Source organism: Oncorhynchus mykiss, chromosome 2, assembly GCF_013265735.2.
Source record: "Oncorhynchus mykiss isolate Arlee chromosome 2, USDA_OmykA_1.1, whole genome shotgun sequence".
Lineage (NCBI taxonomy): Eukaryota > Metazoa > Chordata > Actinopteri > Salmoniformes > Salmonidae > Oncorhynchus > Oncorhynchus mykiss.
Genome location: NC_048566.1, coordinates 41,711,779 through 41,855,957, shown reverse-complemented (window position 1 = coordinate 41,855,957; position 144,179 = coordinate 41,711,779). Strand labels below are relative to the sequence as shown.

The following is a 144,179-nucleotide window of genomic DNA, read 5'->3' as shown; positions in this document are numbered from 1 at the left end:
CCTATAAAAATTATAGATACACAGCAAGGTCTGACTTCAATAGTACTGAAATATTACTGAAATTGGACCCAGGTGGTAAAGTTTTACTTCCTGTAAAAGTTGCGTCATACTGCAGCCCACCTTGCGGGCTGCTGCAGAATTCTATTGCACATTATTTAATTGTCAGCCATTGTTGCCATTATTGCTAGTTAGTGCTAGTTTGACCACCAGAGGGGATCTTTGAGAAACATTTGATAGTCTTTAATATTGGCTGTATTAGAGAATTTAAAACCTTTTTTGCAAGAACATAATACAATGGGGAGAACAAGTATTTGATACACTGCCGATTTAGCAGGTTTTCCTACTTACAAAGCATGTAGAGGTCTGTCATTTTTATCATAGGTACATTTAAACTGTGAGAGACGGAATCTAAAACAAAAATCCAGAAAATCACATTGTATGATTTTTAAGTAATTAATTGTGTGTTACTGTATCAAATACTTGTTCTCCCCACTGTATATGGGATTGATTTTAAGAAATTTTGCTTAGTTAATTTGATAAATATTCTGGTGTTTCTATTAAAAAAAAAAAGAAAATCAAAACCCTAGGTTTTCCGTTAGGAAAATATGGTGCTGTACAACGTGACTGTCAGAAGTAGGGTACAGTACTAAGAGCATAACATTTCCACACCAATACCCAAACGGAGATTCAGTGAAAATAGAAATCTCATTGATTCATCAAGACCAGTCCCCATGCTTGTCTCAGAGCAGTGCGAAACTGTGCTGAAATAGTTGACCACACGCGGGTAGGCTATTGCTTCAAATCCTAATGCTTCTTATTTCAGTATGTTTTTTTGAAATAAATAAGACCTACACCACTTTTAAAAGCACATTACTCAACACTAGTGAGACTCATGTCGCCTATAGTAGGCCTACAGTATATCTAAAAAAAATACATTTAGAGGATTGGATTATTCTAAATTAATATCTAATTGTTATGTTTTGTTGGGGCAAATCTGATCTGTGAGAATATCTGATGGGCTTTTATATTATTCTAAATTAATTAATAATAATAATAATAATTGCTTTGTTTGAAAAATAACTATTTTGGAGATTATTTCGTTTTCATATAACCAAAAGTGAGTGATTGCAATCTGAATAAAAACCCAAATATATATTTTTGTTTTTAGAGGGAGAGAAACCAAATGCCCATGTGCCTATTCTTTTGGACAAGGACATCCCCGTCCAGCCAAACCCTCCCATAACCAGGACTCCCAATCACAGCCGGATGTGATACAGCCTGGATTCTAACCAGGGAGAGTAGTGATATACCTCTTGCATTGAGATTCTGTGCCTTAGACCACTGCGCCAGTCAGGAGCCATGACCAATATATTTTGTCCTGCTAATAGCCCATCCTAGAAACGATGTTTGCAGAATTCACAGCCTGCGACATTTGTGAAAAACAGGCTCAATAATAATAACAATACTTTTCCCCCGTTCTACATGTCAAAGGTTCCAATTGATATTTTTAATCAATTAGTACATTTGAGTTTAACCACGATATTTGTTGTATTATTTCTGGTGGATTTTCTGGTGGATTACACTGAAATTGCAACCAACTTCATATGGCTTGTTTAAAAAATAATGATATGTTGGAGATGATTTAATTTACAAACTGCTATGTATTCCACAATAATTCACTGTTGCCTCCTTTTTCAGGTATCGTGGCTTGAGATTTCTTTGATGGAGAAATCATCAAGCGATATACTGGACTCAGAGAGGTGTTTCTGGGACCAGATTGTTTCTTTCAAGGTAGGATTATAGCAATATTTTGTTATGTTTAGGCCTATTTACATGTATATTTCTAGTATAGTACCTAATGTTAGCTGTTAGTCTAAACGTATTTTTATTCTCCAAATGCAGACAATGACCCAAACCAAATTGGGTGATTTTCACACTTACAGCAGCTGGGTAATGAAGAGTTGCGTGTCAATTCATAAACCATGTGCCATGGAATCTCTTCCCAACTATTTTGCAATCTAAATCGCTCTCCGGCATTTTGCGGTTGCATGAGGTCTTGAGTTAGAAATGTAACACTTAAGCATCGAATACATTGCAAATTGGGGGATTGTCACACCTACAGTAGCCAAGCTATGAAGAGTCTACTGAAAACATTGTTTGCATGATGGGCTACACCTGTTACAGTACTACAGTACACTAGTGAAAATCCATTTTCAAAATGCTTTCAGCTGTCCATCACTACTGTAAATAAAAACATAGCATCCTGTTAGCATTCTTTATTGTAACCACAATGTCACAAATCATTTGAATCTACCTTTCCATTTACTTTTAGAGTTTGGGATTTACAAAAACCTTAGTGTAACAACAGTTTAGTAAGTAATATGCTACAGTCCAGTTACAGCTTGTTCTGATCAAGTAGAAACAAAACAATAAGTGTATTTTTTCATTGTTTATTTAGTGGCACCACAAATGTGAATTAATATTTACAAAACAATTTACGAAACAAAACACATTACAAAATTGCAAAAAATAAAATATTTTAACCTTTATTTAACTAGGCAAGTCAGTTAAGAACAAATTCTTATTTACAATGACGGCCTACCTGTGCAAAACCCAGATGATGATGGGCCAATTGTGCACCGCCCTATGTGACTCCCAATCACAGCCGGATGTGATACAGCCTGGATTCAAACCAGGGACTATAGTGATGCCTCTTGCACTGAGATGCAGTGCCTTAGACCGCTGCGCCAATTGGGAGCAATAAGACCAATATACAGTGGGGAAAAAAGTATTTAGTCAGCTACCAATTGTGCAAGTTCTCCCACTTAAAAAGATGAGAGAGGCTTGTAATTTTCATCATAGGTACACTTCAACTATGACAGACAAAATGAGAAAAAAAATCCAGAAAATCACATTGTAGGATTTTTTATGAATTTCTTTGCAAATTATGGTGGAAAATACGTATTTGGTCAATAACAAAAGTTTATCTCAATACTTTGTTATATACCCTTTGTTGGCAATGACAGAGGTCAAACGTTTTCTGTAAGTCTTCACAAGGTTTTCACACACTGTTGCTGGTATTTTGACCCATTCCTCCATGCATATCTCCTCTAGAGCAGTGATGTTTTGGGGCTGTTGCTGGGCAACACGGACTTTCAACTCCCTCCAAAGATTTTCTATGGGGTTGAGATCTGGAGACTGGCTAGGCCACTCCAGGACCTTGAAATGCTTCTTACGAAGCCACACCTTCGTTGCCTGGGCGGTGTGTTTGGGATCATTGTCATGCTGAAAGACCCAGCCACGTTTCATCTTCAATGCCCTTGCTGATGGAAGGAAGTTTTCACTCAAAATCTCATGATACATGGCCCATTCATTCTTTCCTTTACACGGATCAGTCGTCCTGGTCCCTTTGCAGAAAAACAGCCCCAAAGCATGATGTTTCCACCCCCATGCTTCACAGTAGGTATGGTGTTCTTTGGATGCAACTCAGCATTCTTTGTCCTCCAAACACGACGAGTTGAGTTTTTACCAAAAAGTTATATTTTGGTTTCATCTGACCATATGACATTCTCCCAATCTTCTTCTGGATCATCCAAATGCTCTCTAGCAAACTTCAGATGGGCCTGGACATGTACTGGCTTAAGCAGGGGGACACGTCTGGCACTGCAGTATTTGAGTCCCTGGCGGCGTAGTGTGTTACTGATGGTAGGCTTTGTTACTTTGGTCCCAGCTCTCTGCAGGTCATTCACTAGGTCCCCCCGTGTAGTTCTGGGATTTTTGCTCACCGTTCTTGTGATCATTTTGACCTCACGGGGTGAGATCTTGCGTGGAGCCCCAGATCGAGGGAGATTGTCAGTGGTCTTGTATGTCTTCCATTTCCTAATAATTGCTTCCACAGTTGATTTCTTCAAACCAAGCTGCTTACCTATTGCAGATTCAGTCTTCCCAGCCTGGTGCAGGTCTACAATTTTGTTTCTGGTGTCCTTTGACAGATCTTTGGTCTTGGCCATAATGAAGTTTGGAGTGTGACTGTTCGAGGTTGTGGACAGGTGTCTTTTATACTGATAACAAGTTCAAACAGGTGCCATTAATACAGGTAACGAGTGGAGGACAGAGGAGCCTCTTAAAGAAGAAGTTACAGGTCTATGAGAGCCAGAAATCTTGCTTGTTTGTAGGTGACCAAATACTTATTTTCCACCATAATTTGCAAATAAATTCATAAAAAATCCTACAATGTGATTTTCTGGATTTTCTTTTCTCATTTTGTCCGTCATAGTTGAATTGTACCTATGATGAAAATTACAGGCCTCTCATCTTTTTAAGTGGGAGAACTTGCACAATTGATGGCTGACTAAATACTTTTTTGCCCCACTGTGTATATATATATATTTTTTCTCATTCACGGACTGGAAACATTGTTTGCAGAGTTCACAATCTCATTTTCAGGTCCTTGTTTAAAAAATAACAATATTTTGGAGATGATTTCATTTTCAAGTAACTGAAAGTGAACGAGAAAAAGGCCGTTCTTGAACATGAGGTGAGACATTCTTACTCATTTGTAACTAAAGCCAGTTTGTTATTTAGAATGATTTATTTATGTGTTTAGAGAGTGAGGCCGGCATGGGTATTGAACAAGCATCTGTAGCAACGCAGTTTGCACTGCGATGCAGTGTCTTAGACCGCTACGCCACTCGGGAGGCCCCATCCATTTTTTATGCTGATCAATTGCCTTGCACAAAGTATCCATTGCCCTTCTATTAGCCCATAATGGCGGTGCACAACATGACCGGTTGAGAGTAGGCTACAGTACTACAGTAAGAGCAAAATAACCCTAACATTTCCACATCCTAATTGTAGTCTAACCAATAACCAAACTGAGATTCAGTGAAAAAAAAATCTCATTGATTTTTCAAGACCAGAAATGCTTGTCTTAGAGCAGCGCTGTCTTGATCTCTGAATGCAATTTTTTTTCCTCCTTCCACACGTCCATTAATTTTGAAAGAGTATTTTCCAGTAAGCATAATCAGTGTTCTAACTCCCCCTTGCGCTGGTCTAGAGCAGTAATGCAGTGATGCAGGGCACCGTACTAAACCACAAATTACCTCTAAGTCCTGCAGCATAATCTCAAAACTTTTAGTTGAGCAACCACTAAGTATAAAGACACAGTCCATTTAAAAAAATGGAGGCCCTTCACACTTTAATGTTGTGATGCAGAAATCCTGGCAAAATGAAAAAGGTTTTACTGGATATTATTCATCCTGATCAGACAGGTTTTTTTTATATGGATGATACATTGGAGATAATATAACATAATTACTTGAAACAATAGAATACTATGAAACATTGAAGAAACCAAGTCTGGTCTTCAAGGTCTTCTTCCTTTGATAAAGTACAATTTCTTTAGAAATGCCTGGACTATTTTAATTTTGGAGAATCTCTTATACAATGGGTAAAAGTTATGTATAGGTACCCCATGTGTAAAATAGTAAAAATGGTTACTTCTCAGAAAGTATTGAACTGTCAAGAGGAGTAAAACAAGGTTGTCCATTGTCTCCATATCAATTTGTTTTGGCCATCAAAACATTCAAATCAGATCCAACAATAATGTCAAGGAGTTAAAAATCAAGGGCTTACAAACAAGTGTCAATGTATGCTGATGACTCAAATTCTCTTTTAAGTCCGCAATCTAGATCACTGCGCAGTCTCATTGATGATCTAGATAATTTCTCTAGCTTCTCTGGACCAAAACCTAAATATGATAAGTGTACTATATTGCATATTGGATCACTAAAAGACACAAAATGTACATTACCCTATAGTTTGCCAATAAAATGGTCTGATGGTGAAGTAAACATAATTGGTATTCATATCCCTAAAAAATTGAATGAACTCACTTCAACAAATTTTAATAGAAAGTTAGCAAATATAGACAAGACCTTGCAACCACCTGTTTCTTTATGGAAAAATCACACTGATTAACTATTTAGTCATATCACAATTTACTTATGGCGTTGCCTACTCCAGACAAATTGTTTTTGAATTATATGAGCAAAGAATATTTCACTTTATTTGGAAAGGTAAGCCAGACAATTAAATGTGCATATTTATATAATTAATACGAGCTTGGGGGGGCTACAAGTATTAAATATCAAAGCATCAAACCTCTTGCGAATAGCTTCAGTCATGCAAAAGTTATACTTAAACCAAAACTGGTTCTCTAGTAGATTAATTAAAAACATGTATTTTTGCCTTTATCCAGATTACAACCTCTCACTTTCAGTTAATTGAAAATGCAACTTTTTTCAATGCACAGTTTCTTCAGAAAGTATTCATACCTCTTGAGTTATTTCACATTTGGTTGTGTTACAGCCTCAATTCAAAATGCATTAAATAGATTTTATTTTCTCACTCATCTACACACAATACCCCATAATGACAAAGGGGCCAATTCCGATTTAGAAATTTAAGCCAACACACTTCTCAATATTTGGTATTCAGACTTACCTTATTCAGTCACGTAATGGGTTTGCAGGCGTGGTTCCCTTGCATGAGCTGAGTACATTTAATTAAACTGCTGAAAACCCTCCCACTTGCTGGCCAATAGATTTTCACATGAAGTTTTCATTCAATAGTATTTTACATTGTACAATTATCTTAAGCCATCATTTTAAATATGGTGTAAGTTTAATTAGAATTGTGACAACAAACTAAAATACATAGAGAGAACGGGTTCAGAAAATAGGGATCAGTGAAAGAATACCATCTATGCAGCTTCGTCTCTGTTTCAGCACAGACTGGTATATTAAAACATACTCTAATCTTGTAGATTATTTAGGCAAATTTTAGGTTTAGAATGTATGAATTATAAAAAAACAGGTTTGGAGAGCCAATACATGCTAAATATATTGATGAATAAAGATACAGTGGTTTGATTCATCCTGAAAGTTGTCATATTCAAGTTCAATCCATTAAATAATGGATGGTGGAAAAAAAAGTGTAGAATAGGGCTGGAACAGTAGTCATAAATCTACCCTCACTAATCATGGAAATGTATGACAACGTTCCAGTCGTCGTGAACCGTGCGCCAGGCTCCAGGTTTATCCTGCTACGTGTGGAGTTCCATGATGATTCAGAGGTTCCATGTCCCAAATTATTTGAACAACATAAGCCTAATAAGATCCACTAATGCTATAGTGACCCTCAGGAACTACTTACACGGAGGCAACAGAGGAAAGAAAGGTAAACGGAAGAGAATGATTCAAAATGTAAGCTACAGTTTAAAGAGAAGCGCTAAAGTGACCGTTACAAATGTATGTGGGTGTTATTGACGGTGGCTCCCATTAATGGCTAATATTTAAGATGATACAAATTGTCAAATAAAACTGAGAAAATCCGCGGCATAGGCTATAATTAAAACATTCGAAGGTGTATACTTCAACTTGGCAGGTTAAGCCCTACAGAAGCCTAGCTTGGGAGTTCACATTTCATCCACGCAAATTATGAGGGCACACAATAACAATTCTGAATAACGGCACAGCTATTTATAGCATATTCTATTGTGGAAAAGGAGGTACAGTACATGTCACATTGATTTGATTTTATGTATGCTTCATTGTGGCTGGTTTCACATTCGTCTCCAGGGATCATAAATCTTTTTTTTATAGTTAACAATTACTATGTGTATTTACAATCCCCTTCTCCAAATAAATTACTCATTTACCTATCTCTTATCAGTAGCTATTATGCATTTATAAATGACAGTGCATGGAGAATGGGAAAAAATTAAAGATGCTTTTAATTTGTTTTTATTTTTTGTGGGTGGGGGTGGGTAGATCAGCTTTGATATTGCAGATATATGTTGTCTTCCATCAATGTAACAATCTGCATAATTTCCATGCCATTATATATATATATATATATATATATATATATATATATATATATATATATATATATATATATATATATATATATATTTTTTATAAATACATACAGTGGGGCAAAAAAGTATTTAGTCAGCCAGCAATTGTGCAAGTTCTCCCACTTAAAAAGATGAGAGAGGCCTGTAATTTTCATCATAGGTACACTTCAACTATGACAGACAAAATGAGGGAAAAAAATCCAGAAAATCACATTGTAGGATTTTCAATGAATTTATTTGCAAATTATGGTGGAAAAAAAGTACTACTAATAAATAGTGTATGGACAGTACCAAGTTTTAGAATTCAGCGTAATTTTGTGTATCAGTTCATAACCATGTGCCATGGAATCGATACATTAAAAATCACTTCCAAACTATTTTGCAATCTATATGGCACAGCTGTCAATTTTTTGGTATAGTTTTTCATTCATCACCATTTTCTTTAACCAATTTTGGTCTTTAATCAAATCAAATCCAATTTTATTGGTCACATACACATGGTTAGCAGATGTTAATGTGAGTGTAGCGAAATGCTTGTGCTTCTAGTTCCGACCGTGCAGTAATATCAAACATAAAATCTAATAATTTCACAACAACTGCCTTAGGAATGACTAAGAATATGCACATATAAATATATGGATGAGCGATGATGCAGTAGATGGCAAGATGCACCCAAATGTATATTTCTCTCGTGTACTTTCTCTGTTTCTCTCTCTTTGAAATCCCCATTTTGGGTAACACGCGTCATAGTGTGTTGGCCCGTTATACTAAGTTCTAATCAATAGCCTAGACTATGTTTTTGTGTATGTGTATGTTTTATTATCATTTTAGCTTTCTAGTAAATAAATAATCAACTAAAATTATTGTGGTACGAACTCATTGGTGGGACTCAGGTTTGTGCAGATTCCCAGATTATGCGAAGTTCAGAATGAGACTGTAGAGGAAATTGATTCATTAGCGACTGTTGTAAAATCGATATTCTGATATTCTTTGACTTAATTTGGGAAATAGAAACTCAATAAAACAAATTTCCCCATGGTGCCCCAGGTTAATGAGTTAATAATTGTCTGATTCATTATAAACCCTTAATCATTCGATGAGCAGTGTCGTCACAATAACTAATACAACGTCACGACAATGCTGAGCTGTAATCGATGAACAGCATTCTTACATAGGTATTCCTCTTGTCCAGATGGGTTAGAGTAGTGTGATTGCATCTTCTGTGGACCTATTGGGGCAGTAAGCAAATTGGAGTGGGTCTAGGGTAGGGTGGAGGTGATATGATCCTTGACTAATCTCTCAAGGATCATATCACCTCCACCCTACCTGACACCCTAGACCCTAATGCAGGGCGACAGACAAGTTCCTTTCTTTCTCCCCCTTCCACTTGCCTCTTCCATTGTTGTGGTAATGCTGCAATTAGTTGGTTGCAATGTTCAGTAGAGCAGACTTTTCTGTAAATGTTTCTTAGCTGCATGTGTGACATAACCCCACCAGTCCTATTTATGATATAATTTACAAAGATTATACAATTGTTTGTTTGTTTTATTTTTCAACATATTTTTCAATTAGTATAGTTGAGTTGAACCATAATATTTGCTGTAATATTTTTTTGTATTTTCTGGTGGATTAAACTGAAATTGCAATAAACTTTCAATGGCTTATTTTAAAAAGAGCAATATTTTGGAGATGATTTCATATTGAAATGACCGAAAGCGAGATGTAAAAAGAAAAAGTACCATAATGATTGAGTGTCCATATAGCTGTACCATGGCATTTGCACAGTTACTGAGTAAACCTCCAATTGCGTTCCACTATTCCACCCGCTAAAACCTCCCCCCATCCCAAGTTAGACTGTCGTCCCAGTGACTGGCAGACCATCCCTGTCCATCCTAGGTCCTCTTTTAAAAGACCACACAGCGCCACTCAAAGAACAGAAACAGATAAACTGCCAAAAGCATTTCCAATGACTTCACTTCGAATGTATGGTAACAATTATTTAAAAAAAATATATATATGCCTAAGAAAATCTTGCATATCTTAATTTAGTTCCACAATTATCAAATCATATGCATAATAATGTAAGCAGTTCATACGAAGGATTGTTATCTGTAACCAGGATTCGCGTGACAAAAAAATATATTTTTGGCAAACAGTTATTGGGATTCATCCTGTATTGTCCCTAACATCATTACTCCATAGCAACAGATGTGGGATACACACACACACACGCACCCGCACGCGCGCGCACACACACACACACACACACACACACACACACACACCCTTCCTTCCTTCCTCCGCAAACAACCACAAGCTCAGATGTTCAACAGTTGTTCCATCCCCGAGCCCAACTCAAGAGAAGACTTGATGAGCGAATTCATATACCAGTGGAGGCTGCTGTGGGGAGGACGGCTTATAATAATGGCTGGATTGGAGCAAATGGAATGGCATTAAACACATGGAAACAATGTGTTTGAAGTATTTGATGCCATCCCACTTATTCCGCTCCAGCCATTACCACGAGTCCGTCCTACCCAATTAGGTGCCACCAACCTCCTGTGGCATATACAGTTGAAGCCGTTTGAGAAGGCATGCAAAATTGAGCAAGAATGGGAAGATTTCATTAACCAATGTCAAGTCCTAGCTGATGGAGCTCAGATACACCACATCATCTGTTGTGACCATTTTACCACTCCTCTCTGTGCAGTCAGAACTTTTGATTATTTTGTGCCACCAGAGCCACAATAATCTGCCCCCTTTCTGATAGTCCAAGCGTGACCTCCTCCCCATGGGTTACTGCAGCTACTGTTGCCAGCACTGCCACTACCTGGGTTGGCCATCTCGTTGACATGTGTGACATTATTCGAAGGACAATGTCCCTGTAATGTTCTACACATACTGTACTAGTGTGTTGCATTCCTGTCTCATACTGCCACTGAGTTCTTTAGTAAGAGCGTAGTCCCATGCACACATGCATTGTGTCTTCATTTCCATTTGTATGTGAAAGATCTTTGCAATGCATTGAATCTAGATCTCTGTATAAACCAGTCCTTACTGTGAGAATCTTTGTCAAAGAAAACATGTTGATAGTATTACAGTTTTTTTCGATTGCTAAACGACAGTGGGCACAACTGGAGTCACATGTGCAAAACTCTAACTACAGTGCACTACCAACAGTCACCTGAGCTAAACAGTTCACATCACCTGCAAAACTCATTCCAAGCAACACAACTCTTAACACATGGCTCAAAACACGCTCAGTGCAGCCAAACACTATGCACAACCCTCACTGAGATAACACACACTGTCACTCAGAACACACTGAGAGTAAAAACACTAGCATCAAACACCAATACAGAAAATACAAACTTTTCATCTTTACAGTTTGAACAATTTCAGTGACTTCATACAAAGTAATATTTTCTTCAAAGAAAAGAGTGACATTCTTTCACATGATTTATAATTTTTTTTAGAACATAACAATTCTTTAAGGTAAATGAAAATTAGCAGTTTGCTTCAATAGTCTGTAGTAATTTACGGAATTACAGTAATGAGAAAAAAAAGGTAGAAACTAAAAGTACATACTGTAATTCAAACAAATAATTGAGGGGCTAATCCTGCCTCTCTCTAGCATCAGGCCACAGGTTTTCTTCAACATCACATCTAATGTTTTCTCTTGCCATGCACCTGGGGAAGAACCTTCTGGAGTGTCTTATCCATCCCTGGCAGTCCTACAGGACTCGTGTCCTCACATCCGGCACGCATGGTTTCCAAAAGAGACATTTGGTCATGTGGGTGGTGACCAAACACTTTCCACCTCCAGGCAGAGAAAAACTCCTCTATTGGGTTGAGGAAGGGTGAATATGCAGGCAGGTACAAAACCATAAATCTGTGATGTGCTGCAAACCAATCTGTGACAGCTGCAGAGTGGTGAAAAGCAACGTTATCGCAAACTATGACAAATACTTGGGGGTTTCTTACTGGCTCCCCCTGTTCTGCTGGCACTAGCTGAGCATAGATCTGTTCTAGGAAAGCTATAAGCCTTTCTGTGTTGTATGGGCCAATGAGTGGTGTGTTGAGAAGCAAACCATCATTGGCCATTGCAGCACACATGGTGATATTTCCCCCCCTTTGGCCTGGAACCTCCAAAGTGGCCCTTTGACCTATAACATTCCTTCCTCTGCGCCGTGTTTTGGCAAGGTTAAATCCAGCTTCATCGATAAATACAAATGAATGTGGTCTTTCCAGTGCTTCCACCTCCATTACTCTCTGAAAAACAGTAAGTGCACAGTTTTACTGTAGAAATGCTAGTGTTTTTTTTTACTGTAAATATTTTGTATAGCTGTGTACGTAACCTCAGACGTCTTACCTGGACATATTGGTATCTTTGCTCTTTTACCCGTTCACTGTTTCTCTTCAATGGTACAGTGTATAACTGTTTCATTGTAACTTGGTGTTTCTTTAGGACTCGAGCAATAGTTGTTGTGCTGACAGAATTAAAATTTTCAAATATATCATTATCAGCCAGCACTCTAATTTGAATCTCCCGCAGTTTTATTGCATTGTTGACAACAACCATGTCAACAATAGCATTTTCCTGTGCATCTGAAAATATTTTTCCTCTTCCCCCTGTTGGGGGCAGCCTTTGGGTCCTGCTGTAAATATATATTTTACAGTCAAACTTACTGTAATATATATCTGTGTAAATATTCTATAATTGCAATACAAAATAGATTCCTGTAATGTTTTCATTTACTGTAAGGATGTAACTCTCACCTGTTTGCATGATGGAAAATTCGCATTACAGATGCCACTGTGGATCTTTGCAGATTGGGTTGCACCCTCAACCCTGCCTCTCTCAATGAGAGACCATGGTTCACGACATGGTCTATAAGTGTAGCCCTTATTTCATCTGAAATAACAGCTCTTTGTCTTCTTTGTCTTCCTCCACGCATCCGCCCTCTCCCTGCCACCCTTCTCCCTCCACGAACCCATCTTCCTTGTTCCATTTCCAAAATGAGTCTTTCTGAGTTCTACCTATATATACTGTAATATGTGTGTGTGTTCACTAACAAGTCTAAAACAAGACACCTGTTTGAAAGGCACAAGGCTGAAATCTATTCCGTTTTGAATGTGTGGTTCACAGTTTTGACAGCAGTGTGTTAGCATTTGAACAAAGTGCTGTAAATCCACAGTGTTGTGCAGGTTGTGGTTAAAGTCATGGGATAAGTGTGTAGAGTTTTGAAAACTGTGTTCAAGCAATGAAAAACGAACTAGAGTTTGGTCCACATGAACTGCTGCTGTGCAGACTGTAGTTAGAGTTTTGCACATGTGACTCCAGTTGTGTCCACTGTCGTTTAGCAATCGAAAAAAACTGTATTACCATTCAGTGCGTTATAATGTTATACTGTCATACAGATGGATCTGTATTTTGAGGGTTGTCCAGCTGGCATTGATTACTTAAACTGATTTCCACACAGTCTACTGACAGACCTCTCCCTGACCTTGATTTGATGACTTTATCAAATCTTGGATGATCCCTTACGTAGGGCAACAGACATGTATATGTCTTATCAACCAAACAACAGCTGTATTTGTCTCCCTGAAAATATGTCATATTTACTCACTATCTTTGCCTTCTCAGAGTTGACATAATCCTCTAAAGTGTTTCTAAAAGAAGATCCCTGTGTGGATATTAGCAGGGGGTATTAATGTCATTCTTCTGTCCATCACAAATCTCCAGTCTGTTCTTGGGTCAATCAGTTCCCATCATTCCCAGCTGTATTTGGTAACTCTGTGTCTGCCCCTCTTCTGATTTGAGTGTCTGTGTTTCAGTCACCAGGAAAGTGGAATGTTTTTAATGTTCATACATTTATCCCCTTCGCTGAACTCTGATAACTCATCCCTCTATGTTCTCCAAGCAGAAATCACATTCCTTTGGATCCTTCAGCACCATGATCAGTAAGTTACATCTGACAGAACTGTGGATCGGGAGTAGATCAAGGGGTCTGTCTCTACAAGGGTGTTTGAAAAGTGAAAGTACATAAGCCAGTGGCAGGAGAATACAAGCCTCATGCCACAAGCCTAGACTGGCAATGTTCTGCAGCGGTGGAAATATGAGACAAAAGCGTTGAAGCAGAATGAGAACAGAGAAATACTTTTTTGAATGCAGTAGAATGCATATGTAGGGTGATTTGGTATAGTGTTAAATGGAATAAAAAGTACAGTGCCTTTGAGAAAGTATTCAAAGCCTTGAATTTTTCCACATTTTGTTACACAGCATTCTAAAATGGATGAAATAAAAAAAGATCCTCAGCAATCTAAACACAATACCCCATAATGACAAAGTGAATACAGTTTTTTTGAATTTTTGCAAATTTATTACAAATAAAAAACAGAAATAGTTTATTAACATAAGTATTCAGACCCTTTGCTAAGAGACTCGAAATTGAGTTCAGGTGCATCCTGCTTTGATTGATCCTCCTTGAGATGTTTCTACAACTTGATTGGAGTCCACCTGTGGAAAGTTCAATTGATTGGACATGATTTGGAAAGACACACTCCTGTCTATATAAGGTCCCACAGTTGAAGGTGCATGTCAGAGCAAAAAGCAAGCCATGAGGTCGAAGGAATTGTCCGTAGAGCTCCGAGACAGGATTGTGTCGAGGTACAGATCTGGGGAAGGGTACCAAAGAAATTCTGCGGCATTGAAGGTCCCCAAGAACACAGTGGCCTCTATCATTCTTAAATGGAAGAAGTTTGGAACCACCAAGACTCTTCCTAGAGCTGGCCACCCGGCCAAACTGAGCAATCGGGGGGAGAAGGGCCTTGGTCAGGGAGGTGACCAACAACCCGATGGTCACTCTGACAGAGCTCTAGATTTGCTCTGTGGAGATGGGAGAACCTTCCAGAAGGACAACCATCTCTGCAGCACTCCACCAAACAGGTCTTTGTGGTATAGTGGCCTGACGGAAGCCACTCCTCAGTAAAATACAAATGACAGCCCACTTGGAGTTTGCCAAAAGGCACCTAAAGGACTCTCTGGTCTGATGAAACTAAGTTCAACTCTTTGGCCTGAATGCCAAGCGTCATGCCTTGAGGAAACCTGGCACCATCCCTCCTGTGAAGCATGGCGGTGGCAGAATCATGCTGTGTTTTTTTTCAGGGGCAAGGACTGGGAGAAAATTCAGGACCGAGGCAAAGATGAACGGAGCAAAGTACAGAGAGATCCTTGATGAAAACCTGCTCCAGAGTGCTCAGGACCTCAGACAGGGGTGAAGGTTCACCTTTCAACATGACAATGACCCTAAGCACACAGCCAAGACAATGCACGATAGGCTTTGGCACATTTTAGAGAGGACTTCTATTGTCACAAGCACAAGGTACATCTGTATATTGTTCATGCTGTTTAATCAGCTTCTTGATAAGCCACACCTGTCAGGTGGATGGATTATCTTGGCAAAGGAGGAAAGCTCACTAACAAGGATGTAAACACATTTGTGCACCAACATTTGAGAGAAATACGCTGATTGGGTATATGGTATATTTCTGAGATCTTTAATTTCAGGTCATGAAACATGGGACCAACGCTTCACATGTTGCGTTTATATTTTTGTTCAATTTACATCTGTGCATATAAATCATACTCAGATGACTTTGGGTTTAAATTAAAACAAACACAGTGAGATCAAAGCTTGGAAGGAGATGAGATAGTCCTCCTCCTCCATTTCATCATCAACATCTCACAACATCCGACTGCTTCACTTGACCTCTAACCTTCACTTGGCCACCCTTAAAACCTCTGACTCAGACTGCTGGAATGCATCAACGCTGACCATATGCTGGACACTGATGCTCTGGCTACACAATACACACACTACACACATTTAGCAAGGTTTGCTCTGAACATACACTGTATACACTCCGGACAGCTGGAGAGGGATCGACATTGACTGTACACTAAACATACCACTCCGATCAAGAACCTAAAACACAAGCTGCAGGTCTTAGTCAACTCCTGCCTCAGACAAATCTTGCACATATGGTGGCCTGAGTGGATCTCTAATATAGACCTGTGTAAGAAGCCTGCCTCGAGCAACATTAAGGAGCGGAAGTGGAGATGGGTTGGTCACACAGAATCCACAAGGAAAGCTAAGAAGAGGACGTCCAACAATGACCTGGCGCAGGTGTAGACTCAGAATCGAAGAAGATCCACTTGTCATAGCCTGAGGCAAAGAATGCATCCCAAGACAGGCAACAATAGAAAACTTTAGTACAGGCCTTATGTCCCTCCAGGAATGAGATGGATTAATAAGTAAGTAAGTAAACACCGCTAGTCTGAACACAAACTCCACACACAATACACACACCAGCTATGACCACACTCCACACAGGGATGTCATAGAAATGTACACTGTAATGCCTCACTCCTAGTCCTAGGTCTATGATGTGAGGTGTATTTATTATCATAGGCCATAGAGAGTAATGCTGCTCAGTCGGACTTTATTATGACCAGTTTCCCAAAACTTCTTGAAAATGTTGTTTACTCACTAAATGTAATGAGTTTCTGTATACATGGTCAAACCAGTGCTGATGCTTCTGGCTAAACCTTTTCAAATGCTATGTTGCCTTTTCAGTCCTGCACAGATGGTAGGCATTTCTATTGTATCAGCTGTCATACACAATGCTCGCTCCAGGCAAAGCTAAACATTTAGTGTAGAAAGATGTTACACACTCTCTCTCCTCACTACCTCAGAGCCACTGGTGGAAACCTCACATTTTGTTGTTTGCCATGGGGCTTAACCCTTTGTGTGGTGTTCAGGTCTGTCTGACCCATTTTCAATGTTTGCTAAAAAAAAAAATGATACTGTGAAGAACATTGCTGTAACACACAGCTGTAACTATATATGTGAGTGAGTAAAATTTCTGAACTAAGTGTTTTCATCATTCTAGATGGCAGCCGGTAGCAACAAGAAGAGGTGATACGATGTGTGTGGACCGAAGAAAGACAGGAAGACACAGTACACATGCATCAAGTCCAAGAAATATGTGGTGTGTAGACCGGCCTTAATTTGTGTTCGATGCGGCTCGTATCATTTCCATAAAATACTGTATGCAAAATTTGTCTATCTAATTTGTTCAGTTCAAAGCAATAAACATCAACAATGATGAAAACCTTTTTTCATTGATATTTGTTCAAGGTAAACATGATGATTAAATCCACACGTCTTGAAACATCAAATGTTATTTAAATAAAATGAATAGCACTTTTATTGATAAATGTGATCTAGCAGAGGTATTTTTAAGAAAATTGTTATGGCTGTATTGTTTAAAAAAATCTATAATGTTGTGGGTCCATCAGATCGGCGAACATTGGGTGAATAACAAAAACATGAACACCACACACGGGTTAAGTGGGCAAGTGTGGAGCATGACATGCAAGGGTGCCTCAATTAGAGTTGGAAATACTTAATTGACACACAAATTAGTGCCGCTTACGTCATGAGACTGAGCTGCCCTCGGTCTCAAAGAGCACGTCATCGTTAGAAAAACAATCACCCAGTCAAACGGTCAGCCAAGCCAAATGAACTCCGCTGACAGTGTTTGAGTCCCCCTAGCAACCATTCATTAGGCCCGTCAGCCGGCATCACAGGACGACACACAAACGGGCTATAGCTCAAGAAAGGAAGAACACAGCAGTGGTGGAAAAAGTACCCGATTGTCACATAGTGGCAAGAAAAAGTATGTGAACCCTTTGGAAATACAGTGCCTTGCGAAAGTATTCGCCCCCCTTGAACTTTGCGACCTTTTGCCACATTTCAGGCTTCAAACATAAAGATATAAAACTGTATTTTTTTGTGAAGAATCAACAACAAGTGGGACACAATCATGAAGTGGAATGACATTTATTGGATATTTCAAACTTTTTTTAACAAATCAAAAACTGAAAAATTGGGCGTGCAAAATTATTCAGCCCCTTTACTTTCAGTGCAGCAAACTCTCTCCAGAAGTTCAGTGAGGATCTCTGAATGATCCAATGTTGACCTAAATGACTAATGATGATAAATATAATCCACCTGTGTGTAATCAAGTCTCCGTATAAATGCACCTGCACTGTGATAGTCTCACAGGTCCGTTAAAAGCGCAGAGAGCATCATGAAGAACAAGGAACACACCAGGCAGGTCCGAGATACTGTTGTGAAGAAGTATAAAGCCGGATTTGGATACAAAAAGATTTCCCAAGCTTTAAACATCCCAAGGAGCACTGTGCAAGCGATACTATTGAAATGGAAGGAGTATCAGACCACTGCAAATCTACCAAGACCTGGCCGTCCCTCTAAACTTTCAGCTCATACAAGGAGAAGACTGATCAGAGATGCAGCCAAGAGGCCCATGATCACTCTGGATGAACTGCAGAGATCTACAGCTGAGGTGGGAGACTCTGTCCATAGGACAACAATCAGTCGTATATTGCACAAATCTGGCCTTTATGGAAGAGTGGCAAGAAGAAAGCCATTTCTTAAAGATTTCCATAAAAAGTGTTGTTTAAAGTTTACCACAAGCCACCTGGGAGACACACCAAACATGTGGAAGAAGGTGCTCTGGTCAGATGAAACCAAAATTTAACTTTTTGGCAACAATGCAAAACGTTATGTTTGGCGTAAAAGCAACACAGCTGAACACACCATCCCCACTGTCAAACATGGTGGTGGCAGCATCATGGTTTGGGCCTGCTTTTCTTCAGCAGGGACAGGGAAGATGGTTAAAATTGATGGGAAGATGGATGGAGCCAAATACAGGACCATTCTGGAAGAAAACCTGATGGAGTCTGCAAAAGACCTGAGACTGGGACGGAGATTTGTCTTCCAACAAGACAATGATCCAAAACATAAAGCAAAATCTACAATAGAATGGTTCAAAAATAAACATATCCAGGTGTTAGAATGGCCAAGTCAAAGTCCAGACCTGAATCCAATCGAGAATCTGTAGAAAGAACTGAAAACTGCTGTTCACAAATGCTCTCCATCCAACCTCACTGAGCTCGAGCTGTTTTGCAAGGAGGAATGGGAAAAAAATTCAGTCTCTCGATGTGCAAAACTGATAGAGACATACCCCAAGTGACTTACAGCTGTAATCGCAGCAAAAGGTGGCGCTACAAAGTATTAACTTAAGGGGACTGAATAATTTTGCACGGACAATTTTTCAGTTTTTGATTTGTTAAAAAAGTTTGAAATATCCAATAAATGTCGTTCCACTTCATGATTGTGTCCCACTTGTTGTTGATTCTTCACAAAAAAAAAATACAGTTTTATATCTTTATGTTTGAAGCCTGAAATGTGGCAAAAGGTCGCAAAGTTCAAGGGGGCCGAATACTTTCGCAAGGCACTGTATCTGGATTTCTGCATAAATTTGTGAAAATTTTTGATCTGATCTTCATCTAGGTCACAACAATAGACAAACACAGTCTGCTTAAACTCACAACCAATTATACGTTTTCATGTATTAATTGAACACACCGTGTAAACGTTCACAGTCCAGGGGGTGAAAATGTTTGTGAACCCTTGGATTTAATAACTGGTTGACCCTCCTTTGTCAGCAATAACCTCAACCAAACGTCTTCTGTAGGTGCAGATCAGACCTGCACAACGGTCTGGAGGAATTTTGGATATACCTCTTTACAAAACTGTTTCAGTTCAGCAATATTCTTGGAATGTCTTGTGTGAACTAGTCTCTTGAGGTCATGCCACAGCATCTCAATTGGGTTGAGGTCAGGACTCTGACTGGGCCACTCCAGAGGGTGCATTTTCTTCTGTTGAAGCCATTCTGTTGTTGATTTACTTCTGTGTTTTGGGTCGTTGTCTTGTTGCATCACCCAACTTCTGTTGAGCTTCAATTGGCAGACAAAAAGACTAACATTCTCCTGCAAAATGTCTTGATAAACTTGGGAATTAATTTTTCAGTAGATGATAGCAAGCTGTCCAGGCCCTGAGGCAGCAAAGCAGCCCCAAACCATGATGCTCCCTCCACCATACTTTACAGTTGGTATGAGGTTTTGATGTTAGTGTGCTTTGCCTTTTTTCTCCACACGTAGTGTTGTGTGTTCTTTCCAAACAACTCAACTGTAGTTTCATCTGTCCACAGAATATTTTGCCAGTAGCGCTGGGGAACATCCAGGTGCACTTAAAAAAAAACTTCAGACGTGCAGCAATGGCTTCTTCTGTGGTGTCCTCCCATGAACACCATTCTTGTTTAGTGTTTTACGTATTGTAGACTTGTCAACAGACGTTAACATGTTCCAGAGATTTCTGTAAGTCTTTAGCTGACACTCTAGGATTCTTCTTAACCCCATTGAGCATTCTGCGCTGTGCTCTTGCAGTCATCTTTGAAGGGCGACCACTCCTAGGGAGAGTAGCAACAGTGCTGAACTTTCTCCATTTATAGACAATTTGTCTTACCGTGGACTGATGAATGTCAAGGTTTTTAGAGATACTTTTGTAACCCTTTCCAGCTTCACGCAAGTCAACAATAATTCATCTTAGGTCTTCTGAGATCTATTTTGTTCAAGGCATGGTTCATATCAGGCAATGCTTCTTGTGAATAGCAAACTCACATTTTGTGAGAGTTTTTTATAGGGCAAGGCAGCTGTAAACAACATCTCCAATCTCGTCTCATTGATTGGACTCCAGGTTAGCGGACTCCTGACTCCAATTAGCTTTTGGAGAAGTTAGGGGTTCACATACTTTTTCCAACATAGACTGTGAATGTTTAAATGATGTATTCAATAAAGACAAGAAAAACACAATAATTGATATGTTATTAGTTTAATCACACTTTGTTTGTCTATTGTTGTGACTCAGAAGAAGATCAGATCAGAATTGATGACCAATTTATGCATTTATCCAAGTAATTCCAAAGGGTTCACATACTTTTTCCTGCCACTGTACTTGAGTAAAAGTAAAGATACCTTACTAGAAAATTACTCAAGTAAAAGTGAAAGCCACCGAATAAAATACTGCTTGAGTAAAAGTCTAAAAATATTTGGTTTTAAATATACTTAAGTATCAAAAGTAAAATTATCGATTATTTCAAATTCCTTATATTAAGCAAACCAGACAGCACAATTAAAAAAAACAAGTTTTTATTAACAGATAGCCCGGGGCACACTCCAACACTCAATCATGTATAAACAAAGCAAGTGTGTTAATTGAGTCCACTAGATCAAAGGCAGTAGGGATGACCAGGGATGTTCACTTGATAAGTGCGTGAACTGCACAATTTTCCCGTCCTGCTAAGCATTTCAAATGTAACGAGTACTTTTGGGTCAAGGAAAATGTATGGAGTAAAATATACATAATTTTCTTTAGGAATGTAGCGAAGTAAAAGTTGTCAAAAATATAATCAGTAAAGTAAAGTACAGATACCCCTCAAAAAACGACTTAAGTATTACTTGAAAGTATTTTTACTCAAGTACTTTACACCACTAAAACACAGTAAAGAGAGAAAGACCGAGACGGACCATTATGTGTATAATGTATGTATTATTAGAGTGTGTGTGTTCAGTAGGGGTTTGATGCTGCTAGGAGACCTGTGTCCCCACTGAACCTCTTCTGTTGCTCTGCTCTGCCATCAGTGTCCTAATGGGCTGAGAGCACAAAGTGTAGGTGTGTGTGTGTGTGTGTGTGTGTGTCCAATTTCAGGTAAATGTTTGATGAAGTAATGGAAGTTTGAATAATCAGGATAAGGACACACAATAAGTCCTCTGTGACTCCAGTCAACAAACGTAGAATGAGTGTGTGTGTGTGTCTGTGTCTGGAGGGGAACAGATGAACAGCTGGTTAGTGGGTTTTCTCCTGTCAATGCTCATTTCACTGAGTTGAAAAGGATTTGCAATACCTTCAACTCCAAGAGGTTTCAGTCTTGGATCAACATCATAAGCCTATTTGTATCTCCTTAGGGGATGTAATGCCTCCATGTACATTGGAGACTGGCATGTGGATTTAACGCTGGAGTTCAAATGGTTGACTTCAAGAAAATATCTTAGCGTTCCAATTCTTTACTATTATATATTAGTAATTAAATAGGATATCGATGTCCACCACATTCTTTGCTTGATCCCAAGGAAACAATAGAACGTTTTCCGTTATTACATTGGGAAGATTGAACGAATCATGGGATGGATGGGAATGCGGAAGCTGAAGAAAACAGCAAAATGTCTTGCGGTGTTGAACGTCTGAGAGCTTTGACCAATCAATGACCGGAATCTGAGTTTCCTTAAAGTTCAGCTGTAGTCTGTCTGAATGCACCAACAGGGATGGGGAAAGGGAAAATCTAGTCACTATTGAATGCATTCAAATGCAATGTGTCTTCCACATTTAACCAAACCCCTGTGATTCAGAGAGGTGCGGAGGGGCTGCCTTAATAGAAAGCATCAGTGCCCGAGGAGCAATTGTTGTTGGGGGTTAAGTGCCTTGCTCAACAGCAGATTTTTCCACCTTGCTGACTCAGGGATTCGAACCATTGACCTTTCGGTTACTGGCCTAACGCTCTTAACGCTGGGCTATCTGCCCACAGTCACAGAGGCATCTTACTAAGGCCGAGAAATAGGGAATTAATCAACGTCACAAAGATGCCAATGGTACATGACGTGATCATCACATCGTATCTTGAGAATACTTTGAGTATTGGAAAAGAGTATCAAGCTCTGCAACATTTATAATTAACCAGTCACAATTGTGACAAATTGGCTTCTAGTTAATTATAATTAATACACAGGAGGGACTATTATGCCATTTTGTTATATCAAGTACAAAGATTTGAACATGTTTCTTGAAGATGAGTTCACCAAATTCAATTAAAGTTGTAATGCAAGACTGACCTCACGACTGACCTCACTGACAGCATGTCTTCAGTGCTTTTTCATTAGAATCTGTTGCATCATGCAAATGAATGCACTATTTTATTGACTTTCTTAGTCAATTCAACATTTCTACTGTATGCATTTGAAACACTCAGCATATTATAAAATATTAAAGTGGTCCTTTGACTTTGAATAGGGGTGGTGAAGGCAGAGAGGAAATATGTGACAGTAAACATTTCGCAGAATTTTGTCATAAGCAATATTTTTATTTTCAATGACACAGCAGTCATATAATACTGTACATGAAATGCTTGATGTTTTCCCCCGCAATAAACACCAGTTAGAGTTGAAAAGGGACCACAGTGGATCCTTTCCCCCTTGCAGAGGAGGGATACACTGAACGGTGACCAGCCAGCCCACCGTGTGGTTTCGTGTTTCATGTAAATATAGTGCCTAATGACAGTGTCAGAGCATAGATTCTATTATACCCTTCAAACCAGAGGTCATCTCTTGCTGCCTGCCACACCCTAGGGTGGGGCCACCTCACCACTGCGGTTACAGGCCCGGCTTTTGCCCTAACCAAAATGACAGACATTTTATCTTTACATTTTCTCTGGGGTTTCGCAGTCGGGGAGTGCTGAGAGTTCTCAGCGAAGCGAACATGAGGTTGGCAGAGACTGGGTGATTAGTGGCATTGTCTTATTATATATATTTTTTTTACCTTTAACTAATAAAGGTTCAACATTTGTTACTTTCTCAGTTTATTTGGTCGCCTTTGAAGACCAAAATCACAGCTTCCTGTTGATGTGAACCGCAAGAACTTTATGATAGTTGGTGTTGAACGATTGCGGAAGAGGTCAAGGCATCCATCTTACTTTGTAGTAATGTGAGAGACATCGTCATTAAAGGATAGATATATTTATCTCGGCAAAGCCCTGCTCAGAATCAGTCCAATCCACTACAATACATCAACTAATGTTTAGAGTTCAACCTGCTGTTGTTTGATGTCTTCTAAAATTCTTCACCAAATAAATTGAGGAACAGCAGGCAAAGAAACAATTGCTCTCAACAACACGTCATTCCAATGTGTGGCCTACACCGTTGCAGTCAAAATGACATCCACAGAACACAGAAAAAGCCAAAAGTGCACATTGACTAGCGGTCACAGTACTCTCAGAACAAAGTCCAACACATGTTGTGTTCCTGATTAAGCCCACAAGACACTTCCCCGGTGTCCAGATCTCCTCAGCCCAGCTGTCCTGGGCATCATCTGGACAAGGCAGACCAGCTCTGTCCTCTTTATTTGATCTCATATGGCGCTGGCCATGAGGAAAGAATTACTGTACGCTCAGTTCTTGTTAGTGCTGCTTTGATGTACGATCTACCTTTCTCCTCCAAAGCGTGCAGGTGGTTTGAGTTTTACACTTGGAGAGCAAATGAATCCTCGGGGATGAGACCTCGTACTGTATATTTGGCCACTCCTTTCATGCACTTAGTCCCTGTGTGTAGAGGTTCCATCGTTGCAAAGTGTTTCAGATGATTAATCCTAACACACATACATACTTTTCTACCCCGAACATGTCAATCTTACATCATCTCAGGATGTTTCATGCATTCTATCCATTAATCTTTCCAACGGCTCATACTTTACCTGTAGGGGGAGGTTGGCCCTGTTATTGGGGCCATATGTTTCATACTGTATGTTAAAGGGATAGTTTGGGATTTTGTCAATGAGGCCTTTCATCTACTTCCCATAGTCTTGGATGCCATTTTTACGTATCGGTGTCCAGTATGAAGGAAGTTATAGGTAGTTTTGCAAGCTAATACTAACTGGTGTTCCCATAGAATTCATCACTCGTTAGCAATTGCACAATCGCCAGAAAGCAAGTTCCTTCAAACTACATGCAGAGACAAAAGAAAATGGTATTCGCGAGATCATTGGACTCTGGGGAAGTAGATAGCGGGCCTCATTGCCGGAATCCCAAACGATCCCTTTACCTAATCCAGGGCCGGCCAGAACAAATCAGTTGGACGGGCATTTGATTTCCATAGAAGGGCACGTTTTTTCCCCCACAGGCTCCTACATTTAAATGGGTTTGAGAGTAAAGGTATGTAATTTAACTGTAAAAATGTTTTACCTTTTAAAGTGGCATGAACACAACCAGTCATGATGTTTTCACCTCACTGTCAAAAAAAAAAATCACTTCAAATAGTAGGTTACCTTTGCACGTTCGTCCAAAATAATTCTAGCATCCGAACAGCGCACTGTGCACCCGCCAACTTTCCTTCAATTCACAAGTGGCTGAAACAAATCTCACTGGAGAAAGCATCCGAGAGAGCGAAACAGCACCTCTCTGCCTCACTATATGTAGCAGATGATGTTTGGCCAATAAATTATGACATGCCATACTCTTTTTTTTTTTTGTCCAGACAGCATCAGCTACATGGACTACACATACTGAGCCAGGCACTGTGTTTCTCACTCTAATACTTTATCTAAGATTGTTGAGTCTTTCTGTCGGTGCGCATCTTGGTCAAAACAATATTCAAATATTTTATTTGGATTGGCAAGGAGGTACAGGCCTCCTGAGGCCCAACCATAACTCTGGCTCTGAGCCAACATCCAATAGACAGAGTGACATGTTGAATAGCCGTGATCACTGACTGGTAGTACACATTTACTGCTCTCAACTAAACATATACAGTGCCTTCGGAAAGTATTCAGACCCCTTGACTTTTTCCACATTTCGTTACGTTACAGCGTTATTCTAAAATGTACTACACAGTTTTTCAGCGTAAATCAATTTACACACAATACCCCATAATGACAAAGCAAAAACACGTTTGTAGAAATGTGCTAATTTATTTTAAAAAATGCGAACTGAAATATCACAATTACATACAGTTGAAATTGGAAGTTTACACACACCTTAGCCAAATGCATTTAAACTTTTGTTTCTTTCATCACATTCCCAGTGGGTCAGAAGTTTACATACACTCAATTAGTATTTGGTAGCATTGCCTTTAAATTGTTTAACTTGGGTCAAACGTTTCGGGTAGCCTTCCACTAGCTTCCCACAATAAGTTGGGTGAATTTTGGCCCAGTCCTCCTGACAGAGCTGGTGTAACTGAGTCAGGTTTGTAGGCTTCCTCGCTCGCACATGCTTTTTCAGTTCTGCCCACAAATGTTCTATGGGATTGAGGTCAATACCTTGACCTTAAGCCATTTTGCCACAACTTTGGAAGTATGCTTGTGGTCATTGTCCATTTGGAAGACCCATTTGCAACCAAGCTTTAACTTCCTGACTGACGTCTTGAGATGTTGCTTCAATGTATCCACATAATTGTCCTTCTCATGATGCTATCTATTTTAAAGTCACAGTCAACTTAGTATATGTAAACTTCTGACCCACTGGAATTGTGATACAGTGAAGTGAAATCATCTGTCCGTAAACATTTGTTGGAAAAATTACTTGTGCCATGCATAAAGTAGATGTCCTAACCGACTTGCCAAAACTATAGTTTGTTAACAAGAAATGTATGGAGTGGTTGAAAAACGAGTTTTAATGAGTCCAACCTAAGTGTATGTAAACTTCCGATTTAAACTATAAGTATTCAGACTTGTTACTCTACTTTGTTGAAGCACCTTCGGCAGCAATTACAGCATCGAGTCTTCTTGGGTATGAAGTTTCAAGCTTGGCACACCTGTATTTGGGGAGTTTCTCCCCTTCTTCTCTGCAGATTCCCTCAAGCTCTGTCATGTTGGATGGGGAGCATTGCTGCACAGCTATTTTCAGGTTTCTTAAGAGATATTCGATCGGGTTCAATTCCGGGCTCTGGCTAGGCCACTCAAGAACATTCAGAGACTAGTCCCGAAGACACTCCTGCGTTGTCTTGGCTGTGTGCTTAAGGTCATTGTCCTGTTGGAAGGTGAACCTTCGCCCCAGTCTGAGGTCCTGTGCTCCCTGGAGCAGGTTTTGATCAAAGATCTCTCTGTACTTTGCACCATTAATCTTTGCCTCAATGCTAACTAGTCCCCTAGTCCTTGCCGCTGAAAAACATCCCACAGCATGATGCTGCCACCACCATGTTTCACCGTAAGGATGGTGCCAAGTTTCCTCCAGACGTGATGCTTGACATTCAGGCCAAGGAGTTCAAACTTGGTTTCATCAGACCAGATAATCTTGTTTCTCATGGTCAGAGTCTTAAGGTGCCTTTTGGCGAACTCCAAGCGGGCTGTCGTGTGTCTTTTACTGCAGAGTGGCTTCCGTCTGGCCAATCCACCATAATTGATTGGTGCAGTGCTGCAGAGATGGTTGTCCTTCTGGAAGGTTCTCCCATCTCCACAGAGCAAATCTAGAGCTCTGTCAGACCATTGGGTTGTTGGTCACCTCACTGACAAGGACCCTTCTCCCCCGAATGCTCAGTTTGGCCGGCCGGCCAGCTCTAGGAAGAGTATTGGTGGTTCCAAGCTGTATTTGGGGAATTTCTCTCTGTTCTTTGCTACTGTACGTTCATCTTTCCCTCAAGCCTGACTAATCTCCTAGTCCCTGCCACTGAAAAACATCCCCACTGCCTGACGCTTGGGGCGACGCACAATTGGCATAGCGTCGTCCGGGTTAGGGAGGGCTTGGTCGGTAGGGATATCCTCGTCTCATCGCGCACCAGCGACTCCTGTGGTGGTCCGGGCGCAGTGTGCGCCAGCCAAGGTTGCCAGGTGCACTTTTATTGTTCCCATCATGCTGTTTAGTCAGCTTCTTGGTCAGGTGGATGGATTGTCTTGGCAAAGGAGAAATGCACACGAACAGGGACGTACAGAACATTTCTGGAATATTTTATTTCAGCTCATGATATTTGCCATCATTAACACTTTACATGTTGCGTTTATATTTTTGTTCAGTGTAGTTTCATGAATGAGGCCTCTCAAATCTTTCCGATCGTATTACTCTGTGGGTGAGCCAGAGAAGCACAGGAGGCACAAAGTGAAATATGCTGCAAGGTGAGGTGCTGTTGTAACATTTACCCTGATAAGGGAAGAGAGATAGAAAGGCTGAATACTCAGACTGTATGGGAGTTAACTCTCTCTCTCTCTGTGTGTGTGTGTGTGTGTGACTCTGAACACCCATGTGTACAGATTCCCAGGGTACATGGTAGGAACATGTAAAAGGAGATTCATGGGATTCTGTAGTGTTTAATCTAGATACCCTAATAACGCTGCCTAGCTCCATCAGTGAGACTGTTCCACCTTCAAAATCCCATACGCCTCCTTGAAGCCCCTTTAATTCCTATCTCTAGTCTCCAGGTCGGAGCTGTGGTTAGACATGTTGATTAAAGTGGGTCAGGCTGTCTACGCGCCCCAGGAGTCTTAAGGTATTTTCTCATGTGTGCATCTAGCTGATGGTTGGGACATCAGAGAGAATGATTGATAGGGTACTTGAAGGCATTGGAGAGCTGATTCAGTCAGCCTTTTCTGTGCTCAATCCGCCACACTCATGTTTACTGTCATTTATCAGGGTCGTGTTCAATAGGCAACCAAGTGTAAGAAAGTGAATTGAAACAGGGAGGGACTATTTGGACTTGTCCTATAAGAAACTAATTTGGGTTTTAAAACATTTTCATTTTAGTGCCCTAATGAGCACAAACCAGATTTATTTAACTAGGCAAGTCAGTTAAGAACAAATTCTTATTTACAATGACGCCCTACCCCGGCCAAACACTAACCAGGACGACGCTGGGCCAATTTTGCGCTGCTCTATGGGACTCCCAATCACGGCCGGTTGTGATACAGCTTGGAATCGAACCAGGGTCTGCAGTGCCTTAGGCCCCTGCGCTACTCGAGAGCCCATGGAGGTATTCCACAACAGATTCAGTAGATCTTACTCAAATATTCTCAAAGGTCACCTCCATAGCTTCATCATACAAGTGAATGACCAGTATAAAAACTACTATCTCAGCTATGAAAACCATCAAGACATTAAAGTGGCAATCAGCAGTTGAAACAATAAAGTGTACTCCCCGCCACTGTTTCGCCAAAAAGCTAACCACTCAATTTCATAGATAGAGCTATGGATGCTAAGGACTGACCATCCATGATATACAAATTATAGTAATCATATTTTGAGGCTATACAGTGTTTGTATACATTGACTGTGTTTGCAAACATTGGAGTAATACGAGCTTATATTGTGGGTTTTGATGGGTTACGACAGTTGAACTCATGAGACATTTCTAAGTTATATTATTCAAGAATCAATGGGTACCTACTATTAATTTCTAAGTAAAAAAATGGATGTAGTTACTTCAGATTGTCCCTTTAAAGAACTGTCAAACATAATGAGGCTGATGTACCACTGTAAGGTCAATTACTTTATTTTCATTAAAAAAACAGGTCCATTATTTTTAGTACAGTCAACTTGATGTGAAACAAAACTAAAATTAGAAAAGGCATAGAGTCATTCGAAGAGTAAAATTAAACAGGGAAGACTGAGGCAGAGAAACATTCAACAATCGTAACAGTCAGAGTTCCTATAGAATAACCCTTACTGGTACTCACATTAGTGTTTGTGAAACTGTCTGTGTGGATCTGATTTACCATGGAAGCTAGAAAGCGTACAGTAGTAAGAGAGACGACCAAGAGGACACCTATTCCCCATTTACAGAAAAGGTTCACTAAACCAGAAGTAACAGTCCGTGCTTGCACACGGAGGGCCAAAATAACCGTCTGGATTATGCTTCCTGATTGGATAGCCGACAAAGTGTATTTTTCTGGATAATGTCCATTGGTGAGAACAATGGCGAGAGGAAGCTCTGAGTCCAGGTCCTCCGAGACGTGGCTCTGGGAAGAATAAGGAGAAGAGAAAAGGTTCAGTACGTCAGTCCAGATATCACATTTGAAATTGCAGAGGGAGAGCGAGAGAAAGGCGGGGGTTGACTCATGTGGAATTCAATTTACCATGCCTTTGGTGACTTCTTCCCAGGCTTGTTTTTACAACATGGTGCTCAAAAACAACACAGGCAATTAAAAGAAGCGATTAAAAACACAGCCGATCGAGGCGAATGACGACAGCGCTCTCCAATTCACAGTGAATTACTCATCAACGCTGCCACAAATAAAAGATAATCATTTGCACAAACTATAAAAAAACAGCATGGAGCTACACAAGTTCAATTGGAGACATGAAGCATAATCATTAAATCTAGACGTCTTGTCAGTCAGCCATGCAAGCAGCACAGAGATCAGGATTGCGTTCAGTGGGTTGAAATGTTTGATTTTTCAGATAGAAATATATCATGCAGAACTGGTCCTCAGTCATGTCAGCTCTACAAAATACAGTGGGAAGAAAATGTATGTGAGAACCCTTTGGAATTACCTGGACTTCTGCATAAAATAGTAATACAATTTTATCTAGGTCATAACAATAGACAAACAGTCTGCTTAAACTAATAACAAACAACTATACGTTTTCATGTCTTTATTGAACACATCGTGTAAACAGTGCAAGGTGGAAAAAGTATGCAAACCGCAATAACCTCAACCAAATGTTTTCAGTAGTTGCGGATCAGACCTGCACAATGGTTAGGAGGAATTTGGGATCATTCCTCTTTACAAAACTGTTTCAGTTTTGCAATATTCTTGGGGTGTCTTGCAGAGGTCGACCGATTAATAAGAATGTGTTTTTAACTGACTTTCCTAGTTAAATAAAAGGTCTAAAAAATTATTCTTCTTTTTTTTTTAAGCAGCAAATCGGCGCCCAAAAATACAGATTTCCGATTGTTATAAAAACTTGAAATCGGTATTTTTGGGCGCCGATTTGCTGATTTAAAAAAAAAAACTAGGAAAGTCAGTTAAGAACACATTCTTATTTTCAATGACGGCCTAGGAACGGTGGGTTAACTGCCTTGTTCAGGGGCAGAACAACAGATTTTCACCTTGTCAGCTCGGGGGATCGAATCTTGCAACCTTACTGTTAACTAGACCAATGCAATAACGACCTGCCTCTCTCTCGTTGCACTCCACAAGGAGACTGCCTAATACGCGAATGCAGTAAGCCAAGGTAAGTTGCTAGCTAGCATTAAACTTAATCTAATAAAAAACAATCAATCATAATCACTAGTTAACTACACATGGTTGATGATATTACCTAGCATGTCCTGCGTTGCATATAATCTGACTGAGCATTATAGCATCTGACAGAGCGGTGGTAGGCAGAAGCAGGCGAGTAAACATTCATTCAAACAGCACTTTCGTGCGTTTTGCCAGCAGCTCTTCGTTGTGCGTCAAGCATTGAGCTGTTTATGACTTCAAGCCTATCAACTCCCGATAGGAGGCTCGTGTAACCGAAGTGAAATGGCTAGCTAGTTAGCGCGTGCTAATTGTCGTTGTGTTACTGGTTCCAGCCCAGGGAGGAGTGAGGAGAGGGACGGAAGCAATACTTTTACACTGGCAATACTAAAGTCCCTATAAGAACATTCAATAGTCAAAGGTTAATAAAATACAAATGGTATAGAGGGAAATAGTCCTATAATTCCTATAATAACTACAACCTAAAACTTCTTACCTGGGAATATTGAAGACTCATGTGAAAAGGAACCACCAGCTTTCATATGTTCTCATGTTCTGAGCACTTTTATTTTCTTCTCCAACACTTTGTTTTTGCATTATTTCAACCAAATTGAACATGTTTCATTTACTTGAGGCTAAATTGATTTTATTCATGTATTATATTAAGTTAAAATAAGTGTTAATTCAGTATTGTTGTAATTGTCATTATTACAAATACATTTAAAAAAAAATTGGCCGATTATTCGGTATTGGCTTTTTTGGTCCTCCAATAATCGGTATCGGCGTTAAATCATAATCGGTCGACCTCTAGTGTCTTGTGTGAACTGCTCTCGAGGTCATGCCACTGCATCTCAATCGGGTTGAGGTCAGGACTCTGACTGGGCCACTCCAGAAGGTGCATTTTCTTCTGAAGCCATTCTGTTGTTGATTTACTTCTGTGTTTTGGGTCGTTGTCCTGTTGCATCACCCAACTTCTGTTGAGCTTCAATAGATAGCCTTACATTCTCCTGCAAAATGTCTTGATAAATGAATTCCCAATTTTTTTGGTTGATGATCCCAAGCTGTCCAGGTCCTGAGGCAGCAACGCAGCCCCAAACCATGATGATCCCTCCACCATACTTTACAGGTGGGATGAGGTTTTGATGTTAGTGTCCTGTGCCTTTTTTTCTCCAAACATAGTGTTGTGTGTTCTTTCCAAACAACTTAACTGTAGTTTCATCTGTCCACATAATATTTTGCCAGTAGCGCTGGGGAACATCCTGGTGCACTTTTGCAAACTTCAGATGTGCAGCAATGGTTTTTTTGGACAGCAATGGCTTCTTCTGTGGTGTCCTCCCATGAACACCATTCTTGTTTAATGTTTTACATATTGTAGACTTGTCAACAGACGTTAACATGTTCCAGAGATTTCTGTAAGTCTTTAGCTGACACTCTAGGATTCTTGTTAACCCCATTGAGCATTCTGCACGGTGCTCTTGCAGTCATCTTTGGAGGGCGGCCACTCCTAGGGAGAGTAGCAACAGTGCTGAACTTTCTCCATTTATAGACCATTCGTCTTACTGATCGACTGATGAACATCAAGGCTTTTAGAGATACTTTTGTAACCCTTTCCAGCTTCACGCAAGTCAAGAATAATTCATCTTAGGTCTTCTGAGATCTCTTTTGTTCAAGGCATGGTTCATATCAGGCAATGCTTCTTGCGAATAGCAAACTCACATTTTGTGAGTGTTTTATAGGTCAAGGCAGCTGTAACCAACATCTCCAATCTCGTCTCATTGATTGGACTCCAAGTTAGCGGACTCCTGACTCAAATGAGCTTTTGGAGAAGTTATTAGCCCAGGGGTTCACATACTTTTTCCAACCTAGACTGTGAATGTTTAAATAATATATTCAATATAGACAAGAAAAATACAATAATTTATGTGTTATTAGTTTAATAAGCACACTTTGTCTATTGTTGTGATTTAGATGAAAATCAGATCAAAATTGATGACCAATTTATGCATTTATCCAGGTAATTCCAAAGGGTTCACAGAATTTTTCTTGCCACTGTACATTTCTATTGTCAACGTTCCAGAACATTGCGACTCCTGAACGCATACCTGATATAAGGCTCCTGATATAATCTATATTGTTCTTTATGAATCATTGTTAAAAAGGGGTTGGAGGTGATTTTTGATTGGATTAAAAAAAAATTAAGGGGGGGTTCAAAAAGGTGCACAGTTAAAAACTACAAACCCCAGAGAACAGACACATCTATTTCCAACGTGGTACTCACCTGGGGATCAGTAGTTTGAGATCAGTAGCTGATCAACTTCTTGATGGCGTCAAAGCACTTCCACTTGTCTGGGATGTAGAAGGGTTCGAAGATGTGGGGGAAGGGAGTGTCGTAGCCGCAGACTCTAGCGATGGGCGCCTCTAGGTTAAGGAAGCATTGCTCCTGTGGACACACAACAGGTACGTGGTCAGTCTCATCACATCCCTCTGGACATGGATGACAGGCTCTGCTGGTGTTTGGGTATTCGCAACAATTCGTGTTCATTAGGGCATGCGTTGGAAAATTTTTGCAAGAGGAAATCTGAAAGTATTTGTAGTCAGACATGTTCAAATAGCACCTCCCCATTTTACTAGGTTTCCATCCTTCTTGTGCCTAAACATGACCCAGTTAATGCAACTGTTTATCAGACTTTGCATTACACACATAGGGAATATGGTCAAGAAAATTGCTGGCCCTAAGTTCTAGACCTCAGCTGAATCTGGTAATGAATGGTGTGGCTGTTGAACAAGTTGAGAAGACCAAATTACTTGGCGTTACCTTAGATTGTAAACCGTCATGGTCAAAACATACAGTTTCAATGGTTGTAAAGATGGGGAGAGGTCTGTCCGTAATAAAGAGATGCTCTGCTTTTTTGACACCACACTCCACAATGCAATTCCTGCAGGCTCTAGTTTTGTCTAATCTTGGTTATTGTCCAGACGACTGGTCCAGTCCAGACGACTGGTCCAGTCCAAACGACTGGCCCAGTCCAGACGACTGGTTCAGTCCAGACGACTGGTTCAGTCCAGTAAATACTATACATGCCAGTCTCTCTTGGCTAAGTGTAGAGAAGAGACTGACTGCATCACTTGTTTTTTATAAGCAACATTAATGTGCTAAAAAAATCCAAAATTGTTTGCATAGTCAACTTACACACAGCACTAACACACACATTTACCCAACCAGACATGCCACCTGGGATCTTTTCACAGTCCCCAAATCCAGAATAAATTCAATAAAGTGTACAGTATTATATAGAGCCATTATTGCATGGAACTCAGTTTCATTTCACATTGTTCAAATAAACAGCAAACCTGGTTTCAAAAAACAGATGAAGCTACACCTCACTACACCTGTTCTGTGCTAGACACTGAGACAGTGGAATGGAATCAGCTTCACTGTCATGGCTGTAGCCACAGTAACACTAGAAGTGCTTCACTGAAACATTGCCAACAGGTTCAGTGAATTCACTACCACTACCCTTAAAAGTTGGGAGACAAATGGCATATTTAAAATCACAGCTCAGAGCTGGCCAACGCACAGCTTGTGTTTTGGCAGCACTGGAAAACAAGCCATCACTCGTCTCTATTGGCTTTTGACCTCCTCCCACAGCATCTGAATGCGATGAAGGGGCCAATAGCTTCCACAGGAGAGAAAAGCCATCGCTGAGCCAAATTAACCATAAGGTCTTACCAACTAGCATTCACACAGACAGACAGGCTAGCCCTACTCTGTAGACATTGTGTTGTATTTGCATGTTTCTGCAGTAATATGTTTTTCATCTCCTCAAAAACATCTGGCAGTGTTCAGAAGAACGTCAGGCTCCATGAGAAAGCCTTTGTGCGTCTCCTTATTTCACGGACTGTAAAAACACAATAGAGAGCCTGCAGATGCGTGTCGGCTCCACGTCCCCAGTACCATGCCAGGCCCGCGGAGTCTAATTCACAGCTATAGCTTCAGCATTGCCAGCAGCGGCATGTCTCAGGATCCTTTGATATGTTAAAAGGGAATTAGCAGACAGACAAAATGGTCCTCTGGGCCATAAGGGTTTACTGTACCACGAGACAGGAATACATATGCAGTATACACTATTACCACTGTGGTACATAAATCGGTGTTAAAAGCAATTCAGTTTTTTCCAGGTGTTAGGTTCTAAATAACCCTATTACCTCAAGGACGATTAGGAAAGCTTAAACCAAGTTATTCCACCCATTGGGTCAATGCAGCTGCACAGACAAAGACACGTTTCCACCAGTGGTAGTATATATATATATACATACACACACCAATTTGGGTGGAGTATCCTCCGCCTCTTTAAATATTACATCTTTATTGCTAGGCAAGAAGTTAAATGATTACGGGCCACAAACTGTTCCTTCCCCCCTTAAGGTGACCTGACCTCGACCCGCTTCCTCACTAATTCACAGCTCTCCACCCTTATCAGTGCCTGCCAACATCTGATCGTTTTCACTGCACTCAGCACATTCCAAATGTAATTGCCTCCACCATATACATTCCTCCTACAGATAACCATTAACTCCTACAGATAACCATAGCACTCAATATTTCAATAGTATACCTGATAATTAACACTTTAACAAGTTTAGGAGTCAGAACCCAGAATCCATCACAAGTTTACAGTGTGCTCATGTGTATGGCCCACTGCAGTGTATCAAAGGGGGGGTGGGGGTGTCATTACTCAGCCCACAACAGGCATCCCCCGCTTTGCCTCGCTAATTAGTGTTGATTAGCTTTAATGGATGCCTGCAGTTAGTGCCAGCCAGCATCCCCTCCCCTCCCCATCCAACTCTACCCCTCCTTGGCCATGTGGGCCAAAAGGTTTCCGTGGATAAGTCCTTCTGTCCCCTCAAACAGTCTAGGGCAGAGCTGGGAAACTGGGCATGATGCATTGTATGTATAAGACCATACGTTCACATTCTATAGTCAAATACATCGATTCACCTATTGCACCTAGTTGAGGCAAGAACATTAATCAATTTAGCCTCTGTAAGGTTAAAATCTTATAAGCCCAACATTTGTTTTCACAGTCTTGAAGAACTTAAATAGCTCTTCAACACTTGGAAGGTGAAGATTGTCTTGATGCAGAACTCTCAGAAAGGACGCTCACAATGTCTGGCAGTGGCATGTATGCCACTAAGGAAAAATAAAAACATTTGAGCTGCTAATTATAATCTTTGACCAGTTTTCCTTGCCATGTTGCTCAGTGGAAAGCTATTCCTGGTCATGGGGGCTAGGAGTGTAACAGTGTAAAAAGGCAGACACGTGTGTGACAGCTGGAGGGGGCCTGCAGTGGACTTCAGTGACAGATTGACAGCACACTTAATCATAAGATGAGTCTGGTCAGGCCTGCATTTTTGTAGAGTTACATCAGAAGTGTGATAAATACTGTCAGACTTTTTTTTAAGAATGAAAACATGTAGCATAGGCCATGTAGCCTAGTCCATCTCTACTAATTTACTGTCATGATTGAGGACCATCCATGTCTCTAGAGTGCAGAGCATTAAGGGAGAACGTCTCATGAGACAGTCTATGATCCACAGGCAGACAAAGACAGTACTAAAGGCTTTTTCCTGTCAGATTCCAAACTGTAATCTCCTCTAAATACACTTACTTACTGGAAGCAGGAGGAAGGAACAGTCTGGTTGCTTGTCACCACAGCTAAATGGTGATGTGCCACAGAACTCCGATTTCACTCAAATCGCTGTTTATCTTTGGAGAAAACACATCATTATATGCAATCTGACTTAAATGTCTGCATATAAATATGACAAAATGGCGGACTGCATCTCTCGAGGAGGCAATATTGAAAAATATAAAAATACCAACTGGCGGGGGTTTAGATTTGCAGTTGTGCGTTTTGCCTCCTGTCACACGGAAAAAGTGTGTCAGCGACAGCCACAGATTGGGGAATTCAGTCACTCCCGGGTTATACCAATATTACCAAATGGGACTGCCAACAACGACAAATCACACACTGCCCCCTGGGCACACACTAGCTGAATCCGTATTGTGACTAGGAATCAATGTGGAAAATACATTGGATTTGAAATAAGTAATCAACCAGTTATATGTTTTGATCTAATTTGAACCAGCATTGTAAACATTGAAATTAGGGTAAAATGTTCGCGTAAATACATTGACTTAACCTCACTAACAGGTTGTCACATTAATCTAATTTCAACATAATCATCAGAACTATTTCATGTTGAAATTGCATTGAAAATGTCATAGAGAAACAAAAAATATATTTTTCATCCTACATTCAATTGGGTGGTTGAAATTTTGTTGAATTTTATGTCATTTTTACATTTTTAAGACTGACCCCATTTAGTCGACTATTCGATACTTTTTATATTTAGTCCCAAATATATTGCCTTTGTAAAGTACTCAGACCCCTTGATTTTTTCCACATTTTGTTAAGTTACAGCCTTGTACTAAAATGGCTAAAATAAATAAAAATGTATCAGCAATCTTAACACAATACTCCATATTGACAAAAGCGAAAAACAGGTTTTTAGAAATGTTTGCTTATTTATAAAAAAATAAAACAAATACCTTATTTACATAAGCATTGAGACTCGACATTGAGCTCAGGTGCATTCTGTTTCCATTGATCATCCTTGAGATGTTTCTACAACTTGTGGTAAAATCAATTGATTGGACATGATTTGGTAAAGCACACACCTGTCTATATAAAAGGTCCCATAGTTGACAGCGCATGTCAACTATGGAACCAAGCCATGTGGTCGAAGGAATTGTGTCGGGGCACAGATCTGGGGAAGGGTACAAAAACATTTCTACAGCATTAAAGGTCCACAAGAACAGAGTGGCCTCCATCATCAAGAAGTTTGGAACCACCAAGACTCTTCCTAGAACCTTCTCGGGGGAGAAGGGGTTTGGTCATGGAGGTGACCAAGAACCCGATGGTCATTCTGACAGAGCTCTTAGAGTTCCTCTGTGGAGATGGGAGAACCTTCCAGAAAGACAATCATCTCTGCTGCACTCCACCAATCAGGCCTTTACGGTAGACTGTCCAGACTGAAGCAACTCTTCAGTAAAAGGCCAATGACAGCCCACTTGTAGTTCACCAAAAGACACCTAAAGACTCTCAGACCATGAGAAACAAGATTCTCTGGTATGATGAAACCAAGATTGAACTCTTTGGCCTGAATGCCAAGCATCACGTCTGGAGGAAACCTGGCACCATCCTTACGGTGAAGGATGGTGGTGGCAGCATCATGCTGTGGGGATGTTTTTCCAGTGGCAGGGCTGGGAGACTAGTCAGGATCCAGGCAAAGATGAACGGAGCAAAGGACAGAGAGATCCCTGACAAAAACCTGCTCCAGAGTGCTTAGGACCTCAGACTAGGGTGAAGGTTCACCTTCCAACAGGACAATGACCCTATGCATACAGCCAAGACAATGCAGGAGTGGCTTTAGGACAAGTCTCTGAATATCTTTGAGTGGCCCAGCCAGAGCCCGGACAAACATTTCTGGACAGACCTGAAAATAGCTGTGCAGCAACGCTCCCCATCCAACGTAACAGTGCTTGAGAGGAGAGGAATGGAAGAAACTCCAAATACTGTGCCAAGCTTGTAGCGTTATACTGGCTGTAATTGCTGCAAAGGCGCTTCAACAAAGTACTGAGTAAAGGGTCTGAATACTTATGTAAAAGGTGACATTTCAGTTTACATTTTTTATACATTTGCAAAAATAAAAAAAACTTGATGATTGTCATTATGGGGTATTGTGTGTAGATTGATGAGGAAAAAAATATTTAATCAATTTTTGAATAAGGCTGTTACATAAAGCCAAGGGGTTTGAATACTTTCCGAATGCACTGTATATATTATATATTTTCTTAAATAGCACATAAGACATCCATCATCTGACTAAGTGGACTAATCCATTGCAGAGGCTGTGGCAAATGGCACACCGGTAGTAAGTCTACATTTAGAGTAAATTCCTATATTTTCTAATCTACAATGTTTGTTTGGTTACGGTCATTTCTGTTAATACATTCAATATATTATGACAGTCTTACCTTTCTCATTGTAGGAGTGGAAACCGTTTGCAGAACGCACAACCTAGGCTACACTTTCATTCCATTTACGAGTTGTCAATTTATAAATGATCTTTTGTTTGGAGCGCTCCTGTCAGTCTTGAGAAAGGAAACGTACCTGATTACGTATAGAAGTAGGCCTAGGATTCCTGGCCTGCGAGCAAATGTAGGCCTATAAATGTGCCCAGATCTGGGGATCTGATTCTATTTCTGACTGTCTTAACTCACCACCACTGTGGAGCCTCTCACAGTATTTTTTTCTTCACCTCTAACAGCATGTAAACAAAGTCTGTTTTTATATCCATTGAGAATGACAATAGTTCCTCAACACAGCCTATTTGAAAAATCTTTCCAGCTCGCTCTCTTTCCATAACCACTCAGCATGAAAGGGGAAGAAAATGTCATGCTCCATAAAATAGGCCTACCTGAATACTTCTTAACCCTTGCGCAAATAGCCTACAGCGGTGTGTCAGGAGATCACTGGTGTGGGAAACTGAGGGCCCAGAATATTTGATTTAATGTTGTAAGTTTGCTAGCACTAGTGTCGGGCTGGACCAAATTGATAGTTGATACTTATGTTTCAGGTTCCTTGCAGACAGGCCATGTGTAGCCAATATGACTTATCAGGATATTGGCTACCTGCAGGCTGCTATTTTTACATATTGGCAATGGCAATAGAAAGTTACTTTTAGATTGGTATCTTTTTCATTTAGATTAACGACAAGACATTGATTGAGATATAAAGACTATTATAAATTGAAACTGTTCCATGAAAATGTGCATGTAAAAATCATAACTGGCACGCAGATCCGTAGAAATTGTACGATAACTTGGCACTCCAATTTGAAAAGCTTGCAGACCGCTGGTGTAGCCCTTTACCAGCAACTTCAGGAGCTTAACAGAAACAGTAGCAGCTGGAGGAGCTGGTTAGGAACAGGTTATTTTCTTCTAGTTAGGATATATTGAGCTCTGGCTCCCTCTTTGGTAATTTGTGTCTCCATTTTTAATTACAAAGCTTAAAGCATCAGACAAGCTCAGTAGCCTACATATAGTTGTTGTTTTAGTTTATTAAAACATATGGAAATATTCACATTTAAAACTTTTGACTGATCGATTGGCTGAAAGAACAGACGACTCTCGGTCGACTAAGATTTTTTTTTAGTCAGGGACAGCCCTAGACATTTTATTTGAACTTGTTTCAATGTTGATAGTAAAATGATATGTTTGAATCAACATCGTTTTAGTGTCATGCCTCATGAACTGAAATAAAATGTGAATCCAAAATCCAACGATTCCTGCCTGAACATTGACTCCTACTGGTATACAAGGGGCAATGCACTTCAGAGAGAACAAGTCCAGATGATTACCTCTATGTACCCTGCTTAGATTTGGAAACAAGCGGTGTTCAATTCAGCGGACCTACCCTGTCAACACATTTAGACATTGATAAGCTTCCATATTAATTTGAGTAGACTACCAAAAATAACTAACTTTTCTTACATAAGTTGTATGTGAAAGTCCATTTGGAGTAAGGTAGGCTACATTGACATCTGATTTGCCCAATAAAGGACACCATCATTTCAACATTTAGCTAGGTATACTCTCATTCATCCATCTTAGGAAGTTTAGAAATAGCTACCATTAGCCCTATAAATAGGATGCCAAATTCACTACCAAACCATGAAAAACAGCCCCAGACCATTATTCCACCTCCACTAAACTTTACAGTTGGCACTATACATTGGGGCAGGTAGCGTTCGCCTGGCATCCGTCAAGCCCAGATTTGGCCGTTGGACTGCCAGATGGTAAAGAGTGATTCATTGCTCCAGAAAACACATTTCAGTGCTCCAGAGTCCAATGGCCACGAGCTTTACGCCACTCCAGCCAACGCTTGCCATTGCGCATGATCTTAGGCTTGTGTTTGGCTGCTGGGCCATGGTAACCCATTTCGTGAAGCTCCCAACGAAGTTATTGTGCTGGCGTTGCTTCCAGAGGCAGTTTGGAACTCGGTAGTGAGTGTTGCAACCGAGGACAAAGGTCTGAATACTTATGTAAATAAGATATTTCAGTTAAGTCTTTTTTTATACATGTGTGTACTTTCCTCTGCCTAGTCTCTCAGCACCGATTAATCTGTACCTTTATCAGACTTACATAGGCTCTCCAATGACTGATTATCAACAAACATAGGCCATTTAAACACCTCTGAGGTTGACAGCAGTCCATCATTTATTTTAATCAGAGTTCTTATTTTACTGGGTTTACAAATAATACATGGTGTGGTCATTTTTTTTTAAAGACCTCTTGGAAAATCCATGTTGATCTTTAAAGTATTTGTTTACTTCCACGGTTCCCATATGAACAATGGTTTCAGAGGGTTCAAAGACAGCCGCAGATAGTGGGTTCATAAAGACTGGAAGCTTTTAGAGACTGATTAGAGGAGTTAATTAAAGACTTCCTGTGTACTAGTACTTACATATATTACTTACTAAGCAACTTCCTGGAAGGAAAAATGAGTCACACATTCTCTGATCATCCTATTGAAGGTCAAATTTAGGGAAATTCCTTGCAATTTAGATTAAAATCTACCTCTACAGGTAAAGGATGGACCAGTATGGATGAATTAACACCCAAACTGGCCAAAGAGTGGTTCATGCTAGGCTGTGGCCATTCAACCCATCAATTGTCAAAAAAGAGAACATGGAGCTTGGAGCGATACCTCATGTCCATACTCTACCACAGCCTGCAGGCTATCCAATTTCACTTTCCTCAGTGTGTGTGTAGCCTAACAGGCCTCTTCCATAAACACATCCCTTTGAAGGAGATTGGTGTATCCTGTGAGGGAGAGAGATGGGGCATCCAGCCATGGTTTTACAGTGGAAGGCGCAGGAAAACAGCACCTGAGGAAAAAACCCAGCTTTCTTTAAAACAGCCTGACAGCCAAACAAGGGCTCTGCTTCTGATTCGGAAGGCATTTATGGCAGAAAAACGCAGGCCTTCATCTTTGACCAACCCCAACTGGGCCGGAATGGAAGACGGCCATCCTTGATGTGAGGCCCGGACCAGTAATCCGGGCCTGACCACAGCTCAGCAATAACCACAGCTCAGCGATAAGCGTTGGGTTGGAGTTTGATGCTGGACTCCGCACCATTCCCATTACACACAAATAAAAGGAAGGAACTCGGCAGAGCAACCAGAGTGAATGATTCCAACGTGTCTAAAAGCTGTGGTAGGGCTACAGCAAAGGTTACGGGACCAAAGGCTGTGTATAATTAAGCATTAAGGCCCGAGGGCATGTGGTATATTGCCACTATACCACGACTAAGGGCTGTTCTTAGGCACGACAAAACTATTGCTATTATAGACGGGTTACCAACTTAATTAGAGCAGTAAAAACACGTTTTGTCATACCCGGGGAATACGGTTTGATATACCACAGCTGTCAGCCAATCAGCATTCAGGACTCAAACCACCCAGTTTATAATCTGGGATTGGTGTTTGCACTGACTGGGGAGATGCAGCATGAACTGTTCTGCTTCATCCCTAAGTGTACTTCCATGTATAGCGTGAAACAGACTTAAAGTCACAGTGTGGCGGGTAAACACAGCCTCTACTGTACAATCCAATCCCAGGGGTCTAGCCTATAAATTCTATAGAGTACCAGTCTTTTACACATCTACTCATTCAGGGATTTTCTTTATTTTTACTACTTTCTACATTGTAGAATAATAGTGAAGACATCAAAACTATGAAATAACACATATGGAATCATGTAGTAATCCCCCAAATAAGTTCAATCAAAATATATTTGATATTCTTCAAAGTAGCCACTCTTTGCCTTGACAGCTTTCCACACTCTTGGCATTCTCTCAAGCAGCTTCATGAGGTACTGTAATGCATTTTTCCTTCTAAATGCGTTTGAGCCCATCAGTTGTGTTGTGACAAGGAATAGCTCAAATCAGAAAAGAGAAACGACAGTCCATCATTACTTTAAACATGAAGGTCAGTCAATGCAGAACATTCAAGAAAGTTTCTTCAAGTGCAGTCAAAAAACCATCAAGAGCTATGATGAAACTGGCTCTCATGAGGACCGCCACAGGAAAGGAAGACCCAGAGTTACCTCTGCTGCAGAGGAAAAGTTCATTAGAGTTACCAGCCTCAGATTGCAGCCCAAATAAATGTTTTACAGGGTTCAAGTAACAGACACATCTCAACATCAACTGTTCAGAGGAGACTACGTGAATCAGCCCTTCGTGGTAGAATTGCCAAATCAGTCAAATCAGCCAACAAGTGCTCAGCAGATGTGGGAACTCCTTCCAAGACTTTTGGAAAAACATTCCAGGTGAAGCTGGTTGAGAGAATGCAAAGAGTGCACAAAGCTGTCATCAAGGTAAAAGGTGGCTACATTGAAAAATCTAAAAAAAATATTGAATTGTTTTACACTTTTTGGGGTACTACATGATTCCATGTGTTTTATTTCATAGTTTTGATGTCTTCAGTATTATTCTACAATGTAGAAAATAGTAAAAATAAAGAAAAACCCTTGAATGAGTAGATGTGTCCAAGCTTTTGACTGGTACTGTATGTAGCACAGCAAGGTCCATGTGTTAATCGTCACAAAGCTGAACGCACAGTAGTATGGGAGAGGCTGCTCAACTTTACCATGGCACTCTTTGTATCCCTGAGGTCCATTGTAAGTCAGCAGAGAAGCTCTGATATGAGTAGAGGTCAGCCAATGACAACACCTTTTGTGAGGTGCAGCTAATCCACCGAATGGAAACTTTCATCCATCAACTCTGCAGTTCCAAATGTTAAAGAAAGTAAACCTAATCCATAATTGGACCGTGCTTACACTGCCCTGAGGCAGTTGGCTTTGACCCGATTATCCTTTAGTTTCACCCTCCTGTCCAGACATAATACATTGACAAAATCATTATATATAGCCACTCCTGGAGTCACTTTAAAACATGGAAAGGGGTGGAAAGAGTTTTGCACATGCCTCAAAGCCAGATAACAAAACTGCTGAACATTGGGATAAGCCTACTGACGGCCTGATTTCAATTATTTATTCAACAACAATCCAAATTAAACAACAAACTCCAGGGTGGGTAAATCAAGGCATACTCTCAGCCCTGTCACTTCTAAGAAAATCTATTTGCACATTGTTCAAAGTATATTTCACATAAAGAATAGAATAAAAGTTGAGTCCAGGACTCTGACAGCTGAGCATGCACTTTGTCAATTGTAACAGTAACCCATACAAGACTATAAGCCATTTGTATCACAAGCCTTCATTCCCACCATGTGCCCCTGAATAGGATATTCCAGGTCGAGTCTTGCTTTTGACTCTGGTGGTGAGGTGTGATACAGGGTCTCCCTCTCTGCTCTAAGCTCTGGTGCTGCAGGTCTTCCTCTCTGCTCTTGACTCTTGTTAAGTAGTGGTTTAGGTCTCCCTTTCTGGTCGTTCCCTTGAGAGCACTTGATATGTTGTTGTTATGGTAGTTCCCAGAGGATTGACCCAGGTCCGATAGCTCAGCACCTTTCTGCTAAAAGCCATATTTTTAGAGCCTTTTCCGTTTCATTGCGTTATCAGTGCAGAACCCACACCACATCCTCGTTAATAGCGGGTGAGTCAACAGTCCGGCGAGTTGCAGTACTGACCATCACCCTTGGGCCATCTGGACAGGGGGCAAGTGGGCCCTCCAGAGCCAGTGCTGTCACGTTACCAAGGGAACTTGGCCACGAGAGTCTGTGTGTGCCCTACTCTTGAGGGGGGACAACGTGGCACATGGCCGCAACACCTGGATACACTTAGACACTAGACATGAGGTGCAAGTGCGTGTGATCATTTATTCTGTCAGTAGTGGTTGAGGATTAATTTGGCGCAAGATGAAAGCAGTCTCAACAATACCTCATCATACACAAAGCTCATAAAGCTAATGGCTATACACAATAAAAACAAGGTATTAAACGCTATAAACAGTTATATTCACCATATGCTATCTCACATTCAACAATGGTTACTTCGGGACACAAAACATGTGAAAACATGGGTATGACTCAGACCATTAATCCTACCAATAAGCAGGTCTGGGGATAACATGAGTGACAGCCAGGGAGATGAGAAGGACCAATTCCAGGGCCCTCATCTCAGCGCTAGACCAGCGCTGATGCAGACACACAGGGCATCATCCACTTGAGGTAATGCCTACACTGAATAGCATGCCATTATCCAGATACCTTTGAGTGTGGTCTAGGAAGAAAAAACAAAGCGATTGGCGGCACTGCCGACAAGGGTCATAATCAGAACTCAGGAATAGCTCATGGAGTTGAAACTACATTCTCCCTGAACGGAACACAGCACATACTTTGATCATGCCCTCACCAGGCCAGAGCAGTCTTCACTAGACAGAGGGAGGGAGGGAGGGAAGCATGGAGTGAGGGAGAGGGGATACATCTCCAGTCCAGTCAGTACAGTACAGTCCAAGGTTTGAGTATTAGTTTCAACTGTCTTGATCTAATATATATTACTCATTTCAACTGACAAAGTCTACCAAGTTTGAGTATGACATATCTGACACAAATACATTTAAACTCAGTTTTTCACAATTCCGTCTTAGGTCAGTTAGGATCAACACGTTATTTTAAGAATGTGAAATATGTTTATTTCAGCTTTTATTTCTTTCATGACATTCCCAGTGGGTCAGAAGTTTACATGCACTCAATTAGTATTGCCTTTAAATTGCTTAACTTGGGTCAAACGTTCCGGGTAGCCTTCCACAAGCTTCCTACAAAAAGTTGGGTGAATTTTGGCCCATTCCTCCAGACAGAGCTAGTGTACCTGAGTCAGGTTTGTAGGCTTCCTTGCTCACACACGCTTTTTCAGTTTTGCCCACAAATGTTCGATAGGATTGAGGTCAGGGCTTTGTGGTGGCCACTCCAATGCCTTGACTTTGTTGTCCTTAAGCCATTTTGCCACAACTTTGGAAGTTGTCCATTTGGAAGACCCATTTGTGACCAAGCTTTAACTTCCTGACTGATGTCTTGAGATGTTGCTTCAATATATCCACATCATTTTCCTACCTCATGATGCCATCTATTTTGTGAAGTGCACCAGTCCCAACTGCAGCAAAACACCCCCACAACATGATGCTGACACCCCCGTGCGTCACGGTTGGGATGGAGTTCTTCGGCTTGCAAGCCTCCCTCTTCTTTCTCCAATCATAACAATGGTCATTATGGACAGTTCTATTTTTGTTTCATCAGACCAGAGGACATTTCTCCAAAAAGTACGATCTTTGTCCCCATGTGCAGTTGCAAACCGTAGTCTGGCTTTTTTATGACGGTTTAGGAGCAGTGGCTTCTTCCTTGCTGAGCGTCCTTTCAGGTTATGTCGATATAGGACTTGTTTTTACTGCAGATATAGATACTTTTGTACCTGTTTCCTCCAGCATATTCACAAGGTCTTTTGCTGTTGTTCTGGGATTGATTTGCAATTTTGGCACCAAAGTACGATCATCTCTAGGAGACAACATGTCTCCTTCCTGAGCGGTATGACGGCTGCGTGGTCCCATGGTGTTTATACTTGCGTGCTATTGTTTGTACAGTTGAACGTGGTACCTTCAGTTGTTTTGAAATTGCGCCCAAAGATGATCCAGACTTGTGGAGGTCTACAATTTTATTTTCAGAGGTCTTGGCTGATTTCTTTTGATTTTCCCATGATGTCAAGCAAAGAGGCACTGAGTTTGAAGGTAGGCCTTGAAATACATCCACAGGTACACCTCCAGTTGACTCAAATGATGTCAATTAGCATATCAGAAGCTTCTAAAGCCATGACATTATTTTCTGGAATTTTCAAAGCTGTTTAAAGGCAGTCAATTTAGTGTATGTAAACTTCTGACCCACTGGACTTGTGATACAGTGAATTATAAGTGAAATAATCTATCTTTAAACAATTGTTGGAAAAATTACTTGTGTCATGCACAAAGTAGATGTCCTAACCAACTTGCCAAAACTATAGTTTGCTAACAAGAAATTTGTGGAGTGGTTGAAAAACAAGTTTTAATGACCCTACCCTAAGTGTAGGTAAACTTCCAACTTCGACTGTATCAGTCAGTGCCTCTTAAGCTCAGATTTATTGCCTGACCGAGGACACCCACTGACAGATATTTGAATTTCATTTCACATTTCAAACAGAAAGTACAACCCCATACCCCAATCCACACAGATATAGATACCCTACTGTATATCTGCAATCCATCCCACATCTCACCTCTGAAGGCCCCCAGGGATTCCAATAGAACCCTCTGCATGCATGACCACACGCAAAACAAACTTACTTGCACTGTGGAGCTGATCTCGGCAGCAAAGCCTCCGGTGATTGGAGCCTCGTGACTGATAAGCAACCGTCCGGTCTTGGCCACCGACTGAAAAACACAACACACACAGTCTGATCCATACAGTGTGACATCACCCATAGACAAAATCTATGGTTACTGTACACATAATGTCTCTCCCCAGCCTGCCTGTGGTGTCTAAGGCAAGCATGTGGCAGGCAACGAGACAAGCATCGTATTATGGTATCATGACAAATGTACAATGAGGTTGAGGGTGAACATGATTTGAGTTTGCAAACACAGTTTGTAGCATGTTCTAACACGGGTTCACAACCTTTAACCCAGAGGGACCCCTATTTCACATTTGATACATTTTAGTACAGTTAGTGCAGTCAGCCCATGAGTAACAATTCATCACACAATAGCTCCCCGGAGATCATAAATACTCAAACACACACACACACCATTCTAACAATTTGTTTAGCATATGTGTGAGCACAAACGAGTGCAGTATTTTCTATAAGCGCTGGCTTTTGCTTAAAATAGCCTCAGACTCATAGTTAGCTGGATACCCTTTCCACTTAATTTACTAGTCTTTTTTTTATTTAAAAGTTTCAATTCGATAGCCAAAAAAGTCTATGTAGCCTTCTCCCAATAGAATGAACGACATGCATCTTCTAGTGATAGGACAGGCACCTGTCAGTCATGACAGGAACACTGCTGGTTTGTCAGTCTGCTGTCTGTCCCCCTCTCAGTATCCGTGTTATTTTTGTGCGTTCTGGTTGGCTGCAGTTGAATTTCTTTTCACGGAGGAGGGAGATCCCATGGGACGTCCCATGTAATGTAAGTGGTAATGATGAATTGAAATCCTCAAAATTATTGTTCTGTGGCCCATTCATTTATTTTCTTTCGGCCTGAAAACTATGTAACCATTTTAAAGTCACCATTGGCCTCATGGTGAAATCCCTGAGTGGTTTCTTTCCTCTCCGGCAACTGAGTTAGGTTTTTGTTGTGACTGAATGTATTGATATACCATCCAAATTGTAATGAATAACTTCAATGTCTGCTTTTATTATTCTTACCCATCTACCAATAGGTGCCTTTCTTTGCAAGTCATTGGAAAGACTCGCTGGTATTTGGGGATGAATCTGTGTTTGAAATTCAATGCTCGACTGAGGGACCTTACAGGTAATTGATTACCTTACAGGTAATGAATTAATGTGTTGGGTACAGAGATGAGATAGTGTTTAACATGATTTTTGAATGACTTATTGCACACAGAGTCAATTATTATTAATTATGTTACTTTTGAAGCACATTTTTACTACTGAACGTATTTAGCCTTGCCATAGTTGACATTTCAGCTTCCACTTTTTATTCATTTGTAAACATTTCAAAAAGCATAATTCCACTTTGACATTATGGGCTATTGTGTGTAGGCCAGTGACACAAAACCTCAATTGAATCCATTTTAAATGCAGGCTGTAACACAACAAAATGTGAAAAAAGTCGAGGGGTGTGAATACTTTCTAAAGGTACTGTATATGGTATTATTTAATATATTGATGTAGGCCTAAAGATTTAATTAAAGTGTAGAAACTGGAGTAGTCAACTGTTGCATTCGGTCTAGCAAAGCCCATTTTTAGCACCTGCTTCATTCATACCTGTAGGTCTATTCCAGTGGAGGCTGATGTGAGGAGCTATAAAAGGATGGGCTCATTGTAATGGCTGGAATGGAATTAATGGAACTGAGTCAAACGTGATTTCCAAATGTTTGATGTGTTGGAGAGAGTTCCATTGACTCCATTCCAGCCATGACAATGAGTCAGTCCTCCTATAGCTCCTACCACCAGCCTCTGGTCTATTCATGGTTGCCTGACTTTGTATAAAACTAGGAGTACACAACCTGGCAGGGAGTTGTGGTATTTCATAGCATTTTCTTGCAATTCTATATTATTTCTCAACATAGAACCATATTTGCTAGATGGAAAGAAAACCTTTATTCTCAGGTTTTTTGCCACAATAAACTAAATTAAAAGAGTAGACTAGATTTAGTATTTGTCACAGTAAATTACATTTGTACGACTAGTTTTTCTAACTAGATCACTCATCTACCGTCTTTCCTCAAAGTCCCACCCACAGTGATTGATTGACAGGCCAAACTGCTAAAGGGATAGTTCACCCAAATTACAAAAAGACACATTGGTTTCCTTACCCTGAGTGTCCACAGCAGTAGAGCCAATACTATACATATTTGAAGAACAAACATCATTGTGGCAATTCATATATTGCAGGACAACTGTAAATATGACTAATCTTAAGAGAAGATGGGATTAATGTTAAAAAAAGGTTATCTTATTTAGAAAATAGTCATGATCATATAAGCCTAGGCGATAACCAAAACTACCAACACATTGCATTCCTACAGTTTCAGTAATTTTTATTTTAAAGTCACGTCTTCTCAATACCACAACCCATTTTACAAATCTGGGCGGTAAAAGTTGTTAAAGTATTCAATAATGTACCTGTTTATTTCAGATGGAATCAAGGCATTATAACGTACCAGAGGCCACCAAAATAGAACTCGTACTGCAAAATAAATTCACTGGGAGCATACCCCTCCCAGCCCAGAACTCCCTTGCTACGCCATGTACTTAGGGAAAACACTGACCGTATGTATGTGTGTGTGTGGGGTTAGTGGTGAAGTGCTGAAGGTGCTCTGTAAGGGGAGTGGGCGTATCACATACCACTGCTCTGCCATATCACTGTTCACAAGGGGGAATGAGACGGGGGTCTTAAACAGGGGGCTACTTATGTTATTGTGGGGTGACATCACTGTGTAGGGTAGTGTGAAACTCTATGCTATGGAAACATACAGGCTAGCTAAGCTAACTCCTAATTTTAAGTCTCTTGTGCTTCCTTTCAGGGTCTCTTGTCAATTGTTCCCATAAAATCATCAACCAAATAATTGCTTCTCATCAGAAACTGGGTCAGATCATATTTGGATTACAATTTCATTATCTAATTGACTAAATAAGATACAAGCTTTCAAAAACACACAGCTCAAAGTATTGTGCAAATCACACAAAGCTCAACAGAGGACAATATCAGGGGTTGGAACATTTTCAGGGAACAGAATCAGAACCTGGAACAAAGGTGAACCATACTGTTCCGGAACAGAACCGTTACTTTAAAAGCTTGGGAACCGCGTAATAAAAGTTATTTTACGTGCCACAACAATGTTTCCAGTCCCACAAAAAAAACACAACAAAGCACCTATTCAAAGCCCTCACTCTGTCACTCAGAACATCATTCAAGTGTCTGCCTACAAGCTGAAAATCTTTGCCAGTGTGTGTGCGCGTGCGTTTAGGCTACCTGACCCTCCGAAGCATAGGCTACTGTACTGTTGTACAAGCATGATTCAGAAGATAGGGAGAGAGATTTGAAATTAGTTAGAGAAGGATACACTTTTTCAATGCTAGTTAGGGATACTATAGGCCTAGTTATCACGTTTCACATTGGATTTATTAACTACAAAAAGGTAAGATGTGTTTTTAATTCTGGTGCCGCTCTGCACACACAAGCTTCTTAGCTAGCTCGCTCGCTTGCTTAAGCTTGTTAGCTAGCTAGCTCAAAAAGACATTCAGAGTTCCTCCATAGAAGACACTCCTCCTAGATAGAATTCTGTGGGCCTAATTCAAATAATGCATGTCATAAGATGCCCAGTGCTTCAAGCCTCGTCTCAACACTCTCTCCCTCTTTCACCACCCGCAAAATTGCTATCGCATCTTGCACCATAGTATTAATTTGTCTGTCCATCATGCATGTAAACAACTAGCCTGTCTGCTCTATCCACACTGACTGGTTAAGTAATTTAATTAGTTAAAATGTTAAAAAAAATACATGTAAAATAAATCTAGTTAAAAAAGGAATGATATAAACAGAACCACTTTTTTTGTGGTTCGAACCGGTTCAGAACTTTATTTTGCTGGTTGGAACAGTGGAATAGAACGAAAAGAATGTTTGCATGGCCATGCTTTGTTTGCATGGCCAGGCTTTGTGTGGTGTGGATGTTGGAGAGCAGTAGGATGTGTTCTTTTGAAATGCTACTTGGGTTTGATTTAAGCTGGTAGGTAACGATCTGGACGACATGCGGAGAGGCTGTTCATCTGACTTTACTGTAAACCCTACTTTACAGCAGCAGCAGGACGAAGAATAGGTTGCGGTGGAGGAGGAAGACGCAACAGCGCACAACAGACCACAGCGTATAACTAACACTATCGTATAGTCTGATCTCATCCAAACCTCGTCTGTCTCTCCTTAACTCCATCGTCTCCAAATCACATCGCTCTATCCTCAATAGATTATATCCCGACTCTTGATTAGGAGACAAATACCGGTATAGCAATTCTAATTGACAGAAGTACAGTTAGCCTCCATCAATCCAGGCTATAAAAACCTGCTAGTGTTGTGTGGTAGTAATGGACTGGTTCAGCTGAACTGTTTCTATTGGATCATGCAGCCCTGAGCTATAGCTATGAGAGAAGCGAAATTCCTTCTCCGGTTTGGAATGAGAAGATTGTTTCCACAGAGATAATGGACTACACAGACAAAGCTGTGATTCCCTCATTCCCCTATACAAGAGGGTCTACTGCAGGCATGTGACTCACTGCAGCTAGAACAGACAGGAGGAAAATTATCGCCTGGCTCCGCCACCTTCTAAACCACTTGGCAAGTGAACGCCCAATGTATCACAACATGCCCTATCTACAATACCTTTTTGAGCTTACCGCAGCTTATATACAGCTTTATTTTTCATTTGGTATGGAGACTCCTGACGTCACTCAAAACATACCCTAGAAATACGCAACACATGGATATAGAATGATACAAAACTATAGCTTCATTTGCTTTCCACAAAAGGACCACAGATACAGTATCAGAACCAAAAGCGTTCTGTGTCGCTGATATTAAAGAGGCTGGTTGAGTGTTTGTTTACGTCGCCGGGGTCCCTGGTTTGGTTGCGACAGTGCCTCGTTGTGTGAGCAGGAATACATTTTTGTCCCATCCCTTTAAAATAATAATTTCAATTAAATTTGTATCCTTGTCTACTGAGCTTGAGTAACTGACTACCAGGTGAAATACCTTAAAACTACCTTTATCACATAAAACAAAACAGCACCACAGGCTATATCATTTTTGCTTTAAAGGGTTGGAAATTGGGAGAACCAGAGGGTAACGGTGCCTGGCTAAAATGTAACGCAGATAGCAAATCAGGCAAGGGTTGAGAGAGGGCACCAATATCATGGTGTGACATGTTACGGAATATGACTCACAGGTAGATAAATAAGTGAGGCTACCGCCCAATTCCCTGCAGCTAAATTGACCCCAGTCCTCCTGCTTGTTGTCAGAGAGAGAGAGAGAGAGAGATTGTGTTTAAATAAGCGTTTCACTTTACCCCTAAACACTAGGGGCTGCCTCTACCTCAGTGCCAGGAGTGGAGCTGCATACCATACTCCAACACAAGCACATTCTTCAGATGCTTCTGACAAAAGGCACCAGCGCTGTTATTCTCAATATCGTGAGAAAGAATTTCACCCCCCGGGGGCCAGGGAATCGAATGACCCATTTAGTAATCACACTCCAAATGCCTTCTGGATTTCTGCACTAATAGGTGGGGCGGTGGTTTGGGAAAGCCTGTCCCTTGCCGAAGGGTATTCTGATGTGTGATTGTGACTGTGATTCCAGTGCATGCTGTGACAATAAATGGACAAGACAAAATGGAGCTATTCACATCTGGCCCACACCACAGGAGTATTGTTGAATGTAAAGCAGGGGTGCCCAAAATGTTGGACTATGTGGGCTAAATAAGAATTTGAGAACCAGGTGAGGCTTAGGCCAAGATTATGTGAGATCACACTCTTAATAATAGTCACAAATGTAATGTAATAAACACTATCAGATTCAAACTGAGGAGTATTCCAGCTCCCAGATCTCTTGCCTCAAATGCTAGATCATACCCAGCAATCTTTTGTTATGAAGCAACTGACATTTCATTGTGAGCTCGACCGTTTAAAGCTATAATCACTGCTTACGTGTTTGGGTAAAGATTTTGTGGGACAGACAAAAAACTATGGAGAAGAAACGGCTCTTACGTCCATCTGATCTCTACTTTTCCCTCAACCTCTCAAATATGTTTGTTTGTCTTCTTTCAGTCTGTCCATTTTCCTTCTACCCATTTTCTGTCTTGTGTCTCCTACTCGCCCGCCCACGTCTTCAGTCCGCATCTTCCGTCCGTCCGCCCGTCCGTCTGCCAAATACCATGGCGGATGCTGTCAGACCTCAGCTTATTTTTATTTTATTTAACCTTTATTTAACTAGGCAAGTCAGTTAAGAACAAATTCTTATTTACAATGATGGCCTAGGAACAGTGGCTTAACTGCCTTGTTCAGGGGCAGAACGACAGATTTTTACCTTGTCAGCTTGGGGATTCAATCTAGCAACCTTTCAGTTACTAGTCCAACGCTCTAACCACTAGGCCACCGGCCGCCCCAAATACTGCTGGCCGCAACACTGGCCCTGTCCTACTCACTCATCTCAAATCACTGCCTCACCCAGGGGACAGGGATGGGCCAGACACTTTTCTTGGACACACACACACAATGACAGTAGTGTACTCATTTACTCAAACATAGTAATTGTGGCCACGACCTTTAACCCTGACTCTTCCTCTTCAGAGGAGCCAGTGACCCTTTCTCAGTAGCACACTACCGATTTATTTCACTCATCAAAACCAGTCTTTCATGTTGGTGAACATGGACCCAATGTCGTAATGTCAAGTTGCCTTATATAGACAGTGGTGGAGCCACAGCAGAGGGCCCAAATATGAGCAGTAGGCTTTTTCCACATGAGAATTATACGCTTGGAGCAATGAGAGCACACGAACATGCCATGAATATCACTGTACACTCCAGCCTGACAAAAACAGGCATGCATATTGACTGGAGGCTTTTATTGCTACGATTTAACTACTTGGACAGTGGCCTGATGAGTCAATGTGTGTGTGTGAGAGAGAGAAGAGAGAGAAGGAGAGGGAGATGAGGAGGAGAGGAAGAGTGGATTGTGTGTAATCAAGACTCAAGTAGAGCTTTCAAAAACCTCTGAAACAATGAGTACGGAGCTAGGAGGCTGAACGATAAATCACTGCTCCACCTCCCATATGAAAGAGTAACGAGCGAGAAGAGGAAGACCAGAAGGTAATGGGGGAAATATGGAGAAATTCAAATAAGAGGAAAGAAAGCATGAAAGAGGAGAAGGAAAGGAAGGGAAATCTGAGAAAAGTGATGAAAGGCAGAAATGGATGGAGGAGTGTTGAAGGTAGACAGAGTTGGGTGAATGGTGAGAACCCAGAGTCAGCCGGGTGGATGGGGGGGGGGGGTGAGCAGAAAAGAGGAGCGCAGAGAGAGTCAGAGTGGTGTATGGTGGGAAAGAGGTTAATGTCCTCTCTGGAAAATATGGAAGACTTTAAAGAAAGGGATAAAAGGGGAGAGAGGAGAGGGAAAGAAGGGTGGCAAGAGAGCGTGAGAAAATAGAAATGGAATTGAATGGATGTCCATTGTAGTCATTCTATTTCAATAGGTGGGACAGAGGGGTTAATGTCCACTCTGGGTCTGTCGCGTCGCAGTCCTGGCCTGGGAGTAGGAAGGTCCTGGCCATCGGGTGGCGACAGTGGTGGCTGCACTTTACTGCTCATTGTGCTGCAGGGCTGTCATTAACCCGGGCCCGCTCGCTGGAGAGGGAATGTCATGTTTACAGGCGTTCCCATACACACCCAACATAATGAGCAGCGCTCAGCTTCACTCTACTCTGCCTTGGAGTCCCAGGCCATGCAGCCTACGCTCGTCCCAACCGCACTACCACCAACCAACATGCAGCCAGCTAACCCAGTAGCACAGCCTTCAGGCCTGTGCCCGTCCAGTCCAACTCTGCCTCAGGGTCACTGGGTCCACTCATATAGACACGGTTGCAGGCTAAAATTACTCTTTCGAATAGAAACTTTGTAGCAGTTGAACCTTGACTGACTGACAGTTCTATTATTGCCCAAGACCTGCCAATATTGAAACTCCACACGCTACACCTTTTCTGATTTCAGTTCAATCGATTTCCTGGCTGCTTTGAAAATCTTGATATTGATGTCAGCAGGAAAGCAGAATGAAAGAGACACAAAGTACAACCCCAAACTGATCATGGACTCTCCCTCTGTAGGACTATGTGCAGTCAGAGAAGCGAACAAACACTGCGGTTGAGTGGTACAGAAGAAATCAATGTCTTTCATATTGCCAAAAGTCCAACACAATAAGTTGTATATATTAGGAGAAACATTTTAGAAAATGTACAGGTGAGATCTAGCCTATACTTCACATGGCTAAGAAAGTACATAAATAGCAGGGTTGACAACAAAATCCAGCACACACGCTACACACAAAAAAAAACATCCCGGGAGAGAGCACCTGCAAGAGGCTCCCAGCGTTTTCCCCCAACCCTTCTCGTCCACAGGGCACTCCGTCAAAACCCCGGGACAAGAAGTGAAGATGGGGAACCCTGCAACCAGCGAGGAGTTGTGGCCCCTTTAGGCTTTGAGTCGCCCGGCCCACCCTGTAATCATCGCCGCCGGGTCCTAACTCACACCGCCGCCTTGAGATCGCAATGACAAATGGTAGTCGCGGCGCAGCTTGACTCGTTACTCAGTCCTTTTAAGTGGCGCTGCACGATTAGCGGGAGGGGTGAGTGGGAGGCCAGTTAAAGCACAGAGAGTGGGAGGAAAATGTTTCAGGCACTGGGCCCTTGTCCAAGCCTGCCTACAGAGAGAAGAGTTAGGACACCAGGGGAGACCTCAGACAGAAATAACTCCCGACATCCCATCAAATTACACTACCTTTCTGCCCTTAAACCATAACGCCATCAACAACTCGGAGCACAGACCATAGGACCTGACGAACAGCTCTGATAGGGCATGAGCAGTGGTCTGTAGACGTTGGGAAATGTAACAAAGGGGGAGTTTAACTTGTGTCATATGATCACGTTCTCTGTAGCCGATGTGAGTAAGACCTTTAAACAGGTTAACATTCTCAAGGCAGCAGGGCCAGACGGATTACCAGGACACGTGCTCAGAGCATGCGCTGACCAGCTGGACAGTGTCTTCACTAACAGCTTCTACCCCCTCAAGCTGAGATTCCTTAACAGCTAATCAAATGGCTACCTGGACTGTTTGCATTGTCCCCCACCCCCATTTTTACACTGCTGCTACTCTCTGTTTATTATCTATGCATAATCACTTTACCTCTACCTACATGTACATACCACCTCAATTACCTCAACTAACCTGTGCCCCCTGCACTGGTACCCCGTGTATATAGCCTCGCTACTGCTAATTTTATTGTTGCTTTTTAATCATTTGCTATTTCTCCATTTTCTTGTTTATTTTTTAAACTTTATTTTAGTAAATAGTTGAACAATTAAGGGCTTGTAAGTAAGCATTTCACTGTAAGGTCTATGTACCGGTTGTATTCGGCGCATGTGACAAATACAATTTTATTTGAACGTCCCCTGTTAAACAACAAAGCATTCCCTCCCTGTCTCTCGCTCTCTCTGAGGCCGTGCTGGACCCTGGATCCCAGTACCATCCTCATGACTAACAGCCCGGTCTCTCTCTCACTATTTTTTTCCACTCAGGCCTGCTGCTACCAGTCCATGCTCCAAGCTGACCTTAATGATCTTAATCTGTCCAGACCCTTATCCAATAGTTTCCTATCGCCGAGTGGAAAACTGACGACCCAGCAGCCCATCAAATGTTAAGTGGCTTACGCTTTCACAGGTTCAATCTCAAGAGAACACCATCAGCCCCTGCTGTAAGTGTCGGTTGTGCCAATTTATGAAAACAAAAACAGGGAAAACGCATCAGTGCAGTGGGGAATTGGTGGCTCATTATTGACCAGGCCTATTCTCCATCACTGTGTGTGTGTGCGCATCTTTCCCAATGCGTGCATCTGTAAGGTGCCAATGGCTGTGCATCACTCACTTGTACACAGTAGGGTTGTCTCAAAGCACCCACACTGACTGTATGTCATGTCAACCCTGACCGTAAGCTTCCTCAGTGGCCAGTTAGACCACTTTAGATTCAATCTGCACCACATCCCTGAACTCCTCTAGGAAAAAGTGCCTCCAAAAAAGGATAAAGAGCCTCTTGTTCCTCTCACCCTTTTTTTAATGCCTCTGTGTGGATTTAGGAAATGTAAGCCTGGCCTCCGCTAGAAGGTGACACAGGAGAGGAATTCTAGAAATCTCCATTGCCGAGGAATGTAGAACGCTGGCTGCAGCCTGGAAAGTCAATGGGAAAGCAGTGTGAGTGAGTGATAGAGAGAGGAGGAAAAGGTGATGAGAGAGAGCCTGAATGAAGAGTTGCAGATCAAGAGACACCATATTAATCTCACAAACAGTGTTGAAACAAAGGCAGTAAAAATCAACAATGGGCTTAATATAACACTATGGATAAAACTTTATTTCACCTGAATAAGTCCCTGTCGTCTGAAAAACTACTCACCAGTCCACCACAGGCTATGCCTCCGGCAGTGTCGGGTCACGCCATAATTTCACCAGGCAGCGAGCGAGAGCCACCACCGAAAAACAACCATGAGTCATTTTCCACTGATATAACCGCCGAAACATCACCACAGTAAGGACACATGACAAGGTTATGACATACTGGCCAATAAGCACGCAACCCCACTAGGCCAGACCAGAGCATTTGTTAATATTGTAATTACAGACATTGGCTTCAACAATAAATATGTAGGGAGCCAGCACCAAAAACCACAAGGCTCTTTCTTCGTGTGACATTGTCGCTAGTGATTGTTTCCAGGGCCTTTCGGCTTATGACGGACCAAAGATATTATAGAATAAGTGCGACCCAGTAAGCAGATACAGGCTCTAACCTTGGGCCTGCCAGGGGAGAGCGTCTGCTAATCATTAGCTACCAGCTGGATTAGCAAAACAAAGCTGGTCACATAACCGGATATCCCAGATCCGCTCAATGCATAATGCTATTACTGGACACTGGGTATTTAAACTCAGCTGCTCTTCAGAAGCAAAAAGGACACAAAATGGGAAATAACTCAAAAAGCTAAAAGACCTGTAGGACATAGCTATGACTTTCGGGTTGAAGGCTCCATCAGATTGGCCCCCTCAAGGGCCGGACCCATAGGAACCAAATATCCTGCCTGAGCGCCAGATATGATAGGAGCCTTAGGTAATTCCACTGTCCATAACCCGTGCCACTGTCCATAACCCCCGAATTGAGTTGCCATCTAACAGTAAAACCCACCCACCGGGGGGGGGGGGGGGGGGGGGGGGTTTGACGTGATCGCACTGCAGGGCACAACTGAACCCACGGCAGCACACTGACAATAAATTGGCCTATAGGCCTGGACACCCAAAAAGATTGGTTTAAGCTGTGAGATGAGACTAGGTGAGCAACTAGCACTCAGCACAGGAAAGGCTACAACAATTGCCCTAGGGGGGGGCTTCTATCACAGAAGCCATCATCCCCAGTAGGCGTAGGCACTGGCAAAAAAGCACTGCGTGATGCAGCTGAAATATGGCTAATCAGAGCCAGAATCTGGACACACCCAATGGAGAGAAAAGCGTAATTTGTGTGCGAGTCTCGTTGGAGAATGGAATGCGGTGAGATTAAGTCTGACAGCTTTTTTCTGGTTTCCTATCAAGCCTAGAGAGACCAGCTTGTCCAGTACCAGTGAAAAGTTGACACACCTACTCATTCCAGGGTTTTTCTTAGTTTTTTTTTACTATTTTCTACATTTTAGACATAAAAACTATGAAATAACACACGGAATTATGTAGTACCCCCAAAAAAGTGTTACACAAATCAAAATATATTTTATATTTGAGATTCTTCAAAGTAGCCACCCTTTGCCTCGATGACCGCTTTGCACACTCCTGGCATTCTCTCAACCAGCTTCATGAGGTAATCACCTGGAATGCATTTCAATTAACAGGTGTGTCTTAATTTGTGGAATTTCTCTCCTTCTTAATAAGTTTGAGCCAAATCAGTTGTGTTGTGACATGGTAGGGGTGGTATACAGAAGGTCGTCCTATTTGGTAAAAGACCAAGTCCATATTCTGGCAACAAGTTGATGTCTTCACTATTAATCTACAATGTAGAAAATAGTACAAATAAAAATAAAAACCCTTGAATGAGTAGGCGTTCTAAAACTTTTGACCGGTAGTGTACCTCTGCTGCAGAGGATAAGTTCATTAGAGTTAACTGCACTTCCCATTGCAGCACAAATAAATGTTTCAGAGAGTTCAAGTAACAGACATCTCAAATATCAACTGTTCAGAGGAGACCACGTGAATTAGGCCTTCATGGTCAAATTGCTGCCAAGAAACCACTTTGTTTAACACTTTTTTGGTTACTACATGATTCCTTCCATGTGTTATTTCATAGTGTTGATGTCTTCACTATTATTCTACAATGTAAATAATTGTGCAAATTAAGGAAAACCCTTGAATGAGTAAATGTGTCCAAACTTTTGACTGGTACTGTGTGTGTGTGTGTGTGTGTAACACTGCTTGCCCCCAGCCAGTCGACTGTAATAACCGGTGACTTGTGAGTATTCTGAATTCATAGACTGAGTGCCTTCAGAAAGTATAAATACCCCTTGACTTATTCCACTTTGTGTAACAGCCTGAATTTAAAATATATTAAATACATACACACACCCCGCCCCACAATAACGACAAAGTGAAAACATGTTTTTAGAAATACATAATTTGCATGCATGCATACACACGTAATAAATGACAATTAAAACAATATTGAATGAACAAATGAACACATATTTTAACTTAATATAATACATAAATAAAATCAATTTGGTCTCAAATAAATAATGAAGCATGTTCAATTTGGTTTAAATAATGCAAAAACACAGTGTTGAAGAAGAAAGAAAAAGTGCAATATGTGCCATGTAAAAAAGCTAACGTTGAAGTTCCTTGCTCAGAACATGAGAACATATGAAAGCCGGTGGTTCCTTTTAACATGAGTCTTCAATATTCCCAGTTTAAAGTTGTAGTTATTATAAGAAGTATGACGTGTCGACTATGTGTGTGTATTGATTTTTTAAGAAAGGCATGGATGTTTATAGCTAGGTACATTTGTGCAACAATTGTGCTTTTTTCACGAATGCGCTTTTGTTAAAATCGCCACCCGTTTGGTGAAGTAGGTTGTGATTCGATGAGAAATTAACAGGCACCATATTGATTATATGCAACATAGGACACGCTAGTTAACCTAGTAATATCAACCACCATGTGTAGTTAACTAGTGATTATGTGAAGATTGATTCTTTTTTATAAGATAAGTTTAATGCTAGCTAGCAACTTACCTTGGCTCCTTGCAGCCACAAGGTCCTTTTGACGCTGCACTCGAGTAGCAGGTGGTCAGCCTGCCAGTCTCCTCGTGGATTGCAATGTAAATTGGCCATAAATCGGCATCCAAAAAGGCTGATTATTGATCGTCATGAAATTGAAATCGGTCGACCTCTAACCTGGATTGTGCAAAATGTGGCCATTATTCTTTTAAAAATTCTTCAAGCTCAAATTGGTTGTAGATCATTGCTAGACAACTATTTTCAGGTCTTGCCATAGATTTAAGATACAACTGTAACTCGGCCACTCAGGAACATTCACTGTCTTTTTGGTAAGCATCTATGGTGTAGATTTGGCCTTGTGTTTTAGCTTATTGTCCTGCTGAAAAGGGGAGTTTCCTCTAGGATTTTGCCTGTGTTTAGCTCCATTCGAAGCAAATTTTTTCTCCTGAAAAACTCCAATCCTTAACGATCACAAGCATACCGATAACATGATCCAGCCACCACTATGCTTAAAACATATGGAGAGTGGTATTCAGTAATGTGCTGAATTGGATTTTCCCCATACATAGCACTTCGTATTCAGGACAAAAAGTGAATTGCTTTGGCACATACTGTTGCAAACAGGATGCATGTTTTGGAATATTTATTTATGTACACACTTCTTTTTACTCAGTCAATTAGGTTAGTATCGTGGAGTAACTACAATGTTGTTGATCCATCCTCAGTTAATGGGTGTGAGAAGGGAAAACTATGTAATTGAAATCTCTGAGCAGTTTCCTTCTCTCCGGCAACTGAGTTAGGAAGGACGCCAGTATCTTTGTAGTGACTGGATGTATTAATACACCATCCAAAGTGCAATTAATAACTTCCCCATACTCAAAGGGATATTCATTGTCTGCTCTTAAATTTGTATTTTATTTTTTAAAAACACATCTACCAAAAGGTGCCCTTCTTTGCAAGACATTGGAAAACCTCCCTGTTATTTGTGGTTGAATCTGCGCCTGAAATTCACTGCTCGACTGAGGGACCTTACAGATAATTGTATGTCTGGGGTACAGAGATGAGGTAGTCATTCAAAAAAAATAATGTTAAACACTATTACGCAACTTGTAACTTATGCATATTTTTCTACTGAACTTATTTAGGCTTGCCATAACCAAGGAGTTGAATAATTGACAAGACATTTTAGCTTTTCATTTTTAATTAACTTGTAAAACTGTAAAAAAAAAAAAAAAAATAATAATAATATGTAATTCCACTTTTACATTATGTGTTATTGTGTGTAGACCAGTGACAACATATCAATTCAACCTATTTTAAATTCAGGCTGTAATGTGGAAAAAGTCCAGGGGTGTGAATACATTCTGAAGGCACTGTATATGGTATTATTAAATATAATTTATATTAGGCCTACTGATTTGATTAAAGTGTTGAAATTGGAGTAGTCAACTGTTGTGGTCGGTGTAACAAAGCCCATCGCAATTTAATCAATTTTAAATTCTTGCTGTAACATCAAAATGTGGAAAATGTCAACGGGTATGAATACTTTCTGAACTGTAAGTATAGAACAGGGGTAAAGTCTTGAATGCTTTTCGGAACCAGGAAAGACCGGCTGCACCAGCCGTCCTGGATCCGACATAAAAAAACACTGATTGAGGATATTACCTCCCTCAAAACAGGCACTGAATCCACCGAAACAGTTGAGGTGATGACCCTGCAGAAGCGCAACAAATTGTAGCCTGTAACCAAAATCAAAGTTTAGTCACATCCAAAAAATATTTGCATATGTTATCGCAAGGGAAGCGAATTGCTTGCGTTTCTAGCTCCAAAATTTCAGTAATACAATACACACATAATCCAAAAAGTTAAAGAAATTAAGAAATATCAGAATGAGCAATGTCCGGAATATAAATGTATTCTACCCAGGATAACATCATATAATTATGTTTGTAAATTGGTTTCCAATTCAGTTTTGACTGAGAAACCAATAAAAACTCCTCATTCAGAACATTCCCTATTGATCCCCCACCTTCCCAATGCCTCCCACTCACATCACTTTGAGGAAGATTTTAACTCACTTAACCACAAAAGTTTTCACCATCATTGTAAAGCCCTAGTTATATACAGTGCCTTGCGAAAGTATTCGGCCCCCTTGAACTTTGCGACCTTTTGCCACATTTCAGGCTTCAAACATAAAGATATAAAACTGTATTTTTTTGTGAAGAATCAACAACAAGTGGGACACAATCATGAAGTGGAACGACATTTATTGGATATTTCAAACTTTTTTAACAAATCAAAAACTAAAAAATTGGGCGTGCAAAATTATTCAGCCCCTTTACTTTCAGTGCAGCAAACTCTCTCCAGAAGTTCAGTGAGGATCTCTGAATGATCCAATGTTGACCTAAATGACTAATGATGATAAATACAATCCACCTGTGTGTAATCAAGTCTCCGTATAAATGCACCTGCACTGTGATAGTCTCAGAGGTCCGTTAAAAGCGCAAAGAGCATCATGAAGAACAAGGAACACACCAGGCAGGTCCGAGATACTGTTGTGAAGAAGTTTAAAGCCGGATTTGGATACAAAAAGATTTCCCAAGCTTTAAACATCCCAAGGAGCACTGTGCAAGCGATAATATTGAAATGGAAGGAGTATCAGACCACTGCAAATCTACCAAGACCTGGCCGTCCCTCTAAACTTTCAGCTCATACAAATAGAAGACTGATCAGAGCTGCAGCCAAGAGGCCCATGATCACTCTGGATGAACTGCAGAGATCTACAGCTGAGGTGGGAGACTCTGTCCATAGGACAACAATCAGTCGTATATTGCACAAATCTGGCCTTTATGGAAGAGTGGCAAGAAGAAAGCCATTTCTTAAAGATATCCATAAAAAGTGTCGTTTAAAGTTTGCCACATGTTTGGTGTGTCTGGGAGACACACCAAACATGTGGAAGAAGGTGCTCTGGTCAGATGAAACCAAAATTGAACTTTTTGGCAACAATGCAAAACGTTATGTTTGGCGTAAAAGCAACACAGCTGAACACACCATCCCCACTGTCAAACATGGTGGTGGCAGCATCATGGTTTGGGCCTGCTTTTCTTCAGCAGGGACAGGGAAGATGGTTAAAATTGATGGGAAGATGGATGGAGCCAAATACAGGACCATTCTGGAAGAAAACCTGATGGAGTCTGCAAAAGACCTGAGACTGGGACGGAGATTTGTCTTCCAACAAGACAATGATCCAAAACATAAAGCAAAATCTACAATGGAATGGTTCAAAAATAAACATATCCAGGTGTTAGAATGGCCAAGTCAAAGTCCAGACCTGAATCCAATCGAGAATCTGTGGAAAGAACTGAAAACTGCTGTTCACAAATGCTCTCCATCCAACCTCACTGAGCTCGAGCTGTTTTGCAAGGAGGAATGGGCAAAAATGTCAGTCTCTCGATGTGCAAAACTGATAGAGACATACCCCAAGCGACTTACAGCTGTAATCGCAGCAAAAGGTGGCGCTACAAAGTATTAACTTAAGGGGGCTGAATAATTTTGCACGCCCAATTTTTCAGTTTTTGATTTGTTAAAAAAGTTTGAAATATCCAATAAATGTCGTTCCACTTCATGATTGTGTCCTACTTGTTGTTGATTCTTCACAAAAAAATACAGTTTTATATCTTTATGTTTGAAGCCTGAAATGTGGCAAAAGGTCGCAAAGTTCAAGGGGGCCGAATACTTTCGCAAGGCACTGTAATTGCTTTGACAAAGTCATTCCTGAAGATTATTATATATTTTGTGTGATATTTTAATATGGTGAAAATATTCCTTGTTAAAATATTTTTTCAAAAGAAACATTGAACATGAAGTCAAATCAGTGTGAAAGCAGGTGAGCTGGTTCTACTCTTTTCTTTTTTTTTTCATTTTCTGGTGTTTTGTGGTATAGAGCATAACACGTCGACCCTGTAACCCATATAGATAGATAGATAGGCGGGCTAGGCATGTTTTAACAAGTAACTTTGTTGTTAAGCTTGCATGAAATTGCCCCTCCCTGTTGCACATTCCCTGTCACTAGGGGAGTTATGGCTGATTTAAGATACAATCGTCAACCCCTTTTTGGCACTTTTCTTAAATTTGAGCTCTTGAGATGGGAAAATATGACTTATGAAATGGAACGTGCTCTCTACAACAGCATATTAAAATTCGGTGATATGCACACACACACAATCAGACCATCACCCCGGTGAGACAAAACCGCGACGAGTCAGTGAAGAGCACTTTTTGCCAGTCCTGTCTGGTCCAGTGACGGTAGGTTTGTGCCCATAGTCGACATTGCTGCCAGTGATGTCTGGTGAGGACCTGCCTTACAACAGGCCAACAAGCCCTCAGTCCAGCCTCTCTCAGCCTATTGCGGACAGTCTGAGCACTGATGGAGTGATTGTGCGTTCCTGGTGTAACTCGGGCAGTTGTTGTTGCCATCCTCTACCGGTCCCGTAGGTGTGATGTTACCAATCCTGTGCAGGTGTTGTTACACGTGGTCTGCCACTGCGAGGACGATCAGCTGCCCGTCCTGTCTCCCGAAGCGCTGACTTTAGCGTCTCATAGTACGGACAATGCAATTTATTGCCCTGGCAACATCTGCCGTTCTCATGCCTCATTGCAGCATGCCTAAGGCACATTTACGCAGATGAGTAGGGACCCAGTAGAACGGCCTCTTTAGTGTCCTAAGTTTTCATAACTGTATCCTTAATTGCCTACCACCTGTAAGCTGTTAGTGTCTTAACGACTGTTCCACAGGTGCATGTTTATTAATTGTTTATGGTTCATTGAACAAGCACGGGAAACAGTGTTTAAACGCTTTACAATGAAGATCTGAAGTTATTTGGATTTTCAGGAAGTACCTTTGAGTTTATATATCTCACACACAGTTGAAGTCGGAAGTATACATACACCTTAGCCAAATACATTTCAACTCAGTTTTTCACAATTCCTGACATTTAATCAGAGTAAAAATGTCCCCGTCTTAGGTCAGTTAGGATCACCACTTTATTTTAAGAATGTCAGAATAATAGTAGAGAGTGATTTATTTCAGCTTTTGTTTCTTTCATCACATTCCCAGTGGGTCAGAAGTTTGCATACACTCAATTAGTATTTGGTAGCATTGCCTTTAAATTGCTTAACTTGGGTCAAAACGTTTCAGGTAGCCTTCCACAAGCTTCCCACAATAAGTTGGGTGAATTTTGGCCAATTCCTCCTGACAGAGCTGGTGTAACTGAGTCAGGTTTGTAGGCCTCCTTGCTTGCACACACTTTTTAAGTTCTGCCCACAAATGTTCTGTAGGATTGAGGTCAGGGCTTTGTGATGGCCACTCCAATGCCTTGACTTTGTTGTCCTTAAGCCATTTTGCCACAACTTTAGAAGTATGCTTGGGGTCATTGTCAATTTGGAAGACCCATTTGCGAACAAGCTTTAACTTCCTGACTGATGTCTTGAGTTGCTTCAATATATCCACATCATTTTCCTACCTCATGATGCCATCTATTTTGTGAAGTGCACCAGTTCCTCCTGCAGCAAAGCACCCCCACAACATGATTCTGCCACCCCTGTGCTTCACGGTTGGGATGGTGTTCTTCAGCTTGCAAGCCTCCCCCTTTTTCCTCCAAACATAACAATGGTCATTATGGCCAAACAGTTCCATTTTTGTTTCATCAGACCAGAGGACATTTCTCCAAAAAGTATGATCTTTGTCCCCATGTGCAGTTGCAAACCGTAGTCTGTATTTTTTTTATAGCAGTTTTGGAGCTGTGGCTTCTTCCTTGCTGAGTGGCCTTGTGTCGATATAGAACTCGTTTTACTGTGGATGTAGATACTTTTGTACCCGTTTCCTCCAGTATCTTCACAAGGTCTTTCGCTGTTGTTCTGAGATTGATTTGCACACCAAAGTACAATCATCTCTAGGAGACAGAACGTGTCTCCTTCCTGAGCGGTATGACGGCTGCGTGGTACCATGGTGTTTATACTTACAAACAATAGTACGCACAGATGAATGTGGTACCTTCAGGCGTTTGAAAATTGCTCCCAAGGATGAACCAGACTTGTGGAGGTCTTGGCTGATTTCTTTTGATTTCCCCATGATGTCAAGCAACGAGGCACTGAGGTTGAAGGTAGGCCTTGAAATACATCCACAGGTACACCTCCAATTGACTCATATTATGTCAATTAGCCTATCAGAAGCTCCTAAAGCCATCACATTTTCTGGAATTTTCCAAGCTGTTTAAAGGCAGCTTGTGTATGTAAACTTCTGACCCACTGGAATTGTGATAGTGAATTATAAGTGAAATAATCTGTCTGTAAACAATTGTTGGAAAAATGACTTGTGTCATGCACAAAGTAGATGTCCTAACAGACTTGCCAAAACTATAGTTTGTTAACAAGAATTTGTGGAGTTTTTGAAAAACGAGTTAACTGTATGCACATATACACACACCATTCAAAAGTTAGGGGTCACTTAGAAATGTCCTCATTTTTGAAAGAAAAGCACATTTTTTGTCCATTAAAATAACATGAAATTGATCACAAATACAGTGTAGACATTGTTAATGTTTTAAATGACTATTGTAGCTGGAAACTGCAGATGTTCATGGAATATCTACATAGGCGTACAGAGGACCATTATACGCAAACCATCACTCCTGTGTTCCAATGGCACATTGTGTTAGTTAATCCAAGTTTATCAATTTAAAAAATAATAATTGATCATTAAAAAAAACTTTTGCAATTATGTTAGCACAGCTGAAAACTTGTGCTGATTAAAGAAGCAATAAAACTGGCCTTCTTTAGACTAGTTGAGTATCTGGAGCCTCTGCATTTCTGGGTTTGATTACAGACTCAAAATGGCTCGAAACAAACGACTTCCTTCTGAAACTCATCAGGCTATTCTTGTTCTGAGAAATGAAGGCTATACCATGCGAGAAGTTGCCAAGAAGCTGAAGATCTCATACAACTCCCTTCACAGAACAGCCCAAACTGGCTCTAACCAGAATTGAAAGAGGAGTGGGAGGCCGCAGTGCACAACTAAGCAAGAGGAAAAGTACATTAGAGCGTCTAGTTTGAGAAACAGACGCCTCCCAAGTCCTCAACTGGCAGCTTCATTAAATAGTACCCACAAAACATCAGTCTGAACGTCAACAGTGAAGAGGCGACTCCGGGATGTTGGCCTTCTATGCAGAGTTCCTATGTCCAGTGTCTGTTATTTTGCCCATCTTAATCTTTTATTTTTATTGGCCAGTCTGAGATATGGCTTTTTCTTTGCAACTTTGCCTAGAGAATTAGTGGAAGAGGAATAATGGTCTGGGGCTGTTTTTCATGGTTCGGGCTAGGCCCCTTGTTCCAGTGAAGGGAAATCTTAATGTTACAGCATTCGTTGACATTCTAGACGATTCTGTGCTTCCCCAAACTGTTGCCACAAAGTTGGAAGGCCCTTTCCTGTTTCAGCATGACCATTCCCCTGTGCACAAAGTGAGGTCCATACAGTAATGGTTTGTCGAGATCGGTGTGGAAGAACTTGACTGGCCTGCACAGAGCCCTGACCTCAACCCCATCGAACACATTTTGGATTAATTGGAATGCAGACTGCAAGCTAGGCCTAATCGCCCAAGGTCAGTGCCCGACCTCACTAATGCTCTTGTGGCTGAATGGAATCAAGTCCAGCAGTAATGTTCCTACATCAGTGGAAAGCCTCCCCAGAACAGTGGAGCCTGTTAGACAGCTTCAAGTTCCTCCAAAATCACTCAACTTAAAATGGTCCAAAGACAGACACACAGTCGTGAAGGCGCGACAGTGCCTCTCCCCTCAGGAGGTTGCAAAAGTTATAACACATTGTTATTGAATATTGTATTGTTGGGTTTAGAGTCTGCAATAAAGGCATTTTACTGTACTTGTGCATGTGACATTAAAAGCACATTTTGAAGGACAAGCCAAGTAAAAATGTATTCAAAAATCAAAAAAAAATTACTACCAAAAAACTACAGTACCACCACAGCAATAGACTGAGGAAAAGCCTGTTACTTGTGACATTGTATCCCAAAAAATCCACCAATCCTAAAAAGTGTTTGCATTTCGCATTGTTTCCATCCCAGTTCATGACAAACAAACAAAGTCTGAACACTCCGTTCCACTGCCGGTACAGTATATTTGCTAACTTTCTTTGAGTAAGACAGCACTTAGTGTACGAGGCACTTAGCGGGTGAGGTGGGCCAGGTTGGTAAGTGGTAAGTCTCATCTAAAGCAAGTGAACAGGCTCCAGAGCTCCCTATACAGTCAGCAGCACCACTTCCCAGAAACACAGTGCAGGCCACGCTGCCGAGATTGCATCTGTGCCCCCAATTCTCATACCATCATCTAGTTCTCTCTCACAACAGACACATCTTCATTTAGGAGAGATATTGGCGTGTGCAAACACACAATGACTCTTGCCTCTTACGGGTTAACCAAATGGGTTGCGTCACCACGAGGGCAGAGGCCCAACACTTTGAGTCAGTCTAACTGAAGGAAACACAATTATATTAAGAGGAACCATTTTCTAGGAAGTATACATATTAAATCAAAACAGGAGCATTATGAGCTTTTCACACTATCGCACCAAAAAGGGTAGCCCCTACCCGTGTCACCAGCGGGCCTGTAGGCAGACAGACCTCTCCACTGATCATTTATATGCTTCATTAAATAGTACCCGCAAAACACCAGTCTCAACGTCAACAGTGAAGAGGTGACTCCGGGATGCTGGCCTTCTAGGCAGGGTTCCTCTGTCCAGTGTCTGTGTTCTTTTGCCCATCTTTTCTTTTTATTGGCCAATCTGAGAAATGGCTTTTTCTTTGCAACTTTGACTAGATGGCCAGCATCCTGGAGACGCCTCTTCACTGTTGACGTTAAGACTGGTGTTTTGCGGGTACTAATTAATGAAGCTGCCAGTTGAGGACTTGTGAGGCGTCGGTTTCTCAAACTAGACACTAATCTACTTTCAATTCTGGTTAGAGCCAGTTTGGGCTGTTCTGTGAAGGGAGTTGTACGAGATCTTCAGCTTCTTGGCAACTTCTCGCATGGAATAGCCTTCATTTCAAAGAACAAGAATAGACTGATGAGCTTCAGAAGAAAGTCGTTTGTTTCGAGCCATTTTGAGTCTGTAATCGAACCCACAAATGCTGATGCTCCAGATACTCAACTAGTCTAAAGGCCAGATTTATTGCTTTTTAAAAATCAGCACAACAGTTTTCAGCTGTGCTAACATAATTGCAAAAGGGTTTTCTAATGATCAATTGGCCTTTTAAAATGATAAACTTGGATTAGCCAACAGAACGTGCCATTGGAACACAGGAGTGATGGTTTCTGATAATGGATCTCTGTACGCCTATGTAGATATTCCATTATAAAATCAGCCGTTTCCAGCTACAAAAGTCATTTACAACATTAATGTCTACACTGCATTTCTGATCAATGTCATGTTATTTTAATGGACAAGAAACATGCTTTTCTTTCAAAAACAAGGACATTTCTAAGTGACCCTTAACTTTTGAACGGTAGTGAAAATTCTAGGCCGATACGGATTTAAGTGATATTTTCTTGGTCAAGATATGGCCAAAAACCGTACACACAGCCTAACGTCTTCCATTCACTGCTACAAATTAATCTATTGACAAATGGAGTGACGGTAATCCACTATGGATAATATACAGCTTCTGTAGTGACAATCACAACTTTTATATCCACGCCTTTAAGTACCCATGCAACCCTGGGGCTTTTCAAATTAAATGTTCCACTTCCGGTGAACTTTGAATAAACTAATGAAACAGGGTACGGCCAGCCAGCACCTGCCAACACATCTCTGTTACCATGGCAGGTGTTAGCCCTCAGTGTGAAGTGCCGACTGCCGGGAACACCAGCCCCTCGGGTAACCAAGTTCAGAAAACACGCTATGCCCACACCACTCAGAGCAGACAGGGAGAACATATCACTGGCTGTTTCATGTTTACACATCCCTTTCTACTTGTCAAATAGGACACACCAGCAGCAATCTCCATCTGTGGCAGCAGTGCTCTGAGGTAGCAGAAGGGTGAAGGAGAGGAGTTTCCTCCATGCTGCGGAAAGTCAGTGGTCTCGGTTAAGTCTTCCCTCTTCTTTACTTTTTGCTCTGTTACAGTGGGTGTTCTGGCTTTTCTTTGGCAAAGTCGTACATATTTCTGGAGAGGAGGGAGAAGTGAGCACACACACACACACAATTTCCAGGGGTCATTAAGGGACACCATATGATGTGGAATGTGTGCCGAGTTTGGGGCTGGGGAAATGGGAACGGTGTGTTTTATGGGAGCAGATAGGACTTGCAGACTCCCAAACCAGCATGGACTTGCTGCCTGAGAGGAGGACAAATGCCAAAAGGAAGAAATATTGTGTGCGATAACAATAGCGATGTTGAGAGAGAAGAGAGTAAGCAAGTGAGGCCAAGAGAGGTAAAAGAAGTCAAGTAAAAGGGGATATCGATGACTAAGAAAGAGTTAACAGACCATGACCAAGTGTGAGGAGAGATGGGAGACAAGGAGATTTCTAAAATAGCATTTCCCAGCCGTGACCAAAGGGATATGCCATCTTATTATAATGTCAGCTCCATGGCCCTCTGCTGTGAGAGCAATCCCAGGTGAAATAAGCTAATCTTGGTTGTTCATAGTGGAACAACTTATTTCATCAGCGCTTTAGTGACCTTAAAATGAGCCTGAGAAGAAGTCTTTAAAAAAAATATTTGAACCCACTGACTTAAGGCAATGAGGACAGAACTAAATTAAACAGTACATGAACTCTGCCGTCCAGATACTAAAGAATTGAGCATGAACCCTCCAGACGCCTAGCGCACGGACTAGGGCCGGGGTACAAAACGCCTTTCCAAGTCTCACTGTAAAATCAAACAAATACATAGGTTTAGCGTGAATTTCCTCCGATGCATTTTAGAGTGGACCTGCGCGCATGGAGCTTGGAACCTCAAAGCATGAGCCCGAGCCACATCTTGATCATGTTAGCTAGTTTCTTTGCTTTGGAAAGACCCAGTCTGGAAGGGTATTGTGTGTCATGAGGACGAAGCAGTCAAAATAGCTATATTTCAATGGAGAGAGCTGAAGGTATGGGTGGAAAGTATTAAGAGGTTCATTGTAGGGAGAGGGCCTGAGCTCCTCAAGGTCTTCCAGCTCCCAGGCCTTTTGGCTGACGGGTCTGGTTTGTGCGGCATGGGAAGAGCCATCTCCAAATCACTGCTAACTGAGCCACCGCTCTATTACTGACTGCACACCCTCAAAAGGCGGTTTCACACTGACCAGATCGGAGTCTGACCAGGCCTGGAAAATGGCTCTGAATCACTGACTAGGCACTAATACGAATCTGGACTAAGTATTGAATATGGACAATGAGCTGTACAATGTGGTAGAAATGTCGGATCAAAATTAGATTGCACAAAAGCCAGCTCAAGAGCACTTAAGATGTAGGCAACTCAAAACAACAAGACTGAAGGTCTGTCAAAGAGGATGATATGGGTTTTTAAATAAATTACCACACTGGCTTTTGACCCAGGAGCAAGAGAGAGGGAGACTTTCCACATTATATCATTTGAGCCTGTGGGTCTGGCAGGGCCAAACCTGTCATTTTGTTTATCCCTTAAATGAACGACTATTACATTTACTGGACTGCCGCAGACAGCGGGACAAAATACAGTTTCTCTCCATTTCTACAGCAATTTCTGTCTATTCCCTTTGTCAACAAGAGACTTGACTGTATATTTAGATCCCTGTGTCGCCGCCGGTTACCACCGGGGTGGATGGCTCCGGATGGAGGGAACAGGAAACCCAGAGCTATCGTGTTAATGATCACATGTACTAAGAGACACACACGGACACTCCTCTATAAAGACCCACCAGGCTCAAAGAGATAAGAACTGATTGAACTGACTCATAATGGACATCGTGGTCAATCTGGGCATGGATGTCCGCTGTTGAAAGACGCAGGAGCCGACTGTGACTCATAGATGTATATGAAGTCCTAATTGAATGTGCGTCCGTGTTTGGATGTGCGTCCATAGACCAACAAGCTGAGCGTGTGTGTACACATACTCCGTCTGCTCATGAGCCTATCACCCATTTAATGCAAGCCGATGTGAAAGCACGTAGGTATTCCTGGAAACGCTGGAGATCAAGCGAACCACTGAATTAAAAATCAGACTGAATTCTTTCTGACATGTACTTGAAGCCAAGAACAGCACTGACAATCAAAATCAATGGATCAGAGAACAATACTATTTACTAGCGTCTGATGGTTCCAATTGTGCCATTTCCCCCCCTTACCTCAGCATATAGACTGGCACATAATGAATCCTAGGAAGTCACAACGGAGAAAGCCAACTCAGATGGAACAGGATGAAGATTGAGGTCACAATGCTCTGAGAGTTATTCCTCGGAGCAATCCTTTCATGAAATGTCACATCGCCCCTTTAGTAGCAAAAGATCTAAGGCGAGAGAGGGCTGTGTGACTTGTGTAATTCTGGCCACAGTCGTCCCCTGTAAATCTAAAATAGCTGGTCTGTCAGAGAGCTCAGTAGTAGGGTGAGTCAAGAGAAGGAGAGAAGAGGCTTGTGACAATTGTGCCCCAAACACTTGTAGGGCCGGCTGACCCTGAAACAATATACAAAAAAATGCTAAATGTAAATGCATGTGGACATTCCTGCCATAGCTGCCTTGCGTGAATGCCCCAGTGTCTGTAAAAGGCTCAGCATCAGCAGTAGTTCTAGCCACAGAGCCAGGGCAGGCAGGCAGGGCTCACTCAGGGCTAGCCCTCTGTCAGTCTGCAGTCAGTCAGGGTGACCAGGGGCACCAAGGTTTGACCTCACTCTCCACCTAACCTTTGAATATAGGGCCTACTTTAGGATTGGAAGTGGAGGATTCTGGGTAGTCAGAGAGTTGACAGAAAGAGTAGCGTAAGCACACATAAGGGGTCTGTTTCACAGAGATTAAGCAGGGACCTGGACTAGATTGCATTTTTAGGTAGGATGAATGATAATTTAGTTTTGTAGACATATTCCTGGACAGCAGTTCATATGATTTAAAAAGGTTCCACTCAGACTCGATAGTCCTGGCCTGATGTCTGAAATCCCAGTTACGTCAATGCTAATGAAATAAAATTTTTAGTTCTCTGTTACTCTTGGATTTATTCAATATGGGTTAGTAAAACCAACCATAAAAGTGAAATATTTTCCCTATCGTCAGGCAGCTATGCCCCCCTAAATTGCTGTGCAATGAGAGTACAATCAGCTTGCTCTTCAAATGCAGATATGGAAAAGGTAGACTCGTTTCAAAGGCAACCTTCATGTGCTATACATTGTAGCGCCCAAGGGAACCTACACTGGTCAAAACTTGTCATTCAACTGCTCAGCAGCCAGCACTTCCCAACGAAGACGCCAGGAGTATAAAACAAAAATAATCCATTATTTCACTCAGTGGATGAATACTTGTGTCTAGTCTTCACACCAAGACACACACACAATCATTGTAGAGGCAGACCACAGGTGGGAATGATGATACTGAAACATGGGGCATTTGTTTTATTGTGCGTTGTGACCAAAAAATGCACTGCTAAGACAGACAAAAATTAAAAACACAGTACTTCAGCATAGCCATTTCTGGTTAACGGAACCCCATTTCCCTGTCCACTAACCCACCTTTCGTGCAAAAAAGGAGACAATATTCTATTTCATGTCAGGGTTGTTTTCATTAGCTGGCCCCACTGTCTGAAAACATCATTTTTACAGAGATCCGCATTTGTTCCTAATTTGACATCTGGAACATAAAGTTCTTTATGCTTCAGATTTATTAAAAGATAAAACAAAATATTTTAACGTTGCATTCATGACAAAAATCGGGTACAAAGAACATGGGGATTATTTCGCCTGTGGTTAATTCATCCTCTCCAGTTAATTGCATGATTAAAAGGTTCTCTACTCAACCTTCAAATAATGCCACATGGGTCACATAGGGCAAGACACTGAGGATGAGAGACAACAACACATTCCCAGGCAGTGTTGTCGGCATTTGAATTTTATGGCTATAGGACTGAGTGAGGACATAATTCAAGAGAAAACAGAAGAATACGTAATAAGAGAATGAGGAGATAGGAGGCTATAAACTGGCAAGGAAAGGGGAAATGGAAAAAAGGTGTGAGGACAGATAATCCACAACACGTTTAACTGAAGGAGAGGAGAGAAAACAGTGGAGAGGAAGACAAGTGTTGTTGGCAAGGTGAAGACGGAGGCCTTGCCCCCGAGAACCATAAGCGGTATATAAACACACTATTCAATTTCATAGAGCCGGTTTAATGGAGCGGCCGATGCTGAAAATCACCCCGTTTATTTGAGAAAATTGTCTCTGAACAAACAGCCCATAACAGACTGTTGCTCACTTCATTTGAAGCGCCCCTGGTGCCAAGAAAATAATAATATATGCCACCGATTCCAATTGGGCTCCCTATTAAATTACCGGCCTGTGACCACAATTTTCATCTTGTGCCTTAACTGTCAGTTATAAGATTTACTTGGCAGCGTCAGGCCTCGCAGAGCTTACCAACTGTGTCATGTGCTTCACCAGAGGGACTTTCAAATTGCATGATAAAACAGGCAATATAAAAATCAATCCGGTATCGAGTCACCAGCGGCTTGCCACGTTCACAACAAAACCGTATGTGGCACGTTTGAAGTGGGCCATTTAAAATGCATGGCATTGGCACATCTCGGGAGGTGACAAAATACAGTGCCTTCAGAAAGTATTCATACTGCTTGACTTATTCCACATTTTGTTGTTTTAGATATCTCCATCTATAGATATTATTATTTATTTCCGCCCCTCACCCATCTGCACACAATGCCCCATAACGACAGTGAAAACATGTTGTTTTCAGACATTTTTGCAAAGGTATTTTAAAGATGAAATACAGAAATCTCATTTACATAAGTATTCATACCCTTGAGTCAATACTTTGTCCAAGCACCTTTGGCAGTGATTACAGCTGTAAGTCTTTCTAGGTAAGACTCAAAGAGCTTTTCACACCTGGATAGTGCAACATTTGCCCATTATTGGTTGTTGATCATTGCTAGAGAGACATTTTTCAGGTCTTGCCATTGATTTTTTTCCCCTCTAGGATTTTGCCAGTGCTCAGCTCTATTCCGTACATTTTGTCTCCTGAAAAACTCCCCAGTCCTTAACAATTACAGGCATACCCATAACATGATGCAGCCACCACTGTACTTGAAAATATGGAGAGTGGTACTCAGTAATTTGTTATATTGGATTTACCCCAAACATAACACTTTGTATACAGGTCAAAAAGTGAATTGCATCACCACATTTTTTTGCAGTATTACTTAAGTGCCTTGTTGCAAACAGGATGCATGTTCTGGAATATTTGTATTCTGTACAGGCATTCTTTTCCCTCTGCCAATTAGGTTAGTATTGTGGAGTAACTACAATGTTGTTGAGTCATCTTCATTTTTCTCCTATCACAGCCATTAAACTCCATAACTGTTTTAAAGTCATCATTGGCCTTATTGTGAAATCCCTGAATGGTTTCCTTTCTCTCAGGCAACTGAGTAAGGAAGGAGGCCTGTACATTTGTAGTGACTGGGTGCATTAATGCCATCCAAAGTGTAATTAATAACTTCACCCTGCTCAAAGGGATATTCAATGTCTGCTTCTTTTTTTACCCATCTACCAACAGGTGCACTTCTTTGCAAGGCATTGGAAAACCTCCCTAGTCTGTGGTTGAATCTGTGCTTGAAATTCACTGCTCGACTGAGGGACCTTACAGATAATTGTATGTGTGGGGTACAGAGATGAGGTAGTCATTAAAAAATGTATTAATGTCCATGCAACTTATCAAGGGACTTGTTAGCAAATCTTAACTCCTGAAATGATTTAGGCTTGCCATAACAAATGGGCTGAATACTTATTGACTGAATACATTTCAGCTTTCATTGTTTTATTAATTTGTTCCATTTTTTAATTTTTTTATTAACTTAATTCTACTTTAACATTATGGGCTATTGTGTGTAGGCCATTGACAAAAAAATAAAAAATTCAGACTGTAACAACAAAATATGGAAAAGGTCAAGGGGTGTAAATACTTTCTGAAGGCACTGTATGTGGACAAAATATACAGGCCTCGCTTACCTCCTCTCCCCCCATTCCTCTAGGCTTGAATGGACCATAACTTTAAACTCAAGACATCATTAGAATACTTTGAAAGGCTAACAAAACAGTTTCTCTCCTCCATTACATAATAACACGAGTGAGTGCTACGGTTACTTTAATCGCGCGGCAAAGTAGAAATACAGCCCTAATGAAATCATACCAGCTGTGGGAGAATAAAGTTGGAATTCAATCAATCAGGAACGGCAGAAACTGCACTATAGAGAAAAATAACATGGTTTCTGTGCCACATTGAAGGGAAATTTAAGTGCTAAATTACACAGTCTACTGCAGGGATCATCAACTAAACTGAACAAAAATATAAAAAAATGCAACATGCAACAATTTCAAAGATTTTACCGAGTTACAGTTCAAATATGGAAATCAGTCAATTGAAATAAATTAATTAGGCCCTAATCTATGGATTTCACATGACTGGGCAGGGGTGCAGCCATTGGTGTGCCTGGGAGGGGATAGGGCCACCCATTGGGGAGCCAGGCCCAGCCAATCAACAAGAGTTTTATTAGACAGAAATAATCCTCAGCCATGTTTTTTGTTCCGCCTGAGGAAGTCTGACCAGAGACCACTATGATGACACACCAAATGTGTTTGAGGGATCGTGGGAAAAGAGCAGGAATAGGATTTTGTAGCCTACTGTCCAAGCCATGTCTTCCAATAGTGCAACCGCTGTCGGCATCCAAAGAACAAACAAACAAAATAAAAACTCTAAGGGCAAGGACAACAGCAGTGATGTAGCCTACGGGCTACATATTATTGATATCTACATAGCGCATTGATGTAAATCACACTGCTGCCCTCTCATTTAGCCATTTGCGCCTTACTTATTGTGGCAATTGTGGATGGCTGTTCACAATTGGATATGTATAACTCAAATGGTTGAATTGAAGAAGTTTAAGCTGCATATCAATCATTTTTGAGGCCAGTGGACAGCCTGTGAAAAATGCGCTCTTGCCTCAGCTGCATAGTGCGGATCCCAGCCTATGGGATAAAAAAGTTGAAAAGATTTGGCATGGGATCTCAGATCCGCAAATCCTTGTACAGCTGCACCACTGAGAGCATCTTGACTGGCTTCATTACCGCTTGCTATGGCAACTGCTTGGCATCCGACCGCAAGGCACTACAGAGGGTAGTGCGTATGACCCAGTACATCACTGGGGCCAGGCTCCCTGCCATCCAGGACCTCTATACCAGGCGGTGTGAGAAGGCGGCCCTATACATTTTCAAGGACTCCAGCCGCTCAAGACAGACTTTTCTCTCTGCTACCGCATGGCAAGTGGCACCGATGCACCAAGTCTGGAACCAACAGGACCCTAAACAACTTCTACCCCAAGCCATAATACTAATCAATAGTTAACCAAATAGCTGCACGGACCCTCATTGACCATCTTTCACACTAATTATTTTGACTCGTTACATATGCTGCTGGTACCAGCGTTTATTAATTATCCTGCTGCCTAGACACTTTACCCCTACCTATATGTACATATTTACCTTGGAACCTCCGCACATCTACTCGGTACTGTTACCCTGTTTATATAAGTTATTATTACTCATTGTGCATTTATTCCTTGTGCTATAACTGTTTCTATATTTTTCTCTGCATTGTTGGGAAGGGCCTGTAAGTAAGCATTTCACAGTTAGTCTACAAAGGTTGTTTAGAAAGCCTGTGACAAATACAATTTTATTTTGATGTTTGAGGGAGTCTTGTCTAATGTCTTAAGGGGAAAGCAATCTAAAAGTAACTGAAAGTAATCAGATTACGTTACTGAGTTTGGGTAATCCAAAAGTTAAGTTACTGCTAATAATTTTGGAGAAGTAACTAAAGTATTACATTTAGAAAGTAACCTACCCAGCCCTGAGTGTGTGTGTGTGTGTGTGTGTGTGTACGCAAATGTATATAGCCTAGCATGCGTCTTACCTTGCAAACAGTCTCAGTGTCCCAAGGCAAGATGGTCTGTAGATCTATGAGTTCGCAGGACACACCCAGCTTCTCCTGAGCCATGTTGGCCACTTCCCTCAGCACATGAATCTGCAAGGCAGGAGTCAGCGATCAAGGCCATGTATTCCATTCTAATCCAGAATGGATTTTAGAACACATCATAATAACATCAAGAACCCCTTTTAGAGTCAGCAGAAAACCACTGCACAGCACCCCTTAACTTTCAAGTCAGTTTGGACTAACGGAGAAAGTTGCTTGGATAGACTCCATGTTTATTGGCAGATTAGACTGCTGTGCCTGTGAATCACCGGCAATCTAACAGCAGGACATACTGGCTCCATCGTTATCCCTAAACGGTGCATCAGGGCTTTGAGTTCGTCTATGAATGTGTGTGAGGGTTAATGAATAAAATCTATTAAATGTGTGGGTCTTGAGTGATAGTCATGAGTCATAAATCAGACAGGCAATTGATTAAAAAAAAGGAACACAGCAATCTATAGGCTTCTAGCCCATATAGACACGAGTCTACAATAGGCATATTAAAAAGATAAATATTATATTCTGGTGTTAGTCAACCTTGCTAGAGATGACTACTAATATACTGAATATTGCTGAAGCAATGATATAGCCTGGTACTTCTGTCAAGATATGAACAGGTTTAAAGTGCGCAATAAAATGCCAACGGTCCTCTGAAACTTCACAATATAACAGTAGGGATTTTCAGGACTGGCAAAATGAACCCCTCTGTTACGCTCATTAGCAGGCCTTCACGGCAGGATCCAGGCGCGGTTCCGACCGCTCCACTTGGGAGTTGTTTTCTTTTCACTCGTCCATGGAGGGCTGATGGATTACCGGAGTAATGGGGTGGCATTTTAAAAAGCCCCGATTTCGACTACTTGGGTGGATTTTTCATCTTTGCAAAATGACGGCTTTGAAGGAGTTGATTTCCCAGTTATTCCAGGCCCTCAGGCGTAGACCCCCTCTGCTCTTCAGCTGTACCTACATTAGTCTCCTTCTCTGGGTGGGTTAAGCCCATTAAGTGGGCTAGCATAATCTTTGTAAGGGGCAACGACACCAAGAGTGCTATAGAGACCATAATCCTCTCCTCAGGAAAATAAATCAGGGGGACAGGAGTTGAAGACAATGGAAGGCCTTGTGTAGACGTGGACTGTTAACACTGTGGAGCAGCATCGGTCCAACGGAGACGTCAGTGTAGACACGATAAACCACCAACCCCTGGTGAGAACGCCCCTGTTGAGAGGCGTGGGCTTGTGATGGAGCTAGGAGGTAATCCATGGCTCGTCCGTGTTGGCTTAAAAATGTCCCAAGTCCCAAGATGTAATGCGGATGTCCCTACTCTGCCCGCCTCCATACCATAAACAATGACTTCTGGCTAAGGTCATGACTCATGAACAGTCATAAATAGATATATAGCTCCATCTCCTCTATGGCTTGAGTATGTAGAATCAACCCATGGCTCCTTCTTCCACGTCTCACCTGTGTTCCCCACGCGACCAGAGTGACGTCACTTCCTTCCTGTATTACCTCGGCCTGCGAAAGTGGGATGGTGTAGGCCTCTGTAGGGACCTGCTCCACTGCAAAACAAACAAAGGAAAAACAAAACACGACCTCCATCTCAATTGTTTCAAAACCTGTACTCTCATCTCCTCCCCTTCATCCGCACTGATTGTAAATTAGTTGACAGGTGAAACCCTATGGTGGAAGCTAATCTTGCAGATCAGTGCAGTGAAGGAGAATATATATATTTTTTTAGAAAGAGCCCAAGTATCTTAGCCCAAGTATCTTATCAGTACGGCCAACATGACCTGGTGCACATACGGTACACGCTAGGAATATAATTGGGGGTCAAAATCCGAACACACATTAATCACTCTGTTATGGCCAACTGTGGTTGCTCTGTCAAACGATGGTCCATAACCACCCGTAGAGCTCAATGATGGAGTGGATGACAAGAAGGGAAATAACTGGCACACTCACAAATGAAAGCCTACAATCTGTGCTTCCAGTTAGGAACAAAGTCTCTGGCCCATTTGAGATGCTTTTCCCAGACCTCATCAATCACAAGGAGCCTTGTGTGCGCGCTTCTCTATGGTCCTCTGTTGCTATGTTTGTAGAGCAAGACGCTTGCAACACCAGGGGTAGTGGGTTCGATTCCCGGGACCACAAATACCTAACATTTATGCACGCATGACTAAGTCGCTTTGGATAACAACGTCTGCTGAATGGCATATTATTATTAATAAGAAAATAAATCTATGCGCTAACAATATCTAGTGAACAACTATAGGCCAGTCACCCTGATCAATGTGGACAACAAAACATTTGCGGGACAGGATATAGTTCAAAATGTGTTCCACACACAAGGGACATTATATTCATGCATCCGACCCTTTGGCACCCTATTTGTAGTAATCTTGGAGTTCCTAAACACTTGGTGGCAAAAAAAAAAAAAAACCTGAGGCACCAACATAGTCTATTATGTAGTTATTTGGTAACAACATTACACAGGTCTTTGGCGCTCATCATACACAGCTTTGACCCTGACAAGCAAGATAAGACCTTTAGAAGGTGTGTGTGGGTGTTCAGTGGGGAGACTGGTGCTCTTTAAAAAAAAAAAGTATCTTGCAAGGTAACACATGAACTGCAACAGCCACTGGGAGTACTATTCATACTCAAGGGAGACATTACGGTTTCCGACTCTCCTCTTCCTGGAACAGTCAGGATGACTTCCACCCATTCCCCCTCTAGAGGTTAAGAAACAGGCTGCTGACTGAGCTCCCTCTGGCAAGCCTTTTCCCAACCCAATCCTGAAGTCAGTGTGTGTGCTGGTACATGGTTCAAATGAATCATAGATTCACCTATAGGCCACATGGGACATTTATTTACAATTAAATGGCTTCCAAATTTAAGTGATGTCAGGGATGAGAGGCTGCTTATTTTGGTTAATCAGTATCTCTCAGAGCAAGTCATCTAATCCTCAGGGTTATTTAGAAAGACGTGGAATTGGAAAAAGAAAATGCACTCTTTCAAAATACCAACTCCAATGATGGAATTTCAAATTATTTCTCTCTCGGGAACATCTTGAGATACTTCTAATACGTAAGCATACAGTAAACTACTAAGTTAACCTTACACAGAAAGCCACAACAGGCATCAAGTAAAATCCCACCCCTGCCACCAACGAACAAAACAGTGAACTACTGTTGACTGGATTCAGGGATCTTTATATAGTGGAATTTCATCAACCTCCTCTGGTGTACATAGCTTCCCCGTTTCAGACCGTGACACAGCAGTCATTTTATAGTAGTAGTGACCGATCTTACTCAAGAAGACCAATGTCAGGCGGTGATTGCCTTTTTTCAGTCCCCAACTCACTTAAAGGAAGTCCACTCAACATCCAGCTGTGAGATCATAACCTCATGTGACAATGGTGATGTATAACAGTCTTCATAAAAAAATATTCTCTTAATATTGGGAATCTCTGTCACTAACTAGCCTACATTTAACTACGGTCCTGATAAAGCCAGCGCTTGTGGTTCCATCCCCTCTGGCTTGGTAAGAAAAGAAAATGACTGTTTCAATGAAAAACATTACATGACATCATCTAAACAAGCATCGCTCAGCGGGATTAGGACCCGGCACGAGGTAGTGCTTTCTGCGCTTTTCGGAAATTAAAGTAATTCCCTAACTGCTACCAGTTCTGAGAGCCCTATGGGAAACAGACAAGCGATTGTTGACACCAAGTTCGGGGGGAAAAGGAACAAAATGGGGTCATTTCGCTCTGGGGAAACATAGCTAGGAGATATTTTCACAAAAGGAAAGGAGAGAAATATCCATTAGGTGGTATGCCATGGAACTATTTGAGTCAGACAAGAGTTACTTCTCCTCAAAGAGACGCACCGAATCTCTCCCTCTCTGACGTGGTTTCCTTAAGTCATAGACACTGTACACAATTTGGACCTGCATATCCCACTGTACTTCCAAGTAACTGGGTTTAGTCCATCTGAAAATGAAACAACAAACCTCACAGAAAGACCTAGGGTTTTGTTGAGGGATGTATAAAACTGAGGTGCTATTCCATTCACATTTTGAGAGACTGAGACAGTAAGTGTCATGGCTCATATGATTTTTACTCTGCAGTAGGAAAAAAAGGCTGCTCTTGACTTCCTGAGAAGCATCAAACACAATTTGACATCCAAAATAAAAGATAAGGAGTGGAAAAATACATGTGGCAACTGCTTTTCTGTGCCAAGAACATTGCAAAACTGAAACATATCCTTGCAGGCCCTAAAGAGGTAGAATTCAACTTGATTGTTAAACTATATTACTGTGACTAACAGTTCACCTCACTATATTACTGTCAGACTAGAGCTGGGTTATCCCAAAAGGCTGCCCGCAGGCCAAATTCGGCCAGCGGGTGATTTTATTTGTGTCCCCCCCCAAGTCCTTATAGCATATAGTCTGTAAAAATCACAAGGAAAAATCAGCTAAAAGTTATTTTAATTTAGGAAGTTTACTACTATTCCCACCCATAAATAGAGAGGCATATGTGATCATATCGCAATGTAATCAAGGTTTGAAATGATTGTTTTTGTCAAATACTATATCTGTTTGGGATTCTTGCGGTCAATAGGCAGTGTATACATTATTTATAAGTATGTTCCCTCTCTCCGTACATCCGCTCAAGGAAAAATCAACCCAGGGTTGAATGTAAATGGAGACACCTGCAGTTTAGGCAATAATACACTTCAGACATGCATAGAAATGGCAGAGGTGCACAAAAAAACTTTTTTTTTTTTTTTTTTAAGTCAACACTGCCACATATCCTATATTCTGCCATTTGGAAGCATACACTCACGCTAAGTTAATGACTACATTATAAACTGCACACTGATGACAGCATAGCTTTCCACATTTAGCAGAATGTTGCATAGTGTCACAAATTCCCTGACAGTGCCTCTTACTAGCACCTCACAACCCTTTCAAGTTGCACACTCCACTCCCCATCCAACCAGGAGTGGTGCCTGAAAGTCTATGGGTACCATAAACTGACCTCTCAAACTCTCTCGGACCTGTGTGACCTGGCTCTTATTGATTGCCAAGGAAGTAGCTATGGCAGTTGCTAGGGGGCCAAACACCCTTCTGACTCTCCAGGTCTCACACTACACAGTCTCCAAGCAATTGCAGAAAGGGGAGCAAGCTCCTACACCTCAGCCCTGCCCAACAACTGGACTCCTCCATATCTCTGTGGACTTGTGGGATGGTGTGAGTGCACCAAGTGAGTTGTGACATCTGTATGTTGTTCTTCATAGATAGTCGTATAACTGCTGCCTATTGTGCGTTGCTTTTCTGTTTACTTTGTTACGTAATCTAGGGTTGGCCGATGTCAATCTTTGTCCTATCGTGACTATGTAAATTATATGATGGTATTGCTCCCTATTGCCCCCCCCGCAATTAAAACATAAAAATAACTCAGCTAAAACCACCATTGGGCTATGGCGCCAAATCACATGCTAAAACTGGACGAATCATGACGAAAGATAATATTGTTGAAAACCTGGGCAGAGAAATCAGGTAAATCTTTTCTAATATTAATTTATGGTGGAGCTTCATCGTGGAACCGGTTTGTTTATGTGTGTGTGTGTGTATGGCACTTACCATGATGGAGCACAATTGCCCGAGCTGACAAGGTAAAAATCTCTCGTTCTGCCCCTGACCAAGGCAGTTAACCCACTGTTCCTAGGCCGTCATTGAAAATAAGAATTTGTTCTTAACTGACTTGCCTAGTTACATAAAAAGGTCAAATAAAAAAAAATGTAAGTGTCAGTCACACAGGCTGTCTTGCCATATTAATTCTGTGAGCTGCTCCACACAACTACCAGTTGAGCACTGCATGCTCTTACTACCAGACAGATTATTCCGCTAGGCTGTGTGTGGCATGCATGTCATAAATAATCTACATAACGACCTAACAGCTTCGGGAATTTGACAGTTTGTTTTTTCATCAATCACATAGATTGAAAATAGCATTATTACTACAATATTACCCTCCAAGCTAATCATTAAGCTCGAGGCCCTGGGTCTGAACCCCACCCTGTGCAACTGGGTCCTGGACTTCCTGATGGGCCACCCCCAGGTGGCGAAAGTAGGAAACATCACCTCCACTCCGCTGATCCTCAACACTGGGGCCCCACAAGGGCGCATGCTCAGCCCCCTCCTGAAATACCTGGTCACCCATGACTGCATGGCCAGCACGCCTCCAACTCAATCATCAAGTTAAGACGACAACAGTAGTAGGCTTGATTACCAGCTATGACGAGACAGCCTGCAGGGAGGTGGTGAGGGCTCTGGGAGTGTGGTACCTGGGAAACAACCTCTCACTCAACGTCAACAAAACAAAGGAGATGATCGTGGACTACTTCTGGAAACAGCAGAGGGTGCACCCCCCTGTCTACATCGACAGGACCGCAGCAGAGAAGTTGGAATTCTTCAAGTTCCTTGGCATAAACATCACAGACAAACTGAACTGGACCACCCACACAGACGGTGTGATGAAGACGGCGCAACAGAGCCTCTTCAACCTCAGGAGGCTAAAGAAATTTGGCTTGTCACCTAAAACCCTCAAACTTTTACAGACACGATTGAAAGCATCCTGTCGGGCTGTATCACTGCAAGGTTCTCCAGAGGGTAGTGCGATCAGCCCAATGCATTACCGGGGGCAAACTACCCTACCCGCTATCATCCAGAAGGCAAGGTCAGTACAGGTGCATCAAAGCTGGGACAGAGAGAGTGAAAAACAGCTTCCATCTCAAGGCCATCAGACTGTTAAACAGCCATCACTAGCACATTAGAGGCTGCTGCCTATAGGCGTAGACTAGGAATCACTTGCCACTTTAAGGAATGGAACGCTAGTCACTTTAATAATATTTACATATCTGGCATTACTCATCTCATATGCATATACTGTTTTCTATACTATTCTACGGTATCTCATTCACTTAATGTTTACATATCTTGCATTACTCATCTCATATGTATATACTGTTTTCTATACTATTCTACGGTATCTCATTCACTTAATGTTTACATATCTTGCATTACCCATCTCATATGTATATACTGTTTTCTATACTATTCTACAGTATCTTAGTCCCTCACTCTCTGATATCGCTCGTCCATTAGTATAAAGTCTTAATTCATTCCTACTTAGATTTGTTTGCATTGCGTTGAAGATGGAAGTTTACATACACTTTAGCCAAATACATTTAAACTCAGTTTCACAAATCCTGACATTTAATCCAAATAAAAATTCCCTGTCTTAGGTCAGTTAGGATCACCACTTTATTTTAAGAATGTGAAATATCAGAATAATAGGAGAGAGAATTATTTATTTCAGCTTTTGTTTCTTTCATCACATTCCCAATGGGTCAGAAGTTTGCATACACTCAATTAGTATTTGGTAGCATTGCCTTTAAATTGCTTAACTTTGGTCAAAACGTTTCAGGTAGCCTTCCACAAGCTTCCCAGAATAAGTTGGGTGAATTCTGGCCCAGTCCTCCTGACAGAACTGGTGTAACTGAGTCAGGTTTGTTGGCCTCCTTGCTCATACACACTTTTTAAGTTCTGCCCAACAATTTTCTATAGGATTGAGGTCAGGGCTTTGTGATGGACACTCCAATACCTTGACTTTGTTGTCCTTAAGCCATTTTGCCACAACTTTGGAAGTTTGCTTGGGGTCATTGTCCATTTGGAAGACCCATTTGCGACCAAGCTTCAACTTTCTGACTGATGTCTTGAGATGTTGCTTCAATATATCCAAATCAATTCCATCCTCATGAGGCCATCTATTTTGTGACGTGCACCAGTCCCTCCTACAGCAAAGCATCCCAACAACATGATGCTGCCACCCCCGTGCTTCAAGGTTGGGATGGTGTTCTTCTGCTTGCAAGCGTCCCCCTTTTTCCTCCAAACATAACGATGGTCATTATGGGCAGTTCTATTTTTGATTCATCAGACCAGAGGACATTTCTCAAATTTTTTTGACCCCATGTGCAAACCGTAGTCTTGCTTTTTTATGTCGGTTTTGGAGAAGTGGCTTCTTCCTTGCTGAGGGGCCTTTCAGATTATGTCGATACAGGACTCGTTTTACTGTGGATATAGATACTTTTGTACCCGTTTCCTCCAGCATCTTCAAAAAGGTCCTTTGCTGTTGTTCTGGGATTGATTTGAACTTTTCGCACCAAAGTACGTTCATCTCTAGGAGAGAGAATGCGTCTCCTTCCTGAGCGGTATGACGGCTGCGTGGTCCCATGGTGTTTATACTTGCGTACTATTGCTTGTACAGATGACCGTGGTACCTTCAGGCATTTGGAAATTGCTCCCAAGGATGAACCAGACTTGTGGAGGTCTACAATTTTTGGCTGATTTCTTTTGTTTCTCATGATGTCAAGGTAGGCCTTGAAATACATCCAAAGGTACACCTCCAATTGACTCAAATTATGCCACTTAGCCTATCAGAAGATTCTAAAGCCATGTCATAATCTTCTGGAATTTTCCAAGCTGTTTAAAGGCACAGTCAACTTTGTGTATGCAAACTTCTGACCCACTGGAATTGTGATAGTGAATTATAAGTGAAAAAATCTGTCTGTAAACAATTTTTGGAAAAATTATATATGTCATCATGCACAAAGTAGATGTCCTAACGGACTTTCCAAAACTATAGTTTAACCTCTAGGGTAGAGGGCAGCATTCGGAATTTTGGATGAAAAGCATGCCCAAATTAAACGGCCTGCTACTCGGGCCCAGAAGATATGATATGCATATAACTGGTAGATTTGGATAGAAAACACTCTAAAGTTTCCAAAACTGTTAAAATAGTGTTCGAGTATAACAGAACTGATTTAGCAGGCGAAAACCTGAGAAAAATCCAAGTAGTTTTTTTGGGGGGTTTTCTATTCAATGCCATTACAGTGTCCATTGACTTAGGACTCCATTTGCAGTTCCTATGCCTTCCACTAGATGTCAACCGTCTTTAGAAATCGTTTCAGGCTTGTATTCTTATAAATGAGGGAGTAAGACCAGTCTGAACGAGTGGACCCTAACGTGACGCAGAGTTTTTTCAGGCGCATGTGCATTTCTTGTTTACCTTTTATATTGACAACGTTATTGTCTGGTTGAAATTTTATAGATCATTTAGGCTAAAAAACAACCTGAGGCTTGAATATAAACATCGGTTGACATGTTCTATGAACTTTACGGATACAATTTGGATTTTTTTGTCTGATTGTTTTGACTGAGTTTGAGCCTGTGGATTGCTGAAGAAAATGCGCTAACAAAACTGAGGTTTTTGGATATAAAGAGACTTAATTGAACAAAAGGAACATTTATTGAGTAAATTAATGTCTTCTGATTGCCACCATATGAATATCATCAAAGGTAAGGGATTAATTTTATCTCTATTTCTGAGTTTTGTAACGCTTCTGCTTGGCTGGTTACTGTTTGTAATAATTTGTCAACTGGGCTATGTTCTGGGCTAGGTATGCTTTCGCTGAAAAGCATTTTATAAATATGACACTGTGGTTGGTTTAACAAGAAGTTAATCTTTAAACCTATGTAAAATATGTTTTGTTTTCTGAAGTTTTATAATGAGCATTTCTGTAATTGAATTTGCCGCTCTGCAACCTCACTGGATGTTGGCCAGATGGGAGGGACGCTAGCGTCCCACATACCCTAGAGAGGTTAACAAGAAATGTATGAGGGGTTGAAAAACAAGTTAATGACTCCAACCTAAGTGTATGTAAACTTCCGACTTCAACTGTATGTTGTTAGATATTACTGCACTGTCGGAGCTAGAAGCACAAGAATTTCGCTACACCCGAAATAACATCTTCTAATCACGTGTATGTGACCAATAAAATTTTATTTGAACACAATCCCAGAAGAGACAGAGGGAAAAACGGACATACGGCTCGTTTTGGATCGAGTGGTTTTAATACCTGAGAAGAAAAATAATGTTCTGGGCATGACAACTTTCTAATGCCTTAATCAAAACAATCTCACAACTTAATTGAATAGACTCTTATCACCCAAAGCCGTGTGTGGAAATTATAGGCTTTGTTGAAAGGGATAATAAGAGGTCATTCTGTCGTGAAGGCCGTCGATCCCTGCTCTAAAAGCCAAAAAAAACGATGTAGGCCTGAGGCAGGCGCCTTAGCCAGCATGCTGCCAGTCCTGCCAGAGCTAGAGTGGACAGCCAGCCAGAGGACAGGACACAGGCCAGGCCAGAGGCTGTCAGCACTTTACGGCCCATTTGGACCAGCTGGTTCACACTTGCGATTGAATCTGTTGAACTCACTCACACTCAGTCCAGAGCCAAGCAGCCAGGACATAGTTTGTTTGCTGTTCTGTTCTGGCACAACAATAACAAGCCATCTGTCACCAAGGAGACAAAAAGGCTGACAGAAGGTCATTGAGAATGCTTGAGGAAACTTGTTGTAAACACACCTCGCCTACAAACACACATCACCTGGGTCAGATGGGCTCTTTCACTCACCCGCTGCTCTGTAGAGGATCTTGGGCTCGAAGAATATGCAGGGGTTCTGATCTGCGATGCACGACAGCAGCAGTCCCTTACACTGGACCGGACCTCTGGGTATTACAACCTGGAGTGATATACATAGTACAATATTACCTTTTCCACACTATATATCGTGCCAACCTGAACTGTACTGGCTCGGACATTTTCTTATAACGTTGTCCTTTTTCAGCACGGTTACAGCAACTATTAAGGCAGTGTACCCAGGACAACAGTACAGCTTTGACTTAGTAGTGCAAACAGGGTGTATCTGTACCAGAACAGACCATACTATTCAATTGATACGCACACAAACAACCCAGATCCAAACGATGTGCAATTGGGTGGAAAGCAGAAGCCGGCTTCCTCTATATCTGAGCAAGACATTTGAGCCTTCTCTCACCCCTTGCAGTGTTTATTACCTTGACCTTTGAAAAAGACAACAGAGGATGTTTACTGAATTGACTATGGCTGTAAAGCGCTAACTGGTGCTGTGGTGCTTGGCTGCGTAGGAGAACTTTAGACTTTTATTCATTTCATGATGGTGTGTGTGTGTGTGTGTGTGTGGGGGGGGGGGGGGGGTGAATCATATTTGACATTTTTAGCACGCACTCGTTTCCCTCCGAGCGTATGTGCCTTAAATGCCAGCTTAAATCACACACGCTCACAGATCAGCCGGTTGAACCCCAGGTGACAGCACACGGCGTACAGTGAGTCAGGTATTTATTTGAGAGTCTGTATGCTTAATTTCCCTTTCATTTCTATGGATGTAAAGCACAATGCAGCAGCCAGCAGGGTTTGGAAATGAAGGGAGTGGGTGCATGAATAGGTCAACAGCAATTTGAGGTAGACATTTTTCTACCCTCATCAAATCAACAGTCCAGTAGGTGTTTTAGCAAGGTACATACTCGGAGATCGACTACACCAAAATATATGTAATAAGTGCAGTGAAGTGAAGAGAGAGATTGGCTAACTGATACAAAGAGAAAGATGTGTGTGCCTTAGACCATAAAGACAGGCTCATTAAGGAAGGGGCAAGCAGTGCAGAAGTAAATAGGTTATAAGGTGCTTTAAAAGTACATGTGAGGTGGAGAAGTGAGTGGAGGATGGGATGGAGGGAGGGAAATAGGGATGACTGTCTAACCTTGATGCCTGGGCAGTGGGCGAAGAAGGCCTCTGGACTCTGGGAATGGTAGAGCGAGCCGTGGCCCACGCAGCCCCACGGCGCCCGGATGGTGAGGTTCCCGCAGTCAAATAGGTTGCCGGAGCGATAGCGGTACTTTGCTGCTTCATTTACAATCTGAGGGCAGACAGACAGAGATACATAAATAATAACAATCACCACTCATCAAGTTGGTCAGTCACAGCTAGACATTCATAACAATACCTCAGTCCCCCATAACAGAAAGACTTGGACCTCACACGATTTTGTAGGCTCGGCCCTAATTTATGCCCAAGGACCAGTACTCTCTTCCCACCTCCGAGGGGCCAAAACTCTCCAACAGAAACCAGAGAATTGACTACTGAAATGTGTGTAAGATACCAAACATGGCTGACAGACAACAACAAAAAGTGTCTTCAGAATAGAACGCTATATGTATGATCTCTATGGTTACTTGCAGTTGTTCAGAGTGAACTCTGTCGACACTGTATAAAATTGTACTACCCAGCTGTCGTGTCTTTACTATCATTAAACTGAAGACTTCGTTTTTATCAAAGATTCTCTGTAATTCTCTGAATAATCATGTAACTGTAATTAACTAGGAAGTTGGGGCACCAAGGAAAGTATTCAGATTACAAAGTTATAATTTCCCAATATAACCATTCAGATATTTTCATATCTGATCAATGGTCTTCTGATTAATGATTTATTTATTTTACCTCACGTTAGTCTCATTCCAAACGTCGTAAATTGTTGGTTATCTGCACGAACCTAGTCTTCACTATGAGTCATCCATACATCAATTGTCTTAAATCATTTATTTATTACCAACTAAGTAATTCACAGAAATGCATAAACAAACAGTAAATATGGTTACATGAAATTATAGAATGTGCCCTAGTGGGCTGACCCGGCATGGCGGCTTGTTTGACAAAAGGGGAATGGGGGTTTTACCAAGAAGTCACTACAGAGTTAATTATAACATTTAAAATGCTAATCCTTTACACATGAACGCCCACTCATTTGGGAAAAATTGCAATCAATATATATATTTATGCTCAGTGTGTCGTCTTAATCGCTGGTGAAAAGTCTTTATTTTGTAGAATTGTCCGTCTCTCTCCCTCTCTCTCTCTCTCTCTGTCTTGGTTAGAGGGGATAGTTCAAAGTGACATTCGTTATAGAATGGATGTTTCGGCGGTTGTTGTTCTTCGCGTTCAATGATACCGAATTCCTAGCTGTAGACTAGTAATTAGTATCAAAGACTTGTTCTTATTCTGTCGGTATCGATAGTCTAAGAGTTTAACCACGTGGTATGGTTAAAAGATTCTACAACCTTTAGCCATCTCGTAATTGAGGTAAGCTTGGTCCCGTGATAATTTCTCAAAGTTGGGTTTTATTCGGAATGGCAGAAAAGGGTTGTCCCAGGAGGTCTGAGCCTAACTGGGCTCAGGGGCGGTCCTCTGATTTAGTTCAAATCAAAAGGGAATTGTATTTTTCTTCATTAAACATTCCACAATTACACAATTATACAAACCGTACCATACTCACTCATTAATCTTATACAACAATTAGATGTAAACCTCATATCTGAGGCTATTATATAAACAGCGTTATGGTAATGTGGCCACACAGTCACCGTCACTCTCCAAGTTGTGCCAAACGAACCAGTTCGTAGCTGGTTTCTTCACCGATCTTTTACACTTTCTCTGGAACATGAAATTTGTTCATACCTCAAGTTCTGTGAGGTGGAAGGATTTCCTTTGTCTCCATGAAAATCTACTCTCTATAACTGTGTGTCCATGAGGCAAGGTTTTCCTTAGGAATTTACGACCTCACTCTGCCCACAGCAGTCTGGTTGTAGAAGCAGAGAGCGGGGGATGGTGCTCGCTGTACTCAGAGGGCAACGTCATGACACAGCCCACCCCCTCAGGTCATCACACATAGAAGTGACCCGCTTCCTAGAGGATTTTGGCTGGTTAGTTTTACTACCTTTGGTTTAGTCTGTGGATTGGGCAACAACTGGATTTTAAATATATCTGGTATAAATGGGATGAAGGTCAGTTCTCACTCTTCTTCTGTATCCTGCCCATTGAATAAGGTTGTAGAGACATTTTTAAATTTGTGAGCTACCCAGGCCCATGCCCTGAGTAGGTCTGATGAGTTCATAGTTTGGCCGGGTGGCCAGCTCTAGGAAGTCTTGGTGGTTCCATACTTCTTCCATTTAAGAATGATGGAGGCCACTGTGTTCTTTGGGACCTTCAATGCTGCAGAACGCTTTTGGTACCCTTTCCCAGAAAGCTCGGAGCTCTACGGACAATTCCTTCGACCTCATGGCTTGGTTATTGCTCTGACATATATTGTAAAAACTTTGGGACCTTATATAGACGGGTGTGTGCCTTTCCAAATCATATCCAATCAATTGAATTTAACACAGGTGGCCTCCAATCAAGTTGATAAAATATCTCAAGGATGATCAATGGAAACAGGGTGCATTTGAGTCTCACAGCAAAATGGTCTGAATACTTGTAAATAAGGTATGCTTTTTTTATATACATTTTCAAAACATTCTAAACCTGTTTTCGCTTTGTCATTATGGGGTAGTGTGTGTAGATTGATGAGGGAAAAAAATAGTTGATACATTTTATAATAAGGCTGTAACGTAACAAAATGTTCAAAAAGTGAAGGGGTCTGAAAACTTTCAGAATGCAATGTAAATACTTATATAGAATATTACCACGCTACAATTTACCTTTCCCACCACAAAAAAACTATTGAAGACCACAGCTTCTGAGGGGTATTTTAAGTCTGTGGTTAATATATTCAAGCATACTTCATTCTTGTCAATACATTCTGACTATCATATAAAACACGTGAATAACTCCAAGTCCCTAGGAACCTGATTTCAGAACCATTTCCCCCCCTATGTATTCACGGTTGACAGAACCTGACCCTTCTACTGGTGGTATCCAAGGCTCTATTTCATCTAATATTCAGGTAAACAATTATTTCTTGATTTTATGCATCTCTGGGGGCCATGTTGGATTCCCTCGTTTTAATTGAGAGTACAGAGAGAGTAGTGTGTGTGTGTGTGTGTGTGAGTGATTCAACGCCTGGCGCTATGTGTATGCCATTTTACTCTGTAGCAATATGGCAGCAGTCTGAAATATCTCATCATTATCAACATTCAGCGGGTTTTCGGTTGCCTTGACAAGGGAGGGAAACTCATTGGTCTTTGGGATGTGGATATGCTGCCTGGAAACGAGTGCCAGCATAACAGACAATGCCGGATAGTGAACCCGCGCACGATTTCCAGGTCAGTGCATTAAAGCCCCATTGCTATCTTCTGAGGTAGACTCACTACCCTAGTATTATCTTTGAGCAAATTTTTACAGTGAGGGAGGCATAGTTCAGGCAGATTTCCAGTGTCAATTTCCTGTCTTTCAAACATCAGCTGTGCTATTTGGAGTGGAAATGCGTCAGCAGATAGTGTTAAAAGCTAGTGTGTGGTTGGCATCTGGCCAAATTGCACCTCAATTATAATGTTTTGCTTTTTTGACAGCGTTTGATTACAACTTGATTGTGTGGAAGCCTAATCACTTATGAGCAGAGAACTCACTAGGGAAAATATTATATTTACACTAATTACACAAGATTGACATGGATGCAGATGAGGCAGGTGTTTGTTGGTGGGTGAAAACATATGCATGAATGAAGCAGAAGTGGGAAATGGATCCCAGTAGTCCCCGATCAAATCTGTTCCCGTCACACAAGAGGCTGGGCTATGACAATAACAAATAAAACCATCTGCGTAAGCAAACAGGCAAACAAGTGACTGAGAAATTACACTTCATGCACAGCGCGCAGTCAGACTGTCTCACCTGGTCGAAGGCAGGGTAAATGTAGTCAGCAAACTGGATCTCAGCGATGGCCGTGGCACCGGCAACTGCCGCACCGATTCCAAATCCCACAATGCCTTGCTCACACAGAGGAGTGTTGAAGACACGGTCTTTACCTGGAGAGAGAAAGAGGGTTACTCAGTTATCTACCAAGGGGGCTGATGACAACAAATAACAGCACACCCATATCAACCAAAGGAAAGAGTTAATGCTCTGCATTGCTGACTAATCACTTCCAAAACATCCACTCATTCCTTTTCAATTAGGGATGAAATCCAAGCAAAATACAGTGTAATAGGACAATGATGGATGACAAGGTTTGTCAGTCACTCCCCTACCCAACACTTGCTTCATAAGTGTGTTAATTCATTGCAGCGTCTCCTTAAAATAGCATCCGGACTTAAAATAAGTGACATTCAGAGAGAGAGAGAGAGATGACTCCACCTCAACTGGAGCAAATTAGGCTGTGATGCACTAAAAAGCCCTAGTCTGAATAATAAACAAAAACTATTTTTCCATCCTGCACTCTATAATCTTGACCGGGAGCCGCAGGACTGGGGCTCTACATTTTGGGAGGAATGTTATTTTGGTTCCTTTGCTTTGTTTAATTGCCAAGAAGCAAGCATTTTCTTTCATCGGTCCCTCCAAACCTCTTTTCTGTCCTTACCGCAAGTGCCCACTTCTCACCAAAAACCGGACACCATTAGAGCCCTACAAGCCCTCAGAAATTAAGAATTAGGCCAACCTGTCAGTCCAATCAGAATCCTGTGTACTGGTAAAACACAGCCAGAGTATACAACAAATAAATCTGGTGGTCAATGAGTGACACAGTGAGCTCCAAATGTGTTGGGGACAGTGAGAATGCTTTGTCGTCGTTTTGGCTCTGTAATCCAGAACTTTGTATTTGAAATGATACAATGACTATGGTGTTAAAGTGCAGACGGTATCTTCATCCATATCGGGTGAACCGTTTAAAAATGACAGTGCTTTTTACAGTCTCCCTATTTTAGGGGACCACAAGTTCACTTGTGTATTAAAGTAGTCAAAAGTTTAGTATTTGATACTATATTCCAACCATTACATCACAGCGTGACTCTACAAACTTGATGGATGCATTTTCTGTTTGTTTTTGGTTGTGTTACAGGTGATGTATCGTGTCATTTTGGAGTCACTTCTACATGAATGTGGATGCTACCATGATTACGGATAGTCCTGAATGAATCGAATAATGATGAGTGACAATGTTAGACGCACAAATATCATACCCTCAAGACACGCTAACCTCTGACCATTACGATAAGAGGGGAGGTTAGCATTTTTTCACTCAATGTGGAAGTGTTCATAAACATTCTATTCTTATTTACAATAAAAGTGACTCCAAAATGACATAATACATTACTTACCATTCATTTCATTTGGGCACAAACTAATCTGAAACACAATCAAAACATACAGCAAATGCATCCAACAAGTTTGTGGAGTCACAGGCCTGATTTAAACATTGCGTGCTAGGAATATGGGATCAAATACTAAACTTTTGACGACTTTAATACACATAAGTGAATTTGTCCCAATACTTTTGGAGCTCACATTTGATGAATATGCACTGCACTTGCACATGTTTGAGGCATCTATTAGCTAGTCATTCATGATTCTCATTTTCATTTAGGAGAAATAGAAAGACCGAGGTCGAAGTGGCTAGTCGTTTACAGGTGAACGGCGCAGGAGACACTTCCTGTGCGCACGCTACTCAGTGGAGGAGTAATGCACCACTGGGGTGAATGAGTCAGTCAGCCACACAAATAGAGATCAGGATACTTCCCATAAACCTGCATGTAGTATAATGGTAGAGAGAGGGGGATAATAAAAAATAAAAAAATCCCTCTCCGCCATCTACCTCCCTTAGACGAGATTAAAAATAATGATCCCTAGCAGAAGGTCAACACATCTGACGTCAATGACAACAAAAGACAGCAGAGAGGGAGACGTGCATTGGCTTTTCCAAAACCTAATCATACATTTCCACCTAGCCAGGGGTGAATCACGACTGGTTTCCACATTATGGAGTTGAGGGTAAAGAATTCTACATTATGAGGAGGCAGCACACAAAAGATAATGGCCATTTCAAAACCCACACATTTGTAGCAGCAGTACACCCGCACAAGTCAATCCATCATTTCATATTAGGATAATAAGAGAAGGAATACAACTGTGCAATGAATAGCCTAACAGTATGCATGGGCATAGCTGACAAAAATGATTACTACTATATGAAAAAAAAAGTTTCTGTAGAAATGAGTCTCCTTGCCATCAACAATTGTAAGCAAGCACAGCTGTGTCAGGACTATCACACACACATACAAAGTAACGCACACAATTTTGGAGTTTTGACCAACACACACACACACACACTAGGAGTTTTGACCAACAAGGGCATGAAAATGATCCTCGGCTGCCATCTGGTGGCATCCCAATGTCATTAACATTAATCAGCACAAACATACTGATTTATTTGTCTAAAATGGTAAGGGGAAACGATTCGGCCTCTTACCATATTTGTCTCGGAGACCCACGGTGCAACGAAATACTCCACCAAAGGCGACATCCTCCCCAAAGATGACTGAAGCACAGATACATCTCATTGATTGACACAGTAATACATAAACCTAATATTTCTAAATTGCATGTCTTTCAAGATATTGATGAATACATGAAAGGACTACCCAGACCAGTTTAATTACCTGCGGTGGGGTCGCTGGCGAGAGTGTTGTCCAAGGCACTGGTCACAGACTGAAATAAATTCATCTTTGTAGTGGGGCCTACAAGAAGTTGGGAGAATTTTATTGAACGATTAAAGTGCAAACAGAAATGATTTGAATTCCATATTTTTGAAATATACATACATACACACATATATATACACACACACACACACACACACACACACACACGAGAGAATTTGTAATGTACCGATGGAATCGCTTAATTCATAAATTGAAGTTGTATTTAATTTGAAACATAATGAATATTGCATTCAGATTTCAAATTAGGTTAATATTAAAATTCTATATTTATATAAATCAGTTTCAATATGGTAAATATCGCATTCATTGTGTGTGTACCAAGTTCAAACTATAATTTCAATTTTTACCAAAGGTTTATATATTCAACTTCTCAAGACGCATTTCAAGATTCTACTCTGACCTTTTTACAAGGAATACATGAGTGCCTAAGTTGAAAAATGCAGGCACACAAAAAGGTATTTAGGAGAACAATGAAAAATACATTCTAGCCGCACTGGCACTCCCTACATTTTTACATCAGGATGCACAGCAAAATATTTGGCACACATGCGAGTAACCATGTCGCACTTCAGCATTCAGATTGGTTATTTTAAATTAATTTGGAGAACTGAATTTACAGAGACAACATTCTGGTACTTTGCCAGCAAAGAATGCTAGAAGAGAACAGACAGAATCAAACGCTGTGTTAAACAGGTTTCTGGCAGTTTCTGAAGCCAATGTTGCCAATTATTTTAAATGATTACTTAATTGGCAAAGTGAGCAAACTTAGGCAGGAAATGCCAACAACGAACAGTGAGCCATCATACTCATACATAAAAATAAATATTGAAAGAAAAGCAATGGAAGTCGGAATTTTAGAAAAGTTGGTGTGGGAGAGGTGGAGACAATATTGTTATCGATCAATAATGACAAACCTGGCATTGACAACTTTGATGGAAATATGCAGAGGATGGAAATATGCAGAGGATGGTAGCACACTCTACGGCCACTCCTGTGTCATATCTTTAAATCGAAACCAAGAGGAAAGTCTTTGTCCTCAGGCCTGGAGGGAAGCCAAAGTCATTCCGCAACCCAAGAGTGTTAAAGTGGCCTTTTCTGGTTAACAGCAGCCCTATCAGCTTGCTACCAACTCTCAGCAAACTGGTGGAAAACATTGTGTTTGACCAAATACAATTCCATTTAACAACAGACTTTCAGCATGCTTATAGAGAAAGGCACTCAACATGTGCTGCACTGACGAATGACTGAAGATTGGTTTGTTTGAAAGAAATGTACAATAGGAAGATTGTGGGAGCTGTACTGTTCGATACATTTGAAGTCAGAATTTACATACATCTTAGCCAAATACATGTAAACAAAGTTTTTCACAATTCCTGACATTTAATCCTAGTAAAAAGTCCCCGTCTTAGGTCAGTTAGGATCACCACTTTATTTTAAGAATGTGAAATGGCAGAATAAGAGAGAATGATATATTTCAGCTTTTATTCCTTTCATCACATTCCCAGTTGGTCAGAAGTTTACAAACACACAATTAATATTTGGTAGCATTGCCTTTAAATTGCTTAACTTGGGTCAAACGTTCCAGGTAGCCTTCCACAAGCTTCCCACAATAAGTTGGGTGAATTTTGGCCCATTCCTCCTGACAGAGCTGGTGTAACTGAGTCAGGTTTGTAGGCCTCCTTGCTCGCACACGCTTTTTCAGTTCTGCCCACATATTTTCTATAGGATTGAGGTCAGGGCTTTGTGTTGGCCACTCTAATACCTCGACTTTGTTTTCCTTAAGCCATTTTGCCACAACTTTGGAAGTATGCTTGGGGTCATTGTCCATTTGGAAAACCCATTTTCGACCAAGATTTAACTTCCTGACAGATGTTGCTTCAATCTATTTACAAAATTTCCCCACTCATGACGCCATCTATTTTGTGAAGTGCACCAGTCCCTACAGTAGCAAAGCAACCCCACAACATGATGCTGCCACCCCCGTGCTTCACGGTTGGGATGGTGTTATTCGGCTTGCCAGCGTCCCCCTTTTTCCTCCAATCATAACAATGGTCATTATGGACGAACAGTTCTATTTTTGTTTCATCAGACCAGAGGACATTTCTCCAAGAAGTACAATCTTTGTCCCCATGTGCAGTTGCAAATCGTAGTCTGGCTTTTTTATGGCGGTTTTAGAGCAGTGGCTTCTTCCTTGCTGTGCGGCCTTTCAGGTTATGTCGACACAAGACTCGTTTTACTGTGGATATAGATACTTTTGTACCCGTTTCCCGTAATCTCTAGGAGACAGAACACGTCTCCTTCCTGAGAGGGAAGACAGCTGTGTGGTCCCATGGTGTTTATACTTGCGTACTATTGTTTGTACAGATGAAGGTGGTACCTTCAGGCGTTTGGAAATTGCTCCCAAGGATGAACCAGACTTGTGGAGGTCCACAATTTTGTTCTGAGGTCTTGCCTGATTTCTTTTGATTTCCCCATGATGTCAAGCAAAGAGGAACTGCATTTGAAGGTAGGCCTTGAAATACATCCACAGGTACACCTGCAAATGACTCAAATTATGTAAATTAGAAGCTTCTAAAGCCGGGACATCATTTTCTGGAATTTTCCAAGCTGTTTAAAGGCACAGTCAACTGCGTGTATGTAAACTTCTGACCACTGGAATTGTGATAGTGAATTAGAAGTTAAATAATCTGTCTGTAAACAACTGGTGGAAAAATGACTTGTGTCATACACACACCTTCTTGGTTACTACATGATTCCATGTGTTATTTCATAGTTTTGATGTCTTGAATATTATTCCACAATGTAGAAAAGAGTCCAAATAAAGAGAAACCCTTGAATGAATAGGTGTGTCCCAACTTTTAACTGGTACTGTATGTGTTATGGCTTTTCAGAGCTTTATTCAAATGGAAGCTTCTCTAATGTCAAACATGTAAAGTGTGGTGTACCGTAGGGCAGCACTCGAGGCCCTCTACACTTTCTATTTTTAGCAATGACCTGCCACTGGCATTAATCAAAGCATGTGTGTCCATGTATGCTGCTGACTCAACCATATAGGCATCAGCAACCCCAGCTAATGAAGCCACTGAAACCCTTAAAGAGTTGCAGTCTGTTTTAGAATGGGTGGCCAGAAATAAACTGGTCCTGAACAGCTCTAAAATTAAGAGCATTATATTTAAGTTCTAGACCTCAGCTGAATCTGGTAATGAATGGTGTGACTGTTGAACAAGTTAAGGAGACTAAATTACTTGGTGTTACCTTCGATTGTAAACTGTAATGGTCAAAACATAGATTCAAAGGATGTAAAGATGGGGCGAGGTCTGTTCGTAATAAAGAGATGCTTTGATTTGTTTTGACACCACACTACACAATGCAATTCCTGCAGGCTTTAGTTTTATCTTGATTATTGTCCAGTCATATGGTCAAGTGCTGCAAAGAAAGAAATGGTTAAGCTGCAACTGGCACATCTTGCGCTTCATTGTAATCAGAGGGCTAATATTAATACTATGCTTACCAGTCTCGCTTGGCTAAGAGTTGAGGAAAGACTGACTTCTTGTTGTTTCTTTAAGAAACATTGTGTTGGAAAATCCTAATTGTTTGCATAGTCAACTTACACACACTTACCCCACCAGACATGCCACCAAGGATATTTTTGCGGTCCCCAGGTCCAGAACAAATTCAAGGAAACGTACACAGCCATGAAGGCATGGAACTCCCATCTTAAATAGCGCAAGTGAATAGTAAACCTGGTCTAAAAAATATATAATAAACAAACAAACAACTCACGGCACAATGCCTCTCCCTCATGTGACCTACTTGTTGGTATGTACTGACATGCATGTGTAACAGATAGATACACACACAATGTTTTAAAATGTAAATTGTATAGTATTTTTCGTTGTGTCGAACCCCCGTAAGACTTGTTGTTGCCATTGGTGTCGGCTAATGGTGATCCTAATAAATCAAATAAAAATGTTGAATTTATTTTCTTCCTATGAACTTCACTAGCGTTTGAACCGCTTGGGCTATAAGCTACTATGACCCTATTCCTGAAACTTTAGACACACTGGAACATGGTTGTGCCTTCTGCATTATGGTCACAGAATGGGCAGGACACGTTATATATACACACGTTATATGTGACAAGAAATGCTATTTGGCTCCGATAACCATCTCACGTCATCTGACCATAGCACCAATTCCAATCCAAGTGCCAATGCAGTTTATCAAACTCTAGGCGTTTATGATATGGATGATATGAAAATATAGCTTTTTGGCCACGCACACCAGTTGTGGGTTTGGGGTCGAAATAAGGATGCATAAGCAGAAAATAACCCTATACCGACTGTAAAGTATGGTGGTTGATCTGATTTTAATGGGGCCATTTTGTTTCCACTGGTCCTGGGGCCCTTGTTAAGGTCAACGGCATCATGAACTTTAACCAGTACCCTAATATTTTTGCCAAAAAAACTGGTTGCCTCTGCAAGGAGGCTGAAACTTGGCCGGAGGTGGATCTTCCAGCAAATCAATAACCCCAAGTCACCCAAAATCCAAATAAATTGTTAATTGACCTCAAAAATCTACATTTTGCAATGGCCATGAAAGAATATCAAGGATCTGGAAATATTATGTATGGAGTTCTCCAGTCTCATTAAAATATACATGATTTTTTTTGCATACAATAAAACATATGATTTGCATTATTTATTTTAGACAATATTTTTTTGCTCATCTTGATTAAGGGTGCCAATAATTTTGTACATGACTGACTGGATTCAAACTCAAGCCTACTGCACAACACTTTCTTTGGCAAACAGAAGCAGAAGGTTCTGTGTACTCCAATGAGACTGCAACAGAGGTGGATTAGTGATCCATGCATGTGATGTGCAACATTATTGCCTTTGACCTGAAGACGTATTAGTTTGACTGATGGGGTTCTAACTCAGGTCTCCTGCGCACCACACAATGCAACTTTTCTGGTCTCTAACAAGTTACTCATCACGAAAGCGTCGCAAGTCACAGAACCAAAGCCTAGGCCTTAGCTCCGCAGGCTAACAAAGTCTTAACCCAGACAGTCACGTTACCCTTATAATATGTGCCCTTGCCAGAGACATGAAACTAAAGGTGTCCGCATACTTCAGTTTGGCTGGAAACAAGTCATCCCTTGTTGAATGGCAACAGACTTTACTGAAGAATCCTTACTGTTTCCTGCAGTAAAATTACTTAGTGCCCCGATGGGTGGAATTGGGGGGGGGGGGGGGTTGCAGAAAATCTGATGTTTCTATGTCAAACAGTTTCTTTATAATTTAGTCATCTGTGATGTATAAAAGTGTAATATTGGGATACAAACTCAAAATTGAATACATTTCAACTCTACATCTATCTGACATGGTACTGGTGTCTTTTTTTTAAAAGAACATTACCATGTGTGTAAGGTCTATACTTTTGTTTCAATGTAGATTTGTTTAAGACGACCAATAAAACACTGAGTGACCCTGATTGCAGTAAAATGAATAACCTGATGGGACGCCACACTTCAAATGTTTTGTATATTTTATTTTAAGGGCAGACATGTCTGAGGCAGAGGTCCCGAGCTCAACTTTCGATATAAGCTGAATTAGGGGGAAGCGGTACTCATGAAGCAAGCAGTGTGTCATCCTTTACATTACCTTCCTCATCTCATCCCTATGGGCTTTAGCGAAGAGGGCTAACAGTCTTGTAACATCCAGGAACTATTTCTTTCAATCTTTTACCCAGACTTCAGCGGAAATGTAGAGAAGCATATTCAGTTTCTTTAAAATGTAAAAAAATAACCACCTGTCAGGAAGATACTACACTGAGCAAAAATCTAAACGCAAAATGTAAAAATGTTAGTTGATATAAATGCATATATGCACAAAAAGCTTAGTTCACTCAAGAAATGTGCTTACATCTCTGTCAGAGAGCATTTCTCCTTTGCCAAGATAATCCAAAACCGCAGGCTAAGGTTAAATCTAGACTTGGTTTCCTCAATCGAAATTGCTCCTCTTTCACCCAAGCTGCCAAACTAACTCTGATTCAGATGACCATTCTACCCATGCTAGATTACGGAGACGTAATTTATAGATCGGCAGGTAAGGGTGCTCTAGAGCGGCTAGATGTTCTTTACCATTCAGCCATCGGATTTGCCACCAATGCTCCTTATCGGACACATCACTGCCCTCTATACTCCTCATTTCTGTATACCTGTCACAGGACCCACTGGTTGATGCTTATTTATAAAACCTGCTTATGCCTCACTCCCCACCCTTATCTGATATACCTACAGCAGCCCCTGTCCTCCACATACAACACCCGTTCTGCCAGTCACATTCTGCTAAAAGGTCCCCAAAGCACACACATCCCTCATCGAGAGCAACATTAATTCCCGCACTTTGGCTCTTTTCAGTTCACTGCAGCTAGCGAATGGAACGTACTGCAAAAAAACTCACTGGACCGTTTTCTCTCTTAATTCAAAGAATCAAATCATGGACAGTCTTACTGACAGTTGTGGATGCTTTTTGTCATGTGTGTTTTGTCCTATATTTTAATCCCAGCCCCCGTCTGCGCAGGAGGCCTTTTGACTTTTGTTAGGCCGTCATTGAAAATAAAAATATGTTCTTAACTGACTAGCCTAGTTTTAAAAAAATGTTTTTATTTAAAGGTGACCTACTTTGAAAGGACGGGAAGTGTTGGCTGTGCACTTGACCAGGCATTCCACATTTAACCATCTAAATATCAAGTTGTTTTTTTGGTTTTATATTCTCAAACTAATAACAGGACGTTTTTAACTCGGGAAAACAAACAATAAAAACGTACACAAACCCTAATCTTTACCTCAGGAATCTTGATTTAATGTTGTCCACGAAGTAGGCTAATTATCTTGACCGCCCCAACAGACACAAATGTTCTGTCAATCCTTGAGATGAACATTAATTCCCGCACTTAGGCTGTTGTTAAATTGTGTGCAGTATCACACAAGGTCTTTATCACTTGACTTGTCATTCAGAAAATCCTTTCCTGAATCAGCTGATGTTATGCGATAATGTCTCCACTTAACGAAAACAATTATGAGTAATTATTGAAAAACCCTGTTAATGACAGTATCAATTTGTTTTTTATTAATCATATTAAAGTACATCTTTATGGTTTGAAGCATAGAATTTTTTGCAATCACATGAACTTCATGTATGTGAGCCTATGAAAACTTCACACTGTAACATTGGGAGATACGAAATGTTACAGTACACTTCTGAGGTCTCCACACAAAAAAAAAGTGAGTCACAGCAATATCCAGGAATTTCCCAGGATCAATGTCAATGTATAATTCAATTGTAAAATGCATAGTATATGATAACAGCAAACAGTATCAAAATCACATTTTATGTCACATGCACCTTAGTGAAATGCTTACTTACAAGCCCTTAACCAACAATGCAGTTAAGGAAAATATAAGTAAAAAAAATAAGAAACAAAAGTAACAAATAACTAAAGAGCAGCAGTAAAATAGTGAGGCTATATACAGGGAGTACCGTTACAGAGTCAATGTGTGGGGCGCCGGTTAGTTGAGGTAAATATGTGCATGTTGGTAGATGTATCATACATGTAGGAAAGAAAAAGTTGTGTTTTATGTCACTCGATTTTAGCCAAATCTGAAGACTCCAAAGCACGAGAAAGGGTTTAAAGCTGTTATAGCTGTTGATTCAACTCATGAATTAGCTGTATTGAATATGTATATGTTCCCCCTTCATATATTACTGTATTCACATGAATAAAAAAATAAAAAAGGAAATTATTATGAATTACTTTCTAGCAGCTCCAAACAGCTGTCCACTGCCAGAAATGCTCACGGATACCCTTGAAAGAGCCATGTGACGGCCATCTACATCTGCCAAACAGAAGTATGGGCATGCAACACAGCCAATTTGCCAACAGAAAAAGCAAAGCAGGAATGCAGCTGGAATAACGTTATAACCAACTAGCTAATGTTATCATGTTAGTTAGATAGCTAGCTAACTCATATAGAAAAAAATGTACAGACCACGAATTTAAGATATTTTCAAATGATCTTTACCATTTCAGCAAAGATAGTTGGCTGTATGAGAAATTATTTTAGAACGCAAGGGCATTTCACTTACCATACTCTGTGGGGACAGGGTCAGGGTGGTAGGTGAAGTGCGCAGCATTCCTTCTTTGTGTTTTAGTTTTGGATGAGCAATTCGGGGATAACCTCAGCAGTGTGATCCCAAACGAGCTCTGAGCACCGACATTTACATTCGCGATGGAGGCTTTGGAGACTGCACCTCTGAGAAGAAACCGTGCTGCAGCCGCCATTGCTGTTGTGAGTGGACTGAACAGGAAGAAGATAATAATGACAGCGTCCCTTTTTACTCGAAAGGGACTGTAGTTGGTTGAAACAGTGGGTGGTGTCAGAGGGTTCAGCCTCTTGTCCAATCGACCCTGAATACTTGAGGGACCTATTTTACCCTGGCCCGCGTTGAAGTGTCCGTCACGTCGTCTGGCGAAAGCGGGTAGGGAGGAGCGCCTCTCATATCGAACAGTAATCTGCGCCGGTCGGTTGATGTTATCAACAAGGCAGCATGGTATCGTCCAGAAACATACAACATACATTTTCCATAAAATATATGTTTTATGTTTGTTTTATTGGAGGGCAGATAAAGCATTTGTATCAAAAAAGCAATCACTTTGCATGGGAAAACACAGAATCATACTCATTACTACACGTGCTTTTTACATCACTTTTATTCGCCGTCCGACAGAGCGGGCAACCGATTCTAGCCCGAAGTCAACAATCAACTTTCAGCCGGTGCAAAACACGCCAGTCGGGCGCCCGGGCAAAATTAATCGAACATCCACCTTGACTTTTGTCACGTTCGACATTGCAGCCAATTTTAAAAGCGAGTCGAGACTGACTGATCTACAAATCACCGTGCATCCTAAATAACAACTCAATAGTCTTTGTAGATCAGTAAGTCAGTCACAATTTAACAATGATACATCATGGTTTTGACGCTCTCGAACACAGCCTTTGACTAAGGTAATGAAGTTGTGCCAAAGATTATGGATATACTGACAAGATCTCTCCGCCCTGGCACTGGGAATCGTTGTCCACCAAACGGCACGGCGGGCTGTCTAGCTTCCGCTCATCCTTTCTTTGGATTGGTGGATACATCTCATTACTGTAAATCTGTTTTTGAATATTCGATGTAAAAGTGATGTAAAGTGATGTAATAAGCACGAGGGTTGTTGACGTCACCCACCTGTATTCAATGGATAGAGATGCTCCCAACTAATTTAACGAAATGCATAACCATCTCGAGACAACTCCCTTATAGTGTTTTTTCTCTCAAAGTTGCCATGGGTGGCGCAGTGGTTAAGGGCGCTGTACTGCAGCGCCAGCTGTGCCACCAGAGACTCTGGGTTCGAGCCCAGGCTCTGTCGTAACCGACCGGGAGGTCCGTGGGGCGACGCACAATTGGCATAGCGTCGTCCGGGTTAGGGACGGCTTGGCCAGTAGGGATATCCTTGTCTCATCGCGCACCAGCGACTCCTGTGGCGGGCCGGGCACAGTGCATGCTAACCAAGGTTGCCAGGTTCTCAGTGTTTCCTCCGACACATTGGTGCGGCTGGCTTCCGGGTTGGATGCGCGCTGTGTTAAGAAGCAGTGCGGCTTGGTTGGGTTGTGTATCGGAGGATGCATGACTTTCAACCGTCGTCTCTGCCGAGCCCGTACGGGAGTTGTAGCGTTGAGACAAGATTGAGCTACTAACAATTGGATCCCATGAAAAAGGGGGTGAAAAACAAACAAAAAAACATTATATCAGTACACTCGTAACAACTTAACCATTACGAAACTTATATTTGATCAAATGAACTTCATAAACCATTTTGCTGACACTCTGGATGTGCTAAACAATTACTTTTTTATTGTGGGATGACAAAACTATGTTGTTATGAGTTACCACAGCCATCATCAAACCATCATTAAATTATCATACAATCCTACCTTACTGTAATCAATCACAAACCACAACCTATGTGATTTTGAATTTTAGACCAAATAATCTTGTAGTCCTATGTAAATCCATGACTCTTGCATTTAACATGCTACTCACATAGACCTACACATAATAAACTATAGGCAGGGCCTAATAATAAATACTTAATTTAACTGTAAAAAAACGATTTAGCTTATAATTTGGCATGAACACAACCAGTCATGATGTTTTCATCTGATTGTCAAATGAATTACAATGTAGGCTACCTGTGCATGTTCCTCCACTCCATGGACAGGGGGAGTTTGTGCAGCCATGTAGAAATAAATAGTTTAAAGCATGACAGAGAGGCGGAGGGGGTTCGTTTAATTTGGAAGCGTTTATTTTAATATTTAGCACGGTAAAACATATGTCGTGGAAATTCTTACACAGGGACACTCAAAGTCAATCTTTAATGAATCATCCTTTATTCGTCAGCGCACTGGAGAGGTTCCAACCAACTCAATGCACCATAGTACACATGTCAATCCCAGCAGTTGCCTTATATTCGGCTATACACAGAGAAGTTATATTTGCACGATTTAGCATAATTCATTCATTATTACCGTTTTGTTTCATTCATGTGACTGACCAAAACGGGTTCATAACATGTGATAGACCAATACCTCAAAGCCTCATGGCTTCTTCTCTCTAATCTGAGACCTTGAAACTGAGGTGAATAAATCTCTCAATATTAACCATTGTATCCATATTTCTCACCACAATCGGGTTGTATTGACCTATGTTTTTCACTAACTGTCACTGGGACATTAACTTAGTCGAAATACAGTATAAAACCCTCTTATTTAACAATTCTGCTAAGACCTTCAAAAGGTTGGTGCTTGCTCATCAGCTCAGTGTTCCACATGATGTAAACAGGTTAAGGGTTTAGATGACCTTACCCCAACTTGTTAAAAGAAAACAACCTTCAATCATTACTTATCGTCCATATTTACAGGGGGAAATGGGAGGTGCATAGGTGCATATCACCTTACAGCATGTTAATAACATTTCACAGGGAAGAGAAAGAGAACACATGTTATAACAGTTTCACACCAAACCTGCTAAGAAGGAGATCGGGGCAAGGTTAGCCGAAGATACAATCTAGTGGCTCTCCTCACATTTTTAGGGCAGAGCTCTGTCTCTAGAAGCCTTGCCTTTCCAAATCCTAACTATAACTGCTCATAAATTATCTAAACCAAATTGATAATGACAGTCCTTAGTGCTTCATGTTGGTTCTATCACTTTAATTTAAGACCCTAACTTTTCTCATCACCTGTGGTAATGACAGATTGGTATTTCAATGCAATCTTAGTCTAAATTGCTTTACATTTTGCTGTGTGCACAATCAACCTGATATCCAAATAAACAATTTTGGATAAGCCTAAATCAATTACAGGCACGGTTGACCACCCCCTCCGTCCCCGGCACTCATCCTTCCTTTCCTGGCATTTCTTCATGTTCTTCTTCAGATAGTGTTTCAGTTTGTCCTTGGCACATTTGAAGTGGATGGCCGTTGATAATGTCTCTCACCTGAGCCGCCGGTGTCCTTTACAGTCCATTATGTCTTGTCCATTTTCCTACCAGTACGCCAGCAGCATGAGAGAAGTTTAGACTGGATTTTCTCCATGCTCACTCTACGTGGACCCACATCACACTCCTGAGAGAAAAAGCATGAGAGAATAGGAAGTTGATAGCTTCTGGATTCTGTGTACAGGTTGCTGGCTCGGACTCAGGTTTCTCTGTAGAAGTGAAGGACCATACTGAACGCCATTTTCAGCCAGTTAGAGGGGGTGTTGAGGTTCACACTGTTCTCGGCAGAATTATCTTCCACCCATCTCCATACCATCTGTGGTCAGACCAGAACAACAGTTTAGTTTAGGGGACTGGTATTATTTACCAAAGGGCCCCAGTGTATTTACCAAAGGGCACCAGGGCACCAGTAATTACCCCTTTGGACACATGACTTACACCCTGATTCATGCATCAACAACAACAAAAAACAGCACTGCCTGTTAAATAAAAAATAAACAAATTAGAATAACAAATCAAAACTATCTCTTGATAACTCCATGAGGAAATAATTGTATCCCATAAGGTAATGGTAAAATAGACTAGAAACATCTCTCTCTCTCTCTCTGTCCTTCTTGTGGTCTGAAACACACTTAAGACTATTGATAAATTATACACTTCTTCTTAAATATTTGTTTTTACATAGCCCATAAATAAATACAAAAATAATGTCTGCTGTCTTTCTAGCTAGGGTTATCAGGCCTCACCAGGAAGTCAGAACAGAGGTCAGAGGTCAGCCCTATTAAGTGAGTGTTTGTTTTCCTGTACCTCAGACATTAAAGATATTTATTAAAACATTTTGTGTATTAGGTTTACATTGGGTTTTTCAGTACATATCTTCTAATCAAGAGAATGTACATGTGTGCAACCAAAACTCTTGACAATAGAAATGTTCATTTGTGTACAGCATGTCATGATCATCGTTGGAATGAGGTGAAGACCAAAGCGCAGCATGGTAAGTGTTCATCATATATTTATTAAACCGAGAACACTAACAAAGGAGAAACGAAACAGTTCTGAAAGGAGACATACACATAACAGAAAATAATCACCCACAACTTGTTAGAGTTGCGTAAATTCAAATCTGGTATCAGGATAAATATAACAATGAGTCACCGATTGTATACTATGTATTTTTTTATTAGCTAAGTAATAAATGGCAAATGCAACTTTCGTATATACGGGCTCACTGTAATACCACGCAGGGCAGAACAGAGAACTGACAAGATGTATGTAAACAGTGTTCTTATACTGTGATAGACATTGTTCCAACCCATCTGTTGGCCTATCACATTAGAGACTGGACGTGGTTTAAACTTGCTCAGCCTATCGCAGGCGCTCAGGCGGGTCCCCGCCTCTTGGCGCTTCTTGAAGTCCTCCCTCCATCGATGTATTCCTACTGTTCTGGTATCACCCCCTAGTTATAACAGTTGCTCAGTTCCTGCTATTGTGGTCATTCCTGCTATTGTGGTCATTGCTCAGTTAAACCTCGAGATGACCACCCCTCCCTATCACAACTTTGTAAGATACAGCAAGTCACACCATGTGCTCAATATTGTTACATACAAACACAAGGACAAAGCATCTGCTGGGCTGTTATCTACAGTTTTGCAACATGCAGGTCACACCATGTTACTCAGTTCTTGTCACACACACAAACAGGCAAGTAGCAAGCAGTTGTTTAATCTCATAATGATGCTCCAGTGCACAAATGCAGATACCTCACACAACCAACATCAGATAATATTTAATCATATGTATGGTAATGGCTATAATGTAAAATACAGAATCCCACAAACTCAAGGGTGAAAACAGGCTACCTAAGTATGGTTCTCAATCAGGGACAACAATTGAAAGCTGCCTCTGATTGAGAACCATACCAGGCCAAACACAGAAATCCCAAATCATAGAAAAACAAAGATAGACAACCCACCCAACTCAACCTTGCCTCCTTCAACTAGGTTGCTGTGGTCAGAGAGACGTCGTAAATTCCTGAGAAGACCCTGCCACCAGGCCACACAGTATAGAGAGAGTAGATTTTCATGGAGAATAAAGGAATTCCTTCCACCTCACAGAACTTGAGGTACAAACAAATTTCATGTTCCGGAGAAAGTATAAAAGATTGGTGAAGAAATAGGCCAGTTGTTGTAGCCTATTACCTGAGGCAAATCAGAGCATAAACTGAAATAACATTTTATTTTCACTTGACTGATGGTAATTTCACAGCCGAGGGAGGGAGTGCAAGTCGAAGTGGAGAAGAGTGTTTCATGATTTCTAAAAGTGCTGAATAAAAACAGCATTGTAGTGGTGATCATTGCCTCTGAATGTACTGAAACTGTCTTTAAGGCCCTCGATTAGATCAATGGAATCAGTGATTGATATAGAGGGGGACTGGAGGCCCTTCATGGCAAAATCACTGATATCAAATGACTTGACACATGCTCCAACATCATCTTCTATACACTGCCTCTTGAAAACATTGAACAGTGAGCTTTGTTTGGCCCCTTGTTTTTGCTAGCCTTGTGAGTCTATCTAACGATGTGTAGCCTACACAGCAATAGCTACTGTTCACTGCACATGGTATAAGTGTGAAGTGACACGTGTCAGAACCTGGCCATTATTCTAAAAATAAGCTGATAGTTTTTAAAATAGTGTTTTTGTATTTACCTTGTATATAATAAAGCAAAATTCTAATTCATTACATAGATCTAAATTAAATAGATTTAATTTACAGTACCAGATTTTATGTAAGATGTTCTTGAGTGTCCTGAAAGGCATCTGCCAAATAAAATGTATTATTGTCAATATATACCATATATCCCTTTTGTTTTCCCACCCCTTCCCCACTGCTTGCTATGAATTTTACCTCCTGACTATAAATGCATGTTTAGGCCAGTGCTGGACTTGGGCTGAAATACGTGGCGGTACTCATTTATATTTAGGTGCAGGAACTCAATTCTTTTGAGATAATATTCTATAGGAGGCTCAGGAACTCTAGCAGAATAAAATCCTTTACTCATTTCCAGTGAGCTCCTGCCCAAGTTAAGGACTGTGCTGAGGTAAAAAGTCTACTAATGACCCGTTTAAACACACTGCTAACCTTAAAGTCCAAAAAGCACATTTTTGTTTTTCATGAATTTTTACAAAAGCTCATTTTGACTTTGTGGCTGTGCTATCTAGTGGAAACCATTCCTGGGTGCAAAAGGTGGAAAAAAAGAGAGGAATATGTCTGGTGTCATGAAGAGCATGGAACAGTCATGCTGATGGAGGTATTAGAAAATGGTGCATGCAGTATTCAAAGCTCTCGCTGATCTGGTGCTGAAATCCTTTGGTTGGTTTTGATATCAATTTGAGACAGCATTATTACCATATACTGAAATCAGCCCATCTTATATTGTCAGAGCCATCCATTCAGCAGCTTCACGTGTAATTCATTCAAGACTTCCAGTTATTTGTATCCTACCAGTGCAAGTATTAATATATATATATATACACACATACATACACACATTCACAGTTGAAGTCAGAAGTTTACATTCAATTAGGTTGGAGTCATTAAAACTCATTTTTCAACCACTCCACAATTTTTTTGTTTAACAAACTAGTTTTGGCAAGTCAGTTCAGACATCTACTTTGTGCATGACAAGTTATTTTTTCAACAACTGTTTACAGACAGATTATTTCACTGTATCACAATTGCAGTGGGTCAGAAGTTTACACACACTAAGTTGACTGTGCCTTTAAACAGCTTGGAAAATTCCAGAAAATGATGTCCTGGATTTAGAAGCTTCTGATAGGCTAATTGACATAATTTGAGTCAATTGGAGGTGTACCTGTGGATGTATTTAAAGTCCTACCTTCAAACTCAATGCCTCTTTGCTTGACATCATGGGAAAATCAAAAGAAAAAAGCCAAACAAAAATTGTAGACCTCCACCAGTCTTGTTCATCCTTGGGAGCAATTTCCAAACGCCTGAAGGTACCACAGTCATCTGTACAAACAATAGTATGCAAGTATAAACACCATGGGACCATGCAGCCGTCATACCGCTCAGGAAGGAGACATGTTCTGTCATACTTTGGTGCAAAAAGTGCAAATCAATCCTAGAACAAAAAGTATCTATATCCAATGTGAGAAACGAGTCCTATATCGATATAACCTGAAAGGCCACTCAGCAAGGAAGAAGCCACTGCTCCAAAACCGCCATAAAAAAGCCAGACTACGGTTTGCAACTGCACATGGGGACAAAGATTGTACTTCTTGGAGAAATGTCCTCTGGTCGGTCTGATGAAACAAAAATATAACTGTTTGGCCATAATGACCATCCTTATGTTTGGAAGAAAAAGAGGGAGGCATGCAAGTCGAAGAACACCATCCCAACCGTGAAGCACGGTTGCATCATGTTGTGGGGGTGCTTTGCTGCAGGAGGGACTGGTGCACTTCACAAAATAGATGGCAAGGAAAATTATGTGGATATATTGAAGCAACATCTCAAGACATCAGTCAGGAAGTTAAAGCTTGGTCACAAATGGGTCTTCCAAATGGACAATGACCCCAAGCATACTTCCAAAGTTGTGGCAAAATGGCTTAAGGAAAACAAAGTCAAGGTATTGGAGTGGCCAACACAAAGCCCTGACCTCAATCCTATAGAAAATATGTGGGCAGAACTGAAAAAGCGTGTGCGAGCAAGGAGGCCTACAAACCTGACTCAGTTACACCAGCTCTGTCAGGAGGAATGGGCCAAAATTCACCCAACTTATTGTGGGAAGCTTGTGGAAGGCTACCCGAAACATTTGACCCAAGTTAAGCAATTTAAAGGCAATGCTACCAAATACTAATTGTGTGTATGTAAACGTCTGACCCACTGGGAATGTGATGAAAGAAATAAAAGCTGAAATAAAAGCTGAAAGAAATAAATCACTCTATTTTTGACATTTCACATTCTTAAAATAAAGTGGTGATCCTAACTGACCTAAGACAGGGAATTTTTACTAGGATTAAATGTCAGGAATTGTGAAAAACTGAGTGTAAATGTATTTGGCTAACATGTATGTAAACTTCCGAATTCAACTGTATATACACACACCTATAAATAACTACAGATGAAATTGACAGCTGAAATAAATAAACATCAATAATACAGTTAGCTAGTTCATTTGTTGAGCATTTTTTTTTGTAGTTACATGTTTGAGAGTACAGTAAAATGTGCAAAGTAAGGAAACACAAAAAAAAGTGTCCATCTTAAAAAGAAAAAAAAGTGTAGATCCGTATCCTTCAAGATGCGAGCAAGGGGAAGTCATGAAGACATGAGAGAATAAAACATGGAGATGGTAGAGCTCTCAAGGGCATTTATGGACCCTGCTTAAAAACAGTTCAAATGCTTCCTTCTTTCCTCCCATCCTCTGTGTTATCACTGATCTAACATACTTGGATAGAATAAAAGCAAAGGTTCCACTTCATAGCTTTCACCATTCCAGACATGACAGATCAGTGATTACTTTAAAAAGGGGAAGGAAACATTTTCAAAGTATTCAAACAGGGCCAGTGTACTGCCAAACAGCATGTATTTTTCCGGTTGTGCTGAAGCATGGAATCGGCAGTGTATCTATTGGGTAAAGCTCGACTTAGGCTAGGAATGGAGTCCCATCTGCTGACCCCTTTGTTTTTTTTTAGGCCATCAGTGGAGCATCTACATCTTCCAGTTGAGATGGCTGGATGACTTTACACACCCTGCAGCGTCCAGTTTCCGACCACTGTTGCACATTTTCGCCAAGTTCTGTCGATTGCAGAGAAGACGCCAGTCAGTTAAAGCAAACGACGATAAGACAATTATTATTGGAAATTCCACATTGTCATGCTTACATTAGCAGCCCTGGCAATGCTGTTGGGAGACTGTAAGGCAGCGAGCTCGTTGAGGATCCTCTTCAGATCATTATTGTCAGGAGGTGCTGAAAGGAGATAGGGAGGCAGACAAAATGAAAGTTGGTGCAATAATTTCTCTTATTTAAAAAAATAAATAAAAACACTTGGTATTATGGCAGGTATGAGGTATAAATATGCATAATGTGTGCGCGTTTATGTACCTGGCACAGGTGACTGTTGCTGAGACTGAAGCTTTAGGTATGAATGCTCCAGCAGCTCCGCGATGGAAATCCGCTCTCTTGGGTTTCGTACCAAGCACCTCTGGTGGTAGGGAAAAAAAACATAACCCACCAGATCCCATGTATCCATGTCATTCACACTAAATCAAAACTCAACCAAAAAGCCAATACATTGCAGAATGAATGGAATCGCTCACCTTCAACACATCCAGCAGATCCTTCTCTGCAATGTCAGGGAACTCCATCTCATGGGTCGGGTCAATGATGGCGTGTAGCTTGGTGATCTGGTTGGTGATGGTCTGGAATGGAGTCTTCCCATAGGTCATGCAGTACATGATGCAACCAAGGGACCACACATCACCTTTAGTACTAATCTATGAATCAAATCAACAGATTCATTATACATCATTAAACATGCATAATCTTCCAACATTGATATAAATGAGTTCATATGGAATATGCATGTATTAAAAATACATTGTTTTGGATAAGAAGGAAGGGACATCAGCGCACCTTAGAGCTTGCCTTCCCTGGCTGGGATGAAGTGTCTTTGATGGCTTCAGGGGGCATGTAGTTCAAGGTCCCAACCTGTGTTTAGGATTTTTTTCTTGAAGATCAATATCCTTATTCTGGAAAGCTTCTGGTTATGTACACATACATTATTAACTACAGTTGGAGATGGGGGTTGTGCTCTTACCTGAGAATCTTTCATAATGCTTGTCACATCAGGCTGGATGCTGTTTGCAATGCCAAAGTCAATCAATTTCAGCGAGGCATTCACAATCACAAAATTGGCTGGCTTCAAGTCACAATGGACAATACCTACACAAAAAAAAAGTTACAGAAAAAAGTTAAAAGGCTTGTCGTAGAGACTGCAATGCTTGGGTATGAGGAACTTAGAAAACATAAGGGATACTGATGAAGAGAGATACAGAGGTCAAGATAGATGGAGAGATAATAACCATGTTTGTGGATGGTCTGGACTGCCTCCAGCATATTCTTCCAGTATAACTTCCTCTCCAGCGGGTTGATAGTTTTACGGTTGCGTAGCCAGGTGCTGAGGTCCAGGTTACCACATTCCATCAGCATGTAGATGTAGCTGTTGGTTATTTCACTGGAATAAAAGAGATAAAAAGCACTGCTCACTGGGAATCACATGACATGTATAGTGGGATGGAACAGAGGACCACAATCAAAATACGTTGTGTCGGGGCCTCCCGAGTGGCACAGTGGTCTAAGGCACTGCATCGCAGTGTTGAGGCGTTACTACAGCCTGGGGATCGATCCCAGGCTGTGTCACAGCCAGACGTGACCGGGAGTCCCATAGGGCGGCGCACAATTGGCCCAGCGTCTTCCGGGTTAGGGGAGGGTTTTGGCCAGGGGGCTTTCCTTGGCTCATCGCGCTCTAGCGACTCCTTGTGGCGGGCGCCTGCAAGCTGACTTCACTCGTCAGCAGAACTGTTTCCTCTGACACATTGGTGCAGCTGGCTTCAAGGTTAAACGAGCAGGTGTTAAGAAGCAGTGCAGCTTTGCGGGTCATTTTTCGGAGGACGCATGACTCAACCTTCGCCTCTCCCGTTGGGGAGTTGATACAAGATTGATGACACTTGATGACACAAGATCGTAACTACCAATTGGACATCACGAAAATGGGGTAAAAAAACAAACACATTTGAAATACGTTGTGTTATTCTTAATTTTTAAATTTTATTTAGGCCATGTGTATTTTATTTTTATGTACGTACCAGTACCACAAGTTTTTCTTATGTTTTGGATATATACGTATGTGTATGCATTTTCATCAAAAAATATAATAAATGTACCCTAGCTGAATAAGTCAGAGTAGTGAACACTCACTAATCATACAGCTTGATGATCTGATCACTGTACTGCTGCAGGCGATTGAGATGCTCTATCTCGTTCTTGTAGCTCTCCACTGTCTGGGCATCGGCCTCCTCCAGGTTCACATACTTCACAGCAAACAGCTGATTACGTTGGTCCAGAACCTGGTACACCTGAAAAAACATCCAATTAGCCCAAAAAACACCTGTAGTACTTCCCTGGTATCTTCAGGTTTCAAACCAATTGAAACAGGGAAGTACCATCTTAAATTGTCCAACAAGTAAGTTGTCTGTTTTTTGTTTTCCGTTGCACAATGTTATGAGAGCTTTTGTTACATTGTGCCCTAATGAACAAGACAACTAACCCCTACCTTACTGGATCCACCTCGGCCAATCATCTTCAGGACGAGGAACCGTTTGCCCTTTATCACAATGGACTCGTTTGAGAGAGCAACGGCAGAACCCTGAAGTAACAGACAAGTGCAGAGTCATTCAACCATAGAGTCCACATTTCATTTGACAATAGGCCTATAATTTAAACAGCAAACTCACAAAAAGAGAACATAACTAGGGCCATGACTTTGTTCCTCCTGACCTGACTGCGTTTTGCCTGTTCAGGTCAAGTGATCAGGGAAATCCCATGGATGGCATTTGTGGTTTACCTGGTGGGTCTGTTGGGCATAGGACACCTGGCTGAGGGGGGTGCACGGCTGCTGCTGGGCAGGGCCGGCTTTATGGGCTGCTGAGAGAGGGCCCGCATATGGGGAGTTCCTCTTGACCCCAGGGGTAAAGTAACTGTGAAGAGAGGGGAATTCAAATGTCAAAGAAAGTGCTTCCCATCTTTCCTCTGGATTCCAAGACTAAATGCACTCACAGATCTCACTACACTGTCTGCCGTGACTGTTACTTACGCCATGTCACAGTATGGATGACAGTCTTAAATTTGCATTATGACAGTTCAGATTTAAATATGATAATTTTTCCACAAGGTAGTTCTCAAAGTAACTTTAGTTCAACTATATTTTTCTTGAGGGCAGCTTTAATGTAGCTCAACTTCTTGCAATGGGAAGTAATTGGTAATCCCCAACACTGACAATACCATTTCCTAATATCTCAAGAGCTGAAATAGAATCATTAGATTATGCTGATTAGGATCATTGTACAAGAGCTGTTATGTTATATACATGTCCTATCCAGCCCCTCACCTGTTGGCCCTGGTGTCTTTGTAGTTGGGCATCTGGCAGGCGACGGGTGGGTTGAGTCTGGACGGGAGAGGAAGTGATGGGGTGGGTAGAGAGTCCACCAGACGTGGAATGGGCGTGAAATCAGGAGGGGTGTGCTTCTCCTGATGACGACCAAACACACACACAACGTTAAACTCAGGAGGTTAAAATAGAAGAACCCAAAAGAAAACAAAAATATAAGTGTTGAGTGTCAAAACAGAGGCCAAAAGAGAGAGGTTTTAACTCAGTCTTAAGAATGAACAAACTAAATTGGAGTTTGATGCCAGCACATTCTATGTTGATAACATAGTTGTAACCCCAAAAATAAAATGGAAAGACAAACCTCTGGAGACACGACTCTGCTTACATGGGCTGGTATTTTCCACCCTGAAGACAGCTCCATGCTAGAGGGTTTGGGCTGTGTCTGGCTCAGAGGTAAACGGGTGGGAATCTCCAGCTCCCTCTCTCTACCATAGTTTGACAGACTCAATGACCCGTGAGACAGTGGCTCTAAAAAAAGAAACACACATAAGGCATCTCAACTAAAACTTACATCAGGTTTGCAAGCTTTAAGCTTGAAGCCGTTATCACTTTGTAATCAGGATGAACAGGGTCATGTTCATTAGGTACCAAACAGGAGAAAACAGAGAGGGACTCTGTTTTCCATTCCATGCCCTAATGAACACCACCAAGACATACAGCATAATTGACTACATTTAAATGAAACCTACCTGGGAGACTCTCTCGGTCTTCTGCGGGGAGAAACTGATAATTCCCAGCTTTTAGTTTCTGCATTGCAGTCTCAATTAGTTCAGTGGGCTTTGCGTTCACCTGGAGGCCTTTCTGTAGTATTGACGTGCCTTTCTTGACCTGAGCTTTTGGAAGAATATGAACAAAAATCTCTTTAGTATTAAAATATAAATGTTCAGTGTCTAAATCATATATTATGCACAATCGTTTATGTAAAATAAAAATAAAAAAGAGCAATCTACCTCGAGCAACCTCAAACTGAGCATGTGCTATGTGCACAAAGGCAAAGCTTTTGCAGTTGGATCTCGCAACGATGAAGTTGTCCCGAGCATCATCTGGGTCATCAATGCTACAGAGGACATTTTTTTAAAAAGTAAAAAATTATACAGTCATCAAACCAATTCTAGAACACTGGATAACGTATGTGAATATATGCAGTTTTTTTTTTTATACCCAAAAACATCCTGAAGTACACTCACCCTTTGAGTTCAGCATATCGGACCAGCATCTTGGCATAGCTCTCACTGTTGCTGTACATTCCCAATGGCAGTCTGGAGAAGACTCTGGAATAGCTGTCCTTCAGCTTTAGGAGAAGGTTGGTGTCTGTCTGAGGATTGCCCCTCTTCTCCAGCTTGGTCAGATACATCCGGCAAGCCTCAGGGGAGTTGGAACCAATTATCTGGTTTATATTGTCAGTGGTATCTACCATTGAAACAGCAGAGAACATAAACTCGATATGCGTGAGAATACATTTTTTCCCCAAGTTTACCATTCCGTTAGTGCGCACCTCTATGAATATGTTGGTGTGCGCCAACTAATGCTTCTCACTAAACAAGCATTTTTGCACCGTCATCAACTAGGCCAAAATGGTTTCACTTCAATGTAAAGGTACTGTACATACCTTCCATCCTAGTGTCATCTCTCCTATCTTGCCTGTGCAGCAGTGTAGTGGTGGAGTCCACAATTCTCATGTCCTTCCATGGGCATGGCTCAGGGCTAATGATAGGTGTCTGAGAGAGCAAATCAACAATGATATATATGACTGTCCCAATCAACTCCAGTCTTTAAAATAAGATTATGTAAGATGTCACTTTACTCTCTCCATGTTATTGTATATAATTGTAAACAGTTGGGCCAGGCACTAGAAAATTATTCAACAATCTATAATTACCACTGAAAGGTGGGGATTTTCATTCACAAACCTTTAGATTGAGGAAATCCCCATCTTCAACACGCTTCTTGGCCGAGGACAAGGATAACATCGCACTTGAACCAGAAGTTTGCCTAAAACAAAGTTCCATTCATCAGTTTAGGCTTTGTAATCCTGTGTGTTCTGATAGTGTTCCCTTGACATCGGTAAAGAATGCTTACCTGGACAAGCTACTTGAGATGAGAGCCTCCATCTTCACTTGTCTTCCATCACTGTCATCATCATCCATTTCTGAGATTGCCTGTAGTCTACTGCTCTCTCTCCCTGCCTAGAGGCAGGATAATAAAGAACAGGATATTATTTAAAACCAGAGAAGTGATAGAAAAACTACTTTAAAACTAGGGGTGGGAATATGCCAAGCACCTCACGATATGATATTCTCATGATACTTAGGTACCGATACGGTATGTATTGCGGTTCTCACGATTCTATATGCATTGTGATTCGATACTGTGATTTAATTGCAATTTGATGTTCCAAACATAACCCTCATTATATGTCTGCTGCAGAGACAAGAGAGAGCCATAATAAAAAAAAACAAGTTTTGATCAGTCATGAAAAAAAGATGAGACAAGATGTTGGCTCACTATTTAAAAATAATATGGAGAACAAGCTATAGGATGAAAAGTATCCGGGTTTTGCCGCAGGTACAGCCAACTAGCACTAGCTAACGCTACCTAACAAAAAACAATCAATACTTGTCAAAGTATCGATACAATATTATCCCAAAAAATATTGCGATATGTAACTGTATCAATTACCACCACCCCAACACTACTACTAATAAAAACTAACCATGCCAACGGCTCTCTTTCGTTGAGAACCAGACCTCCAAGCTGGAACCTTGTCCTCTCGGGGTCCATTCCGTGGTTCCATTGTTCTAAGAGAATGAGAAGACCTGTGTCAATTGTTTTTCACGAGACAGAATAGAAGAATGTAAAGGAAAACAAAGAGAGAAGCTTGGTGTGAGAACTTGGAACTGTAAAAAACAAAACACTTCTTTTACCCTGAAGAAAAAATACTGGAAAGCTGCAAGTCGCCTGTACAGTCGGAGTTTCTCGAGACTTTGCGAAATTCTGTTCCATTTTTCGCAGAACCATGTGTATTATAAGTTGAGACTGAAGGAAAAATAGTTTTGACAAAACATTAAGACAATTAATATACAGTACTAGTACACAAAAGTAGCATAAAAGCTGTGATTGCATTAAAAAAAATCTAGGCTGAAGAAACATGGTCATGTATTTATTTATTATATAAATCAAGATTTTTTTCTTTTTTACCTTTATTTAACTAGGCAAATCAGTTAAGAACATATTATTTTCAATGACAGCCTAGGAACTGTGGGTTAACTGCCTTGTTCAGGGGCAGAACAACAGATTTTTACCTTGTCAGCTCAGGGATTCGATCTTGCAAAATGTTGGTTACTAGTCCAATGCTCTAACCACTAGGCTACCTGCCTCCCCGATGGTCTTCAGGTTAATAAAAAAACAAACCTGGTACATTTTCCTTATCCTCAGAGGAAAGAAGTTCTGCTTTGCCCAAAGTCAAGTTCTGCATAGCAGCCTCTAGCATGTCGTTGGGTTTGGCACTCAGTTCAATGGCCCTCTGAAGTATCCAAGTACTTTTCTTTGTGTTGCCTTTTGAGATGGGGGAGTAAAAAATAATAAAAAATAAACTTACTGACTAGATGTTTTCATTTATTTAACTAGGCAAGTCATTTAAGAACAAATTCTTATTTACAATGACAACTCACCGGGAGAAAGTGGGTTAACTGCCTTGTTCAGGGGCAGAATGACAGATTTTTACCTTGTCAGCTCGGGTATTCGATCTATCAACCTTTCGGTTACTGGCCCAACGCTCTAACCACTAGGCTACCTACCAATAGTACTTTCCTGCAGCATTATGGAGTTTCTGAATGTGAGCTTCACAGATTGGACTGATGCATGTATCGTCAGTAAATAAATAAGATGTTAGAGATACAATAGTTGCTATGAGTGTATGAGTATTTATCAATATGAGAAAGCTGGTAAATCCATGGAGCTAAAGTTTAGTAAATAACCCAAATTGTGTCATCTGTGTGTATAAATCATCTACGACAGTCAAACCTAAGATTGTTGTGCATCTCTCTACCTTGAGACAGTTCAAACTGAGCATGTGCAATGTGGACAAAAGCAAAATCCTGGCAGTGTGTAGTCGCAACATTGAAGTTGTCCTCTGCCCCCTTGGTGTCTTGGATTCTGAAAGATATTAAAGGACTCATTTGACAGACCTAAACTAAATACTAAAAAGAGCTCTTTGCAAAGGGGCAATCTGGGATTGGTACATCCATTTTTTGGATTTAAACTAGGAAATTAGCCATTGATTTTTGGAAGAAAATACATTTACTAGTATACATTTCTCATGAGCTTAGTTCAACTGTCGTAATCCATCAGAACCCAACATCTAAACTTATTTGTAAACCATGTAATTGTAAACAAAGACTGAATAGCTTCAAAACATGGATAAAACTATAATTTTGAACTCATGGATGGTCAGTCCTTGCATCCATGAATTTGAGTGGTTAAATTTCTCTAACCTTATCCCTCAGCTGCTAACCAAAAAGTGTCAGGGCGCCCACTTTGTTGTTTTCCCGAATCCCAGATTGCCACTTTAAATATTATTAATACACCCTACACATTGTATTTTTAACTGATGTAGCTAAAGTACAATCACAGAGGAACATGTTGCAAAACAAGGCTCAACCCTCTCATAGAAAAGTATGATCACGGATCACTCACACATACAGCTCTGCAAATCTGACCAGCATTCTGGCATAGCTCTCATTTTTGCAGTGTTTTCCCAGTGGCATAGTTGAGAATACACGGGAATAGAAGTCTGTAAGCTTTGTGAGATGACTAGGATCCAAGTGAGGGTCTCCTTTCTTCTCCAAATCCATCAGATATGCGAGACACGTTTCAGGGGAATTTGAGCCAATGGCCTGGTTGATATTATCAGTTTCATCTGCATGAAAATGCGAGGAAAAAAGACCATTTACAGTACCAATCAAAAGTTGACACACCTAGTCATTCACTGGTTTCTCTTTATTTTTTACTATATTGTAGAATAATAGTGAAGACATCAAAACTATGAATTAACACATACGGAATCATGTAGTAACCAAATGTTTTAGCAATAAAAATACTTAATATTCTTCAAAGTAGCCACCCTTTGCCTTGATGACAGCTTTGCACACTCTTGGCATTCTCTCAACCAGCTTCATGAGTAATGCTTTTCTAACAGTCTTGAAGGAGTTGCCACATATGCTGAGCACTTGTTGGCTGCTTTTCCTTCACTCGGCGGTCCAACTCATCCCAAACCATTGAATTGGGTTGAGGTCAGGTGATTGTGGAGGCCATTGTGATGCAGCACTCCATCACTCTCCTTCTTGGTCAAATAGCCCTCACACAGCCTGTAGGTGTGTTGGGTCATTGTCCTGTTGAAAAACAAATGATAGTCCCACTAAGCGTAAACCAGATGGGATTGCATATCGAAATTCACGCAATTCATGTGTGGTTCCCACACATGCAAAGATCATTTGTTCACCTACTCTGTCGCACAAAGACACAGCAGCTGGAACCAAAAATCTCAAATTTGGACTCATCAGACCAAAGGACAGATTTTCAGCGCTCGTGTTTCTTGGCCCTATTGGTGTCCTTTAGTAGTGGTTTCTTTGCAGCAATTCGACCATGAAGGCCTGATTCACGCAGTCTCCTCTGAACAGTTGATGTTGAGATGTGTCTGTTACTTGAACGCTGTAAAGTATTTATTTGGGCTGCAATCTGAGGTGCAGTTAACTCTAATGAACTTATCCTTTGCAGCAGAGGTAACTCGGGGTCTTCCTTTCCTGTGGTGGTCCTCATGAGAGCCAGTTTCATCATAGAGCTTGATGTTCTTTCCTACTACACTTGAAGAAACTTTCAGTTCTTGAAATGTTCCGTATTGACTTGTCACAACACAACTGATTGGCTCAAATGCATTAAGAAGGAATGAAATTCAACACATTAACTTAACAATGAACACCTGTTAATTGAATTCCAGGTGACCACCTCATAAAGCTGGTTGAGATAATGCAAAAATGTACAAAGCTGTCATCAAGGCAATTTTACAGTTTTGGTTACTACATGATTCCATAGTTTGTCTTCACTATTATTCTACAATGTAGAAAATAGTGATACAAAGACAAACCCTGGAATGAGTAGGTGTTCAAACTTTTGACTGATACTGTATTTGCAAACTTAGTGGTCTTATATACGGGCATATCATTATGTACAATATATGACGCATTTTGTCTTCGCCATGGAACGTATTAAAACGTGTTATTACCTTCGATTAAATATCTTGTTTTAATTCGGTCGAGCTTCTGACATAACATGGCAAGTTGGTGCTGTCTGTCTGTATGCTCCTCCTCCAACATCTCTGCAGAATGTAGCTAATATGTTGAGGCAGCTAACGTTACTGTGAGCCTAGCTATCTATACACACAAATATGACATTACGCTATAGTGCGATATATACTTCTGATGTGTGAATTAACAAGCAGAAAACGGACCCTGGTGTAAATAACCAGCTGGTTGGGATATGTGTAGCTAAGTTAACGCCTTTAGGTATCTAACCATCTGCATATTGTCTGGCCAAAGCAAAGCTAGCTTAGCTAATAACGTTAGCTACGGGTCGTTGCGGAGCACAAAGACGTGCAAAGCTAAAAAGCAATCCAAATCACTTTTTTTTTACACCGTACATTAGATTAAAACGAATCTCACATTTTCTACAAATGTACTTTCACGTGAAAGAATTATACTTCATTACAAAAAAACGTATGTTTGTTCATAACACACTTAGTTTAAAAATCACCACTTCCAATTACTTCGTAAGCTCATTGGTCAGTTTATATGGTTGACTACGCCCCCAAATATTCGAAATACTCCTCCCACTTCGATGAAAATGATTTGAAATTATGCTCCGGGACTCCGGCCATCTGACCATCCGTTCCAAGGGTTCAATTAGAAATCGTGCGGACCTGAATATAGTTGATGATCCCTGCAATATTGCAATGTGTTAGTGGGCTACGGGGTGCCCTAATTAGTTGGCCATAATAAATCCAGTTTGCCTGGATGACATTTATGCTTTTATTAACCAAATACTGTTTTGTTTTAGCTTATTACATTTCACATAACAGCTCGTTCAGGGAAGACAAATAAAGCCAAAGTCCTATGATGTGTTCTACCATTGGGGGCAGAAGACAAATGCACAGCGATGCTGAGGGTGCCTCTTGCCCCGGCTTTAGTTCCACATCATCTCCTCTGTTTCAAGATGGCAGCCATGAAGCTATGAAGAAGCGATAAATGTTTCTGGAATAAATTATGAAAACAGATACTAGGTAGCAGCGTTAGACACATACGCCTGTGGTATGACTGGTATCATTATTGCAAGTGTGTTGTTTCTAGAGTGAGATTTATAAGGAAAAATACGTTGCATACCGGTATGCTCATTTGCTAAGCTAGCCAAATAAATGAATTCTGGGGACGGCCACATCTGATTCGCCAGCTGTCAGCTAAACAAGCATATTGATCTGTGCGGTGAGTGTCTGTATTTTAGCTATGAAGACAATGAACTATGGCTACCTTCCTATATCCGTTTCAGACAAAAATCTAGCTACCTAAGACTTGATAAGAATGCCCCGTTCAAGACAACTCGGAACTCAGGAAAAAAAACGATATACGAAAGACAAAATAGATCTGAACGGTCATCTAACTCGGGAACTCGGACCTCTTTCCAGAGCACCGACCTGAAGATCACTGACCTAGTATATTTTTTAGTTCTCAGTTGTTTTGAATGGGGCATAAGACGATGCAGCAATAGAGCACCACAGTGGTGGTGTCACAATACCCATAAAACCTAGAGGTCAAACAGGGAAATTGTTCCAATCGTTTTTCAAGCCCACATTTTTCCCATATGGGACTTTAGAAACACAAAATAAGGGCTGTGTTTTGTGTATGCTTACCCTGGCGTGATGTTTTGATAACCATGGATATCTCTGACAATGTGACTTACCAATACATTAAACTATTTACTCTCAGATTCAAATGCAAAGTAGCATCAAAGTAGACAAAACTACAAATCAAACTTTATTTGCCACATGCGCCAAATACAACAAGTGTAGACTTCACTGTGAAATGCTTACTTACAAACCCTAAACCAACAGTGCAGTTCGAGAAGAAGAAAATATTTACCAAGTAGGCTAAAATAAAAAGTAACACAATAAGAATAACAATAACGAGGCTATATACAGGGGGCACCGGTACCGAGTTAGTTGAGGTAATCTGTACATGTAGGTGGGGGCGAAGTGACTATGCATAGGTAACAAACAAACTATGAGTAGCAGTAGTGTACAAGAGAGGGGGGTAGAAGGTGAATTGTTAAGCAGTCTAATGGCTTGCGGGTAGAAGCTGTTGAGCCTTTTGGTTCTAGACTTGGCGCTCCGGTACTGCTTGCCATGCGGTAGCAGAGAAAACAGTCTATAACTTGGGTGACTGGACTCTATGACAAATGTCTGGGCTTTCCTCTGACACGCCTAATATATAGGTCCTGGATGGCAGGAAGCTTGGCCCCTGTGATGTACTGAGCCGTTTGCACTACCCTCTGTAGCGCCTTACGGTCAGATGCCGAGCAGTTGCCATACCAGGTGGTGATGGAACCGATCAGGATGCTCTCGATGGTGCAGCTGTAGAACCTTTTGAGGATCTGGGGACACATGCCCAATATTTTCAGTCACCTGAGGGGGAAAAGGATTTGTCGTGCCCTCTTCACGGCTGTCTTGGTATGTTTTGACCATGATAGTTTGTTGGTGATGTGGACACCAAGGCACTTGAAACTCTCGACCCGCTCCACTTCAGCCCCATCGATGTTGGAGGTCTGTTCAGACAGCCTTTTCCTGTAGTCCACGATCAGCTCCTTTGTCTTGCTCACATTAAGGGAGAGTTTGTTGTCGGTGATCAGGCTCACCACTGTTGCGTCCTCAGCAAACTTAATGATGGTGTTGGAGTCGTGTTTGGCCACGCAGTCATGGGTGAACAGGGAATACAGGAGGGGACTAAGGGCACGGCCCTGAGGGGCCCCTGTGTTAAGGATCAGCATGGCAGAGGTGCTGTTGCCTACTCTTACCACCTGGGGTCGGCCCGTCAGGAAGTCCAGGATCCAGTTGCAGGGGGAGGTGTTTAGTCCCAGTCCTTAGCTTAGTCTAGTCATGAGCTTCGTGGGCACTATGGTGTTGAACACTGAGCTGTAGTCAACATTTGCAACATAGGTGTTCCTTTTGTCCAGGTGAGAAATGGCAGTGTGGAGTGTGATTGAGATTGCGTCATCTGTGAATCTGTTGATGCAGTATGCAAATTGGTTTCCAGGATGCTGTTGATGTGAGCCATGACCAGCCTTTCAAAGCACTTCATGGCTACCGACGTGAGTGCCACGGGGCGGTAATCATTTAGGCAGGTTACCTTCGCTTCCTTGGGCACAGGGACTATGGTGGTCTGCTTGAAAAATGTAGGTATTACAGACTCGGTCAGGGAGAGGTTGAAAATGTAAGTTGGGTGAAGACACTTAATAGTTGGTCCGCTCATGCTTTGTTTACACATCCTAGGATTTCCGTCTGGCCCAGCGTCTTTGTGAATGTTGACCTGTTTAAAGGTTTTGTTCACATCGGCTACCGAGAGCGTTATCACACAGTCATCCAAAACAGCTGGTGCTCTTGTGCATGCTTCAGTGTTGCTTGCCTCAAAGCGAGCATACAGTGCCTTGCGAAAGTATTCGGCCCCCTTGAACTTTGCGACCTTTTGCCACATTTCAGGCTTCAAACATAAAGATATAAAACTGTATTTTTTTGTGAAGAATCAACAACAAGTGGGACACAATCATGAAGTGGAACGACATTTATTGGATATTTCAAACTTTTTTAACAAATCAAAAACTGAAAAATTGGGCGTGCAAAATTATTCAGCACCTTTACTTTCAGTGCAGCAAACTCTCTCCAGAAGTTCAGTGAGGATCTCTGAATGATCCAATGTTGACCTAAATGACTAATGATGATAAATACAATCCACCTGTGTGTAATCAAGTCTCCGTATAAATGCACCTGCACTGTGATAGTCTCAGAGGTCCGTTAAAAGCGCAGAGAGCATCATGAAGAACAAGGAACACACCAGGCAGGTCCGAGATACTGTTGTGAAGAAGTGTAAGCCGGATTTGGATACACAAATATTTCCCAAGCTTTAAACATCCCAAGGAGCACTGTGCAAGCGATAATATTGAAATGGAAGGAGTATCAGACCACTGCAAATCTACCAAGACCTGGCCGTCCCTCTAAACTTTCAGCTCATACAAGGAGAAGACTGATCAGAGATGCAGCCAAGAGGCCCATGATCACTCTGGATGAACTGCAGAGATCTACAGCTGAGGTGGGAGACTCTGTCCATAGGACAACAATCAGTCAGTCGTATATTGCACAAATCTGGCCTTTATGGAAGAGTGGCAAGAAGAAAGCCATTTCTTAAAGATATCCATAAAAAGTGTCATTTAAAGTTTGCCACAAGCCACCTGGGAGACACACCAAACATGTGGAAGAAGGTGCTCTGGTCAGATGAAACCAAAATTGAACTTTTTGGCAACAATGCAAAACGTTATGTTTGGCGTAAAAGCAACACAGCTGAACACACCATCCCCACTGTCAAACATGGTGGTGGCAGCATCATGGTTTGGGCCTGCTTTTCTTCAGCAGGGACAGGGAAGATGGTTAAAATTGATGGGAAGATGGATGGAGCCAAATACAGGACCATTCTGGAAGAACCTGATGGAGTCTGCAAAAGACCTGAGACTGGGACGGAGATTTGTCTTCCAACAAGACAATGATCCAAAACATAAAGCAAAATCTACAATGGAATGGTTCAAAAATAAACATATCCAGGTGTTAGAATGGCCAAGTCAAAGTCCAGACCTGAATCCAATCGAGAATCTGTGGAAAGAACTGAAAACTGCTGTTCACAAATGCTCTCCATCCAACCTCACTGAGCTCGAGCTGTTTTGCAAGGAGGAATGGGAAAAAATGTCAGTCTCTCGATGTGCAAAACTGATAGAGACATACCCCAAGCGACTTACAGCTGTAATCGCAGCAAAAGGTGGCGCTACAAAGTATTAACTTTAATAATTTTGCACGCCCAATTTTTCAGTTTTTGATTTGTTAAAAAAGTTTGAAATATCCAATAAATGTCGTTCCACTTCATGATTGTGTCCCACTTGTTGTTGATTCTTCACAAAAAATACAGTTTTATACCTTTATGTTTGAAGCCTGAAATGTGGCAAACGGTCGCAAAGTTCAAGGGGGCCGGATACTTTCGCAAGGCACTGTACGTACAGTCACTGAGGGGACGACGTCCTCGATACACTTATTGATGAAGCCGATGACTGAGGTGGTGTATTCCTCAATGCCATTGGATGAAACCCGGAACATATTCCAGTCTGTGCTAGCAAAACAGTCCTGTAGTGTAGCATCTGCGTCATCTGACCACTTCCGTATTGAGCGAGACACTGGCACTTCCTGGTTTAGTTTTTGCTTGTTAGCAGGAATCAGGAGGATACAATTATGGTCAGATTTGCCAAATGGAGAGCTTTGAATGCATCTCTGTGTGTGGAGTAAAGATGGTCTTGGATACCCCCCCTGGTTGAACATGTGACATGCTGGTAAAACTGATTTAAGTTTGCCTGCATTAACGTCCCCGGTCACTAGGAACGCTGCTTCTGGGTGAGAATGTTCTTGTTTGTTTATAGCCTTGTAGAGTTGGTTGAGAGCGGTCTTAGTGCCAGCTTTATTTTGTGGTTGGTAAATAGACGGCTACGAATAATACAGATAGTGCGGTCAACAGCTTATCATAAGGTACTCTTCCTCAGGAGAGCAATACCTCAAGACTTCTTTAATCCCTGCAAGCTCCTGCATGTCATCTCCAGCTGACACCTTTGCTGACAGACATTGTACATTTTTTAAACTTGCACAAGACCATTCACAGAATTTCTCATTTGTTCATTACTACATTTAGCTAACATTAGATAGTTAATCCAGAGATTGCTTACCTTTGCCCCAATTTAACAGTCATCCAGATCATCTTGACACTTGTAGTTATTTATGATAGCGACATTGGCAGCTATTTAGCGTTTCATTTTTGGTGGGTAAATACAGGCGGATATATTGATAAAAGTCACCTTGTCCTAGAGAGATTTACACGGTTATGAAAACATCATGCCAGGGTAAGCCTACACTAAATACAGTCCTTATTTTAAGTGTTTCTAAAATCCTCTATGGGAAAAATGTATTAATGGTGGAAGAACAATTGGAACCGTTTCCCTATTTGACCACTAGGTTTTATGGGTATTGTGACACATACTGTGTATTCTTTAACTTGCCAGGAGGAAGAAGTAACCTGGAAGAAAATATCTAGCTAACTTTCTAGCTATGCTAATGACAAAAGCTATAACAACTAGCAAGCTTACTCATTATTAGATAGATGTTGATGACAGTCTTGCTGGAAAATTCTGACTATAAATGCAATGGATTTGTGAACAATGGTATGTCCTCCTTTTAGCTCAACTTCACCATGGCCATCTCTCAGTTTCGCCTTTTCAAGATTTGCACATGGCTTGCAACCTTCCTTTCATTCTTCAGAAGGTTAATGTGCAGGTAAGGAACAACCATTATGTTGAATTGAAAGAAGCAAAACTGATCTAGAACCCTTTGCCGTGTCAGACTATGTCTGGATAGATTTTGCCACATCTTAAAGCCACAGTGTGTAGGATTTCCAGTCATTTTACTTGGTTGAAATGTATGTTTAATCTCCTGGAACGTTATTCCTTGAGGACAACAAACACATTAGCATAGAAATTAAATCCTATTTGCATGTGAAAATTGCATCCCATGGAATGCCTTTGCTCTAAAATGTATGTTTTTGTGGTGGCCCACAGTTTGATGGTAAGCACATTGTGTTTTTTGACATAGATCTGGGAGGTTGCGTAAGCTAAGCGGCGATCAGATATCTCTTCCAATTACGGTTGATTTTTCATCGGTGCCCAAACAGGTCAGTGATATACAAGTTTATAAGCTACAGCCTATTATTGCTAACATGAGGCAAGTGCTTAGTCGATTCCCTTTACATCCCTAACAAACCTGTTGTCATTAATTACATCATCAAACATTTATTGTGCAACCAACAATCAGTGTTTACATTGTGGCACACTTAAATGCTTTCTCTTTATTTTTGTCATATTATTTTTTACAATAAACTTAATTTACACCTTTGACCAAACCCTGTGCAGCCAGAGATTGAAGAATGGAGCTCGTGGGATGAAGAAGGTCCCACAAGTATCAAGATCGAGGGCGGTAACGGCAACGTGCCACCTCAGCCTGGCGAGGAAGAGGAACCAGACTACTTCAAAGACATGGCTCCCACCATCAGGAAAACACAGAAAGTAGGCTGGGTCTTCATTTCAAGCTGAAATCTGTGTAAAGTGCCACTGTTCGCCCCAGCATCTTTTGTTGTTGTGTTTGTTTTGTTTAGTTTAGTTGAAACTCAGGAGAGGAGTGTCCTGCAGCGTGGTGTGATGCGCATGCAATGATGTCCGAGGGGGGGGAAACCGTGTTTGTTGTTCAAGTATCCCAAATGGAAGAGGCATTTTCACTAAGTACAGATTCCAGCTTTAAGTGCACTTCTCAACACTAATTGAAGGTAGACTTAGCAATATACATTTACCAAAAGGGAGGAGCAGGGTAATTCCCAACACAAACAAAAATTGTCTAATGGGCGAGGCTGCACTGTTCAACATTTTGTTATCACCCAGCTATCACATGGCATGAGAGAGTGAAGAAAACTCCCGTGCACATGCGCTGATGCTTAACAGTATCTGTATTGGTGATGATGAGTGCAGCCTCTTGCCTCACACTCTGTCGACAATATCGCTGGCCACGCTGCTGCTTGTAGTCATGCCATATCATATTGTTGAGTCTTAGTAGTTTTAACTTGTCTCCTTTCTCGCTCTGTCCCCACCCCAGATTGTGCTGAAGAAGAGGGAGCCACTCAACTACTTGGTACCCGATGGCAGTGCGGGCTTCTCCAGCAGACTGGCAGCCACTCAGGACACCTCCTTCATCCAGCCATCTGTGAGTTCGTGTACCACCGACCAATGTACAGTGTCTATAGACAGTTTACAACCCCTTGAACTTTTTTTCACATTTTGCTCCCATAAAATTACATTTTTTATTTTTTATTTTGTTCTTCCTACAGAGCTACACAAACCACACCTCATTTTCAAAGTCAAAGAAAGTTATAGAAAATGTTCTAAATGAAGAAAAAACAACTGAAATATCATAATTGGATAAGTCTCCACTCCCCTGTGTTAATACTTGGTGGAAGCACCTTTGGCAGCCATTGCAGCTGTTAATTATTTGGAATAAGATTAGACCAATTTTGCACAAATCTTAGGGCAACATATATCCATTGTTTTTGTCAAAATTGCTCAAACTCATAACATTTAGCTGGGGATCATTGAGGGACAGCGATATTTAAACTTTGTCTTAGATTCTTTTGTAGCAGGTTAAAGTCAGGACTGAGATTAGACCACACTGGAACACTCAACACCTCTTGGAAAGCTATTCTGGCGTGTCTTTGGCATTAAAATGTGTGTAATTGTCTCCCTGAAAAAGGTTAAGTATATCTCAGGTTTAGGGTTACAGTAGACTGAGTCGGGTTTTCCTCTAACTTTTTGATCCTGACAAAATTCGCAGTCCCTGCCGATGACAAGCATACCCATAACATGATGCTGCCACCACAATACTTGGAAATGGAGAGGGTTTCACTTTGTGTTGTATTGGATTTGACCCAACCCTGTCATTTTTAATATTACTTAACAGCCTCGTTACAAACAGAGTGGATCATTTGCAGTGATTTATTTTTTATTTTTACACAAGCTTATTTATTTTCACTTTGTCATACAGGCCAGGAATATGGAGTGAATGCAATGTTGTTTCTTTCAGTTTCTGAAAACCTAACTCTGGGATAGACACACTAGAACGGCTTTCCAAGAGGTGTTGAGTGTTACTGAGTGGTCTAGTCTCAGTCCTGACTTAAATCTGCTTAAAAAAAATCGAAGACAAGGTTTGAATATGGCTGTCCATAAAATATTTCCAACCAAATGTAAAGAGCTTGAGCAATTTTGACAAAAACAATGAATATATGTTGCCCTAAGAGTTGTGCAAAGTTGGAAGAATCTTATTCCAAGTTATTCACAGCTGTAATGGCTGCCAAAGGTGCTTCCACCAAGTATTGACACATGGGGGTGGAGACTTATCCAATTATGATACTTCAGTTTTGCAATTTTTTCTTAATTTGGAAAATGTTCTATAACTTTCACTTTAAAACTGTGGAGTAGGTTGTGTCTAATTGAATCTCTTCTTACATTTAAGGCAGCAAACTGTGGAAAAAAGTTCAAGGGGGTGTTGACTTTCTATAGGCACTGTACCACTAGTCTCTTGTGATAGACTGTTAACATTTATATTATCATCTGTTGACCTCTGCTGATTCTAAGATGGGGGTGAGGTGAGCTCCTTGTACGATGGATTAGTGTCACTAATTATTTTTTGATGAATACTGATTTTGCAGAGGTGGTATTTGAAGTTAGGGTGGGTTTAAAAAAAAAAAACTTGAATGGTCACTGATAACATCCTAAAATTGTTGTACAGCCTGGATTGTAAACATAGGTGGACTTTTGAAAGGGGACGTGCTGGGGAGGGGCTTTGGGAGAGGCTTGTAGAGGGGTTGCACTGCTCCATCCACTGTTTCCAGATTTCAAAACCTCAGCCACCAAAAGCTGAGAAGCTAGCCAGCGCCTGTCCAATTTCTTGTTCCAAGGATTACAGACCAGCTCACAACTGCACTATGATGAAGTCTGGGTTTCTTTTTAGTTCACCATCTCAAAAGTAGTTTGCTTTAGTTGGACCAGTGCTGTGACATTTGTTCATTCCCAGAAGTGCACATTTCCAGGAGTGCACAAGTCCTCCAGGGCCACAGTTCTCTGTATTCAGGTTGAATTAAGGTTTATAGCGGTGTGAAGAATAGTTGCTAATGGAGATTAGGTCACCACTGCCATCCTATACTGTGTCAGTGACTGTGTCCTGACTGAATTCCTGTCCTCCTCTCTGTCCCACAGTCTGAGCTTGGAGACATGGATACCTGGCACGAGGATACCAACGCCTGGGAGGATGAGTCGTCAGATGCTGCCTGGGAGGCCGATTTAGTGCTCAGGTGATAGCACTTTCTATTATTATTACTATATTGTCTAAAGCAGGGGTATTCAAATATTACCCTACAATGTCCGAAGCCTGCTGGTTTTTTGTTTTACCTGATAATGAATTGCACCTACCCTGGTGTCCCAGGTCCAAATCAGTCCCTGATTGGAGGGGAAGAATGTGGGGGGAAAAAGCAGTGGAACGGGTTTCAATGTAGTCTGCGCGGGACTGATTGCTTCATCCTGCTCCCAACCGCTACCTCATAGCTGGTTCTGAACCCAACTGCAGACCTGCAATGTTATTTTAGGCATATGTGATGCAGCTCGCTTGTCAGCATTGGTCCCAGCAATTTTGCACCATTAGGCAATATCAAAATGTGCAGAAATAACCCAGGAAATAGCTTAGGTTAAATTTCCTGAGATTCTTGCATGTCCCATTATATTAAGCTATCGGTATTACTGGGCTGTATCAGCCAATATGCTAGACATAGTTTGAAGAGAGCAGAGTTGGAGAGACTTGCACTTTCTCTTGAGCTATTTTTATAGCCTAACTTTTTTATGAGTGGGAAGATTTTCAGACTAAGACAAATATCGGTTATAAATATTTATTTCTAGGCAATGTAGTAAACTATAGCCTCATCATATTCAGGTCGTACATTTCCTTTGAAAGATAACTGCCAGTGATTCTTCACCCATGCATTGGCAGCCTACTCTATTTCAATGAGACCAAACATATACACTATATGACCAAAAGTATGTGGACACCTGCTCATCGAACATCTCATTCCAATCTCATGGGCATTAATATGGAGTTGTTCCCCCCTTTTCTGCTATAACAGCCTCCACTCTTCTTGGGACGCTTTCCACTAGATGTTGGAACATTGCTGAGGGGACTTGCTTCCATTCAGCCACGAGCATTAGTGTGGTTGGGCACTGATATTGGGCGATTAGGCCTGGCTCACAGTCGGCGTTCCAATTCATCCCAAAGGTGTTCAATGGGATTGAGGTCAGGGTTCTGTGCAGACCAGTCAAGTTCTTCCACACCGATCTCGACAAACCATTTCTGTATGGACCTCGCTTTGTGCATGGGGGCATCCTCTCTAGGTTTCTTCCTAGGTTTTGGCCTTTCTAGGGAGTTTTAGCCACCGTGCTTCTACACCTGCATTGGTTGCTGTTTGGGGTTTTAGGCTGGGTTTCTGTACAGCACTTTGATATATCGCGTGATGTAAGAAGGGCTATATAAATACATTGGATTTGATTGTCATGCTGAAACAGGAAAGGGCCTTCCCCAAACTGTTGAAACAATGTTGGAACCACAAAATCATCTAGAAATAAAATATATATGGTTATATTACGTAAGAACAATGGTGCAACATTAATAAAAAATTATATTATTTTCTAACAAATGCGCTTTCTCCCGTGTTGGATAGCAGTCACTCTCTGCGGTTTTGGAACACATATGTGCAATGTTGAATTGGCGCCTTTTCCTAGACCTTGTTGCTATGTGAGTAATATCAAAGTTAACCGGCATATTGGTGTTGAGAATAGAGGTCGACCAATTAATCGGAATGGCCGATTTAATTTGGGCCGATTTTCAAGTTTTCATAACAATTGGTAATCGGCATTTTTGGACACCGATCATGGCCGATTACATTGCACTCCACGAGGAGACTGCGTGGCAGGCTTGACTACCTGTTATGCGAGTGCAGCAAGGAGCCAAGGCAAGGTGCTAGCTAGCATTAAACATATCTTTATAAAAAACAATCATAACATAATCACTAGTTAACTACACATGGTTGATGATATTACTAGTTTATCTGGCTTGTCCTGTGTTGCATACAATCAATGCGGTGCCTGTTAATTTATCATTGAATCACAGCCTACTTTGCCAAACGGGTGATTTAACCAGCGCATTCGTGAAAAAAAAGCACTGTCGTTGCACCAATGTGTACCTAACCATAAACATCAATGCCTTTCTTAAAATCAATACACAAGTATATATTTTTTTAACCTGCATATTTAGTTAAAATTGCCTGCTAACATGAATTTCTTTTAACAAGGGAAATTGTCACTTCTCTTAGCGTTCTGTGCTACAGAGTCAGGGTATATGCAGCAGTTTGGGCCGCCTGGCTCGTTGCGAACTGTGTGAAGACTATTTATTCCTAACAAAGACAACCAACTTCGCCAAACGGGGGATGATTTAACAAAAGCGCATTTGCACGAATGTACCTAACCATAAACATCAATGCCCTTCTTAAAATCAATACACAGAAGTATATTTTATTAAACCTGCATATTTCGTTAAAATAAATCCAGGTTAGCAGGCAATATTAAACTAGGGAAATTGTGTCACTTCTCTTGTGTTCATTGCACGCAGAGTCAGGGTATATGCAACAGTTTGGGCCGCCTGGCTCGTTGCGAACTAATTTGTCAGAATTTTACGTAATTATGACATAACATTGAAGGTTGTGCAATGTAACAGGAATATTTAGACTTATGGGATGCCACCCGTTAGATAAAATACGGAACGGTTCCGTATTTCACTGAAAGAGTAAACGTTTTGTTTTCTACATTATAGTTTCCGGATTTGACCATATTAATGACCTAAGGCTCGTATTTCTGTGTGTTATTATGTTATAATTAAGTATATGCTTGGATAAAGCAGTCTGAATGAGCGGTGTTAGGCAGCAGCAGCCCCGTAAGCATTCATTCAAACAGCACTTTCGTGCGTTTGCCAGCAGCTCTTCGCTGTGCTTCAAGCATTGAGCTGTTTATGACTTCAAGCCTATCAACTCCCGCGCTAGTTAGCGAGTTGCGCGCTAATAGCGTTTCAATCGGTGACATCACTCCCTCCGAGACCTTGAAGTAGTTGTTCCCCTTGCTCTGCAAGGGCCGCGGCTTTTGTGGAGCCATGGGTAACGATGCTTCGTGGGTAACTTTTGTCGATGTGTTCCTGGTTCGAGCCCAGGTAGGGGCGAGGAGAGGGACGAAAGCTATACTGTTACACTGGCAATACTAAAGTGCCTATAAGAACATCCAATAGTCAAAGGTATATGAAAATACAAATGATATAGAGAGAAATAGTCCTATAATTCCTATAATAACTACAATCTAAAACTTCTTACCTGGGAATATTGAAGACTCATGTGAAAAGGAACCACCAGCTTTCATATGTTCTTATGTTCTGAGCAAGGAACTTAAACGTTAGCTTTTTTACATGGCACATATTGCATTTTTACTTTCTTCTCCAACACTTTGTTTTTGCATTGTTTAAACCAAATTGAACACGTTTCATTATATATTTGAGGCTAAATTGATTGTAATTATATATTATATTAAGTTAAACTAAAAGTGTTCATTCAGTATTGTTGTAATTGTCATTATACAAGAACCAATGGTGAAAAAAGTAACCAATTGTAAAAGATACCTTTAATGGCACCGTTTTTATTGTATTTGTTTTATAAATGTAAAAAAAAATGTAGGATAGCCAGGGCACACTAAAACACTCACACATAATTTACAAACATAGCGTGTGTTTAGTGAGTCCGCCAGATCAGAGGCAGTGGGATGACCAGGGATGTTCTCTTTAATAAGTGCGTGAATTGGTCTAGTCCTGCAAAGCATTCAAAACGTAGCAAGTACTTTTGGGTGTCAGGGAAATTGAATGGAGTAAAAAGTACATTATTTTCTTTACGAAAGTGGTGAATTAAAAGTTGTCAAAAATATAAATAGTAAAGTACAGATACCCCCCAAAAACATAAGTACTTTACACCACTGTTGAGAACAATGGGCGGAGGCAGCAACGGAGTTAGGAGTTAAGAGCTCATCCTGTTTAGGCTTTATACCGTAACTTACTTAGGCCTGTATTTCAATACTTTATATAGGCTACTGTATCAATCATTAATTTGTTCATGTCATCACACAGCATACAAATCATTCATGATTTGATATGCAATCAAGCATTTTCGTTTTTAAATTATTACTGTAAACAATAAATAAACCGTTCCATTTCGGAAATTGCATTCACAAATGAATGCGACTGTTTTTAGTCTTTGCTGTGATAAAGGCTTTACAAATAAAACATTTTTGTTGATCTCCAATATTTTCCACAAAAAGTAACATTTATTCCACACATCTGACTTCCCCTTTACCTCCTGAGCAACCATTAAAACATTCCCCTCGTTTCGAGTTTACTTGTCCCGTCCTCTGCATCCATTTTGCTGTCACATGTTCAGAGTTTGTTATAACCAATTGTTTGATGTGATTATAATATGCTATAGGTCAGGCCCCATTGGTCACGTGCATGTGATGCATACATTTGTCACCTAACTAGAGCAAGGGTTGAGGGAATAGGGCATGTTTCTCCTAAACAAGTTAGGGATGTCAGTAACAGAACTTTTCAGTCAGAAATGGCTGTAATTATGTTGCAGCTTCAGCAACATGGACAGCGCAACAAACACTGTTGCTGTTCTGTGGTGTTCACTGCAGCAGGGAGGAGAGGGAGACAATGGTTGCAAGTCACACAGTCACTCGCTGTCATTTTTTATTTTTTACCAGCGCAGCAAGTCTGAGCCCTGCCCTACACAATCAAATCAAATGCGGTCGTACTCCCTCTAGTCATTTGTATCTTTTAATTATCTCATCAAACGGTGCGCTTAAAGCATCAGACAAGCTCAGTGCGTATAGTTGATTTGGTTAAAACACATAGGATGTGTCATTTTATGGAAGAATACACATTTAGAACTAGACTAGACAACTCAAGTTCGACCAATATTTGTTTTAGTTGGGGACAGCCCTAGTTCAATGTGAAACTCCTGTCATGTTCAGTGTCATATTGCTGTCATATAGTTGATCTAAAAGTTTAATTGTTATCCAGCAGATGGCAGTATATTAAGAATGTTCAACAGCTTCAACACGAAAGAACGGCATTATTTTCACAAAGAAAATTCTGGCTTCAGGGAGACTTGTCTGGCAGTACTTTTTGTGAGGTTTTTTGCTCTCTCTACCTCTGTGAACCATCACCTTTGCTCTCTCAAAAAGCTTAGTAATGAGGTTTGTTGCAATCATTTTAAACTCATACCCTTTTCTGTCGTTTCAATGTCTTCCAGACAACAGAAGATGGCAGAGAGAGAAAAGCGTTCCATGGAACAGCAGAGGAAGAAGATGGAGAAGGAGGTTCAGAGGATGATGAAGAAGGACCAGAAGATTGCTGTCAAGCTCTCGTAACATTTTTTAGAGCACTCGTCCCTTGAGCCAGAAGGCAAAAAAAGAAACACTGAGACAAACTTCATCATGCCATCCTCTAGTCATCTCCACACGAAGATCATCTCTACTCCACAAAGCGGTCATTTAAAATAAATCTCTGTCCACCAGCCATCATTTGAGGCATGGCTTGGCCAGTGTGATGTTTGTTCAGTGACTGTTGCATTCAGCTATCGGAAGGCACTTCATTCCTGGGATGTGTTCATTAGGGCACGCAACGGAAAACGGAAATGAGTATTTCTTATCTGACAAGTCCAGGAAGTCACTCCCTGATTCAGTCCATTTTCTTCTGTTTTGCGCTGAATGAACACTACCATACTCTGCGCAATGCCCTTTGGTAATGCCCTATGTCAGAGACTGGGTATCAAATGTCACTCTGGCTAAGTATGACACTGGGTTCAGGTAGATAGTTTTGAGTTGTCCATTTGTATTTCCCAGGAATATGTGTAAATATACTGGTACCTATAGTACAAGTGGAGTCTCAAAAGAGACTTATTTCTATGACATTTGTCTTATTTATAACATGAAGGACAAAGGTGTGTAATTAAATGTAAGTCTCACTGTGTATCAGTTACATACATCCCTTTGTTGGCTTAGTTATTGTGCTTTTTAATTACGTTTCTCGTCATCGTTGTTCGAAAACACATTCTCTCATTGACGTTGCTTGATATTCCTGATGTACTTTTGCTGTACAGCCTTCAATATGCTGAATTGCACATTTTTGAATTGAAGGCTTTAAAAGAAGAGTTTCAGACTGAGGGTGTGGACACTGTCAAGGGGATTTGGGAATTTAATTGAGCCTTACTCAAGAGTTGGCTGTGGATTCCTATGGTAATCCTATGGTTACTGATCGGCCAGGCTCAACATTTTTGACGTCTTGAATAATCAAAACATTTTCCTGTTTGTTCTTATCCCTGCTTTTTAATACACCAAAATAGAAGCGGCGACTCTAACAACTTTTGTCTTTTATTATTATGTTGAATGTGTTTTTATTTTTTTATTTTACACGTTCAATGTAGCATAACGCATACAAACTCTGTCTCTGTGTTATCTGAGAAAGTTTGGTTATCAGACATGGCCAACTCACATCCTTGATCAGTGATCATAGCAAATAAAAAGATGCAAAGCTCTGTGCTCCCCTCCTCATTTAATTTGCAGATGGTTAATAACAGAATCAGTCAAAATATTTCATAAGTTAAAGCCTTTTCCATTGCCTGGACCAATAACCTGTTACGTATCAATATGATTTTGGTATGGTCAATCGGTGTCGAATCAAGTGGATCTTTTTGTGAAGGAAGTGTGTGTTGTGTGCGAGTGCCCAGCAACTGGTGTATGAGACTGGAATGTCAAGCAGAAGGGTCTAGTTGCCATAGAAACATATTTGCAGAGATGGCGCTGTAGAACTGACATAAGGCATTTGCAATCAAACAGACCTGTTGGATTAGAATAACAATTGATAGTACCTTTTCCAAATTTGTGTTTTCCTTATACCATCAGTGGGGTATCCTGTATATAATATGGGGATTCTGGCAAAAGTAGTTTTTATATTGAATGTCTAAGTGAACGATACCTTTTAAACATTGGTGTTTTCATGGTTATTTTAGGTGGGGCTTTGTGGTAAATGAGGGATTCATTTATTTTTTGCAGAGAATATTGATATCGATGATATTGATAATAAAGAATATTGATAGTATTATATTGCCCATTGCATGGAACATTGGATCAGGAAGAAAGAGGTTGTTAGCCACAGACAATTATGAAAATACTGCTGACCTTTGTGCTTTTGCTTTCTTTGCAAATTCTTCTTCCAATTGTTATCAAAGTCAGCATGATGGGGATACATGAAAATGTTTTTCTTTGTCAATAAAGATCTCTTTTTTTGCACATTCTTTATTATTCTATGGTAAATCTCTGGATCCCTTTTCAATTGTGTCTAAATGTTAACCAATATTAGAGTCATGACAGAAACAAAGATACAAAACCAATGAAGCAAGTGAATTTCAAGATTAAATCACTTTTGCTCTTTTCATACTTGTGTGAATTTTTAGTATTGGAATAAAATGTCCTCCCAAGATTCACTCAAGCCATATTATTTCTCTGAACCACCCATGATTTATTGCATTAGGAAAAACTCCCATTATGAATAAACCTTTTACGTGCCTGTAGCCCAGTGTCATTAGATATGCTTGTTCTCTAAGTAGATTAATAGGGCATTTTAATCTTGTGCAAGGCAAATTCCTTTCAAATGCTTTTCAAATCCAAGGTCAGACATGTAACAACATCATCACAATTTCAATGTCTCTCAAAAACACCCCTGCTTGACCAAACCACTCAAAGACTGATCATGACCTACTTTTAGGGAACTAAATGTCTCACTCATCAGTTTTTCGGGAAGAGTTGGGGTAGACATCGCTGAGGGATAATCTGCTCGGTTCCTGCAGAATTATAATTATTTTTCCATTGTAAAAATGTAATTGTCTCATCTGTGTCAGTAATAGCCATTCTAAGTAAACTATCCATATTTTATCCTGCTGGTATGTTAACCACTACTAGCTCTCTCTGGCACTATCTCAATCCATCTTTCCTTGATTCCTCACATCCGATCGCCTCCCCTCCTCAAAATGCATTGGAGAAGGTCAGAGGGGAGGGACCTTGGTCCGTCTCCTCCAGTACAATTGAGAAGGATGCAGGGAGATAGGATGCATGGATTCAAAGAAAAACAAATTGAGACAGCCCTGAACTCAGCTAATGCTGCATTCGTAACCAAGTGGGAGGTGGGAATTTGCCAGTTGTGAAGTCATAAATAACAGTTGAATGCATTCACATGCTATGAACTCGTTGAGAAATGCTAATTGGCTAATGGCCAACAAGCTGAGTAAACCATAAACTAAAAGTTTGGCTATCATGCCTGTAAACAAATTATGTTCAAAAACCATATTAATAGATAGCATTTTATAAATAAAGTTTTATTGCATTTAACTGCCGAAAATGCTGTTATCAAGGTAATTCCCTTAGTAGTTTATGTCAGAGGTCAGCAGGTGAGAGAAATGAGAGCTCAGGATGATAAATGAGTTCCCCACTAGTAATTACCTGTTGGAGGGCCATTCGAATGTGGTAAATTCCCACTGGTAACGAATGCAGCTTGACTCCACCCTCCCTCCCCATATTGATTATTCCTTCTCTTTGCTACCAGGCCTGGTTGCAGAGAGAGATTACAGCAGATGGAATGATTCATCAGTCTGCTTGCACTCTAATGAACAGAGGATCATGGTTATGTAACGGAACAACCCCATATGGCAGTAGGGGAAATGGGTTATTTAGCATCGCATGGGACTTCTCATTCCAACTCCAGTCTCAATGCATCAGTCTGCCAGGTGATTAGATTTACTTTAATCCTCACACAAACATAGATGTATCGTGACATGTGAAAACATAGTCTGTGTGTGTAAACAGTCTCTGCTGATCTGTGGCATGACCTTTCTTCAAAGATTGTCGGACTCAGAACCACCATCTTGCACCACCACCATCTTGAAGTTCCACTCTGGCAAGTCTAATGCACTTCCATTGTAAACTGCCCAGGGGACATTGAACACAGCCTGAAAAAGCCATTGCATTTTTTGTTTGATAAACACTGAACAAAAATGTACATGCAACACTTTCAAAGATTCTACTGAGTTACAGTTCATATTAGGAAATCAGTCAATTGAATAACTGAATTAGTCCCTATTCTATGGATTTCACATGACTGGGAATACAGAAATGCATCTGTTAGTCACAGATACCTGTGGGGTGTAGGGTCATGGATCAGAAAACCAGTCAGTATCTGATGTGACCACCATTTGCCCCATGCAGTACGACACATCTACTTCGAATAGAGTTGATCAGGCTGTTGATTATGGCCTGTGGAATGTTGTCCCACTCCTCTTCAATGGCTGTGTGAAGTTGCTGGATATTGGCAGGAACTGGAACACACTGTCATACATGTCGATCCAGAGCATTCCAAACATGCTCAGCGGGTGACATGTCTGGTGAGTATGCAGGCCATGGGAGAACTGGGACATTTTCAGCTTCCAGGAAATGTGTACAGATCCTTGTGACATGGGGCTGTGATTTATCTTGCTGAAACATGTTATGGCGGCAGATGATTGGCATCACAATGGGCTTCAGGTTCTCATCACGGTATCTCTGTGAATTCGATAAAATGCATTTGTGTTTGTTGCCAGCAGCTTATGCCTGGCCGTACCATAACCCCACCGCCACCATGGGGCACAACGCCAACATGATGCCATGCACGCTGCTATCTGCCCAGTACAGTTGAAACCGGGATTCATCCGTGAAGAACACACTTCTCCGGCGTGCCAGTGGCCATCGAAGGTGA

At 41.1% G+C, this 144,179-nt stretch overlaps 3 protein-coding genes across 3 annotated transcripts; 1 reads left to right on the top strand and 2 right to left on the bottom strand.

Moving 5' to 3' along the window:
* Window positions 1–29,124: 29,124 nt before the first annotated feature.
* On the bottom strand, window positions 29,125–105,919 carry LOC110489877 (2-oxoisovalerate dehydrogenase subunit beta, mitochondrial). Its single transcript, XM_021562836.2, has 11 exons — window positions 105,572–105,919; window positions 97,356–97,433; window positions 97,166–97,234; window positions 94,597–94,730; window positions 90,701–90,856; window positions 89,536–89,644; window positions 80,460–80,557; window positions 78,942–79,052; window positions 47,299–47,385; window positions 33,122–33,283; window positions 29,125–29,616 (listed from the first exon to the last, which is right to left on the bottom strand). Exons 1-10 carry the CDS (start codon window positions 105,765–105,767, stop codon window positions 33,143–33,145), a joined length of 1,179 nt encoding a protein of 392 aa, XP_021418511.1. The 5' UTR covers window positions 105,768–105,919; the 3' UTR covers window positions 29,125–29,616; window positions 33,122–33,142.
* Window positions 105,920–114,047: 8,128 nt separating this feature from the next.
* Window positions 114,048–125,273, bottom strand: LOC110489869 (dual specificity protein kinase Ttk). The gene is made up of 24 exons (XM_021562824.2): window positions 124,548–125,273; window positions 122,963–123,185; window positions 122,316–122,422; window positions 121,679–121,822; window positions 121,192–121,303; window positions 120,981–121,065; window positions 120,347–120,453; window positions 120,178–120,259; window positions 119,877–119,985; window positions 119,455–119,677; window positions 119,218–119,324; window positions 118,957–119,100; window positions 118,569–118,735; window positions 118,208–118,347; window positions 117,665–117,797; window positions 117,374–117,466; window positions 117,019–117,176; window positions 116,124–116,275; window positions 115,859–115,983; window positions 115,675–115,749; window positions 115,359–115,535; window positions 115,144–115,243; window positions 114,923–115,008; window positions 114,048–114,836 (listed from the first exon to the last, which is right to left on the bottom strand). The coding sequence occupies exons 1-24, from the start codon at window positions 124,636–124,638 to the stop codon at window positions 114,750–114,752; spliced, it is 3,027 nt and encodes a 1,008-aa protein (XP_021418499.2). The 5' UTR covers window positions 124,639–125,273; the 3' UTR covers window positions 114,048–114,749.
* A 177-nt stretch (window positions 125,274–125,450) lies between these two features.
* LOC110489860 (receptor-binding cancer antigen expressed on SiSo cells) lies at window positions 125,451–141,689 on the top strand. The gene is made up of 7 exons (XM_021562812.2): window positions 125,451–125,799; window positions 130,849–130,943; window positions 131,259–131,337; window positions 131,576–131,728; window positions 132,309–132,416; window positions 134,462–134,556; window positions 139,648–141,689. Exons 2-7 carry the CDS (start codon window positions 130,861–130,863, stop codon window positions 139,763–139,765), a joined length of 636 nt encoding a protein of 211 aa, XP_021418487.1. The 5' UTR covers window positions 125,451–125,799; window positions 130,849–130,860; the 3' UTR covers window positions 139,766–141,689.
* Window positions 141,690–144,179: the final 2,490 nt, after the last annotated feature.

Bases quoted from the DNA above. Each gene is read 5' to 3' on its own strand.
- LOC110489860 (XM_021562812.2), top strand. From the start codon at position 130,861: ATGGCCATCTCTCAGTTTCGCCTTTTCAAGATTTGCACATGGCTTGCA. The intron at 130,944-131,258 runs GTAAGGAACAAC...TTTTTGACATAG, and splicing joins TTCAGAAGGTTAATGTGCAG to ATCTGGGAGGTTGCGTAAGC. The intron at 131,729-132,308 runs GTAGGCTGGGTC...TCCCCACCCCAG, and splicing joins CCATCAGGAAAACACAGAAA to ATTGTGCTGAAGAAGAGGGA.
- LOC110489877 (XM_021562836.2), bottom strand. From the start codon at position 105,767: ATGGCGGCTGCAGCACGGTTTCTTCTCAGAGGTGCAGTCTCCAAAGCC. The intron at 97,434-105,571 runs GTAAGTGAAATG...AACTTCTTGTAG, and splicing joins CCCTGTCCCCACAGAGTATG to GCCCCACTACAAAGATGAAT. The intron at 94,731-97,165 runs GTAAGAGGCCGA...TTCTCTCTCCAG, and splicing joins GGGTCTCCGAGACAAATATG to GTAAAGACCGTGTCTTCAAC.
- LOC110489869 (XM_021562824.2), bottom strand. From the start codon at position 124,638: ATGTTGGAGGAGGAGCATACAGACAGACAGCACCAACTTGCCATGTTA. The intron at 121,823-122,315 runs GTAGAGAGATGC...CCATCTCAAAAG, and splicing joins TCAGTTTGAACTGTCTCAAG to GCAACACAAAGAAAAGTACT. The intron at 117,177-117,373 runs GTAGGGGTTAGT...ATGTTTTTTCAG, and splicing joins GCCGAGGTGGATCCAGTAAG to GTGTACCAGGTTCTGGACCA.